Here is a 142,368-nt window from a genome sequence, read left to right on the forward strand (position 1 = left end):
ACTCTGACGCTTCCGCTTCCTTGCTTCAGTGAACAGCCCCACCTGTCCATCCTGGAAGAGGGTGAAATGGCCCTTACAAAAGCGTCACTGAACACCTTAAGAGGAGAGCTGTTTCCGTACTACCTGTTTATTGAGCGTTCACTTCTTTGTGAGAAGGCAATGCAGCGTTGAGTCAAGCAATGGTTGCCCCACATTTCCCGGTATATTTCCTCACAGTTTCCTTACTACAAATAGCCCATTTTCAGGGTGAGTTTGATGATGGAGGGAGTCTGGTACTGCATAAATTTCCTCGTTCCACTGTGCCAGATATTTGGAGAAATAGAGCGCTTGAAACAGAGTTTGGATTTGATATCCCGCCTTTCACTCCCTTTAAGGAGTCTCAAAGCGGCTAACATTCTCCTTTCCCTTCCTCCCCCACAACAAACACTCTGTGAGGTGAGTGGGGCTGAGAGACTTCAGAGAAGTGTGACTAGCCCAAGGTCACCCAGCAGCTGCATGTGGAGGAGCAGAGACGCGAACCCAGTTCCCCAGATTTTGAGTCCACCGCTCTTAACCACTACACCACACGGGCTCTCATAAAACACATAAAAGTGGGCTAGATGCACTGGGTTAAAGCTGACCAAAAGTCCAAAGGTAGCATTATTATCAATTTACCATGGAGTGGAAGGTTCGCAGTCTAGGAAGGACTTGCTCACAAATTTACTGACAGCTGCACGACTTATTATAGCTAGGAAGCGGAAAGTCAATATAAAACGGAAGAATGGTATAAAGAGGTGTGGGATTTGGCTATTCATGAGAAATTAACATGTGCTATTAAGGTAAGACGGGGAATATGCAGGATAAATTATTTTGAGGAAGGTATTTGTAGAATTTGTACTGTTAAAACGGAAAGGGGTCAAACCATCGCAAAGAGGTGCTGAAATTTTGGGAGGTTGGATAGTTACAATGGAATGGTCTCAGTGGTGGGGTGCACATTTTTATTTATTTATTATTATTGCTTCGTCAAAATAAAAGGTAATAATAATAATGAGCCCGGCTTCGGCTGAGGAGGGCGGGATATATTTTATTTATTTATTTTATTTATTATTATTATTATTATACAGTGGAACCTCGGTTGTCAAACATAATCCATTCTAGAAGACCGTTCGACTTCCGAAACATTTGACAACCAAGACACAAAGGTCTGCCGGCAATTTTCACTGAGAAAATTGAAAAACTCGCCTTGGAAGCCGTTTGACTTCTGAGGCGCGTTTGAAAACAGAAGCATTTACTTCCGGGTTGTCGGCGTTCGGGTTCCGAAACGTCCGGCTTCCAAGACGCTTGAAAACCGAGATTCCACTGTGGTAATAAATGAACCAGATGAGCCTTTCGGTCTCTTCCAACCCTACAATTCCATGACTGTGCAGAAAGATAAATCTGGGGCCGAACAAATTTTCTTCCCGGCACTTGGCGTGGCTTCCTTGCACCTGGTTGAAATGCAGGCCATTGCCTTACGTAGGAGGCCCTGCCGGTGACCTCTTTACTCTGTTTGCTTGGCAAAGGCACCTTCTGTGGGGTGTTGCAGCTTCCCTTGCCCGTTGCTCCAGCGCAGTCCCAGTCCCCTGGCCTCTTTTATCTCCTCCGCCTTGCAAAGAGAGCCAGTATGAAGGTCGATGTGGGAGCAGCAACAGCAGCAGCAGCCGAGAGCCAGCCTCCACTCGCTTGCCCACGGCTGAATGATGGGGAAGGGCCAGATCCTTGGAGGACCCAGCGCCTTTCTCTTCCTGCTGTTCCTTCTTCTGGGGGACTTCTCGGCATCTAGCACAATGCCGTAAGCTGCTTGCCTGGACACCTTCCCCTTCCCCTCCTCTCCCTGTGCTTTCCACAAACTTCTCGAAAGAAAATTCGCTTAATTATATAAATTAGAACCATGGAATTGTACAGTTGGAAAGGGACCAAATTTCTTTTCTATTTGGCACTACTCTCTCTCTTTTTATTAGTTTTTTAACATCCCATTTTCAACAATAATTAAACATACTTTTTACATCTTATTCAATGTTTTTGACTTCCATCAGCCCTGTCTGAAAATTTTCCAATCTTAGCGTGCATTTCTTATTTTCCCTATTACATTTCAAATTTATAACCAGTATCTCTGTCTTTTTCTACTTTGTAACGCTTTGTATATTTCTCCTTACAAAACTTCTTGTAGTCCTACTAGCGTAATTTGTTGATTACAGTTGCTCTTCAAATAATTCATATACTTCTTCCAATCTTCTGTAAATCTCTGGTCCCGCAGGTTTCAAACTCTTCCTGTCATTTTGTCCAATTCTGCATAGGCCATTAATTTCGTCTGCCATTCTTCTTCCGTCGGAATTTCTTCTTGCTTCCATTTCTGGGCTAATAGTACTCTTGCTGTATTTGGTGCTACTCTGCGCGGCATTGCATTTCTATTATTTTGGAAGGGACATAAAAGTCTCATCTTAAACAAAACAACATGGGTTGTAGCCACCTGTAATGAGCCATAGCCCTCTTCAGCTATCTTAAGCGCTGTCACATGGAAGAAGGAACAGGCTTGTTTTCTCCTGCTCTGGAGGGTAGGACTCGAACCCATGGCTTCAAGTTACAAGGAAGGAGATTCCGACTCAACATTAGGAAGACCTTTCTGACAGCAAGAGCTGTTGGGCAGTAGAATGGTCTCCCTGGGGAACTGTCTTTCCTTGGAGGTTTTTAAGCAGAGATTGGACAGCCATCTGTCATGGAGGCTTTAGATGAGATTCTGTAATGCTGGACTAGAGGACCCTCGGGGGTCCCTTCAAACTAATATTAATAATTTATAATAATAATTTATTATTTGTACCCCGCCCCACCTGTTTGTAACCCACAGGTGGCGCTGTGGGTTAAAGCCTCAGCGCCTAGGACTTGCCGATTGAAAGGTCGGCGGTTCGAATCCCTGCGGCGGGGTGCGCTCCCGCTGCTCGGTCCCAGCGCCTGCCCACCTAGCAGTTCGAAAGCACCTCCGGGTGCAAGTAGATAAATAGGGACCGCTTACCAGCGGGAAGGTAAACGGCGTTTCCGTGTGCGGCTCTGGCTCGCCAGAGCAGCGATGTCACGCTGGCCACGTGACCCGGAAGTGTCTCCGGACAGCGCTGGCCCCTGGCCTCTTAAGTGAGATGGGCGCACAACCCCAGAGTCTGTCAAGACTGGCCCGTACGGGCAGGGGTACCTTTACCTTTACCTTTACCCCGCCCGTCTGGCTGGGCTTCCCCAGCCACTCTGGGCAGCTTCTAACAAAGATTAAAAATATATCTAAGATTCTATGTCCTCATTCCCCTTCCCCCCCAGGCATCACTTGGTGCTGGTACCCTTCGTCATCCAGGCAGAAACCTCCGAGAAGATCTGTGTCCATATGACGCACCTGAACAAGTCAGTGACGGTGAACATCACCCTGGGAAATCTAGCAGAGACTCGCACCAGCCATGTGGTGTCCAAGACAAATCTGTTCCAGTGCATCCCATTCCAGGTGAGTTTTTCTCACTTAAGCATGTTCACCTTCATGGAGAGCACGGGTTGCGGTGGGGTTACCCAGACACCCCTGTTGCTGGGCAAGTTGGTTGGGTCGGCCCAAAGTGTGATTGGACTCCTCAGGTTGCTTTGGAGAGTTTGATGTTGCCTTTGAGTGACAGCCTGGGTTGAATATATTCACTGCTTCCTCTTTTCGCAGCGCGCATCGGATAACCCGCCCACCCTCCCTAATTTTAGGGTGGTTTTTTTTGCGTTTGACCTTGCTATGCCTGTCATGGGGTCATCTGCTTTGGAGCGGGGGCCTGGTAGGAATTTTGTCCATTTGGCTGATTGGCTGGTGCCGTTTGGTTTTTGCCTACTGCGTAGCAAATTGTCACAACTTGCAAGGTTGCGGTTAGGCATTGGTTTTAGGAAAAATTGGTTGGTGAAGGGGTATGGATTGGCTGTGCCTGCCCCTCCAGTGCTGTTGCTGCAAGGGTATTCCATTAAAGGAATCCGGGGGCTCACCATGCTTTTGTCCGCACCCCTGTCAAGGGGGATAGGGCCACGCAAGAGCCCCTGAGAGCATTTGGGGAGAGGTGAGGGTCTGGCACCCAACTCCGTCTACTCCCCATAAAATGTTTTCCCTTACTGACTCCGCAGGCTCGCGGATGTCAGTTCTGTCCCTGGGCTGGGACAGGTAGTCGTAACCAATGCCTAAGCAACCGCTCACATTGTTTGCATTTTAATAAAGTTGTGGCCAAAATTATGCCAAAAACCTTAAACAAAAATTATGGTGTGAAGTGTGAATTTGTTTAGGGGTGGCTTGGGGACCTCAACGTGCAACCATTTTGTTTTCTGTTACTGATCAAGATGTCTGGGCATTTTCCCAAGGAAAAGCAGTATTGTTGTGGTCTCGTAGGAAGCTACCTTATCCCAAGTCAGAACACAGGCCTGTCCAGCGCGGAACTGACTTGGCCCACTCCCACCTGTGGCCTTTGATCCGAAGCCCTCCAATCTGGTTGCCCTGCTCTTGGTCAACCCAAGGATTACCTATCCCTCCCTGAATTCAGTCCCAAACCAGCTGGGTGTCAAGGCTTCAGGAAAGCTATTCCTCCCTCAGCTGCAGCAAGAGCAGAGAAAACAAGGCAGAGTCATATATATATATATATATTATTAACAATTTCAACATAACAATATATCAAAACATATCATATTCATTATTTCCCCCCTTTCCCCCCACTCCCCATCAAACCCTCCCTCTCCCCCAAGACTTGCCTCAGCTCCTCTCTCTGATTTCTCAGCACATGTTATTCTCTGCATATTATAAAATTATATCAGTCCTTATATTACCTATCTACCATGTTGTCAATCAATAAATTTGTGTATGTTTATTCAAAACCTGCCAAGGAGTCCAATTCCTTTTGTTGTCTTTTTAAATACTTTGCATAAAGTTCCCATTCTTCTTTAAAGTCACCGTTGTCCTTGTCTCGCAATTTGGACGTCAACTTCGCCAGTTCTGCATAGTTCATCAATTTCTCTTGCCATTGTTCCTTTGTCGGGGCTTCCTCATTCTTCCATCCTTGTGCTATCAAGACTCTTGCCGCTGTTGTGGCACATACATGAATAAATTTGACATTTGTAAAAAAACAACAACCCAGAGGCATTGTAGGACAAGACTTGCCAAAGAAAACAAATGCATAGACTTTTTAAATGAGTTTATTCATTCATGATAGCGAGAGACAAAAGAATGCAACAAGCCCTGACAATGGGCGTTGCTCCAACTGGGCTCCTCCTTCTGAGCAACAGCATCTCCCTTTACGGTGGCCGCATGTGGCCAAATGTCTCTGATTCTGTTGTTCCTGCGCTCTTAATGAATGCTGCGTTCTGGAAGAAGGGGGGGGGGTCAGAAATACCCTCCAGTGACAACGTGTCAGCTCTGCCTCTGCCTCTGTCTCCTCTCCCCCTTCTTCTAATACTTCCCAACTCTTTCATTCATCTACCTCTGAACTGTGACCTCCCTCAACCCCCTGCTGTAAATCAATGCTGCATAAAAAAAAAAACATAAAAAAAAGAGAGCCTGAAATATCTCACAGCCACGGACTCCTATTCAGAGGAGCTGCCAAGATTTAAAAAACAGTCTGACATCGAGCCTCTTCAAGACGGGACCTTTGCAGGTTTAAATAGAGAAAAAGATCTGCTTATATGAACTGCCTGTAAAAGTATTTGGGAGAAGGACCTGAAAGATCGCTAGCGTCTATTTAGACTTTGGACTGCAGACTTTGAACTGCTTTGAATTGCTAGCGCTGGCTTAGAGGAGCTGCCAAGATTTTAAAAAACAGCACGACATTGAGCCCCCTCAAGCCTCCCCAAGCTAGGATTTTTGCGAGTTTGACTGCTTCTATGAACTGTCTGTAAAGGTTCTCGGGGGAGAAAGGTAAAAGCATCTGGGGAAAAGATTTGAAAGACCCGAAAGTCCTGAAAGAATTGGCTGGGAACGTGGTCCAAGTATAGAAGAACTGTAACGGAAAAAGCCTTCAATTTGTGAACATCTGAGGACACGGAAGAGAGGCGCTTTTAAGATTCTTCTAAGACCCTTACTGCTAAGATAAAACTTTAAGAAACAAAAGTATAATCACCCGCTGTATAAAATCCTCCTATCTACTACACATATTATTTAATGTTCTTTTCTCCTCCCCTTTGTGCTCCCCAGTCACCCCTCCTTATCTCTCCACCCTTTGCTTTCCCCCCTCGTTTTTTCTCTTGAATATTTATCCTCCTTGCCTTTCTTCCTTCTCTCCCCCCTCTCTCCCCTTTAATGTAAAAATTTAACTCAACTAAAAACCTATTTAATTCATTCTTACACTCATTTTTTACATTTTGGCTATGGAAGGATTCTGAACTATCTGAACCATCTGAACAATATTTGAATTGGTCGCCTTGTAAGTTGCCAGATAAAACCCCCACGTTAGATGATAAGAAACTGTGGATAGAAAGTCATTGGAATTTGGACCCAGAGTCTCCAGAGTGCAAAAACCCAACATAACCTCTGGAAATTGGATTAAGCCAATCAAGTGGCTGAAAGTTCTGGAACATAGAAAGACTATTCAATTCCCCCTGGACTACAAAAGAAGGACACTATATTTGATCTTTGCCTACATCCTTCTAATTTTGGTTAACCTTCTTGGTTAACCTTCTTGGTCTTTAAATCAACTATACTAACATACTAACTAAACTCTGAGTATTTAACAACAAAAGGTTTTTGAAAACGTAAATGAAGTGAATAGTGGAAATAGGTATACTGAATTAAGAAAACGAAAGGTTTTGAAAGGGGGGAAACAAAAAAGAGGCTCAAAAAACAAAAAATAAAATTATTTTTAAAAAAACAAAATAAATAAGACTGTGAGCCCCTTTGGGGAGAGAGAAACAACCCATAGGATGTCGGGGAAAGATACAAAAAAACCCGGAGGTACCCCGGTGGAAAGGAAGGTATCCCGGCATGAAGAGGTCAAAGATTTAGACATTCTATGGTTAAAAATCAAAGAAGAATTCAAACAAAGGGAAGTACATATGGAAAATAAATTAGGAGAACTGCAGGAGCAAATAGATAACAAAATAGAAAGTGTTGTAGGGGAACTGACGAAAAAGATACAAGACCTAACAGTCAAATCAAAAATATTTGAAGAATCCAATAAAAGAACACAGAAAGATTTGAGGGACCAAAAGAAAGAAACTGAGAGGTTAAAGGATGAAATAAAAAGTTTAAATAAAACACAAGATCAACTGTGGGACAATTTAGCTATGACAGAACTGCGCCAAAAAAATCTTTATTTAAAATTCAGAGGGATAGTAGAAGAAGCAAATGAAAATATAAGGGAAAGAATAGTCAAAGAACTTGCAAAATGGTTACAGAGGGAAGAAGAACAATTAGCATATACTATAGAGCAGTGTTTCCCAACCTTGGGCCTCCAGATGTTTTTGGCCTACAACTCCCATCATCCCTAGCTAGCAAGACCAGTGGTCAGGGATGATGGGAATTGTAGTTCAAAAACAGCTGGAGGCCCAAGGTTGGGAAACACTGCTATAGAGAATGCCTTTAGAATAAGAGGGAAACCACAACAAAACAAATTTAAAAAAACCCCTGGAGATTGCTTGGTAATTTTTAATACCATTGAAATGAAGAATACAATATTAAGAACGAGCTTTAAAAGAAAGTTAGTGATTGGAGACCGCCCAATCATTATTTTTAAAGAAATTCCAGTTAGGATTCTCCGCAAAAGGGAAGGATATACTCAGCTGACAAGTGTGTTGAAAAGAAATGCAATCCAATATAAATGGGAATTCCCAGAAGGGGTTTCTTTCTATTATAAGAATAAAAAATTCAAGTTGACAGATACACTTGAAGCAGAAAAGTTCTTGAGAAGATACGAAAAAGATTTGGGTAGAGAGGAGGCAAGACAACGAGGAGGTGACTTGGATGTGGGGGGGGTAGGGGGGGATGGAGCTGGGGGTGGGGGTGGGAGGTCAGAGGAGGAAACGGAGGATTCAAAGTCGGAGGAAGAAGATGAAGGAGAAGGCAGAGAATCTAAAAGAAGGAATAATACCAGATTATAAAGCAGAAATAAGGATAAAGAGAACCTAGCAATAACCCAAAATGTCTCTTAAGTTTTTTTCGTGCAGTGTGAACGGCTTTAACAATAAGTCCAAGAGAAATAAATTTGAAAAGATTATAAAGAAAAAAAACATTGATGTCATTTGTTGCCAAGAAACCCATGTTGCTAAAAAACACAAGCATATTCTAATAAATAAAAGGTTGGGAATAGAATTTATCAATTCAGATTTTAAGAAAAAGAGAGGAGTAGTAATTTATGCGAAAGAGAAATTAGAACCCAAACAAATATGCAAGGATGAGGAAGGAAGAATCTTAGGAATCCAAATTAATTACCAGGGAGAGAGAATAAATGTGGTAACAGTCTATGCCCCAAACTCAAATAGAATGGAGTTTTTTAAAAAATTGGAACAACTTTTATTAGATTTAGATAACAACAAATTAGTTCTACTTGGAGATTTAAACGCGGTGCCGACACCAGAATTAGATAGAAACACAAGGAAAAAAAATTTAAATCAAGGGAAATTACCAAAATCGTTCAATGATTTGGAAGAAAGATAGATATATGGAGATATAGAAACCCCACAATGAAACAATTTACCCACTTCTCTGAACCACACCAGAGTTGGAGCAGACTAGATCAAATATGGATTTCGAGAGAATTAGTAATAAGAACGGAGAGATGTGAAATTTTACCCAGAACTTTATCGGATCACAGCCCAATAACATTACAATTAAAATGGAAGACCCAAGGTTTGTACAGATGGAGAATGAATGACTACCTATTTGAAAAAGAAGAAGTGATCGAAAAAGCAAAAACCACTATAAAAGATTATTTTGCTTTAAATATTAACAAAGAGACTGGAATAGATACAGTATGGGATGCTAGTAAGGCAGTGTTAAGAGGTCTCCTGATACAACAAAACTCTCAAAGAAAAAAGGCTAAGGAGAGAAAAAAAGAAGAATTAATCCTTCAACTGAAAGAATGTGAAAAAAATATGATAAAAAATCCAAAAGAGGATCGCCATAAGCAACAATATAAAATGCTCCAAATACAATATTCAACATTAATAAGCCAAGAGGTTGAATGGGGAATAAAGTTAATGAAACAAAAGTTCTTCGAATCGGCAAATAAAATTGGAAAATTTCTGGCGTGGCAACTGAGGAAAAGAAGAAAATGTAGCATCATAAACAAAATAAAAGTAGATGAGCAAGTTCTGGAAGATCCTAAAGTAATAAAAAAGCACTTCCTTAAATTTTATATGAACTTATACAGAAGAGGAGAAGAAGATTTAACGAACATTATAAAATACCTAGAAGAAAATAGTCCAAAAAAAATAACAGAAGAAGAAAGAACCGCCTTAAACAGACCTATAAAAATAGAGGAAATTCGAGAAGCGATCAAGAGGATGAAATTAGGAAAAGCCCCAGGACCAGATGGTTTATCAGCTAAATATTACAAGGTCCTAGAGGAATACATAACACCAGTACTATGTGATGTTATGAATGAGATATTAAGAGGAGGAAAAATGCCAACATCCTGGAAAGAAGCCTACATTACTTTGATCCCGAAACCAGATTCAGATAAACTTAATATTAAGAATTACAGACCGATTTCACTACTGAACAATGATTATAAAATCTTTGCAGACATAATGGCACATAGACTTAAAAAATGTTTAATTAACCTTATACACAGTGATCAGGCCGGCTTCCTTCCTAATAGACAAATAAAAGACAACATCAGACACACAATAGACATTATTGAATATCTAGAATGTCATAACGAAATCCCTGCCGCTTTAATGTTCGTCGACGCCGAGAAGGCTTTCGATAATGTTTCCTGGGGCTTTCTAATAAAATGTCTGGAAAAAACAGGGATAGAGGGCACATTCCTAGAAGGAGTTAGAGCAATATACACACAACAAAGAGCCAGATTAATCATAAATAACAACCTGACAGAACAGTTTGAAATAGCAAAAGGTACTCGACAGGGGTGTCCTCTATCACCGCTGTTGTTTATCATAGTCTTAGAGACAATTACAAATAAGATAAGGAAAACCCCAGAGATCCGTGGTATAAAAATCGGCGCGAATGAACATAAATTGAAAACATATGCAGATGATCTTATGTTGTCATTGGAAGAACCAAAGGAGAGCATCGGCAAAGTTATAAAATTACTAGAAGAATTTGGAAAATTATCGGGATTTAAATTGAACAAAGAAAAAACCAAAATAATGACTAAAAATATGAAAGAAGACACCATAAATGAGCTTGAAAGACAAACTGGAATTAAAACAACCAAAAAAGTAAAATACCTTGGAATTTGGATAACTATGAAAAATATAAATTTGATGGAAAATAATTATAAGAAAACATGGAAAGAGATAACGAAGGACTTGGATACATGGAACAGATTACATCTCACGTGGATGGGTAGAATGGCGGCAATTAAAATGAGTTTATTACCCAAATTACTTTTCTTATTCCAGAACATTCCAATAATTAGGGGAATTGCAATATTTAAAGAATGGCAGAGACTACTTTCCAAATTTATTTGGCAGGGAAAAAGACCCAGAATTAAATTTAAACTGCTTACAGACCAAAGAGATAGGGGGGGTCTTGCGGTCCCAAATCTGAGGTTATATTATGAGGCCGCATGTCTTTGTTGGGTAAAAGACTGGATCGTCATTAAAAATAGAGAGATGTTAGATCTAGAGGGGTTTAACTTAAGATTCGGTTGGCACGCATATCTATGGCGAGATAAGGGAAGGGTTCATAAAGGTTTTTCTAACCATATTTTCAGAGGGCCACTACTGGAAGTCTGGGAAAGGAATAAAAAATTGCTGGAGCAGAAGACACCCTGGTGGCTATCACCAATTGATATTTTAACAATTAAAAAATTAAACATTGAGGGGGTACGATGGACGTATGAGGACTTACTAACCAAAACAGAATCCGGGGTGGAGGATTAGACCATACGAAGAAATAAAAAATAAGTTGACTGGTTGGATTCAATATCATCAAATAAATTCAATGTGGACGGAAGACAAAAAGATTGGAATAAATGAGAAAAAATCTAGATTCCAGATTGAAATAATAGAAAGTAAAACAAAATTATTATCAAAAATGTATAACCAGTTGCTTGAGTGGGACACCAAGGATGAGGAAGTAAAGGAGGTGATGGTGAGGTGGGCGGTAGATCTAGGGTATAATATAGAGTTTGATAAATGGAAGGCTTTATGGCGTAAAGATATGAACTTTTCAGCATGCACGACACTTAAGGAAAATATGTACAAGATGATGTACAGATGGTACATAACACCGATAAAATTGCATAAAATTTATAGAACAGGCGACAAATTGTGTTGGAAATGTAAGAGTAAAGAGGGCGAATTTATTCACATGTGGTGGACGTGCGAGATTCTCAAAAAATTCTGGGAATCCATATATAATGAATTTAAAAAAATTCTCAAATATACGTTTGTTAAAAAACCTGAAACCTTCCTGCTGGGGATAATTGGCAAAGATATTAAAGAAGAAGATAGAACCCTTCTTCAATACGCAACAGCGGCCGCTAGAACCCTCATAGCACAGTACTGGAAAACAGCAAAAACCCCAACATTAAAGGAGTGGCAATTTAAATTAATGGATTATTTAGAATTGGCAAAATTGACTCAGAAAATAAGAAATCAAAAACGTACAAAAGTTAGTAATGAATGGGATAAATTTAGAATATATATGGAAATAGAGACAAGGGGAAAATCAAAATGTTAATCAGAAATATATATGTATTAAAAAAAAAATCACAGTAAGCACGAGATAACGCTTACTACGTTACAAATTCTGTTTTGGAATAGATACAGCAGAAAGATAATTAAGATAACATTATCCGAAATCGAGATAAAGGGAAGTCGATCAATGTTGTTGTAAAATTAATGTAAGTCGCGTCGTTTATGTTGTATGTATTTTATGTTCTTTTTCTTTTCTTTTTTTTCTTTTTCTTTTTATGTTTATTTCATTTACTTTTGTCTGTTGTATGTTTGTGAAATATATTTATGCAAAACTTAATAAAAATATTTTTAAAAAAAATATCAATGCTGCAGTCCTCTTCTCCCGCCCACAGCTGCCCCAAGGTGGGCTTGAACAACCAACCTTCTGGTTGGCAGCTGGGTGCACTACCCATTGATCTATGCCATGGGTAGGCAAATTAAGGCCCGGGGACTGGATCTGGCCCAATCGCCTTCTCAATCCGGTCCACGGACGCTCCACAAATCAGCGTGTTTTTACATGAGTAGAATGTGTCCTTTTATTTAAAATGCATCTCTGGGCTATTTGTGGGGCATAGGAATTTAGGAGATTTCCACCAGCCTTTGGACAGCAACTCCCATTGGAGTTGGGCCGGTGTTGGAAGTTAGCCAGGCTGTTGGCCCCTCACGACCAAATGAAGATGCCTGGGGGCCACAGTGGCGCCTGACATCTCCACCATCTGGAGGTGCTTGCCTGGGGTGTTGGAATGTTCTAGAAGAAACTTGAAAATGGTCTTGAACAAGTTGCTAGGCAACAGAAAATTTCCCCAGCAACAGGTGTCCTTATTAGGGCATGTGATCAACTAAGTCTGGGTCAGTGTAAATGGGTATGTGAATCCAGGTCTCTGGATGGGTAAAAGCTCTCGGATGGGTAAAAGAGAAAAGGATTATGTTGTTTTACTTGACTACTGTAATTCGCTGTATGCGGGGCTGCCCTTGAAGCTGTCCCAGAAACTCCAGCGGGTACAGAATGCTGCAACAAGGCTCCTCACGGGGTCTCTGCCATGGGAGCATATTCACCCAGTGCTTTTCAAGCTGCACTGGCTCCCGGTGGAGTACAGGGTCAAATTTAAGGTGCTGCTTTTGACCTTTAAAGCCCTTCACGGCCTAGGACCCTCGTACCTACGGGACCGCCTCTCCCGGTATGCCCCACGGAGAGCCTCAAGGTCCATGAATAGCAACACCCTAGTGGTCCCGGGCCCTAAGGAAGTTAGATTAGCTTGAACCAGAGCCAGGGCCTTTTCAGCACTGGCTCCGGCCTGGTGGAACTCTCTGCCTCATGAGACCAGGGCCCTGCAGGATCTGATTTCTTTCCACAGGGCCTGTAAGACAGAGTTGTTCCACCTGTCCTTTGGCTTGGAGCCAAATTGATTCCCTCCCTCTCTTTCTTTTTTTCCTTTCCTTCTCCTGCTGTGATGAGGCTACATTTTAATATTTTAATGTTGTATTTTAATTTTGTTTTTAAGTTGTAATCATTCAACTTGTTTTTATTATTGCTTGTAAGCCACTCTGAGCCCGGCCTTGGCTGGGGAGGGCGGGGTATAAATAAAACATTATTATTATTATTATTATTTGTTTTTGACCAGTGTAAAGTTTTGTAAATAATAAAGGCTCTGAGAAACAGAACCAAATGGTGTGTACGGTGGATGCTCGGGTTGCGATCGTGATCCGTGCGGGAAGCATGTTCGCAACCCGCAGCGTTTGCAACCCGCGATTTGGCACTTCTGCGCATGTGCAAAGCACGATTTAGTGCTTCTGTTTAGGCGCAAGCCCCCAAACCCGGAAGTAACCAGTTCCGGTACTTCTGGGTTCGGTGCAGTGCACAACCTGAAATCGCGCGACCCGAAGCGTCTTTAACCTGAGGTATGACTGTATTCCTGTATTCCTGTACTGGGAATTCCACTAAGTAAAAGATGCAGGAAAATTTTTCTGTAAAAGGAACTCTGCTGCAGAAAGAAAACCCATGAGCTCACGCACCAAGATGGGGGTCCTTGGATCGTGGCTGACTTCACACACGAGCAACACATCCTGTAGAATTCTATCCGTTATGTTTTATCTGTACAATCAGAATGAATTTCAGGAACCAATATGCTTTTTCTGTGCAGCCTGAGCAAGAGCGTGAATAGTCAGCATGGATTTCTGAAAAATAAGTCATGTCAGAGTAACCTGATCTCGTTTTTTGACAGAATTACAAGCCTGGTAGATGAAGGGAACGCAGTGGATGTAGCCTACCTTGATTTCAGCAAGGCATTTGACAAGGTGCCCCATGATATTCTTGTAAAGAAGCTGGTAAAATGCGGACTTGACTATGCTACCACTTAGTGGATTTGTAACTGGCTGGCTGACCGAACCCAAAGGGTGCTCATCAATGGTTCCTCTTCATCCTGGAGAAGAGTGACTAGTGGGGTGCCACAGGGTTCTGTCTTGGGCCCGGTCTTATTCAACATCTTTATCAACGACTTGGATGATGGACTCAAGGGCATCCTGATCAAATTTGCAGATGACACCAAACTGGGAGGGGTGGCTAACACCCCAGAGGACAGGATCACACTTCAAAACAACCTTGACAGATTAGAGAACTGGGCCAAAACAAACAAGATGAATTTTAACAGGGAGAAATGTAAAGTATTGCACCTGGGCAAAAAAAATGAGAGTCACAAATACAAGATGGGTGACACCTGGCTTGAGAGCAGTACATGTGAAAAGGATCTAGGAGTCTTGGTTGACCACAAACTTGACATGAGCCAACAGTGTGATGCAGCAGCTAAAAAAGCCAATGCAATTCTGGGCTGCATCGATAGCAGTATAGCATCTAGATCAAGGGAAGTAATAGTGCCACTGTATTCTGCTCTGGTCAGACCTCACCTGGAGTACTGTGTCCAGTTCTGGGCACCACAGTTCTAGAAGGACACTGACAAACTGGAATGTGTCCAGAGGAGGGCAACCAAAATGGTCAAAGGCTTGGAAACGATGCCTTATGAGGAACGGCTAAGGGAGCTGGGCATGTTTAGCCTGGAGAAGAGGAGGTTAAGGGGTGATATGATAGCCATGTTCAAATATATAAAAGGATGTCACATAGAGGAGGGAGAAAGGTTGTTTTCTGCTGCTCCAGAGAAGTGGACACGGATCCAAACTACAAGAAAGAAGATTTCACCTAAACATTAGGAAGAAGATTTCACCTAAACTTAGGAAGAACAGTAAGAGCTGTTCAACAGTGGAATTTGCTGCCAAGGAGTGTGGTGGAGTCTCCTTCTTTGAAGGTCTTTAAGCAGAGGCTTGACAACCATATGTCAGGAGTGCTCTGATGGTGTTTCCTGCTTGGCAGGGGGTTGGACTCGATGGCCCTTGTGGTCTCTTCCAACTTTATGATTCTATGTGAACAATGTTACTGTTACCCATGGGTAGGCAAACTAAGGCCCGGGGGCTGGATCTGGCCCATTCGCCTTCTAAATCCGGCCCACGGATGGTCCGGGAATCAGCATGTTTTTACATGAGTAGAATGTGTGCTTTTGTTTAACATGCATCTCTGGGTTATTTGTGGGGCATAGGAACTTGTTCATTATTTTTTTTCAAAAAATAGTCCGTCCCCCCACAAGGTCTGAGGGACAGTGGACCGGCCCCCTGCTTAAAAAAGTTTGCTGACCCCTGCCCTACCCCACTGCCCTGCTCACAGTGGTGAAGAATCTTCGTACATTCTGAATGATCTGTGTCAAAATTCAGTAAAAAGAGGTCGGAATAGGCCAATATGTATGTGGACTGTCCCTGGACCGAGAGACTTTTCTTCTCTCTTTTTTTAAAATTTCTTTTTATTGAGTTTCAATTAAATCATCAAAAAAACCAAAAGAAACGACAAAAAGCAAAACAACAGTTTCAGAAAAAGAAATAAAGACAAAAAAGAAAAAATATTCATACATAATCCAAAGAGAAAAAGCATCAATTTCTGTTACAATTCTTTATCTTATTCTTTATATCTTTATATCTTTAGGTATTTAGATCTTTCTTCTACGCACCTATTAACTTCCTTCCCTCCTGATTTCGGGCTTCTTGGTAAAAAGAAATTTTCTCTCCCCCCCTTTCTGCAGCTAATAATTATTGATGGTTTACACATCGTAAGATTTATATCAGACCAGCTATTGTTTTTAAATTTCTATAATTTCCTTCAATATATACCATAAATTTATTCCAATCACTAATAAACTTTGTATTTTTTTGGTTTCTAATTTTTTGCGTCATTTCAACATATTCAAATAATTTTGTTTGCCAATCTCTGACTGTTGGAATATTCGGAGTTTTCCAATTTTGTGCAATTAGTATCCTGGCCGCTGCTGTTGAATATTGAAATAATGTCTTGTCTTCTTTTTTAATTTCGTCCCCGATAATTCCTAATAAAAGGGCCTCTGGTCTTGTGACTTTTCTTCTCTAATGCTGCTGCCCCTTCCCTCTTCTCCCTCTTCTTCAAGGTCCCCAGGTTGAGTAACTCTTCTGGTGCTTCTGAGGCCACCCTCACCGTGGAGGTGGCGGTGGATGTGGAGGGGATGCTGTTTGTATCCCACGAACGGAAACAGGTGCTGGTCAGGAACCCGGAGAGCCTGGTCTTCGTCCAGACAGACAAGCCCATCTACAAGCCAGGACAGGAAGGTAAGTGAGAGGCTGCAGTGGCAGCAGTGACAATGGGAGAATCCCCTACAGATCACGCTTCCCTTTTCCGAATACTTTTTATTTAGCGGACCCTTCTTGCTGTGGGAATGTTGAAGGAAGTAGGAGAGGATATATTGATTAAATATTACCCGTCCTGACTCACGCTAGTGAGCAGGCGGCAAAGCACATTCCCTTGCAGACTGTTGGAAGCAAGTTGATGGATTCATTAGTTAAGCAATCCAGTCTGAATTGCTCCTGGTAAGTTTCCCCTCTTAAAATAATAATAACACGGCAGTCTTCTTTAAAAGTAAGAGTAAGGTTTACAGTGGACACTCGGGTTGCGAACGTGATCGGTGTGGGAGGAACGTTCGCAACCCGCAGCACCGTGGCTGTGCACGCGCGGGCCACTATTCAGCACTTCTGCACATGCGCAAAGTGCAATTTTGTGTTTCTGCGCATGCTTGAGCGCTGAAACCCAGAAGAAACCCGTTCCGGTACTTCCGGGTTCGGCATCGTTTGAAACCCGAAAACGCGGCAACCTGAAGTGTCTGTAACCTGAGGTATGACTGTACTTACATTCAGTTCACAGCAGTAATCTGAAGGCAGCCTTTATCTTGTGGTTACAGTTACATTTGTAGAGAAAAGAAGTCTCTGAGCTAGGCCTCAGACTTTCTACCTCGTGGCTTCCGTCCTTTGTAAGGATGAGCCGTGTGCTGCTGGCTAAGAGCCAGCAGAGAGGAAGATGGCAATAGAGCCAACAGAGAGGAAGATGGCAAAAGAGCCAAAAAGGCAAAGATGGCTGCGTGGCTGGCCCTTTTACAGTGTCTGGTAGGGTCACACCTATCTACCTGTTCACACACAGGGGGAGGAGGCTCCAGAGCAGGTATGACAGGAAGTCCTCCCTGTCTGGAGCAACATTCCCCTGTGTGTCCACTCTAGGCAACAGGAAATGTTGTGTTTGACTGCTTCAGCGATGATACATCCCACACTTGCCAGGGCATAAGCTGCCAAACATTCCTCTTTTGACCAGAGATTTTCAGGGGGTTTGAACCGAGTACCATCTCCATGTGCTCTGCTCCTGAGCTGTGACACACAGAGTAGCAGAGTCACATGGAAATCCTTCCCCTCCTTCTTCCTTTCATAGTTAAGTTCCGCATCATGTCTGTGGACGAAGATTTCCGACCCTTGAACGAGACGGTGAGTTTCGTCATCACATGCGCCATGCTGGTCTCTGGAACATTTGGTAAACCTCTTTCGATCATTTGGTAAACCTCTTTCGGGACACTTTGCCCCGAAAAGTTAGTTAAACAAACAAACAAACAAACAAACAAACAAACAAACAAACAAACAAACAAACATGGCACCCCCCCGTATCCAGCTCTCTGTTTCCGATGTTCAAGCTGCAAGTGCTGATCTTCATAAAGCTCGAAACAGCAACACGCATGTGCACGAGGGGGTGGGGACTAGCAGCTTCTGAGGAACTTCAAGGTTTGGAGAAGTATGTTAAATCTCCTAGAACCGAATCCAAAGGTTGCGAGGAGGAGTGGCTGCTGTTATGGAACATTGCATGTTTGCAGAGGAAGGACTTTCGTGATGCAAAGGTTGCTTGGGCTTATTTCCATCTCTCCTCTCCACCCATCTCTCACACACCCCTTCTGTAGGGTCCTTGCCAGAACCAGGCCTGGCAGCATCAGGGCTGGAGGGTAGAGATTGCTTGACTAGAACAACAACATACCCCAGGAGGGCATTTTACTCTTCCCCAGTTGGGGAGAGCAAGACCTTCTCTACTGGACTTGCCCACCTGATTGGAATGTACCGTATTTTTCGCTCTATAAGACGCACCAGACCACAAGACGCACCAAGTTTTTGGCAGAGGAAAACAAGGAAAAAAATATTCTCGATCTCAGAAGCCAGAACAGCAAGAGGGATTGCTGCGCAGTGAAAGCAGCAATCCCTCTTGCTGTTCTGGCTTCTGGGATAGCTGTGCAGCTTGCATCCGCTCCATAAGACGCACACACATTTCCCCTTACTTTTTAGGAGGGAAAAAGTGAGTCTTATAGAGCAAAAAAATATGGTATATGCTTTGAGCTGTGGCCTTTGTTTCTTGTAAGCACCATGCTATTTTTATTTATGAGTTGTTTTATTTGTTGATTTGAAAGGAAAAATGAGTACAAACAGGAGAATTCCTTTATGCAAAGATCCAGGTTAGGAGCAAGATGAGGGAACCCCTGCAGAGATTTAAAATCACAACACAATTCAAGGCGTGGAAATATAAGCTGTTAGAGCTTTAAAATATGCCCTTCCAAGTTCCTTCCAAAGTTTTCCACTTCCCCTAGTGTAGAAAAAGGCAACACTTTAAAAATGCTTTACTTACAAACTCTTCAAAGGTCAGGTTCATGTGTTTTTCCATACAGCTTTCAGAAAACATAGACAGTAGGACTTACCTTTTAACGTGCAATGTTTTATTGTGTTTTTACATATGTTGGAAGCCGCCCAGAGTGCCTGGGGCAACGCAGTCAGATGGGCGGGGTACAAATAATAAAATTTCCAAACTGATGAAAATTCCTAAATTGTTTATATAGGAACACAAGGATGGCTTTGTTTTTTTTTAAAAAGCCATTCACTGTGAGCTTGGAGCAACCAGCTCCGACCTTTTTACAGGCTGGGACTGACATGGTAGAATGAAGAAAACAATAGGACAAAAAGTCTTCCTCCCAAAGTGAAGTGAAGTGACTTACCTAGGCCCGGCAGGACTGTTTACTCTATGACATTAACCCCTTCGTGCATAAATTAGACTTCAGCTGGGTATTCCGCATTATTAACTGGGACCATTATGGTGAAGGAGCTTAGAGATATTGGAAGCAAACAAATCAAGGTGGGAGCAGGTTTGTGTGGTGCTGGGAGGGGTAACACCATTCACTGCTGTCTCTGACCCCCCCCTCTTTTTTTTACTCCACAGTTTCCTTTGGTTTACATCCAGGTAAGTCTAATTCCCCGCCTCTGCTCCACCACCTCTCATCATCACACCAGAGTGGCTGTTACATTGCCCCACTCAGACCACCTTTCCTAATATCCAGAGGCTGCTTCATTCCATAGCTTCCTCATAAGCCGCTCACATCTCCTGTGGGTTTTAATTTTGCCATCCTTAACAAGTGTTACATGCCTAAGTTCACCCCCTTTGTGGGGTTCTTCAAAATAAAAACACAGGCAGCAGTTTTGGAGGGACCATTAAGTGTGGCTGAAAAGACTATTTGGCCCATGAGAGAAATGGCTGGGACCTTCTCCTGTGCTACATCATCATCATCATTTGTTTTTTTAAATATTTCACTCATCCAAGCAGCCTGTCGACATCCTCGGAGGTCACAGATTGGAATTGAACCCATGCAACTTGGCTAGACAGGACTCTAGCATTCTCCTGCCCTGGCCCTGTTCCCACGGTGGAGTCTACCTCTTTCCGAATCTGAGCAACTTTGCAAAATCATTGCAGGAGATCTTGGGTTCCTTACCAGGCTCTGATGGTGAAGGTGGTTCCGTTAGATTGCGAACCACCTGAAAGGGTCTCCTGCTACTGTTTCCTGCAGATGCGTTAGCACCCCATAACAGATGTATGAGACTAAAACATGGAACTATAATCTCTGGGGTGTAACCCTGATGGATATTGTTAGTGCTGCTGATGGAACTGCTTTAGCGTGTATTTTAAATTAGGTGTGGCTTTTGGAATTGATTGTATACTTTTAAAATTGATTTTGTACTTGCAAACTGCTTAGAAGACATTAGAAGAGCATCTTTTCCTGCCCATTTCCCCCTCTCCCGGGGAATTAATTAGTTTTCATGGCTCCTCAAAGACCTCAGTCTGTTGCCATCCTTGGTTAGCAATGCCCCCACCCCCTTAAGAGTGTTTAAACATCCATCCAGTAGCCCAGGAAGTCTTTTCAGGAGCCACAGATTTTCTGGACCACTGATTGTCAGTACGCCTTTCAACAGATGTCAGCGACTTGGCTCAATAACTGGTTCTGGCCCGACTGGACTGGAGCAATTTCAGAGACCTTCCAGTCCTGGAAAACAGGTCCCAGCGGTGCATTGTGAGCACCAGACTCATGCAGAGTATAAATAACTCGGAAGCTAGCTGTGAAGCGTAACTTATTTCTAGTAAAGGTAAAGGTAAAGGGACCCCTGACCATTAGGTCCAGTCGTGGACGACTCTGGGGTTGTGGCGCTCATCTCGCTATATTGGCCGAGGGAGCCGGTGTACAGCTTCCAGGTCATGTGGCCAGCACGACGAAGCTGCTTCTGGCGAACCAGAGCAGCGCACGGAAACACCGTTTACCTTCCCGCCAGAGGGGTACCTATTTATCTACTTGCACTTTGACATGCTTTCGAACTGCTAGGTTAGCAGGAGCAGGGACCGAGCAACGGGAACTCACCCCGTCGCAGGGATTTGAACCGCCAACCTTCTGATTGGCAAGTCCTAGGCTCTGTGGTTTAACCCTTTATTTCTAATAGCTACTACAAACTAACGAACTACTGGCTTGCATGAGTGTTACATCTCCCACTCAGCCATCTGGTCACTACGTAGATAAGACTCTCCACACACAGAGTCCGGCAGGCAGGCAGGAGCGGAAGAGGAGAAGAGCAGTTTCCGCCCCCTCCTTTCTGAAAACATCAGACCAGGAGATTCTGTCAGGAGACACTGATATGGCTCAGCACGGTCCCATTTTGGGGCAGCTGCAGCTTAGACCCCGTCGCTGCTTTCAACCTGAGCGGTGTCATGCGTGGAGAGTCTGCCTCACCCTTCGGTAACTTCACAGATAAGAATTAATGAGCACTTTATATTTTATAGTCCTTTTTATTCAGGCATCAGGTTGTAAGCAAAAACCCACATCCCTCCCCAAGAAGGGCAGTTGGCTACTCTAAATCTTCTCCCTTCTGTCTCCCGAAATAGGCGCCAACAGGAAGTTCCTCATCCTCCTCTCTGCATCCTTTGTTCTCAGATACGTTTGGATCTCCTAGTTCGTGGGGAGGGAGGGTTCCCCACAATCTCTAATGACGTCTCTGCTATCTGTCCCCTCCCTTCTGTTTCTCTGGCTGTTATCTCGTAGCTAGGTAACTCCTGCCAAAGCTGCTCTGTATTTCTCCCAGTGAGAGCCAGTGTGGTGTAGTGGTTAAGAGCGGTAGTCTCGTAATCTGGTGTACCGGGTTCGCTTCCCTGCTCCTCCACATGCAGCTGCTGGGTGACCTTGGGCTAGTCACACTTCTCTGAAGTCTCTCAGCCCCACTCACCTCACAAAGTGTTTGTTGTGGGGGAGGAAGGGAAAGGAGAATGTCAGCTGCTTTGAGTGATAAAGTGGGATATCAAATCCTTCTTCTTCTTCTTCTTCTTCTTCTTCTTCTTCTTCTTCTTCTTCTTCTTCTTCTTCTTCTTCTCCCTCTCCCTGCTTCTGAGCCTGCTGGAAACAAGGGGGGGGGGCACGCGAATCTTCCCACTCCAGCTCCTCTTCTGAGGAAAGCTGATCTGCCTGTGAATGCACTCCCCCATACTCTGCTTCAGACCATTCTCTGACAAGCGGCTTCTTCCGTGACCCCCCTCTTCTCTTGTGGCTCCCAGGACCCCAAGAAGAACCGCTTGCTGCAGTGGACCAACGTGGAGCAGACAATGGGCCTGGTCCAGCTCTCTTTCCCCCTTTCCTCTGAGCCCCCGCAAGGCCCCTACAAAGTGGTGGTGCAAAAAGCCTCCGGGAACAAGGCGGAACGTCTCTTTGAAGTGAAGGAATACGGTGAGGAAGGAAGGAGAGGAATCGCTTGGTCTGGGGAACGTGGTGTCAAGGACAGCATGTGGAAGGGGGTATTTTCTTGCACACTGGCAGCGCCGCTCAGGAATTCTGATAGAAACTGACAGATCAGTGCAGTTTCGAAACCAGTGGACGAAATCTTTGGAAAGATTTGGCCCGCCATCTTTATTTAAAATTGCGCCCAGTTGGATTGAACCATAGACAGAAGCCTGCAAAAGGATCGTGCAAAATTGGGTTCTTAGGTAACTCGAGAGGCGTGCAAATGCACAGTGAACAGCTTCCCAAAATATCTGACCCAATGGCCAGGTTCAGCGAACTGGTCCTGCTACTGGAAGCAAGTGCATCAGGGCTTTCTTCCGCCCTGCCCCCCCATGCCCCGCAAACAGTGGCGTAGCGTGAGTTGCCAGTGCCCGGGGCTGCACAGAGGGAAATGGAAGGAGTATGCATGCACATTCATCTGCCTAACAGCCAGGAGATCGCAGCCACAAAAATAAGAAGAGTTGTTCTGTTGTCTGGAAAGGTCACTTCCTGGTTCGCATGGGTGGCTGGGTATGGGAGAGTTGCCTGTGTGAGTAGGGCTCATGCTGGGGGCTGGAGACAGGAACAGGTCTTGCTCTGTGCTGGATCCAAAACTTAGTTCGGGGCACATGCGCCAGCTCCTAGGGACTGAGGCACTTTCGTCCCCCCCCCAAATGTGTGGGGTTTTTTGAGGGGGGCGAACTCCCTCACTGTTCAGAGGGTGTTTGGCTTTGCTCCTGGCTCTTCGTGACATCGCCCGCTTGATGTCAGAATGTTGCGTTGGGCCCCCCAATCTTGAGAAGATGGCACCTCTGATTTGGGGGCTTCCCTGGAAACCTAATGGGGAAAAAAAATATCTGTTGTGGGGTGTTAATGCTGCATGCATTTGCCTCTTTTCTGTGCTCAGGCTGATTATGTTGTCTTTCATCCCTATGTTCCTTTCCTTCTTACAGTGCTTCCCAGGTTCGAAGTTTTGGTGAAGGCACCCAAGGAGATAACATTTGTGGCTGAGGAACTCGAAGTGACCGTCTGTGGCCTGTAAGTGAGAGCAACCTGGGCTTCTCTCCCAGAGATGTGGGACCACGTGAATTGAGAACTTGGGTGATGTTGCTAGCACCAGCTAACCTCTCCTCCAATCATAGCTGTCAACTTACAGATTTGACAATAAGGGACCAGCAGCCTTGAAAATAAGGGACCAGCAGCCAAAATAAGGGATTTTAGTCAACCAGTTAAAAGGGACCAGATAATTTTGGAGAGCAGTGCCGGTTTTCAGCCCTTCGTTTCCAGAGGTTGCTGCTCAAGACACCAGCCGATGAAACACTGCAATTAAATAACTACCAGCAGCAACCACTTTTCACGTAAAACGAAGTCCAAGCTACGAAGATACTGTGGCAGTTCTGTATCTTTTCTCTCGTGCTCCATCTGCAGCTCTCAGTTCCATCAGGCGGGGCAGGAGGAAAGGGGGGGGGGGAATAGCGCCCGAAGTAAACCCACAGATCAGACCATCTATGCTAGTCTACCACTTCAAATCTATGGGAGAAGTATTTGCAGTCCTTCCCTTGTAGCCCTTGGAACACCTGCCCGCGCCTCCTCCTCCTCCTCTTCTTCCTCTCTCTGAACTGCTTTCTCTATGGTTGCCCTCGCTCTCCTCTCAAGGCTCCTCATCAATTCATAGACCATGCCAGGCTGCCCATCTCATTCGGGTCCTTCAGCGGCACAGCCGCAGTACGGCCTAGCGGGAGCAGCAGTGACGGGCAGAGGGGAGGCCCCAGGCAGAGACGCTCAGTTCGGCGGCCACGAGGAGGATGGCGGCGGAAGGGCCCGAGGCTCCCACCAGTCCCGGCGGGGAGGGGCTCCCAGGGGCCGAGGCTGGTGAGAGGAGGCCAGAGGGGGGCGGACCGGGCAGCCAAGCAACATACTTGGAGCCTCCTTCCTCCCTGGCCGGCAGGGAGGGAGGGAGAGGAGCTGCTTCCTTTGAAACCTGGGAAATTTAAGGGACATCCATCAATAAGGGACAGCAGTGGGACATGGCGCTGGGATAAGGGCCTGTCCCTCCAAATAAGGGATGCTTGACAGCTAGGCCTCCAATCCAGCCTTGGCCGCACCACCCTAGCTCTGATGGAATGATTGTCATAGCTGCACTGAATTCCTCACAATGTTGGGCCACTTATTCAGGGCTTATTTCACCCAGAACCCACTTGAACTCCATTCCGGAACCTCTCAGGTGGGCATCATTGCCACCATAAGAGAACCTTGGTTTTCAGACATTTTGGAAGTCAAACGGACTTCCAGAACAGATTCCGTTTGACTTCCAAGGTATCACTGTATAATGATGTCATCTTTCAAGCGATGCTGTGGCTGTTTCCTGACTACAGGTACACGTACGGGAAGCCTGTCGCTGGGCAGGTGAAGGTCCGTGTTTGCCGGAAATATAATGAACACAGAGGCTGGCGTGTTTATTCCAGTTCCGGAGGGAGCTGTCACAGAGAAGCGTCGGAAGGAATATGTGAAGAGTTCAGTGGAGAGGTGAGACCCAAAGCGGAAGCTGAAAAAGAAGTGTAAAACACTGTTGGGGAGTTGGCCCTCCCGGGTGACCTGTTATAATTGGACATTCATCCTGATTTACTCAAGGGGAGTCCCAAGGCTCTCAGAATGGCATTCAGCAGGAAACGAGGGAATCGTCATTCCATCAGACAAGCCAAAATGATTGAAATGGTGGATATGGCTGCAGGAATATATATTTGCTCATTGTGTTGGTGCCTGTTGTTCCTCACTGAAGTCTCTTCAAAAACCTGAGGAATATTTAATCCCTTTGTCCAGATAGTATCTCAGGGGCCTACATGCCCATCTGGGGGGATTTTAAAAAAAATAAAAGCAAATGTCCTAGTTTGGGGGGGGGGTTAATTTTTTTTCCGTGTACTGGCAGCTCGGGCTCTGGCTTTCGATCTGCCATGGGCTGCTTGGTGATGGCGGATAACTGGGGGGAGAGCGAGTGATTGTCAACTTTTTTGGCGATAAACGGACAGATATAAATGAATGAGTGTGCCGAGATCAGTGGCTGTTGTGTGAACCTGACTGTCTTGACCTCAAACACCTTGTTTTGTGTAATGACGCAATTCTCATTGGTAGCTGCTACAACTCTCTGTCTTCTGGTGCAGGCAAATGGGCATGGCTGCCTCTCTCAGGTGGTGAAAACCAAGATTTTTCATCTGAAGCGGGAGGGATATGCGATGAACCTCAAGGTGGAAGGCAAGATCGAAGAGGAAGGCACAGGTATTTTATTTTATTTATTAAATTTATCTCCCACCAGTCCTCCAAAGGAGCCCAGCATGTCAGTTTTAAAACCATTCAGCTAAGGAAAACCTGGAAACGTTTCAAAACTCCTAAAAGCAATCACCCTGTTATGTACTGAGTGGAATAGGATCCCAAAGGCAGCAGTCTGATTGGCCCTAGAACAATAGGATTCAGAATGCAGCAGTCTGATTGGTCCTAGAACAATAGGGTCCAGAATGCAGCAGTCTGATTGGTCCACAGGAGCCATCCAATCCAGCTCCAGGTGGACGTGAATCCACAACCTGATTGGCCTACAGGTGAATCCCGGAATTAGCCAATGACGTGGGGCCCATTGTGTAAACAATGTATATAAAGCAGACATTCTGGGGGAACATCCATTCCTCCTCACCACTATGAGCTGAATAAAGAGCATGAAATCCAGTCTTGATTCAGAGTATACTTCACACCCACTCTGAAAACCTAACAATTTCAGGGGAAGGTCTTTCAGCCATCAAATGCTTAGGAAAAACAGGGTTGGTTTTGCAATGTCTCTAATAAGCTGCGGGGATGCAACAGGATGTATACCCCTAAACATTTTGTGTTGCCCTGACCGACCGATGGACCAACCGACATGCTAGCTGTCTTTGCCTGGGCAGACTGGAGCTCTGGCATTCTCCCTCCTAGTGCCCAGGGAAGGGGGTCTGGGGCGGCCATAGTATGTTGCGTTCTGAAGGTAAAGGAAGGAATGGACCCTGATTAATTCAATAGACACTAGACTTGACCAGCAAGACTCTGGGAGCAAATGCGATAGCCACTCCCTGGCCCAGGCCGTTTTTATTAACAAAAGAACTTTAACACAGCATTTGTAAGAAGCAATCAGCTTTCCTCTGAGCTTTTCAAAAAATCCCCATGTGGGAACAAAGTCAGATCAGAGGAAGCTGAAAAGGAAAACAGAAAGAGGCAATGGGAGGTAAAAGAGGTGCTGTGGGATCGGTGGAAATTAATGTTTGTTTTTCTTTTTAGCGTTTATATTATTAACTTGCAAGTTATGGATTTGTGTGTTTTTTTGTTGTTTTTTGAATGTCAGTTTTTGTGTTTTGTGTATTGTTATTTTTCGATATTTTTCTTGTTGTTGTTGTGTGGAAAATACTAATAAAATTTATAATAATAATAAGAAAATAAAAATACCAAATCATTTTAAAAAAAAAGATTAGAGGAAGCTTCTTAACTACAAAGAACTACTTGAGCATGCATACATGTTTAGGCTAAATAAAACAGGGACCAAGGAGGAATGCATTTAGCAAATCCCGGAGGTCATAAACAGGCAGTAAACAGGAAAGACAGGCATTTTTATCAGCTCCATGCGAACTCTGTTTCCTGACCCTAAGATTAACAAAAGTTACATCAAAGCTACCTCCTATCTTTATGTACTGTATTTTTCGCCCTATAGGACGCACTTCCCCCCCTCCAAAAATGAAGGAGAAATGTGTGTGCGTCCTATGGGGCGAATGCAGGCTTTCACTGAAGCCTGGAGAACGAGCGCTCCCGCTGCTTGCGGAGAGTTGTCTGCATGCCGAAGCCTGCGCACGCTGAGCTCAGCGCTTCCAGGCTTCGTGGACCTCTCCGCAAGCAGCGGGAGCCAGCGCTGGGCTCCCATGGCTTGCAGAGAGCTGCCTGTTTGGGGACTGGGGTCGGGGGAAGCTCGGGCCTCCCCCGCCCCAGCCCGCGCCTGGGGGAAAAATAATTTCCCCCCCTTTATTTCCCCCCAAAAAAACTAGGTGCGCCTTATGGGACGGTGCGTCCTATAGGGCGAAAAATACGGTACTCAGGATGCCTGGTGAAGCAACCAGTCTGTCAGGCATAGAGAAAACAAGGCAGAGAGGCAGAGGCTTGGATTGATCAGAAATCATGTCACATGACTCAAACCCAGTCAAAACAATGGCTGACACAATGGCTTGCTTCATTTTTTCGTAATTCCTCATAGCAACCCCACGTGACCACCACAGTGGTGGAGGCGACGCTACTACTGCTCCTCTTCCTCTTCCTAGGCTAGAGCCAGGGGGCGAGTTCTTGCCCCTCTTTGCTCAAGCAACCCTGCCGTTGCCGGGGGCCTTCCCGTCCTCTCAGCGCCATCGCTGCCGCCTTGAGTCCCTCGTCCAGGGGTTGGGGGCAGGAAGGGGGCGAGGGGGAGCAGCCAAAATGAGAGTACCCCTAAACATTTTTTAAAAGAAAAAAAGCACTAACCTATAAGTTACTAATGAAGGAGACTGATACACCTCCCTAGGAAGGCATTTCATCATCAGGGGGCCACCACAGAGTGGACCCTGTCATGAGTCACCAAAAAAACAGACACCCTCAGCGTTCGGCCTAACCAGGAGGGCCTCTTCTGCTCATAAGTAGGGCCCGAGATGGTTGATATTGGGAAAGGAGCTCTTTCATGTACTTTTAGGCGCAGGTATGTGTGAACCAAGGAAGGACCAAGGTCCAGGGGCTTATTATGGTCCCTGGCCTCTCTCATTGAAAGGATCAGGCTCCTGCCACTATGGGTAGACAATGCTACTGGCCAAAAGGGAGAAATTGTCTAGCCTAACAAAAGAAGGGCAGCATTTTAAGCAAAGCAGAAGCCGGCAATGAAGCTTGTGAGGGCAGACAGGAGGGACAGAACATTCCCTCGCTTACCCACCTTCCTTTCCCCCCCTTTTACTTTTTTATTGATTTGTTAACAAAATGAGTGCAAACATAACAAAAAGAAAGAAAACTAAGAATTGGTAACGCAAACCATGAAGCGTCACAGCCTAGAAGGGTGAAATGCAAAGATACAGCACATCTCCAAAAAAGGATAACAAAGTTTTATCTCCTATACGGATACCCTTTACAATAATAAAGATTTATAAAAATAAAAGTATTCTCCACCTGCGAGTTCCATCTTTATTGAGAATAAAGGTTCCAGACATTTGCATATGCAAACGGCACCAACCATGTGCCTCAATATTTGTATAAGAATATTTGCATAAGAAAATCATGCCACATATCGAAAAGAAGTTCGGAAAGAAATTATTGATTCAAGCTCTGCCCTTTGGGTACTTTTTCAAGATGGGCAATTTGTGAAACCCTTGAACACCAGCAATCCCAAATATTAAGATTAAGGATATTCTAGGATTTGGCAACACAGCCCTCAGCTGCTCTTAAGAGATGAGAAATAAGTTATTTACTTTTCAAATCCCATTCTGTTTCCATATAGGTTCAAAATTGCCAGGTGGAAAGATAGAGTAACAGTTTGTTTGCTTTTTACCAAAGAGATCTCAGCAAATGCCTTATTCCACAATTCAGCCAACTTTGAGCAGTCCCACCATGTGTGCTTATATGTACCTACCTCTCTTTGACTATTTGGCAGGGGTGGAATTGACAGGCACGGCTTCCACCATGATCATTACGACTCTCAGCACAATCACCTTTGAGAATGTGGACTTTTACTACAAGCCTGGGATCCCCTTTACTGGGCAGGTAAGGCAGGCTGAGAGATCCCCACTGCGCATGACCCCACAGCTGAATGTTTGTTTTAAAGACAAATGTTCCCTGTACGCACTGGAACAGGAGGATGGATGGGCCACGGTGGTTAGCATTTCACCCCCCACCCCTCATCTCCAGTTCCGACCTCTGAGGTGCCACCTCTGGAATCCTGATGCAATTTGTGTGTCCTCAACCTTCTCCATCCTCACCCACCTGAACTTATAGAACGCCCCCTACAGACAGTCATCTCCCTCAGAGGCGGAGTAAGGTGGGTGCGGTGGGTGTGCCCCCCTGGGTGTCATTCCCGAGGGGGGTGACATCACTGTGCCACCCCCCTGGGATGCTCAGCGCGGGCGGCACACCCCTGGGACACGCACTCCCCAGGATGCTCGGCGCGGGTGGCAGCACAGCGCACCTCCTGGGATGCTTGCCTCGTCCCCCTGGGATGCTCACCCTGTCCCGGGACGTTCACCTCACCCACATGGGCGGGTAGCCCCGCCCCCAGGCGCACACCACTTTGGGCGCCGGAACAGCTAGCTCCGCCACTCATCTCCCTCCCAATTCATATGGGCTACTGCTAAAATGAGGCTGCATTTTAAGCTGTATTTTAAGCCGTATTTTAATTAACTGTTTGTTTGTTCTTGTATTTTTTTCTGTTATGAAATTCATATTTGGTGTTAGCTGCTCTGAGCCCGGCCCTGGCCAGGGAGCACGGGGTATAAATAAAATTTTATACAGTCATACCTTTTCTTGGGGCGTGGGTGGCACTGTGGGTTAAACCACAGAGCCTAGGACTTGCCAATCAGAAGGTCGGTGGTTCAAATCCCCGCGACGAGGTCAGCTCCCGTTGCTCGGTCCCGGCTCCTGCTAACCTAGCAGTTTGAAAGCACGTCAAATTGCAAGTAGATAAATAGGTACCGCTCCGGCGGGAAGGTAAACGGCATTTCCGTGCGCTGCTCTGGTTCGCCAGAAGTGGCTTAGTCATGCTGGCCACATGACCCGGAAGCCATACTCCGGCTCCCTCGGCCAATAAAGCGAGATGAGCGCCGCAATCCCAGAGTCGGTCACGACTGGACCTAATGGTCAGCGGTCCCTTTACCTTTACCTTACTTCTTCTTACATTCGGTTCAGGTTATGTCTTTTCAGGTTGCGCCCCATAGCGACCCGGAAGTACTGGAAAGGGTTACTCCTGCGTTTCGCTGTTAGCGCATGCGCAGGCGCTCAAAATGACATCATGCGCATGTGCGGAAGCGGAGAATCGCAACCCGTGCACGTGCAGACGCGGGTTGCGTTCTGCTCATGTTGCGAATAGGGCTCTGGAACGGATCCTGTTCGCAACCAGAGGTCCCACTGTAATCATCAACATCATCTTCATCATCATCATCATCATCAGACCAAACTGCTATATGTATTGTTTTTGCCCTGCTAGGTGAAGCTTTTGGATGCTGCCAAAGTGCCAATTGCCAATGAAACAATTCAGATTAGGGTACATCTAACTGGAACCAGCACCAACTACGTAACTGATGACCAGGGACGAGCCCAGTTTTCCATAGACACTGATAACTTCACAGCTCCTGAACTCGGGATCCAGGTGAGTGTTCAAGGGGATTGAGAACTAAATAAGGCAGATTTATTTTTTGCAAGCACGAAACACGGGAATATCATAGAATCGTAAGAGTCTTAAAGTTGGAAGGGGCCCAGGGGTCATCTAGTCCAACTCCCTGCAATGCAGGAATCTCAGCTAAAGCATCCATGACAGATGGCCACCCAACCTCTCCAATATCAATTGGATTGGTTGAAATTTTTAAAAATGCTTTGAGATTCAGTTTCCTGTGGCTCCTACTTTTTTTCTCTTCTCTTTCTCCTTCATCACCTTTTCTGGGTTTGTCATTTCCCGTTAATTTCATTTCCATTTCTGAATCCAGGAAATGTATTGGGACTAGAAAAAGACCCCCAAGGGCTGGGACTGTGTATGTGACAGCAGAAATGGCTGTTGGGTTGATACATCTGACTCTTATTGTCTCCTAAAGGTATGTGTTGGTTGCTGGGCATGCAACTAGGTCTGAGATGAATCTCGAACCGGTGTAATATCACATTGTTGATCTCATACTCACCAAGGCACCAATGATTCCCTAATACAGGAACAACAAGGATTTATTTTCTCCAGTCCCTGAGCACCTGTCATTTTCCTCTTTCTTTCTGTTTGCCAGGCAACTTATAAATCAAACTCTGCGTGTCAACAAGGCTGGATCAGTCCCCAACACCAGGGCGCATCTCATTCAGCGGGGCGTTTTTACTCACCAAGCCAAAGCTACCTCCACATTGAGCGTGTTCCTGGGACTTTAAGCTGTGGTCAGACTCAGACGCTCCGGGTCCATTATATTCTGAATTCAGCTGTCGTAAAAGAGGAGGAGATGGTCTTTTACTATTTGGTAAGCCTGGACAGAGTGGCCTTTCTTTGGTAGGGACTTAGGAGTGGGCCTTCTCAGTGGCTGCTCCCAAACTTTGGAACCCTATTTAGGGAAGTTTTTAATGTTTGATGTTTTATCGTATTTTTAATGTTCTGTTGGAAGACACCCAGAGTGGCTGGGGAAACCCAGCCAGTTGGGCAGTGTCAGGGAACTGCCATCGGAGCCAGAGGCGGAGGGAAGGCTCCAGAGGGATGCCGGAGAGGGTCCCAGTAGGGAGAGAGGCAGCCCATCTGCTGGGGAAGGAAATCAGCGTAACACCAGTGGAGAAGGGGGGCAGATGGGGGAATCGGCGAGGGGGCTCCAGGACTCCTCGCCGGAGACCAGCGGGGAGAGCACGGGTCCTCCGCTGCCCACACCCTCCCTGCGCAGAAGACTTCCGCACAGGGAGAGTAGGAGGAGACTCGGCGTCAAAGAACTTCTTTGCTGGAAGAAGTTCAAGAAATGCCCACTGACGGATTCTGCCAGCGATTGAGACAGCCACGGATAGGTGGCTGTCCGGACAGAAAGGGTTGACCCAGGTAACCCAGCCAGGTGTGGTGACAACTTACCCACGAGCAACCCCTAGAACCATTACCGGCAGGGTAAGATGATGATGATGATGATGATGATGATTATCAGGGGACTGCCATCGGAAAAGGGGAAGGAGGCAGGGTGGCTGCTGGGATACAGGGAGTCTCCGAAACTCCTGAGGAGCAGTTCCTCCTCCAGCGGTGGGAAAAGCCACACCTCCAGTGGAGAACAAGGGGAAGGGGCCAGCCAAGCAAGGAAAGGGCTTGAGGATGCTGCTGAGAGCCCCAGCTCCTCACCTAGCCAGGCTGGGCAGGAGGGAGGCACGCCCCTTCCGTCGCCCAGCTTGCACAGAGGGGTGAAACGCAAAGAGGGGAGGCGGAGGCTTGGGGTACCAAAGTTCTTATGCTGGGGGAGAAGCATAAGAAGGGGCCACTCCCGGCTTCTGCAAGTGACTAAGACGGACATGAACTTTGTGGTTCTGCATTGTAAATAGTTTGCACAATAAAGCCTGTAAAAGACAGGTCGGAGTCCTGCCTGGTTACTCACGAGCAACCACCACCCGCACCTGACAGTTATTATTATTATTATTATTATTATTATTATTATTATTATTATTACTCTTCATAGAGAGGTTAGACAGGCTCCCTTGTCGTCCATCTGCCAGCTGTTTTATTTTGACAAGCCTTTGTGAACTGACTGTTTCTTGGTTTTTTTAAGGAAAGGACTTTGAATAGTGCTCATTCAAATCCATTTTCAGCTGCCAAACTATGTTTGTTTTCTAATTGCAAAGATAGGCTCAAGCGTAATGGCAATTCATGTTCTACTACCAAGAGAGAGATTGTTTCTGGAAGCTACTGGCTCCCTGTGTGGAAGAACGGCTGACATATCAGTGTAACCAGATGTTTGCCTCCTCCATCCTCCTCCAGCTTATAGGCAACTGGGTGGCCACAGTGAGAGAAGGATGCTGAGATAGATGGACCATTGGCCTGACCTAGCAGGCTGTTGTGTTCTTATGCTTTTATCAGGCATTTTCCGCCTTCCATGCAGGTGATGGCTAAGGGGGTCATTGTGCGATCAGGGACCCATGTTCTGCCTGTGGAGCACAGAGAAGGTACCGGTAAGTGGCACTCCATTCCCATTTCCTCCCTTCATTCTTGGTGACCGTTCCAATTTTTTATAAACCCAGGTGATAACATAAACCAGGGGTCAGCAAAAATTTTCAGCAGGGGGCCACTCCACTGTCCCTCAGATCTTGTGGAGGGCCGGACCATATTTTGGAAAAAAATAATGAACGAATTCCTATGCCCCACAAATAACCCAGAGATGCAATTTAAATAAAAGGACACATTCTACTCATGTAAAAGCACGCTGATTCCTGGACCATCCACGGGCCAGATTTAGAAGGTGATTGGGCCGGATCTGGCCCCTGGGCCTTAGTTTGCCTACCCATGATGTAAACCCACACCTTAGTACAGTGCCACCACATATGCTTCCATGTGCCCTTGCGGTTCTTGCATGACATGTTTCAGAGTTTCCTCAATTTTATACTCATAGACAATATAATTTTACACTCATGAATTGTAATCGTTCTCTTCCTCCCTCTCTTCCTCCTTGGGAATTTTGTGTCAGTGCGCTATGCCAATCATTTGGGGTTCCCTTTTCAGTCAGCAATGTCACTCAGAAAGTCTCCCAGAATATACTTCCTCAGTTCAGCTCACCTGTGGGAATAAACACATTCCAGTTCTGCTTTAAGTATTGATGGAAGAATTAACATTACAACTTATACAACTGCTGGCCTAAGGAAAATAAAGTAAAACTATGTACAGTGGTACCTCGGGTTACATACGCTTCAGGTTACATATGCTTCAGGTTACAGACTCCGCTAACCCAGAAATAGTGCTTCAGGTTAAGAATTTTGCTTCAGGATGAGAACAGAAATCGTGCTCCGGCGGCGCGGCAGCAGCAGGAGGCCCCATTAGCTAAAGTGGTGCTTCAGGTTAAGAACAGTTTCAGGTTAAGTACGGACCTCCGGAACGAATTAAGTACTTAACCCGAGGTACCACTGTACAGAGAACCATTCCTCCTGCTTGCTCTGCAGCCATCTGAGCAGAGTAGCAACCACACCTCCTCCTTCAGAGCCTGTCTAATAAAGAAGTCTGTTGCTAAGGAAACCCTGTTGCTGGGGAAGTCCTGTTGCTAGCAGAAAGCTTGTTGCTAGGGGCAGATGTGTTGTTAGGGGCAAAACTATGCAAGGATCATTTCAAGTCTATTTTTAGACTTACACTAACATTTCGTTATCTACCAGCCAAAGGGGTGTTTTCTCTGGACCTCTTTGTTGACATGGACACTGCTCCATTGGCTCGTTTCCTTCTCTACACAATTTTGCCCAGTAGAGAACTAGTGGTCCATTCAGCAGATTTCACCGTGGAGAACTGCTTCGCAAACAAGGTAAGGTTGTGGGGACTCTCTGAGGCCCAGGGCAGACACGGCCATGAGGCTCTCTGTTCCCCCTCTGGCATAAACCTTTGTCAAAGTTCTCACTTGGTAGTCCATAGAGCACCATTTTTTCCAGCTGGACCAGCAGAATATTAACTTGTTGCCAGCTGAGGAGGGCAACCCAAGCTGAGAAAACAAATCCCACAAGGGATTATCTCTGTGCTGTCATGTAATAGAATGAACTCTTCAAATGCCCTTTCTATAATAATTTTTATTTATTTTTCAATTACAATCCAATAATAGCCTCATTATAACAATACCAAATTGCAATACAATTACTAAAAGCAATAATAATAATAATAATAAGAAGAAGTTTATTATTTGTACCCTGCCCATCTGGCTGGGTTTCCCAAGCCAATCATTCATATACCAAATTATATAATTTAGGTGGCCCTCTGCGTGCAAGATTTGATGGTTTGATGATTTTCTTTACTTCTGCGTTCCAAAATCTTATTAATTTCAGTTACATTCCGGTCAAAATAATAATCCCTTATCCATCAACTGCAATATTAATAACTTCCATTTGTGGTGACACATTAAATGATTTATAAATCTACAAGTGAGGCACCCCAACTATATCCTTTTTCTTCCTGTGTGTGACAATTATTTTGTGGTGTTTCTTCCTGTCCTTGTAAAATGTTATGTCTGCCTTTTCCCAGTTGTTGCTGTTCTCCACCATGCCTTTGGCGGGGTTGATATCCCCTTGCTGTTTCAGAAATTATCCATTGCTCCGTCCCGTGCTTTGCTGTTTTGCAACTTTAACAACAGCTTCAAAAATCACTCCACCCCAATAAATAACCTGTTTTCACAATTTTTTCAAATGCCCTTTATGCCTCCAGGTGAATCTGTGGTTCTCTGATGCTGAAGGCCTCCCTACCAGCAAAACTCACCTCCATCTTGCTGCCTCCAAAGGCTCCCTTTGTGCTGTCCATGCTGTCGATAAGAGTGTCTTTCTCTTGAAGCCCGAAGCTGAGATGTCCCCTAAGGCTGTGAGTCAAATCTGCTTTGGAAGCTGTCTTCAAGTGTAACATTCCTAGAGCCACTTTTGCGCTTCCGTGCCATGGGGTGTGCTGATGTCATGTACATGAGCCAGGTGGCATGTATGTCCGGTGCGCTGACTGTTGGGATGCTTCCAAGGGAACGGGGGCAACTGGCAGGCCCCCAGCTGGCTCCAGCCCACTGGCCGGCAGCCGGGCGATCTCCGGTCCTTGGTGCAGCATGAATCTGCGACCCAGAGCTTCAGAAGCTGGGCACGCAACTCAGCAGAGATAAGAACTCTTCGCAACAGAAGGGCAGATTAGAGGCTGTGTAAAACGTATTTACAGGCATTTTATTCAGCATCAGGACAAAAGGAAAAACATGTCTGCTCCCCTTCGTGTCCAAGCAAACGGCAGAAGCAAAAAAATAGCAGGGGCATTTTAGGACATGCTTAATTGTGGCTACTTTTGTGGTCAGGTTTATGATCTGCTCCCTGTGAAGAACCTCCGAGGTTACGTCTACAGGCACCACTACATGCTTGAACCGTATCTTGGTCGTTGCACAGTTAGGAAAAATATTGTTGTGGGAGGCATCAGCTACAGATATGAATCTTTTCAGCGGAGTGAAGGTGATGCCTATGACATTCTCAAGGTGAGTGCCAAAGGACCCGCTGCATTGGCATGAGACCCTTAATCTCAGGGTCATGGATATGAGTCCCATGTGGGCGGGAGAGTCCTTCATTGCAGGAGTTTGGGCTAGGTGATCCTTGTGGATCCTCCCCAACTCTGCAATTCTATGATTATGTGATTTGTCGGGGAGTGAAATGTCTGCCAGGAAGAGGAGGGCACATTGCAGGGACCCACCGCGTGACAGTGGCAGCTCAGCCACCCAAAATCTAGGGCTGTAAGGAAGCACGGTGTTGCATTCCACCCCGCATACGCCGCACGCAGCAATGTTTCCATTCCCCTGCAGTTCGTTTTCCACCAAAAGCTATTGTCCTCTGCAGAGAGATTATGTAACCTTAAGAAGAGCCCGCTGGGTCAGGCCAATGCGTTTAGTCCAGTGTTCTCACATTGCTTAACCAAATAATAATAATAATAGTAATAATAATAATATATTATTTATACCCCGCCCATCTGGCTGGGCCTCCCCAGCCACTCTGGGCAGCTTCCATAGAAACCAAAAATACAGTAAAGTATCACGCGTTAAAAACTTCCCTGAACAGGGCTGCCTTAAGATGTCTTCTGAATGTCAGGTAGTTGTTTATCGCTTTGACATCTGCTGGAAGGGCGTTCCACAGGGCGGGTGCCACTACCGAGAAGGCCCTCTGCCTGGTTCCCTGTAGCTTTGATTCTCGCAATGAGGGAACCGCCAGAAGGCCCTCGGCGCTGGACCTCAGTGTCCGGGCAGAACGATGGGGGTGGAGACGCTCCTTCAGGCCTACAGGGCCAAGGCCGTTTAGGGCTTTAAAGGTCAGCACCAACACTTTGAATTGTGCTCGGAAACGTACTGGGAGCCAATGTAGGTCTTTCCAGACCGGTGTTATATGGTCTCGGCCTGTGGGAAGCCTGCAAACAGGATCTGAGCGCAAGAGCCCTTTCCCCCCTCCTGTGGTTTTCAGCGACTGGTATTCAGAAGCATCACGGCCTCCAACTGGGGAGGCAAACCATCACCATCATGGCTCGTAGCCACTGATAGCCTTTCCCCCTAATTTGTCGGATCCTCTGAGCCATCCACATTCGTGGCCATCACTCCCTCCTGTGGAAGCGAGTTTCAGTGCTGAACTAGATAAAAGGTAAAGGTAAAGGACCCCTGGATGGTTAAGTCCAGTCAAAGGTGATTATGGGGTTGCGGCGCTCATCTCGCTTTCAGGCCGAGGGAGCTGGCGTTTGTCCACAGAAAGCTTTCCAGGTCATGTGGCCAGCAGGACTAAACCACTTCTGGCACAATGAGATGGAGGCCAGAGCACATGGAAATGCCGTTTTCCTTCCCACCGGACTGGTACCTATTTATCTGCTTGCACTGGCGTGCTTTCGAACTGCTAGGTGGGCAGGAGCTGGGACACAGCAATGGGAGTTCACCCCGTCGCGGGGATTCAAACCGCCGACCTTCTGATCGGCAAGCCCAAGAGGCTCTGTGGTTTAGACCACAGCGCCACCTGCATCCTTACAGTTGAACTAGGCACCATGTGAATAACTGCTTTTTGAATCCGCCCTGAATCTTTCAACATTCAGTTTCACTGGCCCATGAGTTCTAAGGTCATGAGAGTACTGTGTCCAGTTCTGGGCACCACAATTTAAGAAGATGTCAACCAGCTGGAACAAGTACAGAGGAGGGCAACCAAGATGCTCAAGGGTCTAGAAACAGGTACGTAGCCATGTTGGTCTAAAGCAGTCGATACACACACACACACACACACACCAGGTTTACAATACCCATTGAGTCAGTCACCCATCTCCTACTACCCTCCTGAGAAAAACCCCTCCCACTATATAGAAGGGTCTGGTGACTTCTGTTTCAGTGTATCTGAAGAAGTGTGCATGCACATGAAAGCTTATACCAAGAACAAACTTAGTTGGTCTCTAAGGTGCTACTGGACTATTTTTTTATTTTATTTTTAAACTATATTTCAAGGGTCTGGAAGCCAAGCCTTATGAGGAACAGTTGAAGGAGCTGGGCATGTTTAGCCTGGAAAAGAGGCTGTGGAGCCCTTCAGATATTTCAAGGGCTGTCACATGAAAGAGGGAACAAGCTTGTTTTCTCCTGCTCTGGACCAATGGCTTCAAGTTACAAGAAAGGAGATTCCGACTAATCATTAGGAACAACTTTCTGACAGTAAGAGTTGTTTGGCAGTGGAACGGACTCCCATGAGAGGTGGTGGACTCTTCTTCCTTAGAGGCTTTTAAGCAAAGTTTGGATGGCCACCTGTCCTGGACGCTTTAGCTGAGATTCCTGTGTTGCAGGTGGTTGGCTGGCCACTTGATTATCCTTGGGTTCCCTTAGGTAAAGGTAAAGGGACCCCTGACCATTAGGTCCAGTCATGGACAACTGGGGTTGCAGTCAAAACAAAAAAAATTCCTTCCAGTAGCACCTTAAAGACCAACTAAGTTAGTTCTTGGTATGAGCTTTCGTGTGCATGCACACTTCTTCAGATACACTGAAACAGAAGTTTCCAGACCCTTCTATATAGTGAGAAGGTGGGGAGGGGGATTACTCAGAAGGGTGGTGGGAATGGGTGATTGGCAGATAGCTGTGATGAGCCTGTTGACGACTCTTAACGACTGCAATAGGTCTTACAGGAAAAAGCAAGGGGTGAGAAGGTGAAAAATGGCTTTGTCATGTATAATGAGATAAGAATCCAAGGTCTTTGTTCAGACCAGGTCTCTCCATGAAGTGTTCTCCTACTGGTTTCTCTAGAATCACAAGACAGAGAAACCAGTAGGAGAACACTTCAATCTCCCAGGACATTCTATACAAGATCTCAAAGTAGCTGTTTTACTACAAAGGAATTTCAGAAATAGACTGGAAAGATAAGCTGCTGAATTGCAACTTATCACCAAACTTAAAACCATGGAGAAACCTGGTCTGAACAAAGACCTTGGATTCTTATCTCATTATACATGACAAAGCCATTTTTCACCTTTTCACCCTTGCTTTTTCCTGTAAGACCTATTGCAGTCGTTAAGAGTCGTCAACAGGCTTACCGCACCTATCAGCCAATCACCCATTCCCACCACCCTTCTGAGTAATCCCCCTCCCCACCTTCTCACTATATAGAAGGGTCTGGAAACTTCTTTTTCAGTGTATCTGAAGAAGTGTGCATGCACACGAAAGCTCATACCAAGAACTAACTTAGTTGGTCTTTAAGGTGCTACTGGAAGGAATTTTTTTTGTTTTGACTATGGCAGACCAACACGGCTACCTATCTGTAACTGGGGTTGCAGTGCTCATCTTGCTGTTTAGGCCAAGGGAGCCGGCGTTTGTCCGCAGACAGCTTCCAGGTCATGTGGCCAGCAGGACTAAGCCGCTTCTGGCGAACCAGACCAGCGCACGGAAACGCCGTTTACCTTCCTGCAGGAGCGGTACCTATTTATCTACTTGCACTTTGACGTGCTTTCGAACTGCTATGCTGGCAGGAGCAGGGACCGAGCAACAGGAACTCACCCTGTCGCAGGGATTCAAACCGCACACCCTTACAACTCTGCAATTCTTTGATTCTATGAGAGAGGGAGAAAAATGTTTCTCTATCCCCCTGTATCCTTCCAGACCACCCGGCAGTGGGCAGAGGAGGATGTCCAGCTCCTGAAGGGTTAATCCAGACTAGGTAGAGACTCTCCTGGTCAGGTATTCGGGAACAGAGACACATATGCTGTTTGGGAAGGCATAACGCTCTAGAGAAGGGTTCATACTGGCTCATTTTCTCATTTTGCAGGACTTTGGCTTGAAAGCTTTTACCAGCACCGAGATACAGAAGCCTAACCTTTGCAGAGAAGATATACCAGTATATGCCTGTAAGAACCTGGTGGCAATGTTGGTGGCAATTGTGGGAGTAGGGGTGGGATTTCCTCCAGTTAGCCTTCGTTCCATCTTCATGTTGTTGTTTAGTCGTTTAGTCGTGTCCGACTCTTCGTGACCCCCTGGACCAGAGCACACCAGGCACTCCTGTCTTCCACTGCCTCCCGCAGTTTGGTCAGACTCATGTTTGTAGCTTCAAGAACACTGTCCAACCATCTCATCCTCTGCCGTCCCCTTCTCCTTGTGCCCTCCATCTTTCCCATCATCAGGGTCTTTTCCAGGGAGTCTTCTCCTCTCATGAGGTGGCCAAAGTATTGGAGCCTCAGCTTCACGATCTGTCCTTCCAGTGAGCACTCAGGGCTGATTTCCTTAAGAATGGATACGTTTGATCTTCCATCTTCATAATGCCCTCAAAATCACAAGATTTATAAGCTCTGCAAATTTAAGAGGAACGATAACAGCTTAAGAAGAGCCAATGGCAAATCTTCTCTAGCATCCTGTTCTCACATTGGCTGAAGGGTTGCTTGCAAATGTACATCCAGCTACCCTCTACGTCTCTAAGGGCCTTGACTAAAACTTTTGCTGAGTGCCTAGTTCTGCAGCCCTATATATTTTTTAAAAATATTAAGATACTTGGCAGAAGGGTTTTCAGGAAGAGTTTCACTTGCCTCATCCCTTCCGGCATTTGCATGCTGTAAATAGAAAGTTTACAGTGGAACCTCGGTTCCTGAACGAAATCCATTCCGGAAGCCCGTTCAGCTTGCGAAATGTTCGAAAACCGAGGCATGGCTTCCCATTGGTTGCAAGATCTTCTTGCACTCCGCAGAAGTCGTGTCGTTCAGGTTCCGAAAACATTTGAAAATGGAAGCATTTACTTCTGGGTTTTCAGCATTCGGGAACCAAAACATACAAGAACAAAGGCATTTGGGAACCGAGGTTCCAATGTACCAGTATTTGCCCAAAGATAGATTCAGAGTGTACCGTTTTTTTCGCACCATAGGACGCACTTTTCCCCTCCTAAAAAGCAAGGGAAAATGTGTGTGTGTCCTATGGAGCAAATGCAGGGGGGAGGCAGGCGGGAAAAGCCCCCAAGAGCTGCACACAAGCTCCTTGCGCTCTTGCGGGCTTTTCCACAGGAGGGAGAAGGGACTGACTGGCTGCATCAGTCCCTTCTCCCACCTCCCAGAAAAGCCAGGAGAAGCCGCAATCTCTTTAAAGGAGTTGCGCTGCTTCTGCCGGTTTTGCGGGAGGTGGGTGAATTCCCCCACTTCCCAGAAAAGCCAGGAGAAGCTGCGATCTCTTTAAAGGGGTTGCGCGATTCCGTGGGCTTTTGGGAGAGGTGAGGGAATCCCCCCACCTCCCAGTAAAGCCAGGAAAGTGTCAGCATCGCCCTTGAGCCAGTGCACCAACTGGACTCATGCACTACAGCCCGACTGGGCTGGGTGAGCTGGGTAGCACTGCCAGAGACCTCCTTTCCCACAGGAACAGGTCACAGTGCTGTGGACTCACAGCTTGGAGCTGAGAGCACCGGATTCACTGTCTCAATAATACAGTCGTTGCGCAGCAGCGTTTTGCAGAGTCTTGCAGAGTATAAACCACTCGGAGAGCAGCTCTGTAAAATATCCTCCTTTATTCTATAACTACAGCTATAATACAAAACTATATACAGAGCTAAATATTCTGAGCATAAATCAATGCTATACTCTGAGTGCCTGCAGCTGCTCTTAGCAGCAATCTTATCTATAAACACAATCTCTTGCACTCTCTCTCCGACACACTGACTGACTCTCTCACACACAGAGATTCACTCACTTGACTAATTAAGTAGAGAGCAGTACATTGCTCCTCCTCTCTGTAGAGTCAGCAGAGACCTCAGGAGATGATCAGGAGATTCTTGGGTATGGGAGGGGTGAAATGGTAAAATATCATGCTATTTAAATGGCATAGATTAATTAGTCACTCAGCAACAATAGAATATGGTTACAGTGGTACCTCGGGTTACATACGCTTCAGGTTACACACTCCACTAAGCCAGAAATAGTGCTTCAGGTTAAGAACTTTGCTTCAGGATAAGAACAGAAATCGGATTCTGGCAGCGTGGCGGCAGCAGGAGGCCCCATTAGCTAAAGTGGTGCTTCAGGTTAAGAACAGTTTCAGGTTAAGTACAGACCTCCGGAACGAATTAAGTACTTAACCTGAGGTACCACTGTATATGCCTTGGAGGACACATGGTGATTTGCAGAATTCTACCTTTTGTTTTAAAAAGTGAAATGGCTTTGGAACCAAATAGAAATTGGATGCTTCAATGCAGGTTGGGGGTTAGATTGTAAACACAGACACATACACACAAGACAGCTGTGTATGAAACACAATTTATGACACACACGCACATACACAAAGAGAGAGAGATAGAGAGTACAAAGAAAAACAAAATGAAATTTAATAATAATAATAATAATAATAATTTATTATTTATACCCCGCCCATTTGGCTGGGCCTCCCCAGCCACTCTGGGCGGCTTCCATAAAAACCAGAAATACAGTAAAATATCACACGTTAAAAACTTCCCTGAACAGGGCTGCCTTAAGATGTCTTCTGAATGTCAGGTAGTTGTTTATCGCTTTGACATCTGCTGGAAGGGCGTTCCACAGGGCGGGCGCCACTACTGAGAAGGCCCTCTGCCTGGTTCCCTGTAGCTTTGCTTCTCGCAATGAGGGAACCGCCAGAAGGCCCTCGGCGCTGGACCTCAGTGTCCGGGCAGAATGATGGGGGTGGAGACGCTCCTTCAGGTATACTGGGCCGAGGCCGTTTAGGGCTTTAAAGGTCAGCACCAACACTTTGAATTGTGCTCGGAAACATACTGGGAGCCAATGTAGGTCTTTCAAGACCGGTGTTATATGGTCTCGGTGGCCGCTCCCAGTCACCAGTCTAGCTGCCGCATTCTGGATTAGTTGTAGTTTCCGGGTCACCTTCAAAGGTAGCCCCACGTAGAGTGCATTGCAATAGTCCAAGCGGGAGATAACCAGAGCATGTACCACTCTGGCGAGACAGTCCGCAGGCAGATAGGGTCTCAGCCTACGTACCGGATGGAGCTGGTAAACAGCTGCCCTGGATTTGATCTGTGCTTCCATGGACAGCTGTGAGTCCAAAATTAGTTGGCATCTGTCTCAAGAGATAATGTAAGAGTGCGGCCTTAGGGGTATAGTCAAACCGTTGGTGAGTTAGAGCACTTGCTGTGGCTGTATGGGAGAGACATGTTTAGTTGCAGCTGGAGCAGAGGAAGATCTTGGTTTTGCTGTTACAGATACACTGTGGTGTTACTTATCTTCTCTCCTCCCAGAGGTCATTTCTCCTCTGGTCACCACTGTGGAAATAAAGTACATAATTTAGGGCAATATCCAACAGTCCCACTCAGAGTGTACCTACTGAAATCAAGAGGACTTTCTGTTCATTGAGTCCGAATAACAATGGCTATCATCTATGCTCTGTCTTCCTTCAAGCTGCTGACCTACAGGTTCAAACTCTGGGTAGACGGCTAGGAGCTCCAGGCATTCTTGCACAAGAAGCTGCAATAACAGGAAGACAGCAGGAGACTGTTAGGAGCTACTTTCCCGAGACGTGGCTCTGGAACACGTGGATAGTGAAGTAAGTAGTGGTTTTCAGACTTTGTGGGGTGCGCATATTGCAGATATTAATATTATGCAGTTTGAAGCGAGTGGATGCATAAAAACGGGCTCCTTTGGAAATGAAGCACTGTTTAACGAAAGCTTTGCTTGCGGAACTTTCTTCAAAACAAAACAAAAACATCCAAACCACTCCATAAGACATATGCCAGTCCGAGGCATAGGCTCAGCATCTTACAAAATGTCAAACAATTTCAACAGACCTAGAAACAGAGGTCTGTCTCTCCCCACAACCTGCATCCTGCCTGGGGCTGTTTATCTGGAAAGCTTCATCTACATCCTCACTCTCACAGAGCCCAGGAACAAAGGACTCCAGCCATCACCCAAAGTTGCAATTCAATTCAATACCTCTCATGTGATCTAAGGTTAAACACTCATATGTTAGATTGCAGAAAACAACATTCCATTATCAACTCAGTTAACTCAGTCCCTTAGAGTACGGCAGTGGAATTTTCCAGCATTAAACCCTTTCACCATTACACATAAGCATTCCCATTTTGGTGTCAATTAAAACCATTATAATCAATAGGGCAGTGGTGGTGCTGGGGGAGTCCGTAGCGAAAATCCCTTGAAAGAAATGCTGAGAACCTGTGGCTCTCCAGGTGTTACTGCCATACAACCTCCATCATATCTGCTCACAGGCCATCCAGCCCAGGGCTGATGGGAGTTGGAGCCCAACAATAATGGGAAGGCCACACAGCCCCCACCCCACAAAATCTCTGCCCTATTACGAGCCATAACCCTAGGGGGAGTTAGGCAAATTAATAAAGGGCAAGGCTCTTGATAGCACCTTGAATATTTGGAAGTGATGTGCATTTTACAGGATTTCCCTGGTGATGGGAAATGAAGGGAGCTATGAAAATGTTCCTCACCCTGCACGGCCATCTTCAGACATCTAAAGGCCTGTCACATTGAAGATGGATCAAACATTGCTGGGGCTTTGTCGACATGCAGGGGGCCGGGAGGCCAGCTGGCAAGCCTCAGCTCAGCCGACTCCTTCCATCGACCTCTGCTCTGACGTAAATCAGCAACCCGGGCTTCAGAACCAGGGCACACTATCAGCAGATAGAACTGCGCACACAGAATAGGCTTGAGGCTTGTGAAGTCATACTACAAACTACAGATTTATTAATCATAAATCAGGACAAAGAAACATGTCGTCTCTCATGCTGTCTCAGAGAGAACGGGAAAAAGCAAAAGCTATACACAAATGGAAGTTCCCAGCATACTGTGCTGGAATGTAAACAGACATGTGACATGCAACAATTCCACATGTCTGTTCCTTAAGGTGGAGTGGAATTCTCAGCAGGCTTGTACTAGATGACCCTTGGGGTCCCTTCCAACTATGATTCTATGAAACATGTTTTCTGCTGCTCCAGAGGGCAGGGCCCAAATCAATGCATTCAAGTTAAAGGAGATTCTGACTAAACATTATGGTGGTCAGAGCTGTTTAGCAGTGGAACGGACTCCCTCAGAAAGTGGTGGACTCTCCTTCCCTGGAGACTTTTAAGCAGAGCTTGGATGGCCATCTGTCAGCGATTTGTTAGCTAGGATTTGTTCAGTGGACTAGATGATGCTTGGGGTCCTATCGATGGTATCAAACACCGAGTAAATTGGAAAAAACGTACAAAACTAAATCAAATAAATGTTGGAAATGTAAAGAGAAAGAAGGTTATTTTTATCATATGTGTGGTGCCAGTGTGATGTAGTGGTTAAGAATGGTAGACTTGTGATCTGGTGAACCGGGTTCGATTCCCTGCTCCTCCACATGCAGCTGCTGGGTGACCTTGGGCCAGTCTCACTTCTCTGAAGTCTCTCAGCCTCACTCACCTCACAGAGTGTTTGTTGGGGGGGAGGAAGGGAAAGGAGATTGTTAGCCGCTTTGAGACTCTTTAGGGTAGGGATAAAGTGGGATATCAAATCCAAACTCATGTGGTAACCTTACTTACCTTGTAGTAAGGTTAAGGCTTACTGGGAAATGATATACAATGAAATGGAAAAGATGTTTAAAATAATGTTTGTAAAAAAACCACCAGAAGCCTTTCTCTTGGGAATTATAGGTACAGAACTACTTAAATTGTATAGAAATTTATTCATGTATACGACTACAGCAGCAAGAGTGGTATTTGCCCCCAAATGGAAAGAAGCAGAAGTCCCAGCAAAGGAAGAATGGATATGAAACTGTATGGAATATGCAAAAAAGGCAAAACTTACCGGAAGAATAAGAAATCAAGATAACAAACTTTTAATAAACGAATGGAAATGGTTTATTGAACATTTACAGGCAAATTGTAAACAGATAAAAACACTGGCAGGGTTATTGTAATAACCTGCAGTTACGGAACGTAAGAGTAAGAGGAATAAATAAGTTAAGTTAATTTGGTTATGCAGAAGATATTAAAAACAAAGTTAAGGAACCGCAGAAAGAGGGGGAAGGAAGTCAAGTTTTAAAATGTCAAAATGACTGTAAAATCAATGGAATGTGTATATCTGAAAAGATATGTATATGTATATACACATACATATATATAAAACCCTTGGGACACCTTCATACTCTATGATTCTTTGATTCCTGTTCTTCTCTGTCCCTCAGCGGCGAGTCCCAAGGCGAGATTGACATCCCCGTGACCATTCCGGACACCATCACCGAGTGGAAGGCTGGAGCTTTCTGCTTGTCCCCGGATGTGGGCTTTGGCCTGGCCCAGGCTGCCTCCCTCAAGGCCTTCCAGCCATTCTTCCTGGATCTGACCTTGCCCTACTCTGTGGTGCGGGGCGAAGCGTTCACCCTGAAGGCCACCGTCTTCACCTACATGCAGCGCTGCATCAGGGTGAGGAACGCCCTAGCTTGGCTCCCGATTCCCGAAAACTCCTCGCCCTCTTTTCCTTGGCATAGAATTTGGATCGCCTAAGCACAGAATCATATTTCTGCCAGCACCCCAGTTTCTTGAGTGGCAAGAGACTTTTGTTAGCTCCCTGCTAACACCTTTCTGTTCACGGACAGGTCAGTATCTCGCTGGCTCCCTCTGCTGAGTTTGTGGCTTCCCCTGTGGAGAAAGAGGAGGAATCTTACTGCCTGTGTGCCAATGAAAGGAAAACGCTCTCTTGGACGGTAACTCCCAAATCTCTGGGTAAGCAGCAATACTAGGAACTGGGTAATCACCACTGCCTGAAAGCGAGATGAGCGCCGCAACCACATAGTTGCCTTTGACTGGACTTAACTGTCCAGGAGTCCTTTACCAAACTCTTAGATCAGGGGTATGTATAAATGCAAGAAGTCCTGATTCCTCCTACAGAGTTATCCCCCTTAGGCTGCAGTGAAAGTGTGTGCGTGCGTGTGTGCGCGCGCACTTCCGGCATGTAAATACAATATATATATTTTTCAGATTAAAAATTTACAGTCAGATATCCAACATACATACCACATAGAAACAAGATTCCAAAGAATCTCCCGGACTTCCCTCCTCCCCTTTGTCGGTCCTATTGTTTATCATTTCCTCCTGCATCTTTTATGATAATCCAAATCTTTTACATCTCTATTGTGTCCAAAATTCATCATTAAACTACAAGTGTTATTCCAATCCTACTAACGATTTTAACTATTTACAACGGTTTTTAAGATAAACTATAAATTTCCCCCATTCCATATTAAAATTTTGGTCTTCCTGATTTCTGATTCTTTCAGTCATTTCGGCATAGTCCATCAATTTGATCAAATATAATGGTACCTCTACTTATGGACGCAATCCATTCCGGGGTGTCGTTCGCACCCCCAAAAGTCCATAAGTAGAGCGCTGCACGTGCATGTCACGCGATAGAGTGCGCGTGCGCAAAGCGTGCAGATCGCTCCTGTGCATGTCTGAAGCGGTGAACCTGGAAGTAAACACTTCCGGGCTTGCCACGTTCGTAACCAGAAAAAACGCAACATGAAGCAAACGCAACTCGAGGTATGACTCTACTGTATATTTAGAGTCCGAGGCAAATTTGGCTACTGCCAACATTTTGGGTATGCTTAGATTTCTCTCCCAACTTTAAATAGCCTGATAGAAGAAGAAGAAGAGTTTGGATTTGATATCCCACTTTATCGCTACCATAAGGAGTGTCAAAGGGACGCGGGTGGCACTGTGGGTTAAACCACAGAGCCTAGGACTTGCCAATCAGAAGGTTGGCGGCTCGAATCCCCATGATGGCGTGAGCTCCCGTTGCTCGGTCCCTGCTCCTGCTAACCTAGCAGTTTGAAAGCACGTCAAAGTGCAAGTAGATAAATAGGTACCACTCTGTCGGGAAGGTAAACGGCGTTTCCGTGCGCTGCTCTGGTTTGCCAGAAGCAGCTTTGTCATGCTGGCCACATGACCCAGAAGCTGTACGCCAGCTCCCTCAGCCAGTAAAGCGAGATGAGCACCACAACCCCAGAGTCGGTCACGACTGGACCTAATGGTCAGGGGTCCCTTTACCTTTAAGGAGTCTCAAAGCAGCTAACATTCTCCTTTCCCTTCCTCCCCCACAACAAACACTCTGTGAGGTGAGTGGGGCTGAGAGACTTAACAGAAGTGTGACTCGCCCAAGGTCACCCAGCAGCTGCATGTGGAGGAGCGGGGAAGCGAACCCGGTTCACCAGATTACGAGTCCACCGCTCTTAACCACTACACCACACTGGCTCTCTGACAACAATGGAAAGGATTGCAAGTGAATCATGCTATTAACAAAATAGAATGAGGGCGGCCCTTTTTTCTCTTCTAGGGGAAATCAATTTCACAGCGAGCGCTGAAGCCCTGAACTCTGAACAGCTCTGTGGGAACGAAATAGTGGAGACGCCCCACAAAGGGCAGAAGGACACTGTGATCAAATCCATTTTGGTCGAGGTATATATGATGGCAGAGCATATGCCTGCGCTGCCCAGGGCATGCGCGCTCCCAAGGGGGGCGTGGCGTGGAGGGTGCCCTTCCAGGCACAGGATTGCCGCTCGGGTGCCCGGAGCAGCGTGTGTGCCCTGCAGCTGGGGGCAGAGCAAGCCGCTCATGGTGGACATTTGGCATTCCGCCCACCCGTGATTCCCAAGCCTCCCCCAAGTTGTTAAAACGAAGGGGGAAGGGGAAAACACCACCGGCAAAGCGGCGCAACTCCCCCCTTACCCCAACTGCTCAGGGTAGGCTTGGGAGTCACAGGCAGGCAGCACACCGAATATCACCCCCTCAGTGAGCGCAGTCTGCCCCCTTCCTATGCCCCTGGGTACAAGGGCTGCTTTAATCTTGATTTGGGGTTGCATAAGTGTGATTTTGTGGGGAGTAAAGCAGACCCTCCAAGTGTCCCTATTTTCCAAGGACAGTCTCGGATTTACAGAAGCCGTCCCGGTTTCTGATTTGATTCCGGAATGTCCCGCTTCTTCCTCCCACCACTGTCACTGAAGGAATGCTGGAGGGCATGGCAGAGCAACAACTTTTGCAATAAGTTGCCTGAATCATTGGGGAATAAAGAGAGAATGGGAGCTTGCTCTTCCTCCTCATTGGTTCTTTCTCTTTCATCAATTACTGTACTCTCCTGTGTATAAGACAATGATTTTACTAAAAAAAAAATGTAGTCCAAAATTTGGGGTCGTTTTATACACTTGGCTTGGGCTCTTGAAATAAGGCAACCCAAAAAAGCTCAATAACATTGGTCAGCTTCCCTCAAAAAAAGCTCAGAGTTGTTCTGTTTGATGTTTAAAATATTGATTTCTTAATAGTAAGGCAAACTATTTCCTTTCTGGGTCTGTTTCCTGCTTATTTTCCAAGTTTCAGTCAATGTGAGCTAGCATGTGCCAGTGTGTTAACTTATTGGCTCTATCTTAAAGGTAAAGGTAAAGGTACCCCTGCCCGTACGGGCCAGTCTTGACAGACTCTGGGGTTGTGCGCCCATCTCACTTAAGAGGCCAGGGGCCAGCGCTGTCCGGAGGCACTTCCGGGTCACGTGGCCAGCGTGACATCGCTGCTCTGGCGAGCCAGAGCCGCACACGGAAACGCCGTTTACCTTCCCGCTGGTAAGCGGTCCCTATTTATCTACTTGTACCTGGAGGTGCTTTCGAACTGCTAGGTTGGCAGGCGCTGGGACCGAGCAGCGGGAGCGCACCCCGCCGCAGGGATTCAAACCGCCGACCTTTCGATCGGCAAGTCCTAGGCGCTGAGGCTTTAACCCACAGCGCCACCTGCGTCCCCTGGCTCTATCTTGGCTGCATGTAAAATTCATATACGGGGACCTTAGGGTTTGTAATAACCAAATAACATTTAGAATGGCTTTGTTTGCCATGAGGAATACACCTTACGTTTCCTTATCCTTCCAACCAGACTACAGTGGTACCTCGGGATGCGAATGGGATCAGTTCCAGAGCCCCGTTCGCATCCTGAATAGAACATAAGACGCGACTGCACATGCGCGGGTCACGTCTTCCTGCTTCTGCGCATGCGCGTGACGTCATCTTGAGCATCTGCGCATGCGCGAGCAGTGAAGCCCGGAAGCAACGCGCTTGTTTACTTCTGGGTTGCCACGGATCACAACCCAAAAGAGCTCAACTTGAAGCACATTCAACCCGAGGTATGACTGTATTTCTTTCTGCACACTGCTAGAATGCAGAATTTATTTCATTCTCCCCTCCCCTCCCCTCTCCTTTTCTTTTCTCTCCTCTCATGAAGCCGGAAGGCGTTGAGAAGGATGTGGTCTTCAACAACCTGCTATGTGCAGCTGGTAAGTGACGGCTAATGGAGGCATCCCTACCCATTTCTCTGCATGAATCTCACAGAACTGGAAAGGGCACAAATGCACCATACAGAAACATCATCATCATCAACATCATCATCATCAGTTGCTTTTCTCTTATTTATTTATTCATACTTTTCTATTTATACATTTCACTGATTTTACAATCATTTTGACATTTCAAAACTTGACTTCCTTCCCCCTCTTTCTGCGGTTCCTTAAATTAGTTTTTAATAACTTCTGCATGTCCAAATTCACTTAATTTACTCATTTATTCATCTTCTTTTAATATATACTCTTATAAAACTGCAGGTTATTACAATAATCATGGCAATGTTTTTATCTATAATTTATCTGTAAATATTCAATAAACCATTTCCATTCGTTGGTAAAAAAAAAATGTTAACAAGTTAGTTGCTTTTCTCACAGAGTGAAGCAAAGTGACAATTATTATTATTATAATTATTATTATTTATAGTAGTAATTACACACCCTTTGTTAGCTATTTTTCTGAGTCATGTAGAGTGAGTCAGTGCTTTCACCCTCAAAGCCCTAGTGATGAAGTAGACTCCACACACAAGATTTTGAAGACGACTCTTTACTTGCAGGATGGCAACTATTACAAGCAATAATGTTTATGCGTATCAAGTCAAATACAATGCATCCCTCTCCCTTGAGCCCAAGAGAGGGTCTTCTTGTTTCCTGCTTCCAAAACTCCTTTGAAACCGGCCATAAATTATCAGCCCATCGCTCCTCAAACCTGGAAGGGAACGAAGAGTAGGCTTGCAAATGTTCCCACTAACTGGAAGAGAGGCTGTAATATCAGGCAACAGGAATGATCAAAACTCCCTCTGTTCTGCTTGCAGAGAAGTCAAAGTCATCAGGACCTGTTTCTTTAAAGCTGCCAGGCAACGTGGTGGAGGGCTCAGCCAGAGCCTCCTTCTGTGTGCTGGGTAAGTCATGAAAACTTTCCGGGACTCGGGCTTCACGGAGACCCTGTGTAAATGCTCTATATTCCACACCATCTGGCTCAGTCTTCACCCTTCCACATGTGAATAGCTCTCTCCAGTTCCAACGTCCTGGGCTGAGTGCAGTCGCTTATGAAGTCAAGACAGCACCGACCACATAGATGTCAGTGTTAGGTTTCTGTTATGCCACTGTGCAGTTCTTGGAGTCACAAGACTCTGTTGACATTCCAGACTGTTGGAAGTCTCACGGGAGAAGGATGTTGAAGTTACTGGTTTCCTGTTTCTTTGTTCCTGTTGTTTTCTGTCTCTCACAGAGAGCAGATGCATATTCTTTTCTGTCCTGCGTAGTCAGAAATAAAGCAGCAATGTAGCACATACTTCATGTCTCCTTCTGCTGCTGTCTGGGTACTCTGCTTAAAGGGGAGCGTGCCTGAAGTCTCATTCAAAGGCTTAGGTCGTTAATCACCGTCAGAGGAGAGCCGAAGGAGTAGCCTTTACAGCTGGGTCGTACAGAGGCTCCGACAGTCAGCAGGCTTGGAGGAGACCCAAGATTTGCAGAAGTAGCAAACAAAGTTGTGGAAGGAGAGCTAAGGGCTAGAGCTGGGGTGGAATGGAACAGCTCAATGAGGACTGAGCATGCACCATGGACATGGGATGCTAGCAAACCTTTGGGAAGGGAAATCAAGTGGCAGGGGTAATGAAATGGAGTATGCTGGAAAATAATGTATCTTTCTGGAACTCAATGCTACATGCTGTAAATATTTGTGCTCATTTTCTTTTTGTCTTTCCCCTTATTCTAGCACATTCTTTATTGGCCTGGCCTCTCCTTGCCTCCTTAATTATGCCTCCATCTGAGCCCAGTCATTTCTCATGTAATCTGGCACTGATAATATGTGGGAATTAGACTCTAGTTCCCATTTACAGAACTATGTGAAGGGTGGAGACCGGGTTGTTTAACCCTTTAACTAGTTTCCTTTTCCGTTCTATAAAAATTATGCAAAACACACTCTCTTTTTAAAGTTTAAATAACAAATAGCTTTTAATCAGTGTACAGTCGTACCTCGGCTCCCGAATGCCTTGGGAGTCAAACATTCTGGCTCCCAAATGATCGAAAACCGGAAGTAAGTGGTCCGGTTTTCAAATGTTCTTTTGGAAGCGGAATGTCTGCGGTTTCAGATTGACTGCAGCTAAACAGAAGCCGCGCTTTGGAAGTTGAACATTTGGGAAGTCAAACGGACTTCCGGAATGGATTCTGTTCGACTTCTGAGGTATGGCTGTACTTGCACTTGTTAGATTAAACATACAAGGCAGGCAGGTGTTATGTTGCTAATACACATTGCATAGATTTGTATCTTATTAGCACTTAATATTTATCTGCTTCCATTTGGCCATTCTCACCTCCACAGCATTTTCATTACATACATTTCCACCTGAACTATTCCCCCCTTCCCCTCCCACTCCCTGATCTGTGATTTCCTGATCTGTGTTTATGGAAGTTTTTAATATTTAATGCTGTATGGTTTTTAACACTCAATTGGGAGCCACCCAGAGTGGCTGGGGAAACCCAGCCAGATGGGCGGGGTATAAATAAATTACTATTGTTATTATTATTCCTTATGGAAATTTGCATTGCTTTGATGTTTTCTTTAGTCATGCATTTCACTTGGTGGGTCTGCACCATCCCCTCATATTCCAACCAATCTTTTCCCTCCCCTCCTCTTCCCACATCCCAGGGGACATCCTCGGAACAGCTGTAGAGAACCTCCACCAGCTTCTTCAGATGCCCTACGGCTGTGGGGAGCAGAACTTGGCCCTCTTTGCCCCCAACATCTACATTCTGGAGTACCTGAATAAGACTGAGCAGCTGACTGAGGATGTCAAGTCCAAGGCCATCGGATACCTAGTGGCTGGTGAGAAAAACTTCTGAGGAGAGGATGTACGGGGAGAATTCTACATTTGTTGTTTCCTGCAGGGCGGGAGGAACAATGTGGATTCACTCAGAACATATTTATAAGCATGGCTGCCAGTTTTACTGGACTGAAATCAATACATTAATTAACTACCACACTAGTTGTTGGATTGCTAGTAGGGACCAATTTTAATCACTGGGGCTTTGAGTTCAGGACACACTTTGAAACTATTGAGAAACTGAGGGTGGCGTGTCTTCTCTTGATGCCCACATAGCCTCTGAGCATCCATCACCGCCCCCTTGGTTGTGTGGCTGAGTAACTTTTCCTCCCCTGAAAAGTAAAGGTAAAGGTAAAGGGACCGCTGACCATTAGGTCCAGTCGTGACCGACTCTGGGATTGCGGCGCTCATCTCGCTTTATTGGCCGAGGGAGCCGGCGTACAGCTTCCGGGTCATGTGGCCAGCATGACTAAGCTGCTTATGGTGAATCAGAGCAGCGCATGGAAACACCATTTACCTTCCTGCCGGAGCGGTACCTATTTATCTACTTGCACTTGACGTGCTTTCGAACTGCTCGGTTGGCAGGAGCAGGGACCGAGCAACGGGAGCTCACCCCGTCGCGGGGATTTGAACCGCCGACCTTCTGATCAGCAAGTCCTAGGCTCTGTGGTTTAACCCACAGCACCACCCGCGTCCCTCCCCCTGAAAAGTACATAGAGCCAAAGGAGGAAGTTGGAAGAGTGTTGCTCTTTCTCACTTCCTCCTCCAACTCTATGGGGCTTTACAAGGCTCGGATTAATTCTGCTGGTTCTACTCAGATTCCTTGAATGAACTAGGTGTAGGTTTGTGTACCCACTTCCTTTCTGCATCTCTGTGGGGTGAGTGGATAGCAGCATTTATCATTGGGGTTATGAGTTTGTTTTGTTATTGTTTTTATCATGTATTTTGTGTCTTTATTTTGTATGTTTTTTACTGTGAACTGCCCTGGGATTTTGGGTGAAGGGCGGTATACAGATTCATTTTTTAAAAAAATGGATAAAAAATAAATGTTAAATGATATGCTATCTTACTCCTTCCTTTCCCCAAAATGGCATATCTGACGAGTTTGGGGTAGCATTTAGGAAAACACCGAATGTAGCATTGCCATAAGGAGCACACTCCTCTCCTATTATTGCAGAAGTAGACATAATTCTTTAAGAATGGATTTCCTTAAGAATGGAGGAATTATTCTCCATTCTTAAGGAAATCAGCCCTGAGTGCTCACTGGAAGGACAGATCCTGAAGCTGAGGCTCCAGTACTTTGGCCACCTCATGAGAAGAGAAGACTCCCTGGAAAAGACCCTGATGTTGGGAAAGATGGAGGGCACAAGGAGAAGGGGACGACAGGGGACAAGATGGTGGTACAATGTTCTCGAAGCTACCAGCATGAGTTTGACCAAACTACGTGAGGCAGTAGAAGACAGGAGTACCTGGCGTGCTCTGGTCCAGGGGGTCACGAAGAGTCGGACACAACTAAACAACAACAACAGACATAATTCACAAAATGATAGGTGCAAAATAGAATAGTAGTCCTTGTTCATCAGCTTTCAGAAAATATTCAACCTTGTGCTTTTTTGTTGCATTACTGCTTCTTTCCATAGAAGATGCCTCTGTTGAGTTTTGGGTCAGTTGCAAATTTTATCAAGAAGATTAAAAAAGGGCAAAAAACCCCCACCCCGATTCTCCTTCCATTTCAGGCTACCAGAGGCAACTGAACTACAAGCACTCTGATGGCTCCTATAGCACCTTTGGACAAGATAACCGGAGCCCAGGGAACACCTGGTGAGATTGACAGAGGTTGCCTCATTTATGCAAGGCATATATATACATGTTGAGCAAGGGGAGGTTACCTGGTTGAATTGCCTTGAAAGTCCAAATACACTACGTCAGCTGGCTCACCCTTATCTATATGCTTGTTGACACTCTCATAGGGCTCTATAGGTTTGTGGGACAGGACTTGTCCTTGCAGAAGCCATGCTGGTACTACGTCAGCAAGGCTTGTTCTTCTATATGCTTGGTAATTTTATCCTTGACAATTCTTTCCTGGGACAGATGTTAAGCTAACCAGCCTGTAATTTCCACAATCCCTACCCCAGGATATATTCTATCTTAATACAATTCTGTATTCCTTAGCTTAAGCTGTCAATTTTTTGTCTCATACGTGAAAATGCTTTCCTGGTGTTGCATCCAATATTATTCATTCTGAGGTCCTATCAAAGGGCATATTTCTGGGCTTCTACCTTTCAAATTTCCCCAAATGCATTGACTCTGCTGTGCTCGGTGGCTTTCTTGCAGGCTGACGGCGTTTACGCTCAAGTCCTTTTCCCGAGCCAGACCCTACATCTTTGTGGAAGAAAAACACATCCAGGACGCTCAGGTGTATCTGGCTGCTAGGCAGAGAGAGAATGGCTGCTTCAGAAGCATTGGGACCCTGTGGAACAACGCTCTGAAGGTACAGAGAGAGGGAGAGAATGCAGTCAGAACCAGATGCTGGGGCAACCTCAGAAACAAAAAATTCACCAGTGTGGTTTGTGTTGGCCTTTTGGGCTGAATTAAGTTGGAAATTGTCATGGTGTGATTATCTTACGCTGTTCTCTTGAGCTCTTTCTGAGGCCTCTGGACTGAGGAAGTTGTAGTGTGGAAGATAGGTGGGAACATAGATCCCATCTCTGGGGTGTCATAAAATAATAATAATAATAATAATAATAATAATAATAATAATAATAATAATAATAATAATAATAATAAATTATTTATACCCTGCCCATCTGGTTGGGTTTCCCCAGCCGCTCTGGGCGGCTCCCAACAGACTACAACAAAACATCAAGCATTAAAAGCTTCCCAACACAGGGCTGCCTTCAGATGTCTTCTAAAAGTTGGATAGTTCTTTATCTCCTTGACATCTGATGGGAGGGTGTTCCACAGGGTGGGTGCCACTACTGAGAAGGCCCTCTGCCTGGTTCCCTGTAACTGCACTTCCTTCAGTGAGGGAACCGCCAGAAGACCCTCTGGGCTGGACGATGGGGTGGAGATGCTCCTTCAGGTATACTGGCCCAAGGCCATTTAGGGCTTTAAAGGTAGCCCCACGTAGAGCACATTACAGTTGGGGTGCCCGGCTGGGTGACCCAATGCATTGCACGTGTGACATCACATGGTGTGACGAGGCCCAATGGGGTTCATTACAGCTGTGGGAGGACCATAACACTCTCTGGAAGGCCCAGCAATGTGTGACATCATACATACACGACAGGCACCCCCAATGTGGGGCGGAACCCAGTGCACCTGGGCGGGAAGCAGTGCAGAACTGGAGTGGAGAGTAGGAATGGGACCATTTGCATGGAAACCATCCATGATAGGAGACCCATGTGGACCGGAGCTCTAAGTATGGTGGACAGCCAGAAGAAGTGTATCCTAATATCAGGTGGGTTTTGGAGAAGGTGGATCTTGGGAGGAGCTCTTGGGAGATGGACCTTCACACACCCCATGGACCTGAGGCCTTTTCCGCTTCCTTTCCTACAGGGTGGGGTGGATGACGAGATCAGTCTCTCTGCCTACATCACTGCTGCTTTGCTGGAGAGCCATCTGCCTCTCGATGTAAGTATCTGTCTTCTCCTTCCCGAAGCCCATTGTGGAACAAACAGTCATGCAGGGCAGGCAGGAGGTGCCCCCCACAATCACAGCTGAATGTCTCTCGGCAAATTCCGAATAAACAAACAAGTGGGGTGCATGTTTCCTTCTCAAGCAAAGCAACCAGCCTTCTTTCTTGTGCAGAGGGCAGGAGAACCCATGACCCTCCAGATCTTGTCGGACTACAACTTCCATCGGCCCCAGCCAACATGGCTAATGCTCAGGGATGATGGGATCTGTAGTCAACCACAGATGTTCTCTAACTCAAGTCTAGCAAGTGGCCTTCGTGCGTTCTGTGGTGGGAATTTGTTTCAATATCCTGGCAGAGCTGAGAATTTTCCTGGTTTGATTAAGATGGGTTTTCTTCATTCCAGTGGGGGAGATGCAGGACATATTCCTTTGATGAAAGGTGGTAATAATAATAATAATAATAATAATAATAATAATAATAATAATTTTTATTTATACCCCACCCTCCCCAGCCAAGACCAGGATCAGGGCGGCTAACACCCGATATAAAAACAAATTGATTGAAATACAACTTAAAAACAAGATTAAAATACAACATTAAAACATTAAAATACAGCCTCCTTTCAATGGAAACTCAAATCAAAAACTTTTTTGGGGATGAAAAATCAAGTCTTCACCAAGGCTAACTTTCCAGACTGGTCCTACGTGGGCCAGAAAAAAGCCAGGGAAGTCCCCAAATAGGAGTTCCATCACAGAAGGAGAAAGGAAAAAGGAAAAAGGAAAAAGGAAAGAGGGGAAGGGGTTGAAGTTGATTCCAAGCCAAAGGCCAGACGGAACAACTCTGTCTTACAGGCCCTGCGGAAAGAAATCAGATCCTGCAGGGCCCTGGTCTCATGAGACAGAGCGTTCCACCAGGCCGGAGCCAGTGCTGAAAAGGCCCTGGTTCTGGTTGAGGCTAATCTGACTTTCTTAGGGCCTAGGACCTCTAGGGTGTTGCTATTTATGGACCTTAAGGTCCTCCGTAGGACATACAGGAAAGGCGGTCCCGTAGGTACGAGGGTCCTAGGCCGTGAAGGGCTTTAAAGGTCAAAAGCAGACCTTAAATTTGACGCTGTACTCCACCGGGAGCCAGTGCAGCTGGAAAAGCATAGAAAATGTAAAGAAATTTAATAAATGAATAAAAATGAAAGGGGTTTTCCAGAGGCACCTGGTTGTGAGAACAGGGTGGCAGACTAGATGAGCCCTTTGTGTGATCTAAGGCGCTCTTGTGATGTTCTTATGCCTTTGCCCTGCCCAGCTTCCTGGAGCGCATGGGCCTGACTCTGCTATTCCAGCCACCACCTATGGGTCCCTCCCAGGCCTTCTGAAACAGCTACAATGGCTTGGGCTAAGCCTCTCCTCCCTCCCTTCTCTCCACAGCATCCCACCGTGCGTAATGCCCTGTTCTGCCTGGAGACGGCGGCTCAGGCGAAAGAGATCCACGCTTACAGCCTGGCCTTGCTGGCTTATTCCTTTGCTCTGGCAGGGAAGGAGGAGCAGAGGCAGAAAATGCTGCAGTTACTCCACGAGGAAGCCGTGCAAGAAGGTGAGAACGGATCTCTGGGTGGAAGGGAAGGGCGTCGTACTCAACCCTTCTGCAGCTCCGAGGGCCTTCTGGCTGTTCCCTCATTGCGAGAAGTGAGGTTACAGGGAACCAGACAGAGGGCCTTCTCGGTGGTGGCACCCGCCCTGTGGAACACCCTCCCACCAGATGTCAAGGAAATAAGCAGCTATCTTATCTTTAAAAGACATCTGAAGGCAGCCCTGTTTAGGGAAGTTTTTAATATTTAATGCTGTATTGTTTTTAACACTCGATTGGGAGCTGCCCAGAGTGGCTGGGGAAACAGCCAGATGGGCGGGGTATAAATAATAAATTTATTATTATTATTATTATTATTATTATTATTATTATTATTATTATTATTATAACAGTTTGCTGGGCTGCATCAATAGGAGTATAGCATCTAGATCAAGGGAAGTAATAGTGCCACTGTATTCTGCTCTGGTCAGACCTCACCTGGAGTACTGTGTCCAGTTCTGGGCACCACAGTTCAAGAAGAACACTGACAAACTGGAACGTGTCCAGAGGAGGGCAACCAAAATGGTCAAAGGCCTGGAAACGATGCCTTATGAGGAACGGCTAAGGGAGCTGCGCATGTTTAGCCTGGAGAAGAGGAGGTTAAGGGGTGATATGATAGCCATGTTCAAATATATAAAAGGATGCCACATAGAGGAGGGAGAAAGGTTGTTTTCTGCTGCTCCAGAGAAGCGGACACGGAGCAATGGTTCCAAACTACAAGAAAGAAGATTCCACCTAAACATTAGGAAGAACTTCCTGACAGTAAGAGCTGTTTGACAGTGGAATTTGCTGCCAAGGAGTGTGGTGGAGTCTCCTTCTTTGGAGGTCTTTAAGCAGAGGCTTGACAACCATATGTCAGGAGTGCTCTGATGGTGTTTCCTGCTTGGCAGGGGGTTGGACTCGATGGCCCTTGTGGTCTCTTCCAACTCTATGATTCTATGATTTTTTGACCCAAACATTAACGACTCCCTCCCTCCCTGAAGAGGATGGCTCCCTTCACTGGCAGCGGCCTGGAAAGAAGGAGGTGGACACGTACTTTTCATTCTTTGGTCCTCCCCGGGCTCCGTCTGCGGAGGTGGAGATGACAGCCTACGTCCTCCTGAGTTACCTGACCAAACAGCCAGCCCCATCCCAGGAAGAGCTGGGGACAGCCACCCGCATTGTCAAGTGGCTCAGCCGGCAACAGAACCCCACTGGGGGCTTCTCCTCCACTCAGGTAAGCCTCCTTCCTTCCTTCCTTCCTTCCTTCCTTCCTTCCTTCCTTCCTTCCTTCCTTCCTTCCTTCCTTCCTTCCCTGCCATTCTCTCCTTCCAGGGATCCAGACCCAAGTTTGCTAGGAGTGAAGGGAAGGCACAGCAAGCTGTCAGGGCTGCTGCAAACCCTTGAAATCCAATAAAAAATTCCAATCAAAAATCCAATCAAAAAATCTATACAAAATGGGAATGCATAGGAAAATACACGAAGAAACATGGTGTTAAAGCAGAACTCTTAATAGGCAATTGTTAAGCAAGTAAGGACAAAAGATGTAATTATAATTTAACAGTTTTCAAGTTACTCTATTTTATCAAAGCAACTAGAAAAAAATATATTATGATGGGAAGATCTCCCACAGGTGAAGTGAAGCAGTGGGGAGGAGGGGAGGGTTAGGTTGAAATTGGGAAATAAAATAATATATGGGACAGCAAAGGATATAATAGAATCTTATAGAATAGTAATATATTGTAACCAGAATAGAAGTTTAAAAGTGAAAGTAAATGTACTTTTAGTATTTTTATTATTATAATATTATTATTATTTCTTATCGGTAGAAGGCAATGTCAATTTAGACTTCTTTGTTTTGCTGTCTGTATAATTTTTTTTAAGTCAATACACAAAAAAAGAACTCTCAATCATAAGAAATTGGGGTATGGTAATGGGAAGTCCAGGGCCCATTGAGGATGTTGCTGAAGTTTAGATGCCGTGGCTGAGAATGCAAACCCCGGGGACCCCAAATTCTCACAGTAACTTTGAGGTGACTATTGATATCCCCCTCGGTCAGCTTCTTCCCTGGCAGACTGGGGTATACCATATGATGTCCACATCCCTAGGGAAAACTCCCTTGCTCATTGGGGCCACTTATACATCCTCCATGTGGGGCTACCTTTGAAGGTGACTCGGAAACTGCAATTAATTCAGAATGCGGCAGCTAGACTGGTGACTGGGGTGGCCGCCAAGACCATATAACACCGGTCCTGAAAGATCTTCATTGGCTCCCAGTACGTTTCCGAGCACAATTCAAAGTGTTGGTGCTGACCTTTAAAGTCCTAAATGGCCTCGGACTTGTATACCAGAAGGAGCATCTCCGCCTCCACCATCCAGCCCGGACACTGTGATCCAGCTCTGACGGCCTCCTGGCAGTTTCCTTGCTGTGAGAAGTGAGGTTACAGGGAACCAGGCAGAGAGCCTTCTCAGTAGTGGCGCCTGCCGTGTGGAACGTCCTCCCAGCAGATGTCAAAGCAACAAACAACTATTTTACTTTTAAAAGACACCCGAAGGCGGCCCTGTTTAGGGATGTTTTTAATGTCTGACTCTGTATTGTTTTTGATATTTGGTTGGAAGCCGCCCAGAGTGGCTGGGAAAACCCAGTCAGATGGGCGGGGTATAAATAAATTATTATTATTATTATTATTACTCCACAAAGTGGAAATGTATTCCCAACAAAAGAGGACAACAGACTTGTGCAGAGAAAGAGATGGAAATGTGGAAATGATTACTGTAATGTATAGAAATGCAAGACGAGAGCAAGGAGGACTGTGACCTCTGTGCCTGCCTATGCTGTCTGGATGGGCAACTCTTGTGTGCCAAGGTCCGGTGACCCGCAGTTCCCTAGTGGATAGTAACCTCCCTCCATCCAAACAAAGGCTTACTCAACGCCTAACCTCACAAAGTTGTGGCGATTGCTACAAGGTAGGTGTACACCAAATGGCTGGTGTGAAGGGCGCGAGAGGAGGGCTCTCTGGCCATGCCACGATTTAAATTTCCCATGGCCACGCCTCCTGCTGACACTAATTGGTCGGTGGAGCTACCCCTGGGTGGGGCCCTGCCCAGCGACGCAGCCTAGATGGCAAAAGTGGCAACGTGTTTAAGTTGCTAACTATACATTGGAATCTGCTCTGGATCAAAAGGAGTATAGCATCTAGATCAAGGGAAGTAATAGTGCCACTGTATTCTGCTCTGGTCAGACCTCACCTGGAGTACTGTGTCCAGTTCTGGGCACCACAGTTCAAGAAGGACACTGACAAACTGGAACGTGTCCAGAGGAGGGCAACCAAAATGGTCAAAGGCCTGGAAACGATGCCTTATGAGTAATGGCTAAGGGAGCTGGGCATGTTTAGCCTGGAGAAGAGGAGGTTAAGGGGTGATATGATGTTGTTGTTGTTGTTGTTTAGTCGTGTCCGACTCTTCGTGACCCCATGGACCAGAGAACACCAGGCACCTCTGTCCTCCACTGCCTCCCGCAGTTTGGTCAAACTCATGCTGGTAACCTCGAAAACACTATCCAACCATCTCGTCCTCTGCCGTCCCCTTCTCCTTGTGCCCTCCATCTTTCCCAACATCAGGGTCTTCTCCAGGGAGTCTTCTCTTCTCATGAGGTGGCCAAAGTACTGGAGCCTCAGCTTCACAATCTGTCCTTCCAGTGAGCACTCAGGGTTGATTTCCTTCAGTATGGAGAGGTTTGATCTTCTTGCAGTCCATGGGACTTTCAAGAGTCTCCTCCAGCACCATAATTCAAAAGCATCAATTCTTCGGCGATCAGCCTTCTTTATGGTCCAGCTCTCACTTCCATACATCACTACTGGGAAAACCATAGCTTTAACTATACGAACCTTTGTTGGCAAGGTGATGTCTCTACTTCTCAAGATGCTGTCTAGGCCTGTCATTGCCCTTCTCCCAAGAAGCAGGCGTCTTTTAATTTCGTGGCTGCTGTCACCATCTGCAGTGATCATTGAGCCCAAGAAAGTAAAATCTCTCACTACCTCCATTTCTTCCCCTTCTATTTGCCAGGAGGTGATGGGACCAGTGGCCATGATCTTCGTTTTTTTGATGTTGAGCTTCAGACCATATTTTGCGCTCTCCTCTTTCACCCTCATTAAAAGGTTCTTTAATTCCTCCTCACTTTCTGCCATCAAGGTTGTGTCATCTGCATATCTGAGGTTGTTGATATTTCTTCCGGCAATCTTAATTCCGGCTAGGGATTCATCCAGCCCAGCCTTTCGCATGATGAATTCTGCATATAAGTTAAATAAGCAGGGAGACAAAATACAGCCTTGTCGTACTCCTTTCCCAATTTTGAACCAATCAGTTGTTCCATACCCAGTTCTAACTGTAGCTTCTTGTCCCACATAGAGATTTCTCAGGAGACAGATGAGGTGATCTGGCACTCCCATTTCTTTAAGAACTTGCCATAGTTTGCCGTGGTCGACACAGTCAAAGGCTTTTGCATAGTCAATGAAGCAGAAGTAAATGTCTTTCTGGAACTCTCTAGCTTTCTCCATAATCCAGCGCATGTTTGCAATTTGGTCTCTGGTTCCTCTGCCTCTTCTAAATCCAGCTTGCACTTCTGGGAGTTCTCGGTCCACATACTGCTTGAGCCTTCCTTGTAGAATTTTAAGCATAACCTTGCTAGTGTGTGAAATGAGTGCAATTGTGCGGTAGTTGGAGCATTCTTTGGCACTGCCCTTCTTTGGGATTGGGATGTAGACTGATCTTCTCCAATCTTCTGGCCACTGCTGAGTTTTCCAAACTTGCTGGCATATTGAGTGTAGCACCTTAACAGCATCATCTTTTAAAATTTTAAATAGTTCAGCTGGAATACCATCACTTCCACTGGACTTGTTATTTGCAGTGCTTTCTAGGGCCCATTTGACTTCACTTTCCAGGATGTCTGGCTCAAGGTCAGCAACCACACTACCTGGGGTATACGAGACATCCATTTCTTTCTGGTATAATTCCTCTGTGTATTCTTGCCACCTCTTCTTGATGTCTTCTGCTTCTGTTAGGTCCTTTCCACTTTTGTCCTTTATTATGGAAATCTTTGTACGAAATGTTCCTTTCATATCTCCAATTTTCTTGAACAGATCTCTGGTTCTTCCCATTCTATTGCTTTCCTCTATTTCTTTGCATTGCTCGTTTAAGAAGGTCTTCTTGTCTCTCCTTGCTATTCTTTGGAAATCTGCATTCAATTTCCTGTATCTTTCACTATCTCCCTCGCATTTTGCTTGCCTTCTCTCCCCCGCTATTTGTAAGGCCTCATTGGACAGCCACTTTGCTTTCTTGCATTTCCTTTTCATTGGGATGGTTTTCGTTGCTGCCTCCTGTATAATGTTACGAGCCTCCACCCATAGTTCTTCAGGCATTCTGTCCACCAAATCTAAATCCTTAAACCTGTTCCTCACTTCCACTGTGTATTCATAAGGGATTTGATTTAGATTGTATCTTACCGGCCCAGTGGTTTTTCCTACTTTCTTCAGTTTAAGCTTGAATTTTGCTATAAGAAGCTGATGATCTGAGCCACAGTCAGCTCCAGGTCTTGTTTTTGCTGACTGTATAGAGCTTCTCAATCTTTGGCTGCAGAGAATATAATCAATCTGATTTCGATGCTGCCCATCTGGTGATGTCCATGTGTAGAGTCGTCTCTTGTGTTGTTGGAAAAGCGTGTTTGTGATGACCAGCTTGTTCTCTTGACAGAACTCTATTAGCCTTTGCCCTGCTTCGTTTTGATCTCCAAGGCCAAACTTGCCAGTTGTTCCTTTTATCTCTTGACTCCCTACTTTAGCATTCCAATCCCCTATAATGAGAAGAACATCCTTCTTTGGTGTCACTTCTATAAGGTCTTGTAAGTCTTCATAGAATTGGTCAATTTCAGTTTCTTCAGCACAAGTAGTTGGTGCATAAACTTGGATTACTGTGATGTTAAAAGGTCTGCCTTGGATTCGTATCGAGATCATTCTATCATTTTTGAGATTGCATCCCAGTACAGCTTTCGCCACTCTTTTGTTGACTATGAGGGCCACTCCATTTCTTTTACGGGTTTCTTGCCCACAGTAGTAGATATGATGGTCATCCGAACTGAATTCACCCATTCCCATCCATTTTAGTTCACTGATGCCCAGGATGTCAATATTTATTCTTGCCATCTCATTTTTGACCACCTCCAACTTACCCAGGTTCATGGTTCTTACATTCCAGGTTCCTATGCAATATTTTTCTTTACAGCATTGGACTTTCCTTTCGCTTCCAGGCATATCCGCAACTGAGCGTCCTTTCGGCTTTGGCCCAGCCGCTTCATCAGCTCTGGATCTACTTGTACTTGCCCTCCGCTCTTCCCCAGTAGCATGTTGGACGCCTTCCGACCTGAGGGGCTCATCTTCCAGCGTCATATCTTTTATATGCCTGTTGTCTTTGTCCATGGAGTTTTCTTGGCAGGGATACTGGAGTGGCTTGCCGGTTCCTCCTCCAGGTGGATCACGTTTGGTCAAAACTCTCCACTATGACCTGTTCATCTTGGGTGCCCTGCTCGGCATAGTTCATAGCTTCTCTGAGTTCTTCAAGCCCCTTCGCCACGGCAAGGAAGTGATCCATGAAGGGGGGTGATATGATAGCCATGTTCGCTTTCGTAGATTTTCACGGGTACAGGAATGCAGGTTTTGGTGTCCTCGGGTGTCTTCCCGTGTAAAAGTTGGGGTGTCTAGGCGACGTTTCGACGAGGTCTCACTCGTCATCTTCAGGCTGGTGCTTTCGGCTTCTTGTTACTGGAACAGAGCGGGATCTCAATGTTTGAGTTCCTATAAATACTGTAGAGGGGGTGTGGTGTCTAGCCTCCAATGTTCTGGGCAGAGAGGAAGTTCCCAGGCTAGTGTGCCTTTTCTTCTTTTGTTCCTTAATTACTTGAGAGATACCTTGAGTGATTTCTTGAGTGATATCCTGAGTACCACTTAGGTGGGTCATTAGGTGTGGATTAGTTGCTAAAGTCTTTGTGTCTTGACCTCTTGAACTTTGTGAAGAGTTTTCCTGAGAAGATGGCTGTATTGCACTTAGTTGTGCTTTGGCTTGGCTTCGTGTATAGGGGCGAGCTGTGGTTTTGTGGCTTGTGTCAGCCAGATCTGTGTAGGGATTGCAGGGGGGTGCAGCATCCGGAGGTGCCACCATGGATTGGCTACTGGATGGTGTCAGTAATTCATCTGTGGAGAGGGTCTGGGTTTGGGTCTGGTGTGGTTGATTGGTGTTGGCGTTCTGTGTGCCTCTGGATCTGGTGTCAGTTTTTGTGGGGAGGGCTAATTTCCAGATGTCTGGCAAGCGGGATGTGTCGTCACGCTTGTTCATGTTGTGAGGGTGTTTCTCTATCTCGATGGCTTCCATGATTATTCTCTTGTGGTGATGTTCCGTGTTAAAGAGCAATTTGGAATCTGCAAAATTAATTTCGTGTCCTGTTTCTTTCATGTGTTGGAAAAGAGAGGAAGTTTTTTCTTCTTTTTTGACGGCATTCTTGTGTTCTGCGATACGTGCATTTATTCGTCTGTTTGTTTGTCCAATGTACGTGGCTGGGCAGACTTTGCAGGGTATTTCATAGATCCCTTGGTTTTCCAACTGGATTTTATCCTTGGGGTTTCTGAGGATATTGGCTATTTTTTGGTTGGTGCAAAAGGCTGTTTTGATATTGTGTTTATGGAGGATTTTGCTAATTTTATCTGTAGTGCCCTTGATATAAGGAAGGAGGGCCATGCCATTGTTTTCTTCTGTGTCTTGGTTTTTGGGGGGTGTTTCCTTTTGGATTAGCTTCGTAATCCTGTTTTGCTGGTATCCATTGGCAATTAACACATTTGAGAGATTCTGTAACTCAGTTGTCAAGTGGTCTTTGTCAGCCAGGCGTTTGGTTCTGGAGATGAGAGTCTTGGCTACGGAGTTTATTTGTGCAGGGTGGTGGTGTAGCTTCCTCACACATCTCAACAACTTACACCCCAAAATACAATTCACTATGGAAATAGAAGCCAACAACCAACTTCCCTTCCTTGACGTCCTAATCTACAAAAAACCTGATGGCTCCCTAGGACACACTATCTACCAGAAAAAAACACACACCAACCGCTACTTACATGCACAATCACACCACCACCCTGCACAAATAAACTCCGTAGCCAAGACTCTCATCTCCAGAACCAAACGCCTGGCTGACAAAGACCACTTGACAACTGAGTTACAGAATCTCTCAAATGTGTTAATTGCCAATGGATACCAGCAAAACAGGATTACGAAGCTAATCCAAAAGGAAACACCCCCCAAAAACCAAGACACAGAAGAAAACAATGGCATGGCCCTCCTTCCTTATATCAAGGGCACTACAGATAAAATTAGCAAAATCCTCCATAAACACAATATCAAAACAGCCTTTTGCACCAACCAAAAAATAGCCAATATCCTCAGAAACCCCAAGGATAAAATCCAGTTGGAAAACCAAGGGATCTATGAAATACCCTGCAAAGTCTGCCCAGCCACGTACATTGGACAAACAAACAGACGAATAAATGCACGTATCGCAGAACACAAGAATGCCGTCAAAAAAGAAGAAAAAACTTCCTCTCTTTTCCAACACATGAAAGAAACAGGACACGAAATTAATTTTGCAGATTCCAAATTGCTCTTTAACACGGAACATCACCACAAGAGAATAATCATGGAAGCCATCGAGATAGAGAAACACCCTCACAACATGAACAAGCGTGACGACACATCCCGCTTGCCAGACATCTGGAAATTAGCCCTCCCCACAAAAACTGACACCAGATCCAGAGGCACACAGAACGCCAACACCAATCAACCACACCAGACCCAAACCCAGACCCTCTCCACAGATGAATTACTGACACCATCCAGTAGCCAATCCATGGTGGCACCTCCGGATGCTGCACCCCCCTGCAATCCCTACACAGATCTGGCTGACACAAGCCACAAAACCACAGCTCGCCCCTATACACGAAGCCAAGCCAAAGCACAACTAAGTGCAATACAGCCATCTTCTCAGGAAAACTCTTCACAAAGTTCAAGAGGTCAAGACACAAAGACTTTAGCAACTAATCCACACCTAATGACCCACCTAAGTGGTACTCAGGATATCACTCAAGAAATCACTCAAGGTATCTCTCAAGTAATTAAGGAACAAAAGAAGAAAAGGCACACTAGCCTGGGAACTTCCTCTCTGCCCAGAACATTGGAGGCTAGACACCACACCCCCTCTACAGTATTTATAGGAACTCAAACATTGAGATCCCGCTCTGTTCCAGTAACAAGAAGCCGAAAGCACCAGCCTGAAGATGACGAGTGAGACCTCGTCGAAACGTCGCCTAGACACCCCAACTTTTACACGGGAAGACACCCGAGGACACCAAAAAGATAGCCATGTTCAAATATATAAAAGGATGTCACATAGAGGAGGGAGAAAGGTTGTTTTCTGCTGCTCCAGAGAAGCGGACACGGAGCAATGGATCCAAACTACAAGAAAGAAGATTCCACCTAAACATTAGGAAGAACTTCCTGACAGTGAGAGCTGTTCGACCATGGAATTTGCTGCCAAGGAGTGTGGTGGAGTCTCCTTCTTTGGAGGTCTTTAAGCAGAGGCTTGACAACCATATGTCAGGAGTGCTCTGATGGTGTTTCCTGCTTGGCAGGGGGTTGGACTCGATGGCCCTTGTGGTCTCTTCCAACTCTATGATTCTATGATTTTTTGACCCAAACATTAGGGGGCCCTTCCAACTCTGCAGTTCTACTAGTCTATGATAACTGGACTTCAACCAGGGGACAACCTCAAACTGAGGACTGTCCTCTCTACAACAAGGTCCATGCCCACCTTCCCCTTGGTCTGTGTTGCAGGACACTGTGGTTGCCCTCCAGGCCCTCTCCCTCTACGGTGCCTTTACCTACTCCAAGAGCAGCACGGGCACAGAAGTGACCCTGAGCTCCACAGGGGGCATCCTGAGGCAGTTCCAAGTGGACAGCACCAACCGCCTGCTTCTCCAGTGCCAGGCTCTGCCCAGAGTGCCAGGGGACTACGACAGCACGGCCACGGGGGAAGGCTGTGTCCACGTCCAGGTGAGTGAGTGTCCCACCCAGGATGGGTGCCTGGGAAAGAGAAAGTGTGAAATGTGGTGTTCTGGATCCCAGCAACACAACTGCTTGGGCCAGCACTGCCTGGCGCAAAGATCGGGTGGCCCACAAGACTGTTGAGGTTGCACAAGGTGGTGGCAGCTTTGCTTTGGAAGACATTGCCATGCCCTGGAAATGATCAGCTCATTCTGGTGGAGTATGGAGAAACCAAGTTGGGGCAGTTGCCCTGAGCAGGTAGCAAGAACAAAAGGATAGGAGGACCCTGATCTTGGCAGCAGTACGTTTGGAAATGATCTAGGGGTCAACATTGTGTTAGCCAAGAAGCTAATGCAGTTCTAGACTGCATCAGTGGATGTATTATGTCCAGATCAAGAGAAGTAATAGTACCACTGCCTGGAGTATTGTGTCCAATTATGGGCACCACAGTTTAAGAAAGGTATTGAAAAGCTGGAATGTGTGCAGAGGAGGGCAACCAAGATGATCAAGGGTTTGGAGACCAAGCCTCATGAGGAACAATTGAGGGAGTTGGGTATGTTTGGTCTGGAGAAGAGAAGACTGAGAGGTGACATGATAGTCAACTTCAAACAAACTGAAGGGCTGTCACATGGAGGATGGAGCAAGCTTGTTTTCTGCTGCTCCAGTGGGTCGGACCAATGGGTTCAAAATACAATAAAAGAGATTCCAACTAATCATTGGGAAGAACTTTCTGACAGTAAGAGCTGTTTGGAGGCTAGTGGGCAGTCCTTCACTGGAGATTTTAAACGGAGTTGGGATGGTTAGGGATTCCTTAGCTAGGGTTTCCTGCATTTCATGGGGTTGGACAAATGGCCCTTAGGAACCCCTTCCAACTCTACTATGGTTCTATGACCAGTAAGCAAGGGCTTATCGCAACTTAGCAAGCCAGGGAGTGGAAATAGGTCATTCAGAATCCTAGAGATGTGCCAAGGAAGGGATAAGTTGTTCCAGCAAAGGCTAGATGCTAACTGAACCATTATATTGCCTCTAAGACACTAAGACCTTAAAGGGGCAGACCTCCAGCCTGAAGCTGGGGCCTGTGTCTTCTCTCTGCTAACTCTCATACAGCCCTCAGGTGTGAGGACTCTGGCCCATCTGGGGGTATTGGCTAGGGGGCTGCATTGATTGATGGGCTCAGTGATGTCAAGATCCATATTAGCCCCTTGTGTCACAGTCTGGTTCACAGGCGATGGAAATCCTGGCAGGGGACATCAGGACCAGGGGCAAAATGACCGGGTGGGAGCAGGAACGGGGGTCAGGAAGCCAAGAGTCGAAGGGTCAGAGAGCTGGGAGTCAAGAAGCCAAGGGTCCGAGGGTCAAGAAGCAAGGGGTCATGAAGTCAATGTCCTACTGCCCTCCTGGTTCCAGAGGCCTCTTACCCTCTGAGTTGGTGTCCAAGTCACTGTTGGAAACCTAGGACATGCCTGATGCAGAGAGAGAGAGAGAGAGAGAGAGAGAGAGAGAGAGAGAGAGAGACCCTCCCATCAGATGTCAAGGAGATAAAAGAACTACACAACTTTTAGAAGACATCTGAAGGCAGCCCTGTATTGGAAATTTTTAAATGTTTGATGTTTTACTATGGTTTTATATGTGCTGGAAGCCACCCAGAGTGGATGGGGAAACCCAGCCTGGTGGGTGGGGTATAAATAATAAAATTACTAATTATTATTAGAGCCTTGTTTCTTTTCCAGACCACTTTGAAATACAACGTGCAGCCACACCAGGAAGAGGCGCCGTTCATGCTGGAGGTTCGCACAGTTCCAGAGACCTGCGCTGGACCCAAAGCCCACCAAACCTTTGACGTTGCCATCAATGTCAGGTAGTCCCCTCCATTAGCCAAGGCTATTTGGGAATCTGGACCATCCCACAATCAGGATGTATTAGAACAGCGGTTCTCGTCCTGTGGGTCCCCAGTTGTTGGACTACAACTCCCATCACCCCTGAGCTCTGGCCTCGCTAGCTAGGGCTGATGGGAGTTGTGGGGGATCCACAAAGGCTGTATTAGAAGATGGATAGATGGTTACGGGGTGGGCTGTCAGGGGAGAAGAGTGGTGCGATTCTTTCCCCTCTCTCTTTGGCTTCTCAGTTACACCGGCAACCGACCGGCCTCCAACATGGCCATCGTCGATGTTAAGATGCTCTCGGGATTCATCCCGGTGAAATCATCCGTAAAGCGGGTAAGAGCTTGCTTTGTGTGTGAAGGCCCCGCCACAGCCTACTTCCTTGGCTGTAGGAGACTTGGGAAGAAAATGGCTGCCTTTGCATATTGCCTACCTACCCCAGGCATCCTCTCTACAAAAATAGCCACGAGGATCCCTCTGTTGGGATACTGCCAGGGAGACAAAGGCCATCACTGCCTCCATGCCGACTCCGGACTCCAGACGTCCATCGACCTCCCGTAGATACAGTATCAGCAATTAGCGACATGAGCTCCAGAAAATAGGTTGCCACATTCCTGGGCTGATGCACGCTCTATCAGCAGAATTCACACAGCGAAAGTTGCACTCAGGAGAGCATTATTTAGAAAGTTTATTCAGCGTTGGTCAGAACAAAGAACAAACATGACTGCCTGCTAGCGTGTTCAGGCACCGAGAGAAAAAACGAAAGCAATAGCAAACATAAACATCCTGTGAACAGGAAATGCGCAGGCTGTGACTCACAAAGCCTGCTCCCTTTTAAGGTGGAACGGAAATATCCTAACACCCTCTGGGTGTCTCACAAGTGGGACTTCTCCTTGTGTCTGTTAGTCTGTCTCCAAATTTTGCTACTCTGAGGTCTGCAACCTTTGTTCACAGAGGCACCAGTGAGCTTTCGCAGCTGATGGATACAGTAATTGGCCATGGGATTGTCCAATCCCGTCTTGGTTTTAAAGTCAGGTGACCATAATCATATCTTGTGGCTGCGAATGTTGTACTAGCTTGCAATGTCCACTAGCCACTAGTTAAGTCACTTGGAGACCTTCTGGTGACAAGTGACTAATAAGTCGAATGAATGAATGAATGAATGAATGAATGAATGAATATAAGCCAAGGACACCACACAGCTCAACCTCATCTTCCAGGACTACAGAGAAGCCTCTCCTTGCCCTCACCTTAAGGTAGACTATGCTGCACTCCCTGAGGCTTCAGAGATCGCCTTTCCCCATATATGCCCACTCGACCCCTTCGATTGGCAGAACTGGCACTGTTACATTTGCCGCATAATACCTGTTCCGCATTTGTAAGAACTCGATCTTCTGGTGCGCTGTGGAACTCCCTGCCTCTTGACACCAGCCAACTGTTAAAAACATTCTTGTTTAGACAAGCCAACCCAAGTGTTTAGGAAGCTAATGCGAGTTTTAATCTGTTTTAGCTTTAATCTGTTTTAATCTGTTATAGTAGTCTACTGCTATATTAACTTTTTGAAAGTTTCAAATTATTGTTGTTGATGTTTCTTATTCAGAGATTTATGATTTTATCTTTTTCATGAACTGCTTTGAGGTTGCTTTTTTACAGTCAATAAGTGTACGAATTTTATGAAATAAAGAAATAACAACAACAGTCTGCATTTTGCCCCCCACCAGCTGGAAAGGCACAATCTGGTCCAGCGCACGGAAGTGAGCATCAGTCACGTCCTGCTGTATTTGGAGAAGGTGAGCAAAGATGTCAGGCTTGGGCAATTCTCTCCTCCCCCGGTAGCACCAAGGAAGAAACAAGAAAGTTCATATTTATGGTTTTATTCAGTCATTGTGTTGCAAGACAAAGAACCCAGCCCTGAACTCCACTGTGACGTTGCTCGCTTTGAGCTCCTCCCCGTCTTTCTCCCACAACAGTACAGTGGTGCCTCTCAAGACGAAAAGAATCCGTTCCCCGAGTCTCTTCGTCTTGCGGTTTCTTCGTCTTGCGAAGCAAGCCCATTAGCGGCTTAGCGGATTAGCGCTATTAGCGGCTTAGCGGGCTTAGCGGATCAGCTGATAAGCGGCTTAGCGGATCAGCTGATAAGCGGCTTAGCGGATCAGCTGATAAACGGCTTAGCGGATCAGCTGCTAAGCGGCTTAGCGGATCAGCTGATAAGCGGCTTAGCGGCTTGGGAAAAAGGGGGGGAGGAAAAAAAACCCTCAGGAACTCGCAAGACATTTTCGTCTTGCGAAGCAAGCCCATAGGAAATTCGTTTTGCGAAGCACCTCCAAAATGGAAAACCCTTTCGTCTAGCGGGTTTTCCGTCTTGCGAGGCATTCGTCTTGCGGGGCACCACTGTACCTGGCTCCATGGAGGGCCTCAGAAGACAAATGTCATTGAGCCCTTTGCTCTTGAATTCTAATTGAGCGGAGAGCCCAGGGGGATGGTGGTGCTTCTGTGCTCTCCAAGGATGACTCTGTTACCAGTTCTCCCCCTCCCCTTCTCCTAACACCTCGTAACTTGGCAGCTCTGCATTCTGCTGTAATTCAATCCTGTTTCTCTCTTCTCCTGAAACTGCTGGAGAAAGGGGGGGGGCAATCTCCCCACCCCCTCCTCCTCCAATGGATGGAGAGGGGGATAAGCAGTGTCCAGTGCACAGCGGAATGATGAAAAGTACGTGCCAACATGCTCTATATTACTTTATTTACACTTCAAAGCTGGTAATTTACAGAAAAACATCTTCCCTCTGCCGGAGCAGAGAAAGGCATCCTCTCTCCTCTAAAGCACAGGGAGAATCACACTGAACTGCAAAGAACAGTGAAAAACAGGAAACCAGTGTACGTCACATCCAGTCTCCTTTCCCGTGAGAAAACCCAACAGCACTTGACTGTGGAATGTAAACATTGTCTTGTTACAAGCATTTCGCTGCTCAGTGAAGGAAGCAGAAACCAACATCCTCCCCCTTTCTGTGAACATCACTGGGCAGCGTGTTCGTACAATATCAGTACAAACCCAACTTCTGCACATAGGTACAGTGTTGATCCCTTGATACAATCTTGGACAATACATCAGCAGGAATTTCATTACCTGGCATATAGGACACCGTTACGAGTCCCTTTTGAATACGTTCCCTAGCATGTTGCAACTTTAATTGCAAGTGCTTCGTGCTTTGCTTACAACCTTCAGAATTCAGCAAAGCCAAACATGCTTTGTTGTCCTGGTAAACCTGGATTGGACATTTGACAGGAATTTTTATGTCTTTGCACAATTGTAACAACCATTCACAATCCTTAAGTGAATAAGACAGTGCATTCAGTTCAGCTTCACAAGTACTTAAGCTAACTGTTGTTTGCTTCTTGCATGACCAATCAAATAGACCCTGATTGTACTTATAGCAAACTCCAGACGTACTTTTCCTGTCTGTAGTGTCACTTCCAAAACTTGCATCTGCAAATATCTCAAGACCGCCAGACTTCTGATTGTTAAATCTCAGTCTGTAATGCATAGTGCCTTTCAAATACCGCGCTATGCGTTTCAGAGCTTTCCAATCCTTAACAGTAGGATTGTTGACTTGTCTGCTTAGCAAATTACAGCTAACAGCAATGTCAGGTCTTGAACATCTGGCAATGAAGTTTAGCTTGCCTAGCACACTTCTGTACAGTGTAGTATCAGAAAATGCTTCTCCAGTGTCATCTACCTGATAACCTGTTGTCATCGGTGTGTCTACAGGGTTAGCATCCATCAGGTTTAGTTTGCTTAACACATCAGCAATTTTATGTGACTGGTGTACTAGAATGTTACCATCTTGATCTCTCTCTATTTCCAGAGATAGGTAGTTGTTTACCTCACCAAGATCTTTTATGTCAAAGTGCTCTTTCAGTTGAGCTAGGGCGTTATTGTACATTGTGACATCTTCCCAAAAGAATAAAAGATCATCAACATAAAACAAACAATACAGTTTCTTTTGCCCCTCCTCTTTGACAAATACACATGGATCAGCTTTCCCTTGCTTAAAACCTAGAGAAAACAATACTTCAGTGAGTTTTGTGTGCCAACACCGTGCACTTTGTTTGAGACCATAAAGGGACTTCTTCAGAGCACAAACAAATCCCTGTTTTACCTGTACGCCATCAGGTGGAAGCATATAAAGTGATTCATCTAGAGATCCGTACAGAAAAGCTGTATTCACATCATGGTGACTAATGTGTAGATTCTCCTCTGCAGCTAGCTTGAGCATAAGCCTAATGCTCTCATACCTCACGGTGGGTGAGTAGGTCTCGTGATAGTCTTCACCTGGTACCTGTGCAAAACCTCTGGCTACCAATCTGGCTTTGTGTCTGACTATCTTGCCATTTTGATCTGTCTTCGCTTTGAAGACCCATTTGCTTCCAAGCAGTTTCATTCCTGGAACTACTGGAACAAGGTCCCATGTTTTGTTCCTTTCCAAGGAATCAAGCTCAGCCTTCATGGCATTTAACCATGGCTCAGCTTCCTTTGAATCCAAATCCTGGATTTCTTGGAAACTTGAAGGTTCAAATACCTTCTTGGAGCTTTTAACAGCTATTACTGCTATCTTAGCAAACTCATCAGCAAATCTCTTTGGAGGTCTGCCTTTTGTTGCTCTCTGTGACCTGCGAATTAGCCTTAAGTCTTCAACACTCTCCTCTTCCTTCTTAGGAGAAAAGTGACCTATTGTGAACAATGGTTCCTCCAATTCTTGATCAGAGCTTTCAGAGGGTCGCATAGAGGCTTTCGCACTCTTGAAATCCTCTGAATCACCCGATTCAGTTTCAGACTCAGACTCAGAACCTTCATCAGTGGGTGTGGGTTGTTGCGGTTGCTTTTGACTATCCTCAGTTTCATCACTGTCATCAGGATAACATTGGAAAATTCCCACATTCTCCCCCCACTTGGCATTGTACTCAACACTTCTTGTGAGCTTAATTGTCTTAGAGTCAGTCATCATTATTCTGTAAGACCCTTTCTGATAACCTAGAAAGATACCATGCAATCCACGCTTGTCTAACTTGGAGTTTTGTGGTGAGTGAACCCACATGTCAGAACCAAAAATTTTCATGTGTTTGATGTATGGCTTCTTGCCAAACATCTTCTCATAGGGGGTACAACCAATCGCTGAAGATAACCTGCGATTATAACTGTAAGTGAAACATGAGAGAGCTTCGGCCCAATAACTCTCTGGAAGATTGGCATCATGCAGCAAGGTTTTTAACCCTTGAAGCAATGTCTGATTTGCTCGTTCCGCAAGTCCATTCTGCCATGGCGAACGAGGACTAGACAAATCGTGTTGAATTCCTTTCTCAGTCAGAAAAGCTTCAAACTGCTGAGAAGTGAATTCTCCCCCGCGATCACTGAAAAGAGTCTTTACCTTCTTACCATGCACATTTTCCAACCAAGCACAGAATTCCTTGAACCTAGGAAAAGCCTCTGATTTCTGCTTGAGATTGTACACATAAATATACCTGGAAAATGCATCAATGAGAACCATGAAGTACCTGTTTCCACCCAAAGAGGGCGCTAGTGGTCCAACCAAATCAGCATGAACAACCTGGTATGGTTCTGTAGCTTGCCTACTAGACACCTTACCTTTCGCAGCCATTTTCACCTTGTTTGCTGCGCATGCCTTGCACTTCATGTGGTACCTGCAGGGTTTAATAGTCATACCTTCAACCAAGGCAGGCATTTTAGATACTGCCTCAAAATGCAAATGACCAAATTTTCGATGAAAATCGTGAATACATTCTGCATGCAAACTTTTGTTAGAACCTGCAATGCAACAAGTGTCATCCTGCACAACATCATCAAAATACAAAACATACAAACGATCAACATATTCAGCATGCAATACATAATCATTTTTTTTTGTGATGATGCACCTTTTGTTCTTAAAGGAAACGTCAATTTTCCGCTCATTCAGCTGTCCAACGCTGAGCAGATTATGCTTGGCATCTGGCACATAAAGCACATCCTGTATCGATAAGTCCAAACTGTGAAGAACAACAGTTCCGTAGCCTTTACTGGGGATTGTATGGTCATCCGCCTGGTGAATCGCACCTTCCTGCGGTGTAAAAGACACGAACAGTCGCTTATCGTTGCACATGTGGTGGGTCGCCGCTGAATCAACAACGAAGAAAGATCTAGACGTCTTCTGGACCTCTGCAACCTTTGGAGTGAAGCGTGAGACCATTGCCTTGTGCTGCGTTGTCCTGGACACCGGACCTTTGCCTTTGCCTCGGCCTTTTCCACGCGATGAGCTTTCGCTGCGCTGCTCTGTCTTGGCCCTGGGATATCTGCATTCCCTCTTCATATGGCCTAGACGTCCACACGTGTAGCATTTCACTGCCTTCAAAGCTTTGGCGCCATCTGGTGGTTCCACTGCACTATGGGATGACGTCTGTGAAGTCTCCCCCTTGTTGATGCAGCTAGCACCCCGGCGATCCGCTTCATTCAATATCACGGCAGTAACATAGTCCACTGTTAGCTGAGCAGTTGGCTGTACAGCAATCTGAGTCGCAACAGACTCCCAACCTGAACCCAAAGATTGTAGTATCATAAAGGAATACACTTCCTCTGGAAAGTTGAGTCCTCTCTGTTGCAGCTCATGTCTCAGATTCTGCATCTCCATCAGATGTATACGCACATCTCCACCTTCAGCAAGAGCCATATTATGCAGCTTGTTAAAGTAAAACATTGTGGACCCAGCTTCTGTCCTCAAGTGAGCCTCTCTCAAAGCGTCCCAAATTTCTCTGGCTGAGGTCTTATCACGCAACAGACAGAGCTCTTCTGGGGATACTATCAACGTAAGAGTTCCCCTTGCCTTGGAATCCATAGCTTTCCATTCATCTGTAACTGGAGCTGGGGGGGTCTCTGTAATAACTTTAAACAGACCCTCTTTCCGCAGAATAGCCTCTGCATAGAGAACCCAGTCCGCATAGTTCTTCCTATTGAGCTTAGGAATCCCACAAGCATCCTGAAGGGCCACCATGACTTTGGCATTAGCCTTTAGCGTCATCTTTGCTGCTTTAAATCAGGCTGCTTTATACATGCTGCGTCTGTGTACAGCTGCTTCAATCCAAAAGCAAATTCAAAACAGCCTCTGCCTGTGAACCTGTGCCTTTCTGCTTAACTGCTTTGCTTATCTGCAGCTGCTTCAAACCGCATTCCAAAGGCAAGTTCAAAAGTGAAAGTTCTCTCTGCTGTCTTGAATTCATGCTGCGACACTGCTGCAGCTGCTTTACTTTCGATTTCCCCCAGCATAGGAAAAATTTATCCTTCTAGCCTTTTGCCTGTGCCACGGCAAAACCGGCTATAAAAGTTCAAAGTCCAGCCATAAAGCCATTAATTAGAAGCTGGCAGGCTGCCCGGAGCTGTAGCACATACCTCATCAAATCATCTTGACGCGCAGAGATATCGTCCGATCCAGCCCTCTGCATTCCGATCCTTTGCCGGCACTCCAATTCTTTGCTCCTTTGTTCCTTTGCCAGGAGCCCGACTTCTGGAGTCCATTCTCAAAACACTGCGTTTTTCTGGGCCCGGAACCAAATGTTGGGGATAAGCAGTGTCCAGTGCACAGCGGAATGATGAAAAGTACGTGCCAACATGCTCTATATTACTTTATTTACACTTCAAAGCTGGTAATTTACAGAAAAACATCTTCCCTCTGCCGGAGCAGAGAAAGGCATCCTCTCTCCTCTAAAGCACAGAGAGAATCACACTGAACTGCAAAGAACAGTGAAAAACAGGAAACCAGTGTACGTCACATCCAGTCTCCTTTCCCGTGAGAAAACCCAACAGCATTTGACTGTGGAATGTAAACATTGTCTTGTTACAAGCATTTCGCTGCTCAGTGAAGGAAGCAGAAACCAACACCCTAGCCCTCCTCGTCTGTCCAGTCCCTGACAAAAGAGGGCAGAGACAGGAGGCAGGAGAATCTCTCCTTTGGTCCAGTATATCTGAAGGAGCATCTCCACCCCCATTGTTCCGCCCAGACACTGAGGTCCAGCTCCTTCAGGTATACTGGGCCGAGGCCGTTTAGCTTTAAAGGTCAACACCAACACTTTGAATTGTGCTCGGAAACGTACTGGGAGCCAATGTAGGTCTTTCAAGACCGGTGTTATATGGTCTCGGCGGCCGCTCCCAGTCACCAGTCTAGCTGCCGCATTCTGGATTAGTTGTAGTTTCTGGATCACCTTAAAGGTAGCCCCACATAGAGAGCATTGCAGTAGTCCAAGTGGGAGATAACCAGAGCATGCACCACTCTGGCGAGTCAGTCTGTGGGCAAGGAGGGTCTCAGCCTGCGCACCAGATGGAGCGAGTAGACAGCTGCCCTGGACACAGAATCTCAGCAGTCTTGTGATTCTGTATCTCAAGTGATGATCCCACCTGCTTGTCCACAGGTGACCAACATGACCCAGAGCTACACCTTCACTGTGGAGCAGGACGTGCCTGTCCAGAACTTAAAGCCGGCTGTGGCAAGAGTCTATGATTACTATGAAACAGGTAAGAAAGGCCCCCCCACAAATGAATCATAGAATCATAGAATCATAAGTTGGAAGAGACCACAAGGGCCATCGAGTCCAACCCCCTGCCAAGCAGGAAACACCATCAGAGCACTCCTGACATATGGTTGTCAAGCCTCTGCTTAAAGACCTCCAAAGAAGGAGACTCCACCACACTCCTGGGCAGCAAATTCCACTGTCAAACAGCTCTTACTGTCAGGAAGTTCTTCCTAATGTTTAGGTGGAATCTTCTTTCTTGTAGTTTGGATCCATTGCTCCGTGTCCGCTTCTCTGGAGCAGCAGAAAACAACCTTTCTCCCTCCTCTATGTGACATCCTTTGATATATTTGAACATGGCTATCATATCCCCCCTTAACCTCCTCTTCTCCAGGCTAAACATGCCCAACTCCCTTAGCCATTCCTCATAAGGCATCGTTTCCAGGCCTTTGACCATTTTGGTTGCCCTCCTCTGGACACGTTCCAGTTTGTCAGTGTCCTTCTTGAACTGTGGTGCCCAGAACTGAAGACCATTAAGGTTCACATATCCCACTTCTTAGTTAACTCCCAAAGCAAAATTTAGAACCACCATGCAGTAGATGCATTTATCAGCATTCTGCAACCAACCCCTTAAAAACCACCCACTAGTCTAAAAGTGGTGATGGAGAAAGCTCTGCGGGGCAGAGGCTGGCCTGACCACCTTTCTCTTCTTGCTTCCCTCTCTTTCCAGATGATGGTGCTGATGCAGAGTACAGCGCCCCCTGCAGTACAGGTAGAGTATGAACAGAGATTGCCTTGTGCAAATCTGAACTGGCTCGAAACTACCAAAGGCCATCCCAGACCATAATCCAGCTTTCTTCGGGGGGCAGGACATGATATAGGGGAGTGGTTTGCAAACCTTTTAGGGCCTCTGCCCCCTGGCTCCCCAAAAATCATCCCCCCCTCATAGCTCTCAATGTTTCCCTTTTTTTAAAGGGAAATTCCCTTATTCCGAATAGGATTCCTCGCAAGAAAAGGGAGAAGTTGACAGCTATGTCCTACCCTACCCTTTAAAACCCTATACGGCCTAGGACCCTCGTACCTGCGGGACCGCCTCTGCTGGTATGTCTTACACAGGAACTTATGGTCTTCAAACAAAAACATCTTGAAGGTCCCAGGCCACAGGGAGGTTAGGTTGGCCTCAACCAGAGCCAGGGCTTTCTCGGCTGTGGCCCCGATCTGGTGGAACACTCTGTCACAAGAGACTAGGGACCTGCGGGACTTGACATCTTTCCGCAGGGCCTGCAAGACAGAGCTGTTCCGCCAGGCCTTTGGTCAGAGCACAGCCTGACTCCCTCCTTTGGCAATCTTCACAGAACTCTAGCCCAATGGTTGCCATTAATTTGATTTGAATTAATTTTATAATGAAATGATTTTAGAATGTTGTATTATTTTATTGTTGTTGGCCGCGCTGAGCCCGGCTTTGGCTGGGAAGGGCGGGATATAAATAAAAATTTATTTATATTATTATTATATTATTCAAAACAGTAGTTTTCACGACCCACTAATGAAGGCAATAACACAATAAAATTCAAAACAGTGGCAATGAATTGCATGTTTATTCAGCTCTTTCATTGATTCAACAAAACGGATGAGTTTGATGCAGTGCTGCCAGAGTTTTAAAGCCTGGTAGTCATTTACACTTCCAGCACCGCCCCCCCCCCCCCCGCTGCCCACTTGCCTCTTAGCATCACCCCAAGTCATCCCACTGCCCCCCAGGGCATGGTGCTGCCCATTTTGGGAACCACGGATTTAGCGTCCTGGATTAAAGCAACTTGAATGGAGGCCAGGCCTCCTGTTGGGTAGGTTGAGGGGCCCCACCTGGACTGCTAGGATTGGGGAAGGGCATGAAATGGCAGTAGTTGGGCATGGGGGGGGGTTGCCATCTGGATCTCCTGCCTCTGTTTCCCCAGAGCATATTGGGACACTTGTGGGTGAATGCTTGGCCAAAGGAGATTCTTACGCTCTTTCCTCCACTGCAGCCGAAACTAAACAGGGGAATGAATGATGAAGAATGCAGCCCATCGCTTCCCAGGCGGACTCTGCTGGCATCTGGTCTCATCGCTGACCCAAATAGGGCTAATTTAGCCAGCTAGCCCTGGTGATCGTCTAATGTTTATTGGATGGATTTCCCCCTAAATTGATTTTTTAATTCTGAATTTATTGTTACTCACGCTTTATACTGCATTTTATGCTGTTTTTTTGTTGCATCAATTAAGTGTTTTAAATTTGTTGTTAGCTGCCCTGAGCCCGGTTTTCTGAACCGGGAAGGGCGGGGTATAAATAAAATATTATTATTATTATTATTATTATTATTATTATTATTATTATTATTATTATCTTCCTTCCACCAGATAAGGAGGGGGGGACAGAGCAGCTGGGACAGAGCAGTGGCTGTGAAGAGGGAAGAAGGATTTCTCCAAATGCAAGGCTCATCCACATCTCTGCTTTCCCATGGGAAAAAGCCACTTTCTACCGCTGAGTCGGAGCAAACATTGATTGGGTTTTCTCCATCATGAGGTTTGCTCTGATTTAGTGCTCAAGAGAGGGTTATATATAAGGGAAAGTAGTGGAGTAAAGCAGTGGCGTAGCGTGGGTTGTCAGCACCCGGGGCAAGGCAAGTAATTTGCACCCCCTAACCTGTGGATTTGCGCCTCCTAACCCTAACCCCCAGATGTTGCGCCCGGTGCGGCCGCCCCCCCCCCTGCACCCTCCATGCTACGCCAATGGAGTAAAGGAAATGGGACAAGCGGAAGTGTGTGGCCCAATTTGCTTATTCCACCCCTTGATGGTTCCAAAAGGTCTGAACTGCAGCCTTCTCTGGCAAAACCTGGAATAACAAAAGGAAGAAGAGGGGATTGCTACAAACTCAGAACCTCCTTTGTTGTTTTTTTGTTTTCATTTTGAGATCCTTCTGTGTGGCTTCAATTTCCCTCTACAGGATAAAATAAAAGAGAACTCTATTTTTGATTCCAGTCATGTCTCAAGCATATCTCTGCGGGCATTTCTGGGGTGGGATGTGGGGCGAATCCAACCATTTATTTTTGGTGTTTTAGGTTCTCTGATGCATTTTAGTTTTCCAGCTGGACAAAGTCAAACACCATTAGGGTTGAGCAGCCGGTTTAGCAGCAAACTCATAAAGGAGGTTGCTGCTGAAGGGCGCATGCGGTTTGTGTGTGTGTATGTATGTATGTAGCTTCAGATGGAGCAGAGGATAGAACATAAGAAGAGTCCTGGTGGATCAGGCCCATGGCCCTTATAGTCCAGCATCCTGATCTCACAGTGGCCAACCAGACGTCTCTAGGAAACCCACAAGCAGGACCTGAGCATTATAGATTTTCTTCTCCTGGTCCACCCTCTCCAGGAGATGATGGGAAGAACAATGTGGATTATATGAAGCATCTGATGATGTCGTCAGAAACAGGCAAGAAGAAAGCAGGAAATCAAAGAAAACCAGACAGGCATGAGAGGAAACAGTCAAAGAATGGGCAGAAGAAATCCTCTACTTCTCAGGGTGCGGATGACAGAAACAGAACAAAAATGAGTCCAGTGTATATTAAAACACTCAGACACAACCCCGACTAAAGAGAAACTGAAGGACTACGCAGAATTGGCAAAATTGACACATAAAGTACGGGACAAGGACAACTGTGACTTTAAAGATGAATGGGAACCTTTTACAAAGTACTTAAAGAAACAACAAAGTGAATCGGACTCCTTGGCAGGTTTTGAATAAGCACTCACAAACTTTTTGTTGACAATAACCAGTCAGATAAATTAAGGATTCATACAATTCTGTAACATGCATTTGTAGAGAAATCAGAGACTGGAGCTGAGGGAAGTTGGGGGGGAGGGGAAGGTGGGTCATTTTATGGGGGGGGAGGGGGAAGTGGGGGGAAATCAAGGATGATATGTTTGAAGATAGTATGTTTTGTTTAAATTCTTAATAAAAATATTTTAAAAAACACACATTTAGACACATCAGAATTAAATAGTCATTGCAGAATCCACACAGGGGAGAAACCATATAAATGCACGGAGTGTGGAAGAAGCTTCAGTGTGAGTGAGGCAGGTTTTAATAGAGTCACTGGAACATTGAGTTCTAGTGGACCTCCTTGCAGAAGAAATTCCCTAACACTGGAGCCACTGCAGAGGAGACCCTACACCAAAGCCTTGTTAATTTCACAAAAGGAATAACGTCTTGGAACCATCCTAGATAAAGATTTGGCCTTATCAGAAGCTATGGTTCTAGTCTAGATATCAGTGGGGACAGAACTGGTCTCCATTTCTAGTTCCTATTGTCAGATGTTTGCATCATTAGATGTTCTTTTGTATTCAGTTCAGGTCTGAATACAATAATGTAGCATTTGGGAATGAAGATGCAGCCCAGGAGCCCAGCACTGGAAGCCAAGATAGAGAAGATCTGCACAGCCACCATGTATTTCCCCTTGGTGCTCAGGTAGGTGGGCACAAAGGACACCCAAACACTGCAGAAGACCAGCATGCTGAAGGTGATCAGCTTGGCCTCATTGAAGGCCCCAGGCAGATTCCTGGCAAAAAAAGCTACTGTGAAGCTGATGGCAGCCAGGAAGCCCATGTAGCCAAGGGCAATGTAAAACATGGCAACAGACCCTTCGTTGCACTGCAGGGTGATCTCTCCAGGCTGGGAGTGCATGTCAGAATCTGGGAATGGTGGAAACATTCCAAGCCAGATGGTGCAGATGAGAAGTTGGACAGTGGAACAGGAAATGACAATGGAGTTGGCCAAACTCTTCCCCAGCCATCTCCTCACCCTGTTCCCTGGCTTTGTGGCCAGGAAAGCCAAGACCACTGTGATGGTTTTGGCCAACACGGAAGAGACGGCAACTGAGAAGATGACACTGAAGGCAGATTGTCGGAGAAGGCAGGTCATCTTCCTTGGCCGCCCAATGAACAGGAAGGAGGACAAAAAGGAAAACAGGAGGGAGACAAGAAGGATGTAGGAGAGGTCCCTGTTGTTTGCTTTGACTATGGGAGTGTCTAGGAATTTATTGAAGATTCCTAACACAATCCCTGTGGTTAAGGACAAGAACAGAGTGAAGGAGGTCAGGAGGGTTCCCAAAGACTCTTCATAGGACAGGAAGGTGATAATCTTAGGGACACATTGATCTTGATCTTTGTTTGGATGCTGATCTTCTGGACATTTGGTGCAGTGGTCTGCATCTGGAAAGAAAAGCAGTGAGTTCAGCATCATTCATATATCACTATTATCTCTGTTCTGTATTACATTCTATTATGTTAAGAAGTCCTATATGCAACAGGAGAAGGAGTGAGAAGATGTGATAAGCCATTTAGTGTCCAGTAGGAGTTAGAATAATAGATTCATATAACTGTAGAGTTGGAATGCAATGCAGGAACCACAGCTAAAGAACCTCTGGCAGATAGCCATCCAACCTCACTTCAACAGGCAGAAGGAGGCATCCCGACCCCATCAGTTTGCACATACGATACGATACAATAATCTTTATTGTCATTGTCCCATACAGAACAACGAAATTGAAAAATCTGCATAAGACATTCAAAAACCAACAAGCCAGCTATCCCAGCTATCCCAGCCTGGTTAGCCCCTAAAAACTCTGATACCCCATTATTAAATACAATATACTCCCGTACAGACTCCTTACAATGTGTTTAAAACCAAAATCGCATTGGGGTAGAAACTGTTTCTAAGGAACACTGGCACTGACATATAAATTCCTTTTCTTTGCCTGCTCCAAGGTCTGCCCTCTTACCTTCCAGAGCAGAGATTGTCCTTTTCATGCACCGTGAGCAACTGTAGCAGCAAAAGGGTTGGCCTTCATGAATTACCTTGGTGTATCCCTGGCGACAGCTTTCGCTGCACCTTGAATGAGGCGGGGTCTGTTCATAAAAGGAAGGAAGTGGGTGGAGAAAGTGAACAGAGAAAAGTTTTTATCTTATAACAATAGAACTTGGGCAATTTAAAATTTAAAATTTAAAATATTTAAAATTTAAAATATTTAAAATTTAAAATATTTAAAATTTAAAATATTTAAAATTTAAAATTTAAAATTTAAAATTTAGAATTTAAAATTTAAAATTTAAAATTTTTAAAATTTAAAACAAATCAGAAACTGGGATGGCTTCTGTAAATCCAGGACTGTCCCTGGGAAATAGGGACACTATTGTGTCTGTCATTGTCCCCTTCACTTGTTGGCTTTGAGTTTCTAGTAAAAAAAGAAAGAAAATTAAGTAGGTCTCACCTGGTTGCACCACCCAGGCCACACAATGGCATCTGGATCTATAGCAAACGTTATTGTTGAGGGGCTGTGCCTCTCTGCACTCCCAACCTTCACTTTCTCAATTGATTTATTGGGGAGCACTAACACGTTCACAACATCGAAGGCAGCTGCCAGGTGTCCGTTCTCATCCAAGTGCAGCCCGTCTACGGAAGTATTGTCAAAGTGGAAGTTTCTCAGGAAAGGGTGAAGCTATTATGGCAAAGAAAACAGCAGCATTTAGAAATGGAAGTCGGATATTGCAAACCTGCCTTGTTGGACCTCCAAAATTTCTGAGCATAGATAAGCAAGCATGTTCTGGAGCAGCGTTCCCCAAACTTGGGTCTCCAGCAGCTTTTGGACTACAATGCCCATCATCCATAACCACTGGTCCTGCTAGCTAGGGATGGTGGGTGTTGTAGTCCAACAACAGCTGGAGACCCAAGTTTGGGAAACACTGTCCTAGAATATGAACAGCCCAGCATCCTGTTCTCCCATTGGCCAAACCAAGCCTGTCGGAAACCCACAAACAGTGTGAAGTAATGCGGTCCACTGCCACTGCTCAGCTTCTCTGGACCGTAGCAGAGTGTAGGCACACCATGTGCTTTGTGTTTGAGCATGCAGGAAAAGAGAGTCTGTACACAGCTTCTTCACTAATCTAAGAAGCTTTATTATGTACAGAAGCAATAAATCAGAAACTCCAGAGACGGCATCTTGTCTCCCGTCTCAGTCAAAACCGAAAGGAGACTGAACACAAAGAACAGATTCCCAGATGAGGGAAACCACTCCCCAGTGGGCAGGACGCTTACTCTGAGCTGTTTATGTTAATTTGTGGCGAACATATCAGACAACACAGCGATTCTTCAAACAGCTCTTGTTTATTCACAAGCCAGGACAGAACTGAACTGAAGGGTTCAGTCAGCCTGCTTATATAGAGCTCCAGTACAACGTTACTGTAACAACTTTCTAAAACTATCCAATCACTGAACGTCACTTTCGATCCCTTATTTGCATAACTATCTACAGTATCCCCCTGCTGGCCCAGGGTGAGAACTTCAGTACATAACAGTTTAACCCTGTAAGCTCTGATTCTCCTCACAAACAGGACCGGAACGCACCTGCAATGCTCTCCGCAGCAGGTATTTAGGAGCAGAACAGGGTCATCGTGGCTTAGTAGCCATTGATAGGCTTCTCTGTGGACTTGTCTGTTTTTCTTTTGAAGCCATTCCAATTGGTGGCCATCACTGCCTTCTGTGGGAGTGAGTTCCATAGATTAACTGTTTCCTGCTTGGCCTCTTCCAACTCTATGATTCTATGATTCTAACTATTTGTTGCATGAAGGAGTGCTTTCTTTTGTCTGTCCTGACTCTCCCAGTGTGGCCATGGCCCTTGCCATCACACAGAGAAGGGCAGAGTGTACTGGCGAGAACTCTTTGGTCCAGCCAAGCATCCAAGGGGTAGGCTTTGGAACGCAGTGCCGCAGACAGCAATGGAGGCTGGTAAGTTAGGGCAAATGGGGCTCCAGCCCACCAAGCTTCGGCCAGGCTCCCTGCCCACCTCCTTACTTTTAACCATTCCAATGGCTGGCATTGCCTGTCAGCTTCCTCCTCTTTGGGATGTTGCATTCGTAGAACTCATCAAGGAAGAGGATGAGGATGAAACATTCATTTGACTATGCCTGTAATTTACCCCCCCCTGCCTCCTGCCCTATGAGGTCCAATGACCACAGCTAAGGAGGAAATGACAGCAGCCACGAAATTAAAAGACACCTGCTTCTTGGGAGAAAAGCAATGACAAACCTAGACAGCATCTTAAAAAGTAGAGACATCACTTTGCCAACAAAGGTCCATCTAGTAAAAGCTATGGTTTTCCCAGGGGACGCGGGTGGCGCTGTGGATAAAACCTCCGTGCCTAGGACTTGCTTATCGTATGGTCAGCGGTTCGAATCCCCACGGTGGGGTTAGCTCCCGTCGTTCGGTCCCAGCTCCTGCCCACCTAGCAGTTCGAAAGCACCCTTAAGTGCAAGTAGATAAATAGGTACTGCTTTATAGCGGGAAGGTAAATGGCGTCTCTGTGTGCTGTGCTGGTGCTGGCTCGCCAGAGCAACTTCGTCACGCTGACCATGTGACCCGGAAGTGTCTTCGGACAGTGCTGGCTCCCGGCCTCTTGAGCGAGATGAGCGCACAACCCTAGAATCTGTCAAGACTGGCCCGTATGGGCAGGGGTACCTTTACCTTTACCTTTATGGTTTTCCCAGTAGTGATGTATGGAAGTGAGAGCTGGACCATAAAGAAGGCTGATTGCCGAAGGATTGATGCTTTTGAATTCTGGTGCTGGAGGAGACTCTTGAGAGTCCCATGGACTGCAAGAAGATCAAACCTCTCCATTCTGAAGGAAATCAGCCCTGAGTGCTCACTGGACGGACAGATCCTGAAGCTGAGGCTCCAAGACTTTGGCCACCTCATGAGAAGAGAAGACTCCCTGGAAAAGACCCTGATGTTGGGAAAGATGGAGGGCACAAGGAGAAGGGGACGACAGAGGACGAGATGGTTGGATAGTGTTCTCGAAACTACCAGCATGATGAGTTTGACCAAACTGCGGGAGGCAGTGGAAGACAGGAGTGCCTGGCATGCTCTGGTCCATGGGGTCACGAAGAGTCAGATATGACTAAACGACTAAATAACAACAACAAAGGAGGAAATGATGCTCATTGGACGAACTTTGGACACTCACTTTGTGATCAAAGCTGAATTTATCAAATTTGCACGTTCCAAAACAATAAGAGAACCGGAGCAGAGCCAGCCTTCCAAATCTACACTAAGCCCAATTTCGCAATGCGGTTCTTCCAACCAAACAACATTCACGAACATTTGTATATTAGGGGGAAATGTGTCATATCCATGAAAATAGCATACAGCATGTTGTTTTAGGAGCACTTGCTTCCAAATATGTGTACATTAATCAAAACCGCATACCAAAAAAATGTGTTGATTAGAAGGAATTCACACTAAATTGCTGAAGAATTTTCATGAGGTTTTCATGAGCAACAACAACAACTGTTGCCCTTCCTCTTCTGGGAAAGAAAAAAAAACTTAAACACGTAGCAGAACTCCCCCAAAAATAGACCAGAGGCAATTGTACTTAATTCAGCAGAGCTTTTACTTGCTACTGAAGGCAAATGAGCATAATGGTCACAAATCCAGTACATTCAGGACTGGCACAGTCCATAAAAATCCGGTTGCAGCACTTACAAAAACTTATAAACTTATAACAAGACTAAACCTTAACACGAAGGGTACAATGTACAGAACATCACACCAGGAGGAAGAGAGACAGAAAGGGAAAGCTTTCTGTTTAGGGAAGCTTTTAATGTTTAACAGGTTATTGTATTTTAATATTCTGTTGAAAGCCACCCAGAGTGGCTGGGGAGGCCCAGCCAGATGGGTGGGGTATAAATAAATTATTATTATTATTATTATTATTATTATTATTATTATTATTATTATACCCAGGCTCCTTCTGGCCCATATTTATAGTCAACATGACCTTAATTGGAAGAGATAAGAAAACCAGTTCAAGCCAGCTATACTCAGATTCTCTGAAGGTAGAACCCAAACAATCACGAAGCTTCTTTCATACAGAGAAGCTTCCAGAAGCTTCCAGAAACCTCTTGAATGAATTAGAATAGGAAAGATCACTACACACCAGATCAATACTTTCTGCACAAAGAAATGCAAACTGACAATAACAACAACGTTTTTATTATTTGCACCCTGCCCATCTGTCTGAGTTGTCCCAGCCACTCTGCGCAGTTTCCAGCATATACAAAAACATAAAACATTAAACATTGAAAACCCTATAGAAAACCCTATATAGCTGCTAAATGTTGCTAAAGAAAGGCAGACAACTTAACTTGTGATAAACACAAATGGAAGAAGAAGAAGTGGAGGAGGAGGAGGAAGAGGAGGAAGAGGACGAGTAGTAGTTTGGATTTGACATCCCGCTTTATCACTACCCGAAGGAGTCTCAAAGCGGCTGACATTTTCCTTTCCCTTCCTCCCCCACAACAAACACTCTGTGAGGTGTGTGGGGCTGAGAGACTTCAGAGAAATGTGACTAGCCCAAGGTCACCCAGCAGCTGCATGTGGACGAGCGGAGACGCGAACCCGGTTCCCCAGATTATGAGACTACCGCTCTTCACCACTGCACCACACTGGCTCTCATAGACTCAAGGTATTAAATGAACTGGCAATAATATTAGCAGTGAAGGAGAAAAGAATACCTGCCATGGCTGTACCCTTTGGAAGACCAAGTCACTTCTACCTCCCCTCACCATCTGCCGGGATCTGGATGCAAATGTAGCCCTTAAGGCAAGCACCAGAGCCCGGACCAAACTGTAAATCATGTAGCTGTCCAGGGTCAAGCTGTCTCCATCAACCTCCTGATAAATGCTCTCCTTCTTCTCGACACATCTCATTTGACCTCTCGCCGTCAACGCATGCTTCAAATGAAAGCAACGAAATCCTTTCTTATCGAACCGCGGTTTGACGTTTTCATACCTCGTCCCCTTTTTGAACTGCATTAGGAAGGCCAATGAAGTGTGGATGTTTTGCATATCAAACATGCGGTAAAGAGCACTCAGGTTGATGTCCTCCAAAGCCGTCATGACCCAAACTTTACCTGCTGTGGGCTGCTTGCTCCTCACAGCCCGGAATATGACGTAAGCTAAACCGAAAACAGATTGAGAGTCCCCAGAGAAAATGGCGACGTTGACTTGCCTTTGCACGAGGAAAGCAATCATGGGGGAAATATTTCTGTACAAAACGAGTGCTGGGATTTTTTCTGAGAAGGCCACGCAGATCCCTTCCCTCACCAGCACTTCTGTCAAAGTCCTCATGAGCCTCTCTCCGTTGTCATTTTCTGGAACGACGAGGCCAACCCAGCTCCACCCAAAATGCTGCAGAAGTTTGGCAATGCCCAAGTATTTGGTCTCAGCACTTGGGACCATCCTGTAGACAAAAGGGAGCTGAGATTTGTCTTTCAGAGCAGGAGAAACAAAATCGTAACTGACCTGTGGAGAAAAGGAAGGTTTTGAATCTCAGGATAAAGCCGAGGTGTGTGCAAACCTAAAATATCACAACCAGCTATTGAAATGGCTGTTGTCATTTATTGTGTGTGTGTGTGATTTTGCAATCAAAATCCTAGACTATGCATTAAGATCTACTTCACATGTGGTTATACTTTTTAAAAAAGCAACCTTAGCAATACAAAGAAATACAGGATGTCAGTACATAATCTGCTCAATCCGTTCTGGAAGTCCATTCGACTTCCAAAACGTTTGCAAACCAAGGTGTGGCTTCTGATTGGATGATTGGCCCCAGAAACAATGGCAGCAGCCAAAATGGAAGTACGGCTTCCGAAAAACGTTCTCAAACCGGAACACTTACTTCCGGTTTTGCTGTGTTTGGGAGCTGATTTGTTTGTCAACTAAGCCGTTCAGGAACCAAGGTATCAGTGTACCAGCCACACTTCCCATTTCCTACCTGTGGGGTTTTGTAGATGCTCAACATATTTGAAATCTGGCCAGAGATTTCAGAGTCAGCCCCTTCGAGGACAGCCAAGAGGTTATTCCGCCTTCCGCAGCAGTAGTTTGGGATGTTTGCTTGCCCAGTAGAGAGAAGGTCTATTGTAGCATCATAAGTCGTCCTTGCATCAAAGTAGTTTTCGTAGATGTTGTAGCCCAGAGTGACGTTGAGCAGGAGCCCAGGATCCCTGCTGACTCTCTGAGTGGCAAATATGAAGGGCAGGAGCTGCCTGAACTGCACATTTGATAACCTGCAACAAAATTTGTGTCCCACGTTTAACGACCATCCAGCTAGATGAATACCCACAGCATTCAGCCTGGCTCTGACTGTTAACTGTCTCTCACTTTGCTGGGGTTTGAAGCTCATTCTGTCTGTGACATCATACACTGATGTGACATTGTGACATCATACACTGATGTCAAAATGATACATCTGCATTCATCCATAGTAACATCACTGGCCAATAAACTCCAGCAACTAGGTCACCAGCAGCCTGGCTCTCCAGCAAACTTAATGTTTTAGTCCATAGCCTGAGCATGAAGAAGAATATGTAGATCATCAGGAGGGTTGGGCTGAGTGTTCACCAATGTGCGGATGATACACAGCTCTACCTCTCTTTTAAGTCAGAACCAGTGAAGGGGGTAAATTTCCTGTGTGAGTATCTGGAGGCGGCTGGAGGATGAATGGTGGCTAATGGGTTGAGGTTGAATCCTGACAATCCTGTTTTGGAGGGACAGGAGGTGGGCTGGTATGGAGGACTCCCTGGTCCTGAACAGGATAACGGTGCCCCTGAAGGACCAGATGTGCAGCCTGGGAGTCATTCTGGACTCACAGTTACTCATGGAGGCGCAGGTCAATTCTGATCTGGTACACAGGTTGAGACCCTACCTGCCTGCAGACTGTCTTGCCAGAGTAGTGCATGCTCTAGTTATCTCCCACTTGGACTACTGCAATGCACTCTACATGGAGCTACCTTTGAAGGTGACCTGGCAACTACAACTAATCCAGAATGTGGCAGCTAGACTGGTGACTGGGAGCGGCCGCAGAGACCACATAACACATAAGACCTACATTGGCTCCCAGTACGTTTCTGGGCAAAATTCAAAGTGTTGATGCTGATCTTTAAAGCCCTAAATGGCCTTGGCCCAGCATACCTGAAGGAGTGTCTCCACCCCCATCGTCCAGCCCGGACACTGAGGTCCAGCTCCGAGGGCCTTCTGGAGGATCCCTCACTGCGAGAAGTGAAGTTACAGGGAACCAGGCAGAGGGCCTTCTCGGTGGTGGCGCCCACCCTGTGGAATACCCTCCCATCAGATGTCAAGGAAATAAACAACTACCTAAATTTTAGAAGACATCTGAAGGAAGGGAAGCTTTTAATATTTGATGAATTATTGTATTTTAATATTTTGCTGGAAGCCACCTAGAGTGGCTGGGGATGTTGGAATCTATTGTTTACATGCAGCTTTGCAAGTTAGCAATTAGTGTCTTCACAGCCTGGGAAGACAGAGCATGAAAGGAATCTGCCTAGAGATAAGGAGACCCATCAACAGCTCTGTGATTGGCTGAGGTCCCTCAGATAGGCAGCATGACATATGACACTGCTTGTTAGAATGGTTAGTGTTGGTGAGCATTGAGTTGGTTAGTGTTGAGGAGTTGCTGAGAGTGAAGAAGTAGTAACTTGTAGATAGACTTGTATGTTTACTGCTGTATATAATAAACTACAAGAATCAAGCTGCTAGTCGTCAGCTTTGTTCCTGATCGTCGTCCTGCCTGGGAAATCTCAAGAGTTGCCTAAGAAACGCTGCAGTACTCTGCTATACTCTGCTAAGCTGTGCAACAGGCAAAAGGACTTCAAAAGTTCACCAGGGCAAACCCAGCCAGCTGGGAGGGGTATAAATCATATATCATCATCATCATCATCATTATTCAATGACAACACCAGTCAGTGAAGCAACATTTATTGTATGCCATATGAGTTTGATTGATCGCTTGAGTTTACTTCTGCATTGCTATTTTTCTAGAAAAAGAGGTGTCATTAGTCACCATCAACGCCTCCCTCATTATCTTATAATGGCAATGGCACCCACCTGAGAGGAGCCGTGACTGAGTTCCGGCAAGTTCCAGCTGATAAAAATGCCATGTTTATATGTCATTTCCCCACAATGAGCTGTGCCCAAAGCTGCTTACAGCCAACATTCAAAACATCAAAATACAAATATATACAAAACACAGAGAATGCCAGCAAATTCAAAAACTGCCAAAAAAATTGAAGGATTTTGAAGAGATAAGAGATTTATTAACTGATTGACGACAATTTCATCAATTAAATGATATTTTCAAGACAGATAAAAAGAGGGGTTTCAGTCATGAGACCTCAGGATTTGAAAAAGATCTGTTAGAAAATAATAATAAAAAATACTGTTGAAAATGTATGAATTGCTTTTGGAATGACATACAAAGGATGAACAAGTTAAATCTGTAATGATACACCGAGTAAGGGATTTGGGACGCAATATCCAACTTTCAGATTCCGAAAGGTTATGGAAAACTGATTTGAAATTCTCGGCGTGTTGTACACTGAAAGAAAACTATATGAAAATGATGTACAGATGGTATTTGACTCCCAGTAAGTTAGGAAAATTGCATAAGGCAGGTACAAATATCTGTTGGAAATGTAAAGAGAAAGAAGGCACCTTTTATCCTATGTGGTGGTCTTGTGAGGTAATAAAGGCATTCTGGGAAATGAAAAATTCCAACCCCTTGCTGTGCAATTTTTACAATTTTTACATTTTTAAATTTTTGTGTGGTGTTTTTTAAAGCTGTGAACCACCCTGGGACCTTCAGGCGAAGGCTGGGCATACAAATTTAAGTAAAAGTAACGATGATGATGATGATGATGATATTTTGATTTAGGAGTGCTCTGATGGTGTTTCTTGCTTGGCAGGGGGTTGGACTCGATGGCCCTTGTGGTCTCTTCCAACTCTATGATTCTATGATATGATATGATTCTATGATAGGTATTTTGTGGTTTTAGTATATTCTGATTTTAACCTGTGAACCGCCCTGAGACCTGCGGGCATAGGGTGATATATAAATCCTAATAATAATAGTAATAGTAATAATAATAATAATAAACTTTCTGCCAAAAGAGGAGATATTGTTCATAGGACCAGAGAAAGAGAGAGACTGGGGCACAATTGGGACATACGAAATCAGAATCAGCAGGAATTGCAACAAATCCACCACTGCCCCTTAATTAAAGGTAAAGGTACCCCTGACCGTTAAGTCCAGTCGTGGATGACTCTGGGATTGCAGCGCTCATCTCGCTTTATTGGCCAAGGGAGCCGGCATACAGCTTCCAGGTCATGTGGCCAGCATAACAAAGTCGCTTCTGGCGAACCAGAGCAGCGCTTGGAAACACCGTTTACCTTCCCACCGGAGCGGTACCTATTTATCTACTTGCACTTGACGTGCTTTCGAACTGCTAGGTTGGCAGGAGCAGGGACTGAGCAACGGGAGCTCACCCTGTCGCGGGGATTCAAACCTCTGACCTTCTCATCACCAAGCCTTAGAGGCTCAGTGGTTTAGACCGCAGCACCACCCTTATCCCTGCAATTACCTACGCCCCTTAATTACTTACGGGTAATATCTCGTAGAGGGAGTCTTGGAGAACTTGATCGGGAGTAGAATGACATTGGTGGCAGATACAACCCCACTAATGATGTAGTCTGCTGCTCTGTAATAATTCAAGGGGTCTATCTGGTTGTTTATGAAATTCAAGGGGCATTTTGCCACCGGCATCTCACAGGTTGTCCGGGAAAAGAGTATCACCATCAGCACAATCTGGATATACCTGCCACAGCTGCTGCCTCTGGGGCTGCTCCCCATGCTCTTAAAAAGCAGCCAAGACCCTCGGGCAAGGCTGAGACTGCGATGAATCACAGAGGGAATCTAGTCATGGCTACAGGGCCACATAGGACGTCTCAACCTGACTCAGCCCCCTGCTCCCCACCCCTTCCTAATTGTCACCCGAGGCTCTCAGTGGTGCAGGAGGTATTTATGCCGCAGGGTTGCTGCTGCAAGAAGTTTCACCTCCTCGCTGTCGATTCCGATGTTTCTGTTATTGCTCTAAATTGTGATCTTTGGGAATGCCCTTGAGCATTGGCAAGGCGATGGAAAATAAATTACTACAATTTTGATAACTAGCGTGAGATGCATCACCTCTGCAGCCTCCTGGACTTACTGGGCGGGTTCAGTTGTGGAACTGGTTGGGGGGCAGGAATCCCGCCTCCCAACTTCCCCCATATAATATTGCAATAGGTCAGAGGGGGGCAGGCTGGACCTTTAACTAAGAAATCTTCCAAAGTTCCAGTTACAGATAGGTAGCCGTGTTGGTCTGCCATAGTCAAAACAAAAAAAATTCCTTCCAGTAGCACCTTAAAGACCAACTAAGTCAGTTCTTGGTATGAGCTTTCGTGTGCATGCACACTTCTTCAGATACACTGAAACAGAAGTCACCAGACCCTTCTATATAGTGAGAAGGTGGGGAGGGGTATTACTCAGAAGGGTGCTGGGAATGGGTGATTGGCAGATAGCTGTGATGAGCCTGATCTTCCAAAATCTGTTATTTGTATCCAAGTGAAGTTTTGACCAGAAGAAGAGTAACAAGTAACTGTGATTTATTTACTTTTAATTATAATTAACAGCTCTGCACTTTCATGGATTCTCCGTGTGGCTCTAGGAGCAGCTGCAAAGTTGGAGGAAAACATGTTGGTGGAAACACAGATTCTGAGAAGGGTCAGGGAGGGGAAAGGTGAGATTGGTCTGACCTTTAGTGGAGAACCACCATAAGATGATGGCGGTTGTGGTGGTGATTTTATTATTTGCCCCAGCCACTCTGGGCGGCTTCCAGAACAAGTTGTACCTCGGAAGTCAATCAGAATCCGTTCCGGAAGTCCATTCCACTTCTAAAACATTCATAAACCGAAGCACGGCTTCTGATTGGCTGCAGGAAACTCCTACAGCCAACCAGAAGCTGCGGAAGCCCCATCGGATGTTGTAGAAATAATGGAGGACGACACAGGAGTTGGATGCATGTGAGTTGTGCAGGAGCAAGCAAGCTAGCAAGCTCCAAGCAAGCTGCCGGCTAGCTCGGCTGTGGCTCCTTTTATTAGCAGAAGTCAACAATTGGAAACTGTAGCGAAGCCATCCTGAACTTAACGTGTTTCCAGCACGGCACATTTCTAGTGTTAGCAATTCACGTGTCAGACAGGTGCTTCCCCCCCCCATATGTTCCCCTGATACTCGAAAATCTGCTTCATTCATCATGCTCCAGCCAAGTGGAACTTAAGCAAAGCTTTCTGCGAGGGAGGCAAAGGTCAGAGAGTGGGCATGGCGGCTAGACATGCTGCGGCATGTCTTATGCTGAGGTGGGGGTGTGCCCCCACACTGCACCCGCAACCTCACAGTATGTTCGGCTTCCAAAAAATGTTCGAAAACCGAGACACTCACTTCCAGGTTTTGCTCACACAAAACAATTTGCTTACACAAAACAATGACATGGTACCTAAATACCAATAGACTGTTGTGGCGTTTTCCCGTTCTTTTGGAAATGTCTGTACAGGGGGAGAGAAAGGGTTAATAGGTAGACCAATAGAAAAGCCAGAGGCAGAGCCTAAGTGTTTATAAAAGGGCTTAGCCCAAGGTTGAATTAGTTGGTTGGTTGGTTGGGAAAGGCAGTTGGGAAAGCAGTTGGCAGTTGGAAACAGAGAGACAGTTAGTGCAGTGGGTTCTTTTGTGAGGGGAGGTAGAAGAGTTATAGACAAGATAAAATAAGACTAAGAAGGTAAAGGGTAACAACGTTTTGAATGCAGTTAGAGTGTATTTGTGTTTGCTTTAAAAGGTGAATCCTTTATTAGGCATAGCAAACCACACATTATCAGACAAACACCGTATACAATTTGTGCAAAATACGAGCTCAGCATAAGAAGGTTTGTCCCAGTCAGAGCTTTAACTCCAGAGAAAATCAATTTGCATAAATAATACAATATAGCACTACCACATCACCGATCAACTAAGAACCACTAAATCTCTTTATAATGGTCCAATATTTGTGTTAGCAATAAACTACACTCTTCTTTGTTAACTTAAGAACCTGAATGAGACTAAGTGATTTACTGGGGAGGACCTTGTTGGTGGTAGCAGATTAGTGGTGTACAGGTCAATAGTCTGTGACACAACCGGGGGCTCCGTACGAACGCCACAATTGTTGACATGCAAAGTCATAAAACATGTCTCTCACAGATACCATTGGTTTTCCAATAGGGGCCATGTAGCAGAGGTGTTTTTTCTCCTTTGTGATAAACCTGTATCACACAGTACACTGCTTTCCTTAACACCAGGGATGTCCAACAGGTCGATTGCGATCTACTGGTAGATCCCCAGGAGCTTTTGGTAGATTGCATTTGATCGCTGGGTCCCTTTCCTTAGCGTTGCTAAAATGGAATCCATCCCCGCCCCCTCGTCCCACCCTCTACGGATATGCAGTGAGGCTTTTAGTTTTGCCAGTGATTTGTTGGTGAGTGGCCGTTCCTCTTTCTCCCCCAAAACCCTTAAAAACGGTACTTTCCTCCTCCTCCCTAAAAAAAAGGTCAACAACTTTGACCTGAAAACCCCCCCAAAACAGGGGTAGATCACTGTCAGTTTTTAATTTTGTAAATAGATTGCAGTCTCTTGGGAGTTGGCCACCCCTTTTTACACCAATTTTACACCCTGATTTCTGGAAAGAATTGCATTTTTGCATTTTACTTCTTTATCAGAGGCCAACTATGAATGTCTGCTTAGACAAGCGAGAGATCTGCAACATACCACACAGGTGTTTTTTTTGCATATTTGATGCCTACAAAATATTAAATCAATAGAACCTGTGGGCTTTCCATGGTCACTATAGCCTCATCTTCATCGGCCATAACCTATAGCCTTTGGGACATTAGTAAAGGGAAGAGAAACTATTTAAAATAGCAGCTCAAAATAATCACTCACAAGTGAAATAGCTTTTTTTATTACTTCTTTGCTGAACACAGGTGTGTAAGATGGGGAAAAAATCTACTAAGAATCAGATGCCATCTTTAGTTTTGTTGTCAGATTATCTTTTCTATTCAAGTTAGGCCTGAGTATAATAATGTAGCACTTAGGAATGAAGATGCAGCCCAGGAGCCCAGCACTGGAGGCCAACATAGAGAAGACCTGCACGGCTACCATGTATTTCCCCTTAGTGCTCAGGTAAGTAGGCACAAAGGACACCCAAACATTGCAGAAGACCAACATGCTGAAGGTGATCAGCTTGGCTTCATTGAAGGCCCCAGGAAGTTTCCTGGCCAGGAAAGCCACCGTGAAGCAGATGGCAGCCAGGAAACCCATATAGCCAAGGGCTCCATAAAACATGGCAACAGACCCTTCATTGCATTGCAAGATGATCTCTCCAGGCTGAGAGTTCATGTCGGAATCTGGGAATGGGGGAAAGAATCCCAGCCAGATAGTGCTGATGAGAACTTGGACACTGGAACAGGAAATGACGATAGAGTTGGCCAAACTCTTCCCCAGCCATTTCCTCACCCTGTTCCCTGGCTTTGTGGCCAGGAAGGCCAGCACCACAGTGATGGTTTTTGCCAAGACTGAAGAGATGGCAACAGAGAAGATGATGCTGAAGGCCATTTGTTGAAAGAGGCAGGTCTCTTTCCTTGGCCTGCCGATGAAGAGGAAGGAGGTTAAATAGGAGAGAAGGAGAGAGACAAGGAGGATGTAGGAGAGGTCCCGGTTGTTGGCTTTGACTATGGGAGTTTCCTTGTATTTAATGAAAACTCCTAACACAAAGATGGTGGTTAAGCACAAGAATAGGGCAGAGGAAGTCAGGATGATTCCCAAGGGTTTTTCATAGGCCAGGAAGTTGATAATTTTAGGAACACATTTATCTTGATTCTTGTTTGGATGCTGGTCTTTTGGACATTTGGTGCAATGTTTTGCATCTGAAAAGAAGAACAATGACTTCAGCATCATTCATATGTGCACAATTACTCTGTTACGTTCCACAAAAGACATGTTTTGTTGTGAGAATTTGAACTACCTTTGAAAAATAGACTAATAGCCTGTTCCAGTATTGAGGCAGATTAATGTGTTAATTGAATTGCAAAGGGTTAGTGGATACATCAAAATGGCAAGCAGTCACATGTAAAATGGCAAGCAGTCACATGTGGTAATAGAGATGATACAAAGAAATTACATTATGGGGGCAGGGATTTCTGGATCCTTAAACACCCACCAGTCCACCCATAAGGCCATTTCTTTGAACTCCAAAAAGGTCTAATTCATCCAAAAATATTTAAATATAATTTACCCATTCCTTAAAGGCTGCCCTTTCCTCTGGAGAAATTTACCTTCTTGGGTAGAGATTGTCCCTTCCTTGCAGGGAGCGCAATCATAGCAGCAAAGCTGCTCTCCTTCCCGGATCACCTTGACATACCCAGGCTGACAGTTCTTGCTACATCTGGAATGAGGCACCATCTACTCACAGACAAAGGATCAATAGTGAGGGCTATTTCTATCTATGCAAAGTCACCGGAAGTCATAGGAAGGGAAAGTGAGGGGATTATGGGAGGTATTTTCATCAGGACTGTGGTATCATAAGCAGTTTAGACCTTGATTTTGGCTAATTATATGTATAAAAATGCAGTTTAATGACTTCTCTGCAAACTGGTTCATTCAGTTTGCTGTTCTTAACCTAACCTGCTCCATGGTATTCTGAATTTCCTGACCTCATGGATCCATTATGAGAGCAGATCTTACTTGATCCCAGCCTAATCTCTGTATTTGTTATTTCCTTCAAGTCTGTTAGGAACCTTAAGTAAAACTTAAGGTATTAGAAGATATCTGAAAAATCCATGTTGCTGATATGGAAACCACACTTTTGCAAAGCTCAAGGGTGACCTTCAAAGGGGTACCCGTGAGACGCTGTTTCTCTCCAGGAATGAAATTCAGCTTGTAATCAGGAAAGAAATCCAGCCTGTGTTCTAAACTGAAGCAGATTAGCTGTCAAAGAATTTACAATCAGGTTCCTTCTTTAGCATTGTCTTTATAGGTCCATTGTATACTTATTTAATAATAAGAATAAATTTTTTATTTGTACCCTGTCCATCTGACTGGGTTGCCCCAGCCACTATAGGCAGCTTCCAGCATATGTAAAAACATAATAAAACACTAAACATTAAAAACTTCCCTGTACAGTAGAACCTCTACTTACAACAGCATCAGGTTACAAACCCTTCAGGTTACAAACTCTGCCAACCTGGAAGAGTTACCTCGAGTTGAGAACTTTGCTCCAGGATGAGAACGGAAATCGTGTGCCGGCGGCGCAGCTGCAGCTAGAGGCCCCATTAGCGAAAGCACGCCTCTAGTTAAGAACAGTTTCAGGTTAAGAGCAGACCTCCGGAACAAATTAAGTTTGTAACCTGAGGTACCACTGTACAGGGCTGCCATCAAAACCAGTGGGCTTACTTCTGAACAGAGCTGCATAGGGAAATCTACTCTGATGTAACCATGGTAAAAAAAATGAAGCCAGGCAAATTTTATTCCAGATTTGTTGATCCAGAATTCTTTCGTGTTTTGCTCTGCCCACCTTCAATATCGATTCCACCCTCAGCCCTGCCTGCAGCTCCCTGAGAGATTCACTCTTCATTTCCCTCTGAGGGAATGTGACCCTTAGGAGAAAAAATGGTTGCCTGCCCATGATTTAACACGTAGCTCAAAACAGAGGAGCTCTGCTTTGGAATTGCCATGCTTTTTAGAGAATGAGTGAATATGGAAGAACCTTTCCTGAGTATTTTCAAAGCAATGATAGCTCTCTTTTTTGAGGTCTAATCAACAATACCAGAAGTATTGTTAGAACTTAACAGATGATCAAAAGAATAACATTAATTGAATGGCTCAACCCACCTTGTTAAACCAAGGAGGCCACACAATGGCATCCTGGTCGATGGTGACTTGCACGCCTTGGGATCCCTGTTTCTCCACACGCCCAACTTTCCCTTCATGAAGGGAGTTATTGGGAAGAATTACAAAGTTCACAATATCAAAGTCAGCTGCCAGTTGCCCATTCTCATCCAAATAAACTCCATCCACAGAAGCATTATAAAATCTGACGTTTCTCAGGAAAGGGTGAAGCTAGAAGGACAGAGAAAATCCTGGCATTTATCGAAGTTGGTTCTTTTCTTTCTTTTTTTGTTTGAATAAACTTTATTATAATTTTAAAGAGAGATACAAAGATTATTATCAAATATCACTTGATCCAAACTAAAATGTTAATGTAGCTAAAAACACAGATCCAGACAAAAAGGGGAGAGAGAGAGAGAGAGAGAGAGAGAAAGAAAAAGAGGTAGGGTAATAATAATATTTATTTATTTATTTATTTGTTTATTTGTTTATTTATTTATTTATACATACCCTGCCCATCTGGCTGGGTTTCCCCAGACACTCTGGGTGGCTTCGAACAAAACACTAAAATACAATAACCTATTAAACATTAAAAGCTTCCCTAAACAGGGCTGCCTTCAGATGTCTTCTAAATGTTTGGTAGTTATTTTTCTCTTTGACATCTGGTGGGAGGGCGTTCCACAGGGCAGGTGCCACTACCGAGAAGGCCCTCTGCCTGGTTCCCTGTAACTTGGCTTCTCGCAGCGAGGGAACCGCCAGAAGGCCCTCGGCGCTGGATCTCAGTGTCCGGGCAGAACGATGGAGGTGGAGACTCTCCTTCAGAGGGTAGATAGAAAAAGGATTAAAATAGAGTCATGCTCCAAGATTCATGGCTGTTGGTGCTGACCTTTAAAACCCTAAATGGCCTCGGTCCAGTATATTATTATTATTATTATTATTACACATGGCTTAGGGTCATAGAATCATAGAGCTGGAAGAGACCCTGAAGATCATCTGGAACCAGCCCTCTGAATTACAGGTATATGCAGCTGTCCCTTACGGGGATTGAACCTGCAACCTTGATGTTATCAGCACCATAGTGGCCACACAAGTTTTTTTTTTTTTTATTAAAGTGGCCCCAATTTACCGGTACTTGAAGTCGTGGAAAATGGGGCCCTCTTTCCAGCAGTGGAGCCTAGTGGAAAGGACTCCTTCGGAAGGTGGTGGACACTCCTTCCTTGGATGTTTTTAAACAGAGGTTGGATAGCCATCTGTCATGGATGCTTTAGTTGAGATTCCTGCATTACAGGGGAATGTAGGAAGATGACTCCCAGGGGTCCCTTCTAGCACTACAATTCTATGATGCTATGTTTCTGTGACAAATAGGGACCAGTAGAAGCTCACATGTTGCAGCCGAGGAGGAGTCGGAGGAGTCAATGTGACTTCAGAATACCGTATTTTCCCCCTCTATAACACACAGATTTTTTCTCCTAAAAAGTATGGGGAAATGTCTATGCGTGTTATTGAGCGAATGTGTGGTCCCTGGAGTCGACTGGCCCGAGTGCATCACACATTTTCTTCGAGGGTCGTCTTCGTTGCGGTCAGCAGAAGCCAGGGATGTGCTTGCTAGGAGGTTTGGCCACTCTGCAGCGCGACTGTGTGTTTGCTAGTGTGTGTGCTTTGTGAGTGTGTGGTTGCCTGTGTGTTTGTTCGCTAGCGTGGGTGCTTGGAGGGAGTGAGAGAGTGACTGACTGCTGCATCTTCTCCTGCAATTTGCCTTTTAAAAAATTGGAAACAGCGTTTTTCCTTCCCTCCCCACTTAAAATGTGGTTACAAAGCACGGATCCACTTGGATCCTCAGGATCTTTGCATTGGGTCACCCCAAATTCACCTCCGAAAGCCCCATTTCCCCCTTCTAAGGCTGCAGCTCGGCTTTGGGAGCCCTGAACCCCTGCTTTGTTCTTGAGGGATCTTTGAGGTTTTCCCTTTAGCTTTAACCCAGCCCACTAATTTTACCAGTTTATCTTCATTCTCGGTGTGGTAAACTGATTGCAGGCAGCCACATGTGTGTCCGAGCCTCCCAAAAGAGAAAGCTGTTGCTTTCCTGCATTCTGCCTCAGGGTCTTACTACCCACCCTCTTCTGTTTCGTTACTGTGTTTGCTCAAAGGGAACAAAGAGCAGAGAAAACCCCTCCCCTCCAGGCAAGCAGAGCATCCTTCCTTCTAATTCCTCTCTGCTCTGGTGCTGCTTCGCAGGCAACATGCAGGTGGGGGAGAGAGAGAGAGGGAGCTGGCTGGCTGGCTTGGGTGGGTGGGTGGGGGACTCCGGTAAAACCCCTCTCCTGCATTCTTAGCCAGCTGTTTCTCCGCACACCCCTCTCGGTGCTCCTTGTCCCTTCTATGTTTTTCCTTCCCTCCCCACTTAAAATGTGGTTACAAAGCACGGATCCACTTGGATCCTCAGGATCTTTGCATTGGGTCACCCCAAATTCACCATCAGATCACATAGCAATGATCTGATGCAAAAACAGGGCTGCAATGGTGCAAAAACGTGGTTACAAAGCATGGGTCCACATGGATCCTCAGGATCTTTGCATTGGGTCACCCCAAATTCACCATCAGATCACATAGCATGCCCATGGCTATAGCCTGCACCAAAAAAATAATGCACCCACTGTTGCCTGGGGTTGCAATGGTACAAAAACGTGGTTAAAAAGCACAGATCCACATGGATTCTCAGGATTTTTGCATTGGGCTACCCCAAACTCACTGTCAAATCACATGTCTGTGGCCACAGCATGAAGCACAAAAATGATACATCCACTGTTTCATTCAGAATTTTTTTTCTTGTTTTCCTCCTCTAAAAACTATGTGCGTGTTATGGTCAGGTGTGTGTTATCGAGCGAAAAATACGGTAGGTAAAATCTTGCCTCAGTTCTCCTCTAATTCTGAAAGCACCTGAGAGACTGGCTCCAAGATAGTAAGCTGCCTTATACATAAGGAATCTCTTTTCTTAAAACTTGTAGGGCATTGGTGTGAGTCCTACCCTCCAGAACAGGAGAAAACGAGCTTGTTCCTTCTTCTAAGATATTTGAAGATGGCTCTCATATCTCCTCTCAGTCTCCTCTTTTCCAGGCTAAACATACCCAATTTCTTCAAGCATTCCTCTATTTTTAGTAAGCCCGGTATCCCCAATCTTATATTTGTTCATCTGGTTCTTCCTGCCTAAGTGCAGAACCTTACATTTGTCCCTATAGAAATTCATTTTGTTAGCTTGGCCCCAGTTCCCCAATCTGACTTCTGTGGCATTAGCTACCCCTCCCAGTTTGGTATCATCAGCAAATTTGATGAGCATCCCCTCAATTCCTTCATGCAAGTCGTTTCTAAAGTTCAATTTGAACTTAGCCTGATCTTTTATTCCCCTTCCTTCCCTCCCCCTCCCCTTTCTATGAAGATTACCCGCTCTGGGATCCCACAGCTAATTCTCCCCTGGTCTCTCTGCTGGCCCAGATAGGACTAATCTAGCCAGCTAGCCCTGGTGATCATCTAATGATTATTGGATGGATTTCCCCCCTAAATTGATTTTTGAATTCGGAATTTATTGTTATTCATGTTTTATACTGTATTTTAAGCTGGTTTTGTTGCATCAATTGTGTTTTAAATCTGTTGTTAGCTGCCCTGAGCCCGGTTTTCTGAACTGGGAAGGGCGGGGTATAAATAAAAAAATATTATTTATTATAAAGATGTTGAACAAAAACGTTGTTCTTGGAGACCCCAAGGTTTGGACCTGTTATATAAGTAAAATAACAATTGCAGAGTGGAACTGATTGTCAGTTCAAGTGGAACCATATACCGCCACGTCACTAGAATAAAAAGGAATACCTGTGATGACTGGATTCTTTCACCTTCCCATCTCTTTCTGCCCACCATCTCCACCCACTTGGCTCTGGAAGAGTCTGCAGCATTTAAGGCACGTGCCAGAGATCGAACAGTGTTGTAAATGCTGTAAGTGTCTTGAAAAAGGCTTCTTTCCAGGACATCTTGAGGGTAGCTCTTCAGGTTTTCCTTCGCAATGCATCGGACCTGGCCTTTCACAGATAACACATGCTTTGAATATAAGCAATGATATCCATTTTCCCAGATTGTATTCATATCGAGATTACCATGATATATAACTGGCAGGTTATGCTTCGATTTTTTTGGGGTCTGGATAAATAATGATAAATAACCATAGATGTGCTTGTTCATAAGCATTGTGGGAGATAGGTTGGAGTTGAAGTACGACAAAGCTATTGTGATCCAAATTTTCCCTGTAATTGGAGTCAGGGTTGAACCCACCACGTGAATTGTTGTTAATACATCTACCAAACACAGAGACTCCCCATAGTACAGAAATACATTGATTCTCCTGTCCATGGACAACAAAATCTTGTGCAGGATCTTGTCAAGCAAATCGGGCACAATGAAATCCTCTCGTGACATTTTTTGTGAGAAGGCAACACAGACACTGCTCCTCATGAGAAGTGGGGTCAAGGTGCTCAGAAACCTTTCTCCATTGTCCGTGTCAGGAGCAATGAGCCCGATCCACGTCCACCTGAAATGCAGAAGTAGACGAACAACCCCTTGGCTTGGGGGTTCTTCATTTGGGATCACCCGGTAGATGAAAGGGAACTGTGCTTTGCCAAGAGCATGATTAACGGAAATGTAACTTACCTAGTAAGGAAAGGAGAGATTGAAGGGTTTCTTTTGCTTTCAGGGCAAGCACTGATATTATCAATTAATTGGGAATTCTGTTCAGGAAGAGTCATGTCCTGCACATTTCTCTGTGTGCATAGGGTGCTCCTAAACAGCTGTTTAATAGATATTTCACATCTTCCATGCGAGGTCAGTTCTATAGATTTCTTTTCCTGCCCTATATTTATCAGCCTTCAGCATAAGATCCTACCACGTGGACTCATTTCACTTTCTGCTTCTCACCTGAGCACTGCAGAGAAGCTACCTGGTGCATTACATTTATATATGCCATTTTGAACTGTGATGATATCTCACAGAGCAATTGGTGCTCACGATGGAAAAGGGCTCCATTGGCAATGTGAGAAAGCGCCACACTTTTCTGGGTATTTGGAGCAGCTCTGAAGCAGGGATGGCAACACTGATAGGGGATTTTGCAAGGGGAAAATGCAAATGTGCCATCTCTCTACTTCTGCCAAATCAAGAAGAGAAGGAAAAAGGAAAGGAAAGGAGAAAGAGGAAAAGATGTAGCTGGAAGAAGGCAGTAAAGATATAACCTTAATGGATCTGAAGAACTCTTCTTGGAAAATCTGCTCCAAAATTATTGGTGCCAGACAGACCCCTAAAAGGTTGCATTTTTATCATGCCTCATTTCCCCTTGTACTTCCCCACTAAGCTACTAAGCAGTGTGGTTCTCATGAGTGTTCTGTTTATAGAAACATAGTATTGTAAGGGACTCCGAGGGTCATCTAGTCCAACCCCCATGCAATGCAGAAATCTCAATGCACGGTCTCCCATCCAATTTGAAACGATACCGGGCCCTGCTTAGCTTTGCAAATGTGCTAGCAATGTTACTGCTGCACCGCTAGGATTGTTTCCCTTCTTACAAGGGTGCTCTGGTGAACTCACTTTGTGGGACTTTTCTTCTCACAGCTGGACAAACCCTTCACAAAGGGTGGGAGAGCTTCTCTAAGCACATGCCTACTATGAACTGGAACAAGGGTCTCTGGTGGAAAGGGCAGCCCTTACTTTTTTGAACAATTCCTGGCATTTTCTCCAACAAAGCAGTGGTTTCCTGCAGGCTGCCTATGCTTTTGTTTTCATACCTGGGGGATTTTGTAAATTCCCAGCGAACTTGAAATTTGGGCAGAGGTGTCCGAATCAAGCCCTTCAATGAAAACCAGGGGCTTGCTCTGTCTTCCGCAATTGTAGTTTGGAACATTTGCCCTGCCAGGAGAGAGCAGATCTATCATTGCGTCGTAAGTCATTCTTGAATTGAAATAGTTCTCATAGAGGTCGTAGCCCAGGGTGACATTGGGCAAAATCCCAGGATCCTGATTTATCTCATGAACAGCAATCTGCAGGGACAGGAGATACCAGTAGGAGACATCAGTCCTACCATAAAACAATGTATTATTCTCATGTCCTTCTCCATTCACTGAAATCATATCTTAATCTTCAGCCTCTGGGTTTTACTCAAAGAATGACACCACAGCTTTCGCACAGATCTAAGCATGAAGCAAATCGCCATCACAGAATCTGCCATAAGTGTGTTTGATACAAGGCAAACAGCTGCTTGCCACCAAAGCAGGAACAGACAAAAATCATCAAATTGTAGAGATGCAAAGGACTCCATCCCCCTAAAGTGCAGAAATCGAAACTAAAGCATCCATGACAGATGGCCAATACATTTGGGCACCTGAGCACTGTAAAGAGGGAGTACGCAATACTCAAACATGTTAAGGAAATGTTTCTGGAATGATGGGGCATTGGACAAAATCATAGCTGAGTTTAACAGCCTTATTCTGATTGCTTTTCAAGTGCTTACCGTATAACCACATTTTGTGGGGGCATGCTAAAATTGTACGTTGACAGCATAGATTGCACTGTAGATATGAGCCCACTTATGATGTGGTCTCCTGGCTTGTAATAGTTCAGCGCATCTGGATAGTCCTTCCTCAGGTTCAACGGGCATTCTGCCTTCAGCATCCCAGAGGCAGCACTGGGTAGCAGCTGAAGGAACAGCAACAGCAGAAAGAGCATCACTCTGGGTCTGACGGCTGTCGTGGCCGCTATTGTCACTGCTCTTAACTTCATAAGGAGCTAATGAGAAGAAGGCCAAAGTCTCCAGCAAGACCCCAGGGACATTTCAAAACAGGGGGGCGATATGGGACCTCCACATTGGCAGAGTCCCTGCCTGCCACAAAAGCCCCCATTGACACATGAGAGACTTAAATACAAACTTGTTGCTTGAAGTTGCCTCATGCTGCTCTCCACTCTGAGGTCTCTGTTATTGGTCTCAAAGGTGATGTTTGGCTGGTTGATCCTTTGGGTATTTGCAGGGAAAAGAGGAATAAATCACTGTGATTCTGATAATTGCGAGGGGAAGCATCAGCTCTGCCCTGTCAAGGACTATCTTGGTGGGGCTGGAGGAACAGGTGCAGAAGGAAAACATGTTTGCAGGATCTCACTGATGCCACTGCATCTTCTGACAAAGTTCAGGGAGGGGGAAAGTGACCCTGAAAAGTGACCCTTTATTTGAGAATGGCCGTCTGATGAGCTGGGATCAAGCTATTCTTTTTGGATAGGCGTTACCACCACTTTTGAACTCATAGGCCTATTTGCAAACCAAAGAAACTGTCCCACCCCAAAACTTGCTACCACATGATGCTTATTTCATAAGGTGAAAGATGAACATTAGAGTTTGTGTTAGGATATTTCCGTTCCACCTTAAAAGGGAGCAAGCTTTGTGAGTCACAGAGTCTGCGTATTTCCTGTTCACAGGATGTTTCTGTTGTGTCTATGCTTTCGTTTCTCTCTGTGCCTGAGCAGACCAAAATAGGCAGTCATGTTTTTTCTTTGTTCTGACCAACGCTGAATAAACTTCTAAATAATACTCTCCTGAGTGCATCTTTCACTGTGCGAATTCTGCTGATAGAGCGTGCATCAGCTCTGGAATGTCACAAGCTATTTTCTGGAGCTCGTGTCGCTAATTGCTGATACTGTATCTACGGGAGATCGATGGATCGTCCGGAGGCGACGTGGGGGCCATGATGGGCCATATCTCCCTGGCAGTATCCCAACAGTTTGTCCCTTATATTCCCAGAAAAATATCTTTAAACGAACAATAAGGGCAGTGGCAACTAAAAACGAGCTATTCTCTATGTATACATCTACATGCGCCCCATTATATTTTAAACTTAGAGAGGCCTATGAACATACACCTTATTTTAATGAATGGACTTTTGCACAACTTTGGAAAGCTTTTACATAGTCACGATTAAATACAATAAACTCTGCTTATAGAAATGGGAGACACAGAGGCATACCAATAAATGAACTTATTTGCATTAGGGGATGTCCTGAAGGTAGAGGACCTTATGCATTATGTCTTGCACTGCCCCCAGTGGCGTAGCATGGGTTGTCAGCACCCGGGGCAAGGCAAGTAATTTGCGCCCCCTAACGTGTGGATTTGCGCCCCTAACCCCCAGATGTTGCGCCCGGTGCGGCCGGCCCCCCCTGCACCCCCCACACTATGCCACTGGCTGCCCCTTATATAATAAAGCAAGAGAACGATTATGAGGCACTTGTTTAGCGAATGGCTGTGGGGCAAGTCTTACCAGGCCACCAGAAAAGTGTTGGTGGTGCTAGGTGTTTTCTTAGCACCGGACTTCCGGAGGCGGCGCAAAACGGCAATGGCTGTCCTCTTTACTCGGTGAAGAGGGGCTCCGCGAAAAAGGGTCGTCCGCTACGGCAAAGCGGAGACCCATCAAGAAAAACCGCAGGTAGAGAGAGCCTGCGGCCGTGGGACTCGGCGGGCGCCTTAAGCCCCCCCAGAAACGGAGAGGGAGCCCCGTAAGAGGCTCCGGAACGTGGACGGGGGAGCGGCGCTGTGAGTTCATCGCTCTTTTCGTGGATGCAAAGCCGCGCTGCTGCTGCCGATGAGCGCTGACCTCTCTTCTTGAAAACAACGGATTGGCAGAAACAAACCCGTGAGTAAGGGTGCAATTAATGGACTTAATTTGTTGAATTTGGCTGAAAACGGGAGGCGAGTAACAGGAAGTCCGCCTCCCAGCCTTGCTAACTAGATCAAAGCAAAGGGTCCGAGGTACGCGGAAGCGCTCGAAGGGGACCTTAAAAGCAGAACAAAAGTGTGTTGATAGACTTTGCATTTAGAAGATTAAAGGGAACTTTTGCTAAACTTTGTGGATTTTACTCTTGAAACCTTCCTCCTATTTCTGACTTATGTGGAGTTAAAAGGAACAACCTAATCTCGAACTGTCAGTGTATAAAGAGAACTGTCAAACTGCGGACATTGCTACTGAGGTATAAACTGTTACAGTGACTGAGATAATAACGCATGAACATTGTTGCTGGGACCACTCTTGACACTTTGTGGTCTTCTTTTAAGAAACAAAAGCTCTAGGAACCTTCCTTTTGTACATTGGAACTACAGGGACTTAAAATGAGGAATATGGGAACTTTAATGGCGGAAAAGAATTTCTTTCTTTCCTGAAACTTTGGAAACTTTGGAATACTCCCCCTAGAGGACCGTGGAGTTATAGAAGCCTGGGAACTATAACTTACAGGGATTCTCTGTGGTTTTATTGTTTATATTCTGGACTTGCTTTTCTCATGGAACAAAAGACAATTTGACCTTGAACAGAGGCAGATGTGGAATGAGTGGCTCAGGGAAAACAAGAGCAGCTAAAGCTAGAGAAAAAGAAAAGGAAAAGGAAAAGAAACCTGTGCAGCTGGTGCAAACAACCTTAGCTCATCACCGCAGATCATCTGTTCCAACTGTGCTGATAGCACAGGAGGTGGAAGTTGAAAAGCCTGCTGAAGAAGATATGGCTACAGGAGGATCTGAAACAGTCCTAAAACAAATTCTAGAACAACTGTCAATTTTAAATCAAAAGGTGGACAGTCAATCAACAAAAATTGATCAAGCCACATCCTCTATTAGTAAATTATCTGATCAGGTTTCCCAGCACACACATGCAATTGAGAAATTGCAAGGAGCTACGGCTGAAAATTATAAATTGGCTGCGGAAGCCAACCAAAAAGCAGAGCAAGCAAGCAAGAAGGTTGATGAAGTCAGGGGGGAAGTTAGGTCTCTGCAAAGACAGGTAGGGGAACAACAAGCCTACCTGTCATTAGTTGAATTGAAAAGCAAGGAGAGTAACCTCAGGCTGAGAGCTATCCCTGAACTGGAGCAAGGTAATTTGGAGGGATTTCTGACGCTTTTATTTTCCAAATTTTGGGAAATCGAGGTAGATAAAGACTTTAAAATTGTGACAGCCTTCAGACTGGGTAGATCTGTAAAGAAAGACAAGGCTAGAGACTGTTTGGTTTGTTTGAGATCAAGAGAGGAAAGAGATAAGATACTAGGCCTTCACTTTAAAAAAACTTTGGAGATAGAAGGTAAAAGGGCTGAAATTTATAGAGATATACCGAAATATCTATTGGATCTTAGGTCTACCTATACAGATCTGACCAAATTGTTGAGACACAACACAATTCCTTACAGGTGGGAGTTTCCTCAAGGACTATCGTTTACTTACAAAGGAAGGAAAGTAAGAATCAAAACACCTGAAGACCAGCAGAAGTTCCTACACGACCACGAGGAGGACCTTCAAAAAGGAGCTGCAGCTTCTTGGCCACCACCACCACCGGGACCACAGCCAGAACCCACACCGTCTGGATCTGGACCAGCCCCACTACCTCTGGGACCGGAGGGGAACTAAGACATTTCATTGTGAAACCCACGAATCAACCCAGGATGTCTCTGCAGCTGCTTAGTTGGAATATAAACGGCGGAAATTCTCCGGAAAAAAGAAGAAAAGTATTTCACATCTTGAAAAAAGAGCAATTGGACATTATTTGTTTGCAAGAAACACATGTGACAAGGCTTCATAGAAAAGTGTTAATTAATAAAAGACTAGGCCAAGAATTTATCTCTTCGGACAAAGTTAAGAAAAGAGGTGTGGTAATATATGCAAAAGAGAACCTGTCACCGAAATTTCTATTTAAGGATGAACACGGCAGAATTTTGGCAATTGAAATTTGGACACAAGGAGAAAAATTTTTGATATTAGGAATATACGCCCTGAATGAAGGGAAATCGGAATTCTTTAAGAAGCTGCATGAGATTATGCTGGATTATTTAGATTATAACAACATCATTATGCTGGGGGATATGAATGGGGTTGTGTCCGTAAACATGGATAAGTCGCAAAGTGCAAGCATAAAGAAAGATGGCAGACTACCTAAAACTTTTTTTGAAATGACTGACAATATGGACTTGATTGATATATGGAGGGTTAAGAACCCCCTGGGAAAAGAAGGAACTTTCTTTTCTGAAGCTCATCTGACGTGGACACGTATCGACCAAATATGGACAACTAGAGGACTGGCACCTAAGACTAGAAAAGTGGAAATCTGCCCAAGAACCTGCTCCGACCACAATGCTCTGAAAGTGGAATTGAGATTAAACACAACCGGATCCTTCAGATGGAAAATGAATGACACCTTATTAAGGGATCAGGAGATTGTCAAGAAGGCCCAAAAAACCTTAAAGGATTATTTTGAGATAAATCTAAATACCACGGTGGAGAAAAGAACAATCTGGGACGCAAGCAAGGCAGTGATGAGGGGGTTTCTGATACAACAAAATACGATTAAGAAAAGGCTCTGGAATGAAAAGAAGGAGAAGATATTGGAGAAGATAAGAGAAGGAGAGAAAAAATTAAGATCTAGGCCCAAATCGAAGGAAGTGCTGAGAGAAGTGAAATTTTTCCAAGCACAATATTCGAAATTGATAAATCAAGAGGTGGAATGGAAAATTAAACAAATGAAACAAAGATCCTTTGAATCAGCAAACAAGTGTGGGAAACTGCTAGCATGGCAGTTAAAAAAGAGACAAAAACTTAATACAGTTACAAATCTAGAGATTGAAGGGAGAATGGTCCAGAAACCCGATGAAATTAGAAAGTGTTTCCAGAGATATTTCAAAGAACTCTATGCACAAGGGCCCCAGAAAGACTCTGAGGTGGATCAATTTGTCGAAATTAATGGATTACAAAAAATACCCCAGGAAATGAGATCAATCCTGAACAGTAAAATCACGCAGCAAGAAATTGAAAGTGCCATTCAGAATCTCCAATTAGGCAAATCTCCAGGCCCAGATGGGCTTACCTCCAAATACTATAAGGTTTTGAAGGACTATTTGATACAACCTTTGTTGGAGGTCTGCAACCAGATTATGGAGGGGAGGAAGGCACCGGAAACGTGGAAAGAAGCTTTCATCACATTGATACCTAAATTAGAAACTGAAAAGACCCAACTCAAGAACTACCGCCCCATCTCACTCCTAAATGTGGATTACAAAATTTTTGCAGATATTTTGGCAAGTAGGTTTAAAAAAGTACTTAATGAAGTAATTCACAAGGATCAGGCTGGCTTCCTCCCTGGTAGGCATTTGTTTGACAACACAAGAAACATTATTGACATTTTGGAACTTCTACAAACAAATCTTAGCACTAGAGCGGTTTTAATTTTTATTGATGCGGAGAAAGCCTTTGACAACATTTCTTGGATGTTCATGAAGAAAAATTTGGAAGGGATGGGAGTAGGGCGGGGGTTCGAGAATGGAATAGAAGCAATTTATTCAGAACAAAAAGCTAAATTGATAGTAAACAATGTGGTGACAGAGGAGTTCAAAATTGAAAAAGGGACACGACAGGGGTGCCCCCTATCCCCCCTATTGTTTATTTCAGTCCTGGAGGTGCTATTGAACATGATCAGAAAGGACCGGTTGGTACAAGGAATTGAGGTCGGAGTGAAACAATATAAACTGAAAGCATTTGCAGATGACTTGGTATTAACATTACAGGAGCCAGTCTCTAGCACTAAAAGAGTTTTAGAATTAATTTCTGATTTTGGTCGGCTGGCGGGATTTAAGCTGAATAAGCAAAAAACTAAGGTTTTAGCAAAAAACTTGACAACTACAGAAACAGATGAGTTTTTGAAAGAAACTGAACTAAATGTGGTTAAAAAAGTAAAGTACCTAGGGGTGCACTTGACCTCCAGAAATTTGAATCTATTTAAAGATAATTATGAGAAATGTTGGGCAGAAATCAAAAGAGATTTGGAAACATGGTCAAGGTTGAAACTTTCCTTGTTGGGTCGAATAGCAGCTATAAAGATGAATGTATTGCCGAAAATGTTATTTTTATTTCAGGCCCTACAGATTGTGGACAAGGTGGAATGTTTTGGAAAGTGGCAGAAGGATATTTCTAAGTTTGTTTGGCAGGGCAAAAAGCCCCGAATAAAGTTTAAAATATTAACAGATGCGAAAGTAAGAGGGGGGGTTGCCCTGCCGGACTTGAGGTTATATTATGAATCTGCAGCCTTCTGCTGGTTGAAAGATTGGATTCTGCTTGAGAACACTGATGTCCTAGATCTGGAAGGGTTTGACAACGCTTTTGGGTGGCATGCATATTTGTGGTACGACAAGGTTAAAGTTCATAAATTGTTTAAAAACCATATTGTCAGAAGAGCAATTTTGATGGTCTGGACAAAATATAAAGACTTATTGGAGAGTAAGACTCCGAGGTGGCTCTCACCGGTGGAGGCCAAGGCACGTAAGAGACTTAACATGGAGGCCTACTGGCCAAAATATTGGGAAATAATTGAAAAAGTTGGAGACAATTGGAGGTTGCAGAGTTTGGAAAAACTAAAAAACAAGGTGCGAGATTGGTTGCATTATGCTCAAATTCAGGAAGTGTTCAAAGTGGACAAAAAGGTGGGGTTCCAGGTGGAAAAATCGAAACTAGAAACAGAATTGTTAGAGCCTAAAGATAAACTACTTTCGAGAATGTATAACTTGCTGCTTAAGTGGAATACACAGGACGAGACAGTTAAATCCGCCATGATTAAGTGGGCACAGGATTTGGGGCACAACATCATGTTTGAAGACTGGGAAAGGTTATGGAACACCGGTATGAAATTTACGGCATGCACCGCATTGAAGGAAAATATTATGAAAATGGTATACCGGTGGTACATGACCCCAGTCAAGCTTGCTAAGATATACCACCTGTCAGACAATAAATGTTGGAAATGCAAAGAGGCAGAGGGGACGTTTTTTCACCTCTGGTGGACTTGCCCGAAAGTGAAGGCCTTTTGGGAGATGATTCATAATGAGTTAAAAAAGGTATTCAGATTCACCTTACCTAAGAAACCGGAGGCCTTCCTTCTGGGCATTGTAGACCAGAGAGTGTCTAGGAAGGATAGAACCCTTTTTATGTATGCTACTACAGCAGCAAGGATCTTGATCGCAAAGCATTGGAAGACACAAGATTTACCCACGCTGGAGGAATGGCAGACGCAGTTGATGGACTACATGGAACTGGCCGAGATGACTGGCAGAATCCGAGACTTGGGAGAAGAAACAATCGAGGAGGATTGGAAAAAAATTAAGGACTATTTGCAAAAACATTATAAATTGTATGAATGTTAAAAAATGCACTTCTTAGGAAATTCTAGCTTCAGCAAGTGTAAATTAATGAATTGAAATTATGGTACAAGAAGTCAGAGTCGGAGTTAAGAAATAACTTTATTGTGTTCAACTCAAACGTTTAAGAAATGGGTTACAATATCTTTGAAATTAGGTAACATGATAAAATGAAAGATACAATAAGTTTTGAAACAAGTTAACAAATTGCTGATAATTTGTATTACAGAGAATGCAAGGTATGGAGGATGGGGGGAAGTCCACTAGTGCTGGGAAAAAAGAATAAGGAAACTTGTAACTTTTTTTATTATTTCGATCTTTTTTATCTATCTCCTATTCTTTCTTTCTGTATTTCAGAAAACTTAATAAAAATATTTATTAAAAAATTTAAAAAAAAAAGGTGTTTTCTTAGCACCAAACTCTAATGGAAATGCTGGTGATGCTTCAAATGCGAGAGGGAAAACCTGCTAGCCCCACATCCTGGCTCCCTCCAATTTTGGACAAACTGTGACACCCCACCCCTACCAATAGTCTTTAAATACAGTAGTTGCCAGTGACAAGACAGGACCAGGCCCTATGTAATTTGAGCGGAGTACTTTGAGAGCGTTTCCTTCCCCTCCTAATCAAAGCTGCATTCTGCATGTCAGAACTGAAGACAGAGCCCCCACAAATCTCTAGTAGTCTTTGTAGCTCTTTTCAGAAATGTAACGCTGTATTGTAGAATCCTCAGACTGATTTTTATGATGATACTTTTCAAATGTGAGAGTATGGTAGGCCTTCAAGCTAGGAGACACCTTGATTTTGAGGGAAATAAAAAGACTTTGTTTTTCTCTCTTCTCCATACTGTTTGTCCTATTATGTCTTCTAACATGCCGGCAGTGACTGTGGTTTTCGAATAGAATTTGATATACTTTAATACTTAGTAAATGATAAAAAAAATCAACAATTTTGTGGGTAATTCCAACCGGTTAGGTTGATACTATTCTTTGAACCGCCCTGAAAGCCCTGGTATATAAACTCAATTAATAATAGTAGTAGTAGTAGTAGTAGTAATAAAGGTAAAGGTAAAGGGCCATTAGGTCCAGTCGTGACCGACTCTGGGGTTGCGGCGCTTGTCTCGCTTTATTGGCCGAAGGAGCCGGCATACAGCTTCCGAGTGCTGAAAGTGGACCGTCGGAGCATGGCAAAGTACATCGGTGACCTGCTACGGCACCTCCGTGTGCTTCTACAGGCTGCCTTCCGCATCGTGGATACTACGTAAGACCGTGACATGGAAAACTCAGCAGCTGCACCACTGCAGCTAATCGATGAGAGCGCTGCAACAGTAGAAGAGGCCTCCCTTTCAGGAGAGAAGCAGAAGTTCAGCAAGCGGAAACCTTTGCTCCCACCCTGCGTCTTGAACCCGGCAAAGAGGCTACGAACTCCTGAGCTAAGCCTTGAAGATTCTGCTATCACTGGGGATGAGCCCATTTTAGACAGATACAGCAGTATATCCGGACTCCAGAAGAAAAGGAGATGTTTAGCAAGGCTCAAGCATGCCTGTGACCTCGAAGCCACAAATGATTCAGACAGGCTTGCAAGCAATAGCCTTCTGATACATATTTTGCTCTAGGAAGCTTAGTTACAGTATACACTTCCAAAGTTAATGCTAAATACATTACTTCTGGTAAATGAGCCATCATAACCACTAGAGGATTGTGAAAATTTGTGTCCTGGGCTTTTTAGACTTGTCTACCTATGTACTGTCTGAAGCAAAGGGATTCATTGGTTGCCAGATGTAATTCCTGCCCCCCGCCCCCCCAGCTCTCCTGTCCCACTAAGAATCTCCCGCATCCTTCAGGCATGGCTCCTTCCACCCTACTGTGGTAATAATTAAAGACAGGTTTGGGGGGCCTGGAAAACTTTGGTTACTGGTGGGGACCAACATCAGTAATAAACATGGAAAAGTGAAGATAAGACCCTCCTCATAACATGTGAAAAGTACTAAATAAAAGTACTTACTGGCTAATCCTGAAATTCTAGCTTTTTGTGAACCTTCAGTAGCTTTTAAGATGCTTTGACAGATTACCTCTTTGCTCTGACATCATTCCTGGGATTCCCCAGTAATCCCTGAAACCAAAGGTTTCTATACCTTCCTTCTGATCCTTTGATAGATAGATAGATAGATTCTTTATTGTCATTACACAAGTGCAACATTGCACAAGTGCAACGAAATTGGATGCCATCCCTTAAAAACAACAAAAGCAACACAACAACAACAACCAAACAAACCACATTCCAGCCACACCCACACCCACACCCATCAAACTCCCAGGTCACACTATCGAGTTACTGCATTTAAGAAGGCCACAGCTCTTGGATAGAAACTATTTTTCAGTCTATTTGTCCTTGACTTGATGTTTCTGTATCTCCTGCCAGAAGGCAGTAGTACAAACAGACTGTGTCCCGGGTGAGATGCATCCTGCAGGATATTGTTTGCTTTCCTAAGACAGCGGGAACCGTACAGTTCTTCCAAAGATGGGAGGGGATGACCAATAATCCTTTGGGCTGTGGTTATGACCTTCTGGAGCACCTTCCTCTTCCTAGCTGTACAGCTGGAGAACCAGGCACAAATACAGTATGTGAGAATGCTCTCTATGGAGCCTCGGTAGAAGGACACCAGCAGATTGTTCTTCTTTAAAAGTCTGAGGAAATAAATTCTCTGCTGGGCCTTCTTCACCAGAGCAGTAGTATTTGCGCTCCAAGTCATGCCCTGATCGATAGTCACTCCCAAAAACCTGAATTCCGCCACCCTCTCCACCCGTTCCCCGTTGATATACAAGGGCTGAATGTCCGCCTTTTTTTTCCTGTAATCCACCACCAATTCCTTGGTCTTAGTCGTATTAAGAGCCAGATTGTTCTCTCCACACCAAGCACAAAGCCGCTCCACCTCGTCCCGATAGGCGGACTCATCCCCTCCTGAAATGAGCCCCACCACCGTAGTGTCATCAGCAAACTTGATGATTTTGACGCCACCCTTGCAACAGTGCTTGATATCAAAATGACTTTAACCTGTTCATTCTTCCTTCCTAAAGAAATATGATCCTTCAGATCCCGCCTACGCTTATGGTCAGCTGACACACAGCGAGCTGATCCAGCTGGTCTTGAAGCAGAAAGATGTGATTGCAAAGCGAGATCAGCAGGTGCGGGAGCTGGAAGACTACATCGATAACTTGCTTGTCAGAGTTATGGAGGAAACCCCTAACATTCTTCGAGCTCAAGCTCATGTGAATAAGAAAGCTGGAAAGATGTGAAGGGACCAATTTAACCTAATCAGTGGCTTCCTTACTCAAACTTTGGAAGTAGTGAATGTGGAAAAGCTGCTTGTACCGAAAGAGAGTATTATTTACTTGTCTTAGGATAGAGTATGGAAGTGAGAGCTGGACCCTAAAGAAGGCTGATCGCCGAAGAATTGATGCTTCTGAATTATGGTGCTGGTGGAGATTCTTGAGAGTCCCATGGACTGCAAGAAGATCCAACCTCTCCATCCTTAAGGAAATCAGCCCTGAGTGCTCACTGGAAGGACAGATCCTGAAGCTGAAGCTCCAGTACTTTGGCCACCTCATGAGAAGAGGCAACTCCCTGGAAAAGACCCTGATGTTGGGCAAGATGGAGGGCACAAGGAGAAGGGGACGTCAGAGGACGAGATGGTTGGACTGTGTTCTCGAAGGGACCAGCATGAGTTTGACCAAACTGTGGGAGGCAGTGGAAGACAGAAGTGCCTGGCGTGCTCTGGTCCACGGGGTCACGAAGAGTCGGACACGACTAAACGACTAGACAACAACAAAGGATAGAGCTGACTTACCTTGGAGACTGCCTTATATAATCTACAAAGTCAATAGTGTTAAAAAAACACCTTTTACCTTTTAGTACATTGTACATGTTTTGCTGCTCTGCAGGTGAAAGGCCTGAAATTATGGGACTGTGGAAGGAGTTGTGAGCCAGATTTTATCTGTGAATAAGCTCCAAGGGGCACATTTTTAAGATATACTGGATGAACAAATATTTATGAAGTACCTTGTTTGGATTTGAGTTCCTGGGAAATAAGCACTTCCACCTGAAAGCTGGTTGCCTCTCTGCTTACAAGCAGCCCAGTCCATTCGGAATTTCTGCTGTTCTAGCTCCACCGAATCAGTAATTATTAAGCAAACAGCTCATTCATTTGGGTGGGGCTTAAGCTGTGCAGGTTTACATAGTCACTCTCCCCTAGTGGGTAACTGATTCCCTATGTAAGCTCTCAGAATACTTAGAATTAGTCAAATTGACAGATATAATAAGACAAAAACCAAAAAGTGAAGTAAAAAAAAGAATGGAAGTGCCTAAATGATTACCTCAAAAGTCAAGGTTCGAGGGCAGAAATCTGGCTGAGTCTGGAATAACTTTGTGAAGTGAAAGGACATGAAAAAGGGATTTATATCTAGATGTTAGGATAGAGAGGATAAAGAAAACAGGAGAACAGGAAGACAGAATGAAAGGTAAAGGAGATGCTGTGTGATTGGTGGAAGTCAGTGTCTTGCGGTTGTTGTTTTAGTGTTTATAATATTAACTTGTAAGTTATGCATTTGTTTGTTTTTATGTTTTGTTTTGTTTTGTTTTGTCTTTTTCGGTTTTCGAATGTTGATTTTTGTTGATTTTTTTTTGAAATCGATACTGATTTAAACTAACTTTCCCGTCACCTCCTCTCCTCTCTTGACTCATATGTTGGGCCTCATCACTCCACAGCTTTTTGACATTTGAATATTTCATTTTATACCTGCAGGTTGCTGCATTTTGTTATTGCCATTCTGCTCAGATCCCTACAATGGAAAGGAATGTACAAAGATTCAGATGGCATATTTACTTTTTGTCGTCAGATGCTCCTTTGTGTTCAGACCAGGCCTCAGTACAATAATGTAGCACTTGGGAAGGAAGATGCAGCCCAGAAGCCCAGCACTGGAGGCCAGCATAGAGAAGATCTGCACGGCTACCATGTATTTCCCCTTTGAGCTCAGGTAGGTGGGAACAAAGGACACCCAAACACTGCAGAAGACCAGCATGCTGAAGGTGATCAGCTTGGCTTCATTGAAGGCTCCAGGCAGTTTCCTGGCTAGGAAAGCCACTGTGAAGCAGATGGCAGCCAGGAAGCCCATGTAGCCCAGGGCACCATAGAACATGGCAGAAGACCCTACATTACATTGCAGGATAATCTCTGCAGGTTGGGAGTGCATATCAGTGTCTGGGAATGGGGGAGAGGTCCCTAGCCAGGTGATACAGATGACAACTTGGACACTGGAACATGAAAGGACAACAGTGTTGGCCAGACTCTTCCCCAGCCATTTCTTCACCCTGTTCCCTGGCTTTGTGGCCAGGAAAGCCAGCACAACAGTAATTGTTTTGGCCAACAAAGAAGAGACAACAACTGAGAAGATGAGGACAAATGCAATTTGCTGGAGAAGACAGGTGGCTTTTCTTGGCTGGCCAATGAAGAGCAAGGAGGACAAAAAGGAGAGCAAGAGGGATACAAGGAGGATGTAGGAAAGGTCCCTGTTGTTGGCTTTGACTATGGGAGTTTCTGAGTATTTAATGAAAATTCCTAACACCAAGCATGTGATTAAGGAGAATAACAAGGTAAAGAAAGACAAGAGTATCCCCAAATAGTCTTCATAGGACAGGAAAGAGATAACCTTGGGAACACATTGATCTCGGTCCTTGTTTGAGTGCTGATCTTCCGGACATTTGGTGCAATGGTTTGCATCTGAAAATAAGATGAGTGATTTCAGTACCCAGGGTCTCAAGCAAGGGACATTGCCAGCCCTGACCTGCAGATAGTATGACTTGAATTGGCAATCTTTTGCATGCAAATCAAATCCTGTGCTACTGAACTACAGCCTTTCAACCAGCAGAAGCAGACACAACTGGAGTTTTCCAGGAAATCCTCTGGCAAGGCTGGTGGAAAGGGGTGGGCACCAAGCAGGCGAAAACACATACTGTTTCCTAGGAGGAAAACATGGGTCCCACATGGATCACCAGAAGAAAACTTTCAGAGAAACCAGATGTCCTATTTCTAATGATTCTAAGAGAAAACTCAATTCAAAATCAAACCACAGGGAGTCTGTCATCACTACACATGATGATGATGATGATTTATTTATACCCTACCCATCAGATACACCAACCTTGGGTAAAGGTCATTTTTTATGTGGGGGGCGGGGATAAAATAAAGAAATAGCATTGTGTTGGACAGGATCACAAAAGTTGTCCCTCACTTCCTGTTTCCGGCGGTGAGAAATGGCTGATTCCCATACGATCGAATCCCAGCCTTGCTGATAATTCAGGGCTGATAGGGGGGTAATTAGCCCTGGCGGACTCCCCAGGGTGGGGGAGGACTGTCTTGTAGACCCACAGATTGTCCGAGATTGTCAGTTTGCATCAAGGTGCAAGTGACAGGACACTGGGTCCCAGAGCACGACACGGCTGGCATTCTCCGATGTCACTCTCATAACTGGAAATATCTGTTTGATAAAATAATTGGATTTGGACAATAACAGACATAGTCTGGACCGAAGAAGATTAAGAAGAAACCTGCAGAACTGTACAGTCCCTGGTGTTTAAGCTCGGGCTTCAAAGAGATTCTCATCATGGCGTTTGGATTACGGAGGTATTTGGTATGTCTTTTTTCTCTTCTTAACATCTACAATTGGTTTTCTATGCCTCATTAAGAAGCCTTTTTTTTAATAAAAAAAAAAGAGTACAGATGGGCTTCTATTTATAATTAAGTATTCAACTGTGCAGCTTTACTCAGACTTGAAAGACTTGATAAACATAAAAGAAGAAACAAGATGGCGTTTGTTGATATGATGCAGCATGGAAAGATGAGAATTCCCTCCTTTTTTGAGGGGAGTAGGAAATATTTGCTGGCTGACTTTGTAATGTCTTGAAGTAACAATTTGGGATAACATATAGTGCAGCTGTTTGCACAAGTTTTTCATTATGAGCGAGAGAGAAGGCTGAATGGATGTCTAGCAGCCCCTCTTCTAGGGCCAGGAGGGGGGGATTGTATGGTCTCCAAGAGGCTGATCGATCGCCAAATGACTTATATCTGCGGAACACAATTCATTTACATTGCAATATTGCAAATAGTCTCCCCAACAATCTATAGCAACAACTCAACAATGTGGAAGACACTGCGTCACTAAATCTCAAAAGAAAGGTTTGGATAACAGTCTGAATTGGAGTGATTTAACAACTTGGGAGTTGCTGCGTCATTAAGCTTGGACAACAGCCCAGATTGGAAGATTGGAATGAAGTCAGGAAAAGCTGCATTGGTGAATAGACAGTTGGAGGAAAAAAATATTTATAAATAAAGCTGTATTTGATGAATGAAAGGACATATGACTTTTGACATGATTGAGAATCGCATAGCCAGGGGCGGAGAACTTTAAAGTGTTAAAAAGCAGAAGGCATAAATATGAAAACAATGAGAAGAGGCAGGACTGAAGATTTGGAGATATGCTTCAGAGGTCCAGACTATGGGGAACCCGGTAAAATTAATAATTACAATTTGGACTATAATTTGGTCTTTTTTATTTTAGTTTCTTGTTTTTAATTGGATTATGATGCGGATATGTTGATTGGCTGTTTTTATTGGAAAATAAATAAAAATGATTTTTAAAACACACACACCGAAGTTTCCCTATTCCTTCAAAGCCGTACTTCTCTCACTTGCCTTCCACAGTGGAGACACAGGGAGCACAATCATAGCAGCAAAGTGGCTCTCCTTCCCGGATGACCTTGACATCCCCAATATGACAGCTCTCAGCACATCTGGAATGAGGAACGGTCTGCCCATAAAGAAAGATGGCCAGGAGTTAACGGTCTTTCTATCCATGCAATCAAAGTGGAGCCAATAGTCCCAGCTCCTGCCAACCTTGCAGTTCTAAAGCTTACTTGTGCAAGTAGATAATTAGGTACTGTTGCTGTGGGAAGGTAAACAGCTTTTCCATGTATTCTGGCACTTGTCACAGTGTCCTCTTGCACCAGAAGCAGTTTAGTCAGTCTGGCCACATGACCCGAAAAAAGCTGTCTACAGACAAATACGGGCTCCCTCAGCTTGAAAGCAGAGATGAGTGCCACACCCCATAGTTGTATTTGACTGGATTAAACTGGCTTTAACTTTACCTTTACTAAATTGTTTAGGGAATTTTAAACAAAAATAGATTGTGAAGACCTCCAACAGAACCTCTCCAAACCTGAGTGACTGAGCAGTAAATTGGGAAATGTAATTCAAAGCAAGCAAGTATGAAGTGATGCAGGTTGAGGCAAAAAATATTACTTTGATAAATCTGCTCCTGGGAGTTGCCTTCTATCACTGTGCCATTGAGAGCGTGCTCACTTATGGCTTATGTGTGTGGTACGGAAGCTGTACTACCCAGGACAGGATGGGGTTGTGCAGAGTTGTGAAGGCAGCAGAGAGCATTGTTGGCTGCCCACTCTCCACCTTAGAGCAGATTTATGCCACAAGCTGCCATAGGAAGGCACTGGACATAGTAAAAGATCCATCGCATCCTGGTCACTGTCTCTTCGAGCTCCTGCCGTCGGGACGGAGATACAGGACGATGAAGACAAGAACAAGCCGTCTCAAGAACAGCTTCTTCTCCAGAGCGATCTCGGCCCTGAATGGGAAACCTAGACTTTGAAAGTCATCTAATCTTCCTTGCTGTATTATACTGTATTGTTTTAATTAGTGTTTTTATAGTTGTTCTGATTTTGAGTGGAGTGCCCTACCTGGGTGGATGGAGCAGCCAAGTAATTTTGTTGTCCCCGAGAGGGGGCAATGACAATAAAGATATTATTATTATTATTATTATTATTATTATTATTATTATTATTATTACTATTACTATTGAAGTGGGAGTGACTCTTCCTACAAAACTAAAAGCCCCTTTCAATCCAATATCCTCTGTTTTCTTTTTCTTTTTGCATCATAGTCAAATGTATCTGAATGATTTAACCCACCTTATTAAACCAAAGGGGCCACACGATGGCATCCTGATCAATGGTGACTTTTACGTCTGCGGATCCCTCTCTCTCCATACTCCCAACTTTCCCCACGTGAAGGGATTCGTTGGGAAGCATCACAATGTTCACCAGGTCAAAATCAGCTGTCAGGTCCCCATTCTCATCTAAATATGCTCCACCCATAGAAGCATTGTAGAACTGAAAATCACACAGGAAAGGGTGAAACTAGAATGACAGAGAAGAATGACAGAGAATGAAAGTTGGCTATTTCCGCCCTGGTGTTTCACATATAATCGAGGCACCTAGTGGCCATGGAGGGTTTTTCTATTTAATGTGCCCAATCTACCTGAGGTCTTTCAGAAGGGGTTCTTCCTTCAGCTGAGTAGCCTAAGAAATAGGTTCTGTTCAAGATCCTGTGAGTTGGGGTTGGAGAGGGTATGGCAGCTCCTCTCAGAGTCCTGCTCCAAGCGGTGGCTGCAGCTGTGGGTCTGGCTGCAGTTGTGGCAGCTACCAGTCACGCTACTTGCAGACCAGGCATTTCATGAATCATAGAATCATAGAGTTGGAAGAGACCGCAAGGGCCATCGAGTCCAACCCCCTGCCAAGCAGGAAACACCATCAGAGCACTCCTGACATATGGTTGTCAAGCCTCTGCTTAAAGACCTCCAAAGAAGGAGACTCCACCACACTCCTTGGCAGCAAATTCCACTGTCGAACAGCTCTTACTGTCAGAAAGTTAAAACAAAAAAAAATTCCTTCCAGTAGCACCTTAAAGACCAACTAAGTCAGTTCTTGGTATGAGCTTTCGTGTGCATGCACACTTCTTCAGATACACAGAAGATATCAGTCTGTACCTGTGCAAGTTTCTTGGTGAGGTTGATGGACTTCCATTTCATGCGGCTCAGTGTGGTGCCTTCCATAGTTCCAGTTACAGATAGGTAGCCGTGTTGGTCTGCCATAGTCAAAACAAAAAAAAACTAAGTCAGTTCTTGGTATGAGCTTTCGTGCATGCACACGAAAGCTCATACCAAGAACTGACTTAGTTGGTCTTTAAGGTGCTACTGGAAGGAATTTTTTTTTGTTTTGACTATGGCAGACCAACACGGCTACCTATCTGTGTCAGAAAGTTCTTCCTAATGTTTAGGTGGAATCTTCTTTCTTGTAGTTTGGATCCATTGCTCTGTGTCTGCTTCTCTGGAGCAGCAGAAAACAACCTTTCTCCCTCCTCTATGTGACATCCTTTTATATATTTGAACATGGCTATCATATCCCCCCTTAACCTCCTCTTCTCCAGGCTAAACATGCCCAGCTCCCTTAGCCGTTCCTCATAAGGCATCGTTTCCAGGCCTTTGACCATTTTGGTTGCCATCCTCTGGACACATTCCAGTTTGTCAGTGTCCTTCTTGAACTGTGGTGCCCAGAACTGGACACAGTCCTCCAGGTGAGGTCTGACCAGAGCAGAATACAGTGGCACTATTACTTCCCTTGATCTAGATGCTATACTCCTATTGATGCAGCCCAGAATTGCATTGGCTTTTTTAGCCGCCGCATCACACTGTTGGCTTATGTCAAGTTTGTGGTCAACCAAGACTCCTAGATCCTTTTCACATGTACTGCTCTCAAGCCAGGTGTCACCCATCTTGTATTTGTGCCTCTCATTTCTTTTGCCCAAGTGCAATACTTTACATTTCTCCCTATTAAAATTCATCTTGTTTGTTTTGGCCCAGTTCTCTAATCTGTCAAGGTCGTTTTGAAGTGTGATCCTGTCCTCTGGGGTGTTAGCCACACCTCCCAGTTTGGTGTCATCTGCAAATTTGATCAGGATGCCCTTGAGTCCATCATCCAAGTCGTTGATAAAGATGTTGAATAAGACCGGGCCCAAGACAGAACCCTGTGGCACCCCACTAGTCACTCTTCTGACCCTCAACCAGAGTGAGAGGCTGGTTGAAAGGGAACTTTGGTTTGGTGGAGTTCCCACCAAAGTGGAGTGGGGGGAAAGTAGCTAGGTGGGTAGGGGAGAGCATGGTTGGAGTGGAGGGTTGGCTGGCCACCATCGGGAGTGGAGACCTAGGTGTTTGGTTTCTGTTCCTTCTTCCAGCCCTCTCACACCACCAGAGGTTACTAGTAGCAGATCTACTGAGCCCTCTGGTCTGGTGCTGCTACTACTGAATGTCAGATCAGTCCCTATTAAAAACATGCAGTTCCATGCTTTGATTGCACATGAGTGGACTGATTTGGCTTGCATTACCAAGAGTTTTTGGAAGCCAAGAGCCGCTTGATGGTGGATCTGTGGAACAGTCTCCCTCGGTAGGTTGTGGACGCTCCTTCATTGGAGGTTTTCTAAGAGAGGTTGGATGGCCATCTGTAAAGGATGATTTACTTGAGATTCCTGCATTGCAGTATGTGGGGCTAGATGACTTTCAGCGTCCCTTCCAACTCTCCAGTTCCATGATTCTATGATTTGGGTGAGGGAGCTGGGTGGGCCTGACCTTACCTAGCTCTGCCCACCTGAATTTTTGATACTGCACGAGACTAGACTAGGGGGTCAAGGCAGGGGAGTTGCTATTGTCTACAGGGACACCATCTCCTTGACCAGGGAGCCTCTTGACCTTGGAAGGGGTTTGTGGAGAAACTTTGGAAATAAAAGTCATTGAACTTCTTACATGCAGTAGAATTCTATCTTGCTTTAACTTTGGAATGCTTTGTTTGTCTTTGATAAAACAAAAAAAATTCCTTCCAGTAGCACCTTAAAGACCAACTAAGTCAGTTCTTGGTATGAGCTTTCGTGTGCATGCACACTTCTTCAGATACCTATCCTTTTTTAATTCTTGCTTTGTTGTTGTTTAGTCGTTTAGTCGTGTCCGACTCTTCGTGACCTCATGGACCAGAGCACGCCAGGCACTCTTGTCTTCCACTGCCTCCCGCAGTTTGGTCAGGCTCATGTTTGTAGCTTCAAGAACACTGTCCAACCATCTCGTCCTCTGCCGTCTCCTTCTCCTTGTGCCCTCCATCTTTCCCAACATCAGGGTCTTTTCCAGGGAGTCTTCTCTTCTCATGAGGTGGCCAAAGTCTTGGAGCCTCAGCTTCAGGATCTGTCCTTCCAGTGAGCACTCAGGGCTCAGTTCCTTAAGAATGGAGAGGTTTGATCTTCTTGCAGTCCATGGGACTCTCAAGAGTCTCCTCCAGCACCATAATTCAAAACCATCAATTCTTCGGCGATCAGCCTTCTTTATGGTCCAGCTTAATTCTTGCTTAATTTCTGTTAATTAAAGGAAATGGACCTACAAATCTGTCATTGAACGAATCACTATTTAAAATGGAACAATATCCATCCAGAGCATTAGAGAAGAAACATGAATACCTGTGATGCTTGGATTTTTTCATCTTCCAACCTGTTCTGACCCATCATCACCACCCTCTTGGATCTAGAGGAGTACACAGCATTTAAGGCAAGGGCCAGAGCTCGGACAGTGTCGTAAATGCTGTAGGTGTCCTGAAACAGGCTCCTTTCAAGAACGTTTTGAGGGAACCCTGAAAGGTTCTCCTTCACTTTGCATCGCTTCTGGCCTTTCACAGAAAACACATGCTTTGAGTATAAGCAATTATAGCCTTCAGGCCAACATGGATGGAAATTACTATAGGGAAAAGAAACTGGCAGATTACCATCCTGTTTTGATCTTTTTTTGGTCTGGAAAAATAAAGATAAATATCCATGAATGTGTTTGTTCTCAAGTATTTCCGGAGACATGCTGCAGCTGACATATGAGAAAGCTATTGTGATCCAAACTTTCCCAGTAATGGGTTTCAGGGTTTCGCCCACTATTTCTAGGGTACATGCGGCTTCTAGGGTGGACTGAAAGTCCCCATAATAAAGAAACACATTGATTCTCCTGTCCATGGAAAGTGAAATCTTCTGCTGGAGCTTTTTGTATGCATCGGCTATAAAAAAGAAGCCTCGTAAAATGGTTTGTGAGAATACAACACAGACACCGCCCTTAGCAAGCAGAGGCGCGAAGGTGCTGAGAAACCTTTTTCCATTGTAAGTGTCAGCAGCTATGAGCCCGATCCAAGTCCACCTGAAATGCAGGAGTAGCCTGACAATCCCTGAGCTTGGGGGTGCTTCATCTGGGGTCATACGGTAGAACAAATGAGATTGTGTTTTGTCAAGCGCATGATGAACAGAAGCATAACTGACCTAGGAAGAAAAGGAACATATAGAGGGTTTTATTAGTCAACTAGAAATTGTGGTCAGGGAGAGCAATATACTCTGGAAAGGAGATGTAGGACACTTATAGGAAACAATACACTCTGGCCAGTGACCGAAATAAATTGATTCATTCATTACAGGCAACAATATAACATATCTTCAACATCATTTCCTTTTTTATATTAATTTTTATTAATTTTTTCCTTTTACAAATTCTTCATCACAACAATGTTCACAAATTTCCAATTTTTGTTCTTTACTTCCACCAGCTCCTCCACCAATCATCCATATTTTCTATTTTTACGCATTTTCTATATTTAATATTGCCAATTAATATTATCCTTTTCATTTCTATTTCTTTTTTACAATACATCTTTAACTATCATAAAGCCTCTTTAAATCCCACTAACGTTGTCTGTTCATCACATATGCTTTTCAGATAATCCGTGAACTTTCCCCAGTCCTCGATTCATTCATTATAGGCAAAAATATAACATATCTTCAACATCATTTCCACCCAGAATGTCCCCCTCCCACCGATGTTTGAGACTATGTAGAGTTAAGATGTGTTGCATTTTCTACTTTTAACATTTGGTTCGGAGGAAGGGGTCAATTTTTAGCTCAATTGAGTGTTAGTTTCACATGAGTTTTGCTCCTTAGATTTGTTTTTCTGCCCAGTATTTATTATTCCTTCATCTTAAAGTCCCCTGGCAGGTTACCAAAATAGGCTTGTGTGAAGCCATCCCTGAGGTGTCTTCTGGAGGCTGCATTTCTGTCCCACCAAAGTATGATTCATGCCCCGTGTAAACTGCTATTTTCCTAGAAAAAGTGGTGCCAAAACTCACCATGAACCCTTGTCCTCTTCTAAAGTGCCGGCTGAAAAAAGAGTCTGTTTCCCCCTTGTAAGTATAAAGTACTTAGTAGCTCACAGTACACATCTTGTGAGCTTCCTGTTGTAGCTTCTAAGAGACATCTCTCTTTCCAAAAGGCATGTCCCCCCCTTAGTCGGCTCTGATGGCGATTCTCTTTTGAAACCCTTCTTCTCCCAGCAGGACAAATCCTTCAACATAAGAAGAGCCTCATGGATCAGGCCAATGGCCCATCTAGTCCGATATTGTGTTCTCACAGAGGCCAACAAGAAACCAGCAACTGGCACCCAAAAGCATTGGTGCCTCCAACTAGGAAGGTAGATCGCAGTCATCATGCCTAGCATTCATCAATAGCCCTTGCCTTCATGAATTGGTTTAATCCTCTCTTAGAACCTTCACTGCCTCCTCTGGGAGTAAGTTTCATAATTTGCTTCCTATTCAAAGAAATGGCTGTTCTCTGCATGTTGCCCATGCTAGTGTATTCATACCTGGGGGATTTTGTAGGTTCCCAGCATAGTTGAAATCTGGAGTGAGGTGTCATAGTTGACCCCTTCAATGAAAACCAAGGGCTTCTTCTGTTTTCCACAGTGGTAGTTTGGGACATTGGCCCTTCCAGGAGAAAGCAGATCTAGTGTGGCATCATAGGTCATCCTTGCATTGAAATGATTCTCATGGATGTCATAGCCCAGGGTGATGTTGGGTAAGATCCCGGGGTCCTGATTAATCTCATGGATTGCAATCATGAAGGACAGGAGATTCCAGTATGCTCTTGTCCCTCTTTCCCTGTAATAAACATGAAGCCTAATGTCAGTCTCTGTTCAGTGAAAAGTGTCAAGTTCCTGTTTTCTAGTCCTATAAAAAAATGCAGCCACAATAATGAAGCAAAACAGAACATCCACATCGCATAATCAGACATTTGTGAGTTTGTTGGAAGGTGAACGGCTGCTTGCCAGTCAAAGGGAGATAGAAGCATATTTAAGCACTTGAGTGCTGGAAGCAGGGAGTGAATAACACCCTCAAATACATTGAGCAAAAGTTTGTAAAAGGATGGGACACTAGTTCAAGGGGAGTGGTAGGTTGTAAAGAGTTTGCTTCCTTATTTTTAAAAAAGGAAGAGGAGATGTAAAATAGAGATCTTTACAAGTCATATAATTCCTGCTTCTAATTGTTATTGCTGTTGTTATCCTATTTAGTAGCTACGTTTCACCCTAAGGTCCCAGGGCAGGTGAACTGTACTGGCTGCCAGTTAATTTCTAGACTCAATTCAACGTGATTGCATGTTAACTTGATAGATGATTGTGACAATTTAATAGTTATAGTCCTGCTCCTTTCAGAGGAGTGCAGATCAAGCCATCTTCACATTTCCCAAGTCAAGAAGCTGGGATGCAGATGATCTCAGGCTCTTCATGATTCACCATCAATTTGGTTTATTTCCAGTGGAAAAAAAGAAAGGAGGGAAGCAATGCACATGCATTTCGTGTCTTCAATGGGCAAACTCTAGAAAGCAGGACTTGTCCCTGGCAGATAAGCATTAGAGGCTTGAGCAATCACAGCTAAGCACAACAGTATTAAAGGTGATGCGATGTACCGCATATGCATACCCATTAATCACAATCTTATCTCCTATGCTGAAATTGCAAGGGGAAAGTACAGGGGGCAGGGGTACCTTAGGGGACATGGGTGGCACTGTGGGTAAAACCTCAGAGCCTAGGACTTGCCGATCGCATGGTCGGTGGTTTGAATCCCCGCGGCGGGGTGAGCTCCCATCTTTCGGTCCCTGCTCCTGCCCACCTAGCAGTTCGAAAGCATGCCAAAGTTCAAGTAGATAAATAGGTACCCCTTTATAGCGGGAAGGTAAACTGCGTTTCCGTGTGCGGCGCTGCTGCTGGCTCGCCAGAGCAGCTTCGTCATGCTGACCACGTGCCCCGGAAGTGTCTTCGGACAGCGCTGGCTCCCGGCTTCTTAAGTGAGACAAGCGCACAACCCTAGAGTCGGACACGACAGTCCCGTATGGGCAGGGGTACCTTATGTATATATCCCTACCCATTAATCACAATCTTATCTGCTATGCTGAAATTGCAAGGGGAAAGTACAGCTTACCTTACAATGTAATTGCAAGGGGGGATAAGGAAATCGTGTTCAGGATGAACGGTCTGTAACGTAGATATGACCCCGCTTATGAAGTGGTCTCCTGGCTTGTAATAATTTGTAGCATCTGGACGATCCCTTCTCAAGTTCAATGGGCATTTTGCTTTCCGCATCCTAGAAGCTGCATAGGGAAGCAGCAGCAGCAACAACAACATTAATAAGAGCCTCACTCTGGGTCTGCCTCCTGTCATTTCATTTGTTGTCACTGCTCTCAACTAAGCAAGAAGTGAATTAGATGAAGCCCAAAGTCTCCAACAAGACCGAAGCCCCAGAGAAAATGTGAGGATAGGGAGGATACGAAGCTTTCACACTGGCAGAATCCCTGCCTGCCTGGAAGAGAAGTCAAAGCCCTCGATGGCACAAGAGGTCTTTAAATATGCAGCAGGCATTTCAAGCTCTCATTTCTGAAATATCTGTTTTCTGTGTCAAAAGTGGGTACATTGCTTGAGTTTTGCCAAGGAATAAATCATTATTATTATTATAATTATGCAGGGAATATACATCTCTGGAATCACTGTGGAGCTTGAGCAGCAGCTGCAGAGCTGGAAGAAAACATCACAATGTGTTTTCTGGTGCTCTAGAGGGTAGGACTTGAATCAATGGTTTCAAGTTAAAAGAAAGGAGACTCCAACTAAAAAATCAGGAAAAAGTTTCTGACAACAAGAGCTGTTTGAATAGTCCCGCTTGGAAGGTTGTGGACTTTCCTTCCTTGGAGGTTTTTACTCAGAGTTTGGATGACCATCTGTCATGAAGGCTTGGTTGAGATTCCTGCATTGCAGAGGGTTGAACTACATGCCCCTTGGGGTCCCTCTTCAAATTTTACTTCCATAATTCTATGATTCTATGTTCACCAGATAAGCCAGGATTAAGCTATTTTTTCAGGACATTTTGGGGCCTGATATGATGAACCTCTGCTGCCTGATGGACTTTTATTATGCATATGGGGGGGACGACCTTAAGCCTCCTGTGCCAGTTGAATATTTTATTTCAGAGTATTTGTATCTCTCCCCATCACCTCATATCCTCTCCTGACAAAGTTCACAATATCTCACTGATGCGGCAAAATGTGATCCTAGAATTACAACTATTTAAGATACATCACTACATAAGCCAGGATGAAACTATTCTTTCAGGACATGTGGGGGAACTTCGGTTGCCTGGTGGACTTTTGCTTTGCATACGGAAAAACAACCATAGAAGTCTGCTGTGCCAGTCAAATATTTTATTTCAGAGTATTTGTATCTCTCCCCATCACCTCATATCCTCTCCTGACAAAGTTTTTTGACATTTGAATTTTAGACCAGCAAGTGGCTGGATTTTGTTATTGCCTTTCTGTTCACAGATTCCTACAATGGAAAAGAATGTACAAAGATTCAGATGGCATATTTACTTTTTGTCGTCAGATGCTCCTTTGTATTCAGATCAGGCCTCAGTACAATAATGTAGCACTTGGGAAGGAAGATGCAGCCCAGGAGCCCAGCACTGGAGGCCAACATAGAGAAGATCTGCACGGCTACCATGTATTTCCCCTTGGTGCTCAGGTAGGTGGGCACAAAGGACACCCAAACACTGCAGAAGACCAGCATACTGAAGGTGATCAGCTTGGCTTCATTGAAGGCCCCAGGCAGCTTCCTGGCTAGGAAAGCCACCGTGAAGCAGATGGCAGCCAGGAAACCCATGTAGCTGAGGGCAGTGTAAAACATGGCAACAGACCCTTCATTGCATTGCAGGATAATCTCTGCAGGTTGGGAGTGCATATCAGTGTCTGGGAATGGGGGAGAGGTCCCCAGCCAGGTGGTGCAGATGAGAACTTGGACACTGGAACAGGAAAGGACAACAGCGTTGGCCAGACTCTTCCCCAGCCATTTCTTCACCCTGTTCCCTGGCTTTGTGGCCAGGAAAGCCATCACAACGGTAATGGTTTTGACCAACAAAGAAGAGACAGCAATTGAAAAGATGAGGACAAATGCAGTTTGTTGAATAAGACAGGTCGCTTTCCTTGGCTGGCCAATGAAGAGCAAGGAGGACAAAAAGGAGAGCAAGAGGGATACAAGGAGGGTGTAGGAAAGTTCCCTGTTGTTGGCTTTGACTATGGGAGTTCCTGAGTATTTAATGAAAATTCCTAACACCAAGCATGTGATTAAGGAGAATAACAAGGTAAAGAAAGACAAGAGAATCCCCAAATACTCTTCATAGGACAGGAAAGTGATAATCTTGGGAACACATTGATCTCGGTCCTTGTTTGAGTGCTGATCTTCTGGACATTTGGTGCAATGGTCTGCATCTGAAAGGAAGATGAGTCATTTCAGCACCCAGGGTCTCAAGCAAGGGACATTCCCAGCCCCAGCGGGAGATACTATGACTTGAATTGGCAATCTGTTGCATGCAAAGGTTTTAAGGGGGGGGGATAAAATAAAGGACTACAAAAGTTGCCCTATTCCGTCTCTCACTTGCCTTCCACAGTGGAGACGGTCCCTTTTACACAGGGAGCACAATCATAGCAGCAAAGTGGCTCTCCTTCCCGGATGACCTTGACATCCCCAATATGACAGCTCTCAGCACATCTGGATTGAGGGATGGTCTGCCCATAAAGAAAGATGGTCAGGAATTAGTAGTATTGTGGGATGTAAAGGTGCAGTCAAGTGCAACATTCCGACAGAGGACTAACGGCCTACATGTTCTAACCAGTTGCTGTGACAACCAGTTTGTCGGTTTCTGGCAGTTTTGAAAGATAACTGCTGAGTTGCAGTCACCTTAGGACCAACTTCCCTCTGGTGTAGTTCATTTGCTTGTTATGTAACCTAAGCCTGCCTTCAGGTACGCTTCTATAAACCTGAATGAATCTGAGAGTAAAATGGTTTTATATTACATGAATCAGATTTGCATGTGTGTATTCCTGGAGAGGGATTCTAAGGGATTTTTAACCAGGAAGGCATATTTATTAGTAGAACTCAGACAAGTCAGCAACAAGCTAATCGCTGCATAAACTTATAAAGGGGATTGTTTAACTCTGATAAATAAACCTTCCCACAGGTATGTCTATCTATGCAATAATACTGGAGCCAATACTCCCAGCTCCTGCCACCTAGCAGTTTGAAAGCATACTAGTTCAAGTAGATAAATAGATACTGCTGCTGTGGGAACGTAAACGGCATTTCCGTACGCTCTGGTGTCCTGTTGCGCCAGAAGCAGTTTAGTCAGTCTGGCCAAATGAGCCAGAAAATCTGTCTACAAAAATTGATTGTGAAGACCTCCAACAGAACCTCTCCAAACTTGAGTGATTAATAATAATAATAATAATAATAATAATAATAATAATAATTCATTATTTATACCCCACCCATCTGGCTTGGTTTTCCCAGCCATGCTGGGTGGCTGCCAATAAAATATTAAAAAACAATGGTCAATCTCTAGACGGATTAAGCAATAAATTGGGAAATGTAATTCAAGGCAAACAAGTGTGAAGTGATGCAGGTTGAGGCAAAAAATATTACTTTCATAAATATGCTCCTGGGAGTTGAAGTGGGAGTGGCTCTTCCTACAAAACTAAATGCCCCTTTCAATCCAATATCCTCTGTTTTCTTTTTTGGATCATAGTGAAATGTATCTGAATGATTTAACCCACCTTATTAAACCAAAGGGGCCACACGATGGCATCCTGATCAATGGTGACTTTTACACCTGCGGATCCCTCTCTCTCCACACTCCCAACTTTCCCTACGTGAAGGGAGTCATTGGCAAGCGTCACAATGTTCACCACGTCAAAATCAGCTGTCAGATCCCCATTCTCATCTAAATATGCTCCACCCATAGAAGCATTGTAGAACTGAAAATCACGCAGGAAACGGTGAAACTAGAATGACAGAGAAGATTGCAGCATTTAAGAAAGGTGGCTATTTCCGCCCAAGTGGTTCACATATTATCTAGGCACGTAGTGGCCCTGGAGGGTTTTTCTATTTAATGTTCCCAATATACTTCTTTTTTTAAAAAAAAATATTTTCAATGCAAAGTTACAAAAAAAATTACAAAGATAAAATCCTAAAAAAAGAACAAACCAACAAAAACAAATCAAAACAAACAGAAACCAAAAAGGGAAAAAAATCACACCTACCAAAAAAATCCCCTGCCATCATACTAATCTTTACGTACATATACACATATTGACTTCCTTCCTCTGTTTTGAGACCTCAAAAATTTTAATCTTTCTGAATTGGTGTGTCTAATGTAAATTAGCCCTATCTGTACACATTTCACACCGCTTTTCAACTTCTTTAACCCTGCAAAGCTTCATTTACATACTGATATACCTACACCAGAACAATGTTTTTTCATATATTCTTTAACACAATCCCATTCCTTTGCTCATTTTTGGTCCGATTGTCCCCTTAAGAATGCTGTGAATCTTGCCAAATTTATAAAATCACAAAGTTTAATTTGCCATTGTTTTATTGATGGGATTTTCCCCCTTTCCAGTTTTTTGCTATGAGCATCCTGGCAGCTGTTGCTGCATAAAGGAATACTTTCCTTTGACTGCCAGGAACATCTTTTGTAATTATACCTAAAAGGAATGCGTCCTGTTTTTTACTAAACGATATTTTAAAGATCTTTTTGGTTTCTTCATACCACATGTGAAACATTGTTCCTATTTCTTTCTTGCATCTCCAACAGGTATTTGATTTTGATTTATAAATTTTTGCCAATTTTACCAGAGTTAAGTACCGTTGGTATATCATTTTTCCAATATACTCGAGGTCTTTCAGAATGGATTCTTCCATCAGTTGAGCAGCCTAAGAAATAGGTTCCTTTCAAGATTTGACTGAACATGAATGGACTGATTTGGCTTGCATTATCCAGAACTTTCTGACGCTAAGAGCTGTTCGACAGAGGAACAGTCTCCCTCAAGAGGTCGTGGACTCTCCTTCATTGTAGGTTTTTCAAGAGAGATGGATGGCCGTCTGTCAAGAATGATTTATTCAAGATTCCTGCATTGCGGTATGTGAGACTAGATGACTTTCAGGATCCTTTCCAATTCTACAATTCCATGATTCTATTATTCAGGTGAGGGGGCCTGACCTTACCTAGCTCTGCCCACCTGAGTTTATGATCCTGCACCAGGCTAGACTAGGGGGTGAAGGCAGGTGTGTTGCTCTTGTCTATAGAGACACCATCTCATAATGCTATCTTGCTATTATGATGGCATACCTAGGAATGTATATGAATGGATGTTGCTATCAAAGGGTTAAAAGGTAGCAGAAACGCTCTAATCACTGAGCAGCTGGAGGTCATTAGGTTTCCAGGAACATGAGTTTGTATAAATAGTCTCCTGTGTGTTTGTTCTTCCCTTTTCTCCCCCTTTTTGGGCGTGTTTGCTGAGATGTGTGGTTCTTCGCCAGGGTTGTTTTTTGTTTTGTAAATAAACCTTATCTTTGAGTTACAAACCACATGCTCCAAGACTCCTCTTTGAAAAGATACTGCCTTTCCTGCCCTTCTTCAACTGCTGTGCGAAATACTCTGCTGTAGTGGGACTTGTGACGATGGAAGCGCACTGGGCATTTACATTAAACTAATTAAAGTTTAATGGGACAGGTTATGGGTGTTTGTACGTCAAGAAGGAGCTAAGGAGTGCAGTTCAGAGTGATTTATGAAAGGACTGGAGCAAAGACAGAAGCGGTTGCCGACAACGAAAGCCTTCAAAGCAGCTTGAGTCCTGCAATGTGCCTAGAAAAGTTTTAAACAGGCACTGAGCAGTTTGTACTCGCTGGAAGACGTCTTATTCTTCAAGGAGCCACCTCAGCAGCTGGGAGACGGTCTACAGGTGTGTGAGTATCGTTCCTAAGCCCCAGGGAGGATGGCAGAGTCCCAGGAAAGTTTTACTGTCCCGTTTACGCGACTCAATGGGAAAAATTGGCAAGATTGGAAGGCTAGAGTGAGGGTTTGGTTGCAAGCAAAAGAGTTGTGGAATTGTACTGAAGCACCGCCTTTACAGGCAGCTGCAGACGTGTCTGCAGAAGACAAAGCAACAGCAGCAGCTTCACAGAAACGTGACAGGAAAGCCCAAGGTCTACTAGTTTTGGCAGTGGGACCAGAGCAAATGCCTTATGTTTCTGAGTTAAAGAACACGCATGAGGTCTGGACGGTTCTGCAGCGGCTAAATTCCAGAAACACTGCGGGGGCCAAGATCCATGCTACAAGATGTTTGTTTGATTTACGTCTCCAACCGGGAGCGTGTGTGAAAGAACATATTGCCAAAATGGTGTCTGCCTTTAATCAACTAAGAGAGCTGGGCATTCCTTTCTCTATGGAGCAGCAGTCATACATATTGTTGTCTTCTCTTGATAAAAGCTATGAGACTCTAGCTCTAACTTTGGAAGCTATGCCTTCAACTGAATTAACCCTTGAATACATTTCATCTCGGCTTGCAGATGAACAGGATAAGAGGCAAAGAGAAAGAGGTTTGTCTTTAAAGGGGAGTTATGCTGTGCCTAAGAGTGTTGATGCTGAGTTTGAGCACACAGTAAATGCTTTTGCAGCTAGACACTGTTTTCGCTGTGGTTCCCCTTCCCATTTAATTAGGAATTGCACACGTGAACCTGGTCAAGACAGCACCAAGGCCGTTACCCCTAGTTACCAGACAAGGAGTTCCAGGGGACGTCGAAGAAGAGGAGGAGGTCGTGGCTACTCCCACAGCACACAGCACATGGCTTCAGCAATGGCGTTGATGCAAGGGCGTGGCCAAGGCAGCAATCTACGCTGGTTGATCGACAGTGGTGCATCTCACCACCTGGTGGCGCCATCTAGTGTCCGTTTGCAGAATTGCAGACATTTGCAAACCCTTAAAGTTGTGACAATGGCAGATTCAACTAAACGTTCCTTAGAGACCGTAGGCACAGTGTTCTTGAAATTTTTGCAAACCGAAATTGATGCCTACGTGCTAAAGGGATTGAAGGGGTGTATTTTGTCTGTGTCAGAACTTGATAGAAATGGGTTTAAAACTGTGTTTGAAAATGGGGTTTGCACTATTTCAAAGAATAACGTATCTCTTTTGCAGGTGGAATGCAGAGATGGGTTATATTATTTTGAGACAAGTCCAGATGAAGTTGAACAGGTTCATGCTGGTTGTGTGAACACGCCTACCCATAATTCTTGTGTCCATTTATGGCACCGCCGTCTGGGACATATTAATTTTCAGTATGTTAAAAGGCAACCTGAATTATCAGAAGGGTGCAAAATGAACAAATGTACTAAGTATTTGGATTGTACTGCATGCAAAAGGGCGAAGGTTCATAGATGCAGCTATCCCAGTTCAGATAGGAAATCTGACAAAGTATTCCAACTTGTGCATATGGACCTATGTGGCCCAATGCCTGTTGCTAGCATGGGAGGTTCGAGGTATGCACTGTGTCTCTCGGATGACAAAACAAAGGTTACATGGTTTTTTCCTCTCAAAACAAAAGCAGATACTGCAGAAACAGTTAAAAATTGGGTTCATGCAGTAGAACTTGAATTCGGTACTAGAGTACTTGCTTTTCAGACAGACAGAGGGTCAGAATTTACCGGGTCTGTGTTGCAGAATTTCTTTAAGAAAAAGGGAATTAAGCATCGTCTGTCTACACCTTATTCCCCCCAAGAAGGAGGCGTGGCCGAACGTAAAAACAGGGTTCTGCAAGAGTTGGCAAACTCTATGTTGTTTGATGCTAAACTCCCTCAAAGTTACTGGGCGGAAGCTTGGCAGGCGGCTACTCATATTCTGAACCGAGTATATAATTCGGTAATTGCAACTACCCCATATTTTGCTTTATATGGGAAGAAGCCCAAAATTAATTACTTTCGGGTGTTTGGATGTCCAGCCTATGTACTTATCCCAAAAGCGTTAAGGAAAAAGGGAGGTCCAAGGGCTAGGAAACTCATCTTTTGTGGGTACGAACCACACGCCAAATCTTGGAGGTTCGTGAACCCAAATGGGGATACTACAAGAGTGGTCCTCAGTAGGAGCGCTGAATTTTGTGAGCAATCTGGATGGACTCACTTACATGCTAACCCTGACATTTTGAGAGATGATTTAGGCATTTATGCTGAGAATGAAAGTCCAGAGAGTAGTGAGCCAGAAGAGGATGGTGCACATGGTTCAGATGCAGATTCTGACCAGGCACAAGGTTCTTCTCCTAAGGTAGAAAAGCCAGAATCTAGGAGTGTTCCAACATCGCCAGTCAGTAGGCCTAGCAGACAGCAAAAGCGAAGCAGGTCACCTGCAACACCAAGCCCAAGGGAGGTATCTAAACGGAGGTCTTTATCCCTAGAGGCACATCCAGGTATAAAGTCTGAGACAGATTCTGACAGCCAATGGTCAGAGGGGGCACAAGAGGAACAATTGTGCAGGTCAAATCGTGCCACAAAGGGCAAGCCGCCAGAGCGGTTTAAGGTGACAAGTGTATACGTAAATATGGCACAGTGTGAGCCAGATAGCTATATGGAAGTACAACAGCTTCCAAGCTCAGAAGCCGTTAAGTGGCAGGAAGCAATGGAAAAAGAGATGGCTTCAATGAAGTCTCTTGGTGTGTTTACAAGTACAGAGCTTCCGAAAGGGCAACAAGCTGTAGGTTGTCGATGGGTATATCGTTTAAAGCCCACAACTACTGAGGAGTTGCAATATAAAGCCCGACTAGTTGCAAAAGGGTTTTCGCAGCGCAAAGGTGTTCACTATTCTCAAATCTATGCCCCTACTTCAAGACCAGAGTCACTAAGAATGCTTTTAGCTTCTTCAGCTAAGAAGGGAAATAAGCTGTTTCATTTTGATGTCAATGTGGCTTATTTAAATGCAGACTTACAGGAGGAAGTCTATATGACACCACCACCGGGTTTTGAAGGAGACAAGCCAAACCAGGTCTGGCGCCTACACAAATCCATTTATGGGTTGAAACAATCCGCCCGTAATTGGAATTCCTGCTTAAACGATGCTCTAGAGAGCATGGGGTTCAGAAAGAGCGCAGCAGATGCGTGTCTTTATCTAAAAGGCTCGGGATGTGAACAAGAAGCAGTTTTGATATTTGTTGACGATTTATTATACAGTGGAAAGGATGATAAACTTGCACAACAATTTGCCACAAAGCTTGGAGAAAGGTTTCAGATAAAATCACTAGGCAATGTATCTGTTTATCTAGGAGTTAAAATTCAGCAAGATGAAAATGGGAACTATTGGCTCAGCCAAGAAGCTAAGATCCAGCAGTTGCTGGAAAGGTTTAAAATGGACAACTGTGCTGGCGTTAAAACCCCAATGGAGTTAAGTTACATAAAGGATGCTCAAGCCGAGCAACAGACAGAGTTCAGTAATCCCGGGGTTTACCAGTCAGCGATAGGCAGTCTACTCCACATTGCACAATGGACTCGGCCCGATATAACATATGCTGTCAACATGCTGTGTAGACAAGCTGAAAAACCATCAATGCATGCTTGGCAAGGAGTAAAAAGAGTTTTAAGGTATCTCCAAACTACCAAAAGGTTTCGCTTAAAACTATCAGCAGAGGGCAGCACACAACTTGAATGTTGGGCCGACAGTAGTTGGGCAGATGCTGGACCAGATAGAAAATCAGTGTCAGGAATGGCGATAAAATTTGGAAATGCACTAATTGGTTGGAGATCAAGAAAGCAGTCACTTATAGCTTTAAGTTCAACTGAATCTGAGTTTAATGCATTATCAGATATATGTAGAGAACTGGAATTTTATAAGCAACTGGTACAAGAATTGTTTGGAGAATGTTTCCTACCTATCAGAGTGTGGGAAGGCAATCAACCTTGTATTAAACTAGCTAAATCAGGTCAATTCAAGGCCCACACAAAACACTTGGATATCCGTTATCAAAATGTATGCCAAAGTGTAAAACAAGGTTTAATTGAACTAAAGTATTGTCCAAGCCAAGAAAATCTCGCAGACGGTTTTACGAAAGCTTTGAGTCCGCAATCTCATAAATGTTTCTGTTCAGGTTTAAATTTGAATTAAGGTTGGTACAGCTCAGTGTTACGAGCGAGAGGGGGTGTTGCTATCAAAGGGTTAAAAGGTAGCAGAAACGCTCTAATCACTGAGCAGCTGGAGGTCATTAGGCTTCCAGGAACATGAGTTTGTATAAATAGTCTCCTGTGTGTTTGTTCTTCCCTTTTCTCCCCCTTTTTGGGCGTGTTTGCTGAGATGTGTGGTTCTTCGCCAGGGTTGTTTTTTGTTTTGTAAATAAACCTTATCTTTGAGTTACAAACCACATGCTCCAAGACTCCTCTTTGAAAAGATACTGCCTTTCCTGCCCTTCTTCAACTGCTGTGCGAAATACTCTGCTGTAGTGGGACTTGTGACGATGGAAGCGCACTGGGCATTTACATTAAACTAATTAAAGTTTAATGGGACAATGGAGATGCAATATGAATGTCATTTCCTTTTAAGGAATCTTTGGTCTTCTCTTTGAAAGGGTCACATGATCATTGCTAGCAGTCCATAGTCTTGCAGATCAAGGTAACTATTGAATGGTCTATGAATTCTGTATCAATCATTTTGACTCAGGTAGGTATCTGCGTTGGTCTGACGCAGTAGAAATATATTTTTAAAATAAAAAAATTGTCCAGTAGCACTTTAGAGACCAACTAAGTTTGTTCTTGGTATGAGCTATGTGTGCTTTAATCATTTTGATGTACAGTATTTTATAATCTGTGTTGGTCTGACGCAGTAGATATATATATATATATATATATATATATATATATATATATATATATAAAACAATTCTCCAGTAGCACCTTAGAGACCAACTAAGTTTGTTCTTAGTAGGAATGAGCTTTGTG

At 44.9% G+C, this 142,368-nt stretch overlaps 5 protein-coding genes and 1 long non-coding RNA gene across 12 annotated transcripts in view; 1 reads left to right on the forward strand and 5 right to left on the reverse strand.

Annotated features, from left to right (window-relative positions):
* The first annotated feature begins 1,484 nt into the window (after positions 1-1,484).
* On the forward strand, positions 1,485-82,191 carry LOC310836954 (alpha-2-macroglobulin-like). The gene is made up of 37 exons (XM_083722973.1): positions 1,485-1,810; positions 3,322-3,499; positions 16,359-16,536; positions 17,681-17,733; positions 19,496-19,516; positions 22,142-22,310; positions 23,297-23,381; positions 24,719-24,869; positions 25,502-25,616; positions 29,011-29,120; positions 30,556-30,717; positions 31,337-31,558; positions 33,155-33,224; positions 34,413-34,555; positions 35,443-35,592; positions 36,059-36,232; positions 40,014-40,092; positions 43,597-43,741; positions 46,373-46,607; positions 46,781-46,907; positions 48,517-48,638; positions 50,442-50,493; positions 51,372-51,458; positions 53,207-53,383; positions 55,118-55,202; positions 55,716-55,872; positions 56,940-57,014; positions 58,437-58,602; positions 59,619-59,851; positions 68,539-68,757; positions 70,479-70,606; positions 70,874-70,964; positions 72,350-72,418; positions 79,079-79,181; positions 79,908-79,949; positions 81,199-81,798; positions 81,954-82,191. Exons 1-36 carry the CDS (start codon positions 1,716-1,718, stop codon positions 81,222-81,224), a joined length of 4,494 nt encoding a protein of 1,497 aa, XP_083579099.1. The 5' UTR covers positions 1,485-1,715; the 3' UTR covers positions 81,225-81,798; positions 81,954-82,191.
* Positions 5,184-17,665, reverse strand: LOC310838274. The gene is made up of 2 exons (XR_014560879.1): positions 17,113-17,665; positions 5,184-5,367 (listed from the first exon to the last, which is right to left on the reverse strand). It is a non-coding gene; the product is annotated as an uncharacterized lncRNA (long non-coding RNA).
* A 905-nt stretch (positions 82,192-83,096) lies between the features above and the next one.
* LOC310837290 (vomeronasal type-2 receptor 26-like) lies at positions 83,097-91,476 on the reverse strand. The gene is made up of 5 exons (XM_083723607.1): positions 91,035-91,476; positions 89,774-90,562; positions 85,477-85,704; positions 84,988-85,114; positions 83,097-84,418 (listed from the first exon to the last, which is right to left on the reverse strand). Exons 1-5 carry the CDS (start codon positions 91,440-91,442, stop codon positions 83,505-83,507), a joined length of 2,466 nt encoding a protein of 821 aa, XP_083579733.1. The 5' UTR covers positions 91,443-91,476; the 3' UTR covers positions 83,097-83,504.
* Positions 91,477-98,120: 6,644 nt separating this feature from the next.
* Positions 98,121-108,309, reverse strand: LOC310837378 (vomeronasal type-2 receptor 26-like). 4 transcript variants are annotated; one of them, XM_083723904.1, is made up of 6 exons: positions 107,599-108,309; positions 106,877-107,128; positions 104,945-105,127; positions 101,064-101,291; positions 99,509-99,635; positions 98,121-99,100 (listed from the first exon to the last, which is right to left on the reverse strand). In XM_083723904.1, the coding sequence occupies exons 3-6, from the start codon at positions 105,002-105,004 to the stop codon at positions 98,184-98,186; spliced, it is 1,332 nt and encodes a 443-aa protein (XP_083580030.1). In that variant the 5' UTR covers positions 105,005-105,127; positions 106,877-107,128; positions 107,599-108,309; the 3' UTR covers positions 98,121-98,183. The 4 variants fall into 4 exon arrangements, with proteins under 4 accessions (XP_083580030.1, XP_083580031.1, XP_083580028.1 ...); XM_083723905.1 differs by lacking the exons at positions 106,877-107,128; positions 107,599-108,309 and adding an exon at positions 105,753-106,227; XM_083723902.1 differs by lacking the exons at positions 106,877-107,128; positions 107,599-108,309 and adding an exon at positions 105,753-106,227 and having other exon boundaries at positions 104,922-105,633.
* A 14,341-nt stretch (positions 108,310-122,650) lies between these two features.
* LOC310837547 (vomeronasal type-2 receptor 26-like) overlaps positions 122,651-142,368 on the reverse strand; it is a 34,856-nt gene continuing 15,138 nt past the window's right edge. Inside the window, exons 1-5 of one of the 3 annotated variants that reach the window (XM_083724290.1) lie at positions 131,500-131,996; positions 129,888-130,182; positions 127,685-128,518; positions 124,321-124,548; positions 122,651-123,146 (exon numbers count right to left, since the gene is read on the reverse strand). In XM_083724290.1, coding sequence (XP_083580416.1) covers positions 123,024-123,146; positions 124,321-124,548; positions 127,685-128,518; positions 129,888-130,182; positions 131,500-131,738 — 1,719 coding nt within the window. In that variant the 5' untranslated portion in view covers positions 131,739-131,996 and the 3' untranslated portion in view covers positions 122,651-123,023. Of the gene's footprint in view, positions 123,147-124,320; positions 124,549-127,684; positions 128,519-129,887; positions 130,876-131,499; positions 131,997-142,368 lie in introns of those variants that run through there. The other 2 variants (XM_083724292.1, XM_083724291.1) reach the window with 2 other exon arrangements.
* Positions 133,986-142,368, reverse strand: part of LOC310837533 (vomeronasal type-2 receptor 26-like) — a 14,548-nt gene continuing 6,165 nt past the window's right edge. For both annotated transcript variants that reach the window (XM_083724250.1, XM_083724249.1), the window contains exons 4-5: positions 135,173-135,400; positions 133,986-134,128 (exon numbers count right to left, since the gene is read on the reverse strand). In XM_083724250.1, coding sequence (XP_083580376.1) covers positions 133,994-134,128; positions 135,173-135,400 — 363 coding nt within the window. In that variant the 3' untranslated portion in view covers positions 133,986-133,993. The remainder of the gene's footprint in view (positions 134,129-135,172; positions 135,401-142,368) is intronic.

The sequence above is a fragment of the Podarcis gaigeae genome (genome assembly GCF_964106915.1).
Source record: "Podarcis gaigeae genome assembly, chromosome: 2".
NCBI lineage: Eukaryota > Metazoa > Chordata > Lepidosauria > Squamata > Lacertidae > Podarcis > Podarcis gaigeae.

Bases quoted from the DNA above. Each gene is read 5' to 3' on its own strand.
- LOC310836954 (XM_083722973.1), top strand. From the start codon at position 1,716: ATGATGGGGAAGGGCCAGATCCTTGGAGGACCCAGCGCCTTTCTCTTC. The intron at 33,225-34,412 runs GTAAGTGGCACT...GTTATCTACCAG, and splicing joins GGAGCACAGAGAAGGTACCG to CCAAAGGGGTGTTTTCTCTG. The intron at 43,742-46,372 runs GTAAGTAGTGGT...TCTGTCCCTCAG, and splicing joins TGGAACACGTGGATAGTGAA to CGGCGAGTCCCAAGGCGAGA.
- LOC310837290 (XM_083723607.1), bottom strand. From the start codon at position 91,442: ATGAGCTTCAAACCCCAGCAAAGTGAGAGACAGTTAACAGTCAGAGCC. The intron at 85,115-85,476 runs GTGAGACCTACT...TTTTATGAACAG, and splicing joins GGCCTGGGTGGTGCAACCAG to ACCCCGCCTCATTCAAGGTG. The intron at 84,419-84,987 runs GTAAGAGGGCAG...TTTTCTTTCCAG, and splicing joins GACAATCTCTGCTCTGGAAG to ATGCAGACCACTGCACCAAA.
- LOC310837378 (XM_083723902.1), bottom strand. From the start codon at position 105,847: ATGACTCTTCCTGAACAGAATTCCCAATTAATTGATAATATCAGTGCT. The intron at 99,636-101,063 runs GTGGGTTGAGCC...GTCTGTGAGTAG, and splicing joins GGCCTCCTTGGTTTAACAAG to ATGGTGCCTCATTCCAGATG. The intron at 99,101-99,508 runs GTAAATTTCTCC...TCTTCTTTTCAG, and splicing joins GACAATCTCTACCCAAGAAG to ATGCAAAACATTGCACCAAA.